We start from the raw sequence: 142,050 nt of genomic DNA, 5'->3' as shown, positions 1-142,050 counted from the left end.
ACTTCATCCCATTGACCAAGCTTCCTCTGCCAAAGTCACCGCAGAGGTCATGATGAATCACGTATTCAGGATCCATGGATTCCCTAATGACATTGTTTCCGACAGGGGTCCACAATTCATTTCCGCCTTCTGGAAAGAGTTTTGTCGACTCATAGGTGCCACCGTCAGCCTGTCATCAGGATATCACCCTCAGTCAAATGGACAGTCGGAGCGTCTGAACCAAGAACTAGAGACTACGCAACGTTGTCTCGTCTCCGGAACCAGACCACCTGGAGTGACCACCTCACATGGGTCGAGGTTGCCCACAATACCCTTCCCACGGCGGCCACAGGTCTCTCTCCATTCCATTGTGTCAATGGTTTCCAGCCTCCACTTTTCCCTAACAACGAGGAAGAGGTGATGGTTCCATCGGCACATGCCATGATCAGACGTTGTCGCAGAGTTTGGGCTGGTGCTCGCCAGTCTCTTCTCCAAGTTCAGCTCGGATGAAGGCTGTTGCGGACGTTCATCGCAGGGTCGCTCCTCCTACAGTCCAGGCCAAAAGGTTTGGCTCTCTACCAAAGACTTACCACTCCATGTCGCCTCAAAGAAACTGGCTCCGAGATTTGTGGGTCCGTTTCCAGTGTCCAGAGTCATCAACCCGGCGTCGGTACGCTTGCAACTCCCCAGGACCTTGAGAGTGCACCCAACATTTCACGTTAGTAGAATCAAGCCGGTGTGTGAGAGCACACTTGTTCCCGCCTCCAAGCCCCCTCCACCGCCCCAGTTCTTTGAAGGGGGTGCCGTTTACAAGGTCCGTAAACTACTGGAGGTCCGTAATAGGGGGAGGGGCAAGCAATTCCTGGTAGACTGGAAGGGTTACGGTCCTGAGGCTAGAAGCTGGATAGCTGCTTCATTTATCGAGACAAGACTCTTATCCACGACTTTTACAATCAGCCTGGGCCATCAGGAGTTGGCCCTAGAGGGGGGGGTACTGTTGTGCACCGACAGATATGCTAGAGAGGTTCAGGTCATTTATGTTCGCTTTCTCTCATTCCAGGCTTCCTGATTGTTTTCACCTGTCATCACACCTGTCTCCTATACTCATCAGTGTCAGCCCCGCCCTGATTGGTCCCACCTGTGTCTTGTTACCATGTGCTTAAATTCCCCTGTCTCCCAGTGTTCCTTGTCAGTTCGTCTGGTCTTTTGCCATGATCAGGTCGGGTTATGTTGTGCTCTTGAAAAGTTTTTGATCCCTCACTACGTGAGCGCTTTCATTTTGTTCACTGCAGAACCGAAAAATAAAGTACTTACAAATACTTTATCTCTGTCTCCCGGGTCGTGCAATTGGGTCCTACTTCCTAAGTGTCTGAGCTCGTAACAGGATGTCGCTGTGGACTCAGGACTTTCACTCAGGAGACCGCTGGTCGAGTCCTGTGATGTTTGAGAAAACCTCACCAAGTTTCCGAAACAGTTTGAGACCGCTGGTCGAGTCCCTCGTGACACCATAAGTCAACATTTACATATTTTAATTCACTGTAACTTGGATAACGCAAATAAACAAAGTGATTTTAACCAAACTGTGATGTTTTTCTGCAAGAAAACCTCACCAAGTTTTACTTCCGTTATGTTAGCTACTCGTTTAAAGGTAGATAAATGTTCTCATGTAAAATATTTCTACACTCAAATAACAAAATAATCAAATGCAAAGTGAGATATTTAACAATATGTTTGGCAGCAGTTTATACTAAAATATAATGTGCTTTCATTTTGAAGGTTTCAAATTAAATGGATTTATGTTATTATATTAGAGAAATGTTCTTATGTACAAAATGTCTACACTCAAAAAACAAAATATGCAAATTTAGTTATTTAACAATATGTTCGGGAGTAGTTTATACGTTTCAGTTACACCGGCCCTTTAAGAGGCGGCCATGATGCTGATGTGGCCCACGGTGAACATGTGGCCCCTGGTCTAGGGTGACGCTGTGTTTAAAGCTCTATGGGATGACTTGTTTTTTGTAGTTAAATAGTCATTTCTCTGCGGTCAGGATATCAGGATTAACATTTTAGACTCTTGAGAATTGCTTGGTAAATGTGCGTCACTCCCCTTTTAGCTCCGTTTTGGGTCTCCTCCACCTCGTGGATCTCCTCCATCGCTGCCGCTATCTCCGTTTTTGGCGCTTTTTTGCTAATCTGTGCAGTGAATTCACTTTAAACCCAAGAAAATGAGCTAAAAGAGGCTTAAGAGCTGTGGAGTTGGGTAATAATCACGCATTGGGTTTCCCTCCTTTTCACATGGGATTAAGTGTTGATGTTAAACATATTTAATCTTACCAATTATATTACTGCAGCTTTAAAGAATGTAGTACAAAGTAAAAAATTGTGTGCATTTCCCAACAAAATGCACAGCAGGTCTCGGAGTTAAAATAAAAAACACAAGTAAATCAACGTTAGCTTGGGGTTTCACACAAACCCCCTCCCCCTCCCCCCACGTCCTGCTTTACGATCACGTGACGGAGCAAATTACAGTGCGTTACCTTTTCGTAGGTTTACGAGAACAAACCGCTTTGAACCATGTTTTAGTTAAAGCTCCCTCATCAGTTCAAACCCTTCATAACCATCTGTTATCTCTTTTTTTTGTGGGGGGGGGGTGATTAAAAAGGTGAAGCTCATTATCCGTTTCACTGAGAACCCTCAGAAGTTGATGTGTGTGTGTGTGTGTGTGTGTCACTTTATAGAGCGTGTGCTTTCAAATGGACTCAACTCTTCGCCTCTGGACTAAATGTCACATTCTCTCTCGAAGTAAATGTGCTTCCACTTATCGCTGGGATGATAATATCAGCCTCCTCGTGTCATATTTTGGGACGAGGCCATCATTCATCACCATCGTCATCATCGTCTTCGTCATCAGAACGTTACCTCTCACTGCGGCTGCCTCTCCGAGCCGCCGCCGTTGAGATGGCCTCCTTCGTAGTCCAGCTGGCACAGGATCATGTTGTTCTTGAGGAAAAACTTGTCTCCCACGCAAAATCTGCGGAAGAAATATATATTAAAAAATATATATATATATATATATAAATATACACTACCGTTCAAAAGTTTGGGGTCACTGAGAAATGTCTATATTTTTCAAAGAAAAGCACTGTTTTTTCAATAAAGATAACATTAATCAGAAATACACTCTCTACATTGTTAATGTGGTAAATGACTATTCTAGGTGGAAACGTCTGGTTTCTAATGAAATATCTCCAGAGGTGTATAGAGGCCCATTTCCATCAACTATCACTCCAGTATTCTAATGGTACATTGTGTTTGCTAATCGCCTTAGAAGACTAATGTCTGATTAGAAAACCCTTGTGCAATTATGTTAGCACAGCTGAAAACAGTTATGCTGGTGATATAAGCTATACAACTGGCCTTCCTTTGAGCTTGAAGTTTGAAGAACAAAATTAATACTTCAAATATTAATCATTATTTCTAACCTTGTCAATGTCTTGACTATATTTTCTATTCAATTTTCAATTCATTTGATAAATAAAAGTGAGTTTTCATGGAAGACACGAAATTGTCTGGATGACCCCAAACTTTTGAACGGTAGTGTATATATATATATATATATATATATATATATATGGATCTGGGTTTCTGAGGTTTTTGAAGCGTGAGGTCCCGGAGGAGCATTTTTCAGGACCGCTACGATAATCAGAAAAATGCAATCTCGTGTGATTGCCGCCTGATTAACAAAATCCAAGAGATATACAAAGTTTGCACCCCTCCTCCTCCTCCTCCTTCGAGGTTGCGAACCTCATCGCGTCCTGATTGTAATGCATCGGCGATGTGCTCATAATGACCGGGTGAGCTCACTCGCTGCGCCTCCCCACAGATAAGTCAAACTGAATTTGATCTCGCGCAGCTAATTGCTGCCCTAATCTTACCTCTGGCGGCAGAGCTGACAGGCGAAGCAGTCTAAATGGTAGACGTTGTCTCTGGCTCTCATCACCATCTCAAAGGCCGGGATCAGCTTACTGCAGGCCGCGCAGTTCCCCGTCACCCCGAAGAGCCTGCGGACGGGGAAAGAGGGCGACAGAGCAGACCGTCAGTCTGGACGCACTTAACATAGATTTCAGAGAAAAAGCACTTTAATAATACGAATAAAAGAGCACGACAGAAGAAAAGAAGTTCAACGGGACCCGGGATGTTGCGCAATCGAGCAGTTTTTCTGCAAATGAAAGTGAGAAACTGCATTTCCTGCACATTTGCTGGTTCATTTGTCTTTTTTTTACATTTATTTAACCAGTAATTGAGATTTAAAAAATGTAGGTATAAAAAAGTTGACGGAACATATTTTTTGAGTTTAAAAAACACATATTTTGAGTTTTAAAAACACATTTTTTGAGTTTAATAAACATATTTTTGAGTTTAAAAATCATATTTTTTTAGTTTAAAAAACATTTTTTGAGTTTAAAAAACATAATTTTTTCGTTTAAAAAACAGATTTTCTTTTGTTTAAAAAACTCAGTCAAAAACATCTACAACCAGATGACCCGTACATGTATTTCTTGGGTTTATTGCTGCTACATCATATTGTATGGATTAAGAGCAGCCATGTGGGTGGGGGGGGATATTCTCATTATTCTCCTCGTGGTAATTTGGAGTCTGAGAAATGTCTAACGATAACTGCTGCAGTGTGAACAATCTAGAGCCCCAAAAATAATGATGCAAATAATAATGACCCGCGATCGTTGGCAGTTGAATGCAAATAAAATCCCAAAACACGGATATGAGCGACGAGGAGCTCGTTAACCGACACGCACGCTCACAACGACGGCTTCGCAGGTTTCATCGTGTTCGCCATCTGAGTTTCACGCGCTTTGCATTAAACATGGTGCCTTTTTGGTCATAAAGCAAAGTATTTAAATAGTTTCCCGGGAGGGGTTTATCCTTTTTTGGGGAACATCAATGTTGGAGCTGAATTTCATTGCAATCCGTCCCGTGGCTGTGGAGGCGTTCCACCTTAAAACCCCAAATCGACATCACCATGGTGTCGCTAGGGAAACAGACATGTGGGGTTCATCCTCTGGGGAACATGAACGTCGGCACACGACATTGATCCGATAGTTTACGAGTCAAGAAACAAACTAATCGGGATCTAACTGACTAATACTATATAATAACTAGAACGGGCACTCGGTAGAGCGCATACCTTCGCATATCACAAGATTGGCCATTGAATTATGAACATTTTGGCATTAGTTGCATGCCAATTGGATAGAAATTGACCGTGCTATGGTAAAAAAATGATTTTGACCTATCGATGACCTTGACCTTGACCCGATTGATCCCAAAGTCTAATCACATGGTTCCCGGATAATAACCAATCATCCCACCAAATTTCATGCGATTCAAGAATATGTTGACCTTTTCATGACCTTGACCTTTGACCCGATCGATCCCAAAATCTAATCAAATGGTCCCCGGATAATAACCAATCATCCCACCAAATTTCATGCGATTCGGTTTAAAACTGTTTTTGTTATGCGAATAACACACATACAAATAAATAAATACACAGCGATCAAAACATAACCTTCCGCATTTTCAATGCGAAGGTAATAACTTCATTTGGACAAAACTTCCGTGGTCACTGCCTTATGTGTATTTTTTTTTCCTCTGTATATTTAATATTTTAGTATTAGTATTTAGAATTGTATTTAGCGTTTTATTTTATCTTTTATTTTTGTTAATGCTCTAATGTGCACCCGCTGCTGTGATCCTGAAATTTCCCCACTGTGGGACGAATAAAGGATTATCTTATTTTATCTCATCTTATCTTATCTCATCTTATCTTATCTCATTTTATCTCATCTTATCTTATCTTAACAAAGTGCCTCACAAACAAGGACGAATAAAACAATGCAATAAAATAAACACACGGCCGACAAAATGAATTAATGAAATGAGCCAAAACGATAGAAGTTTGTCTCGAGAGATTATTTAAAATAGGAAATTAGTCGCGACGAAATGGACTTTATATCATGTAAATGTGATATTCTGATGCCTTAAAGAACCATGTTAACACGCTCGTGTCCATATTCTGATCAACTGATCCTGAATATTAGAGCAGCACAGAAACCGACACACACACACACACACACACACACACACACACACACAGGCTGATATCTGGGAAACTAATCCTCACGTCCAGTCTCATAACGAAGCGTCTCGACGTCTCCGGTATCTCCGTATTATCTATTTCGACCTAGATTCAGAGTTATTCAGGAACGACTTAATGGGGTTTCATTAATTACCAGCTGGCCCATTATGTGCTCCGAATTCATTTCTTCGTAACTATTTAAAATCTCTGAACCCATCGGCAATCGTCGAGAAGAATGTGGGAAAATAACACAAAAAATGATAAAAAATGAGTCTTTGCCTTGATGAATATCGACTGATCAAAGGCCAAGTGGTTAATATGAATCTTTTACTTTTATTTTGTTACCTCTTCTCAACAAATCTCTGTTGTTGTTGTTGCAGGAAAGATTTTTTTATGTTTTTATGCCTCATTGGACTTTAAAAAAGGATTTTAGAGGTAAGAATGAATGAAAAAATAGTTACTTTAACAAATAAATGATGAAAAACGCAAGTCTTTTCAAATGCATGCGGCTCCTTGATGAATATGTTGTGATTAATATTCATCAATTACTTCTATTTTGTTACCTCTTCTAGACAAACCTCTCTTGTTGTTGTTGCAGGAAAGATTGTTGTCAAATGTAAAAGCTTTAATAAACTAGATTTATAACTTGAAGTGCTGTTTCATCATCAGCTGATAAAAAGGAATACAAAATATCAATTTATATGAAAATGTCACTTACTTTAAGAGCCATGTGGGTGTTTTTTTATGGTTTTATGCCTCATACGACTTTAAGAAGTGACTTTTGAGGTAAGAAGGAATGAGTGAGTGAGTTTCTTTTTTTTTTTAATTAGTATTTTTTAAACATGTACAGCTCCTTGATGAATATGATGTGATTAATATTCATCAATTACTTTTATTTTGTTACCTCTTCTCGACAAAAGCACATTTTTGTCAAATGTAAAAGCTTTAATAAACTGTATTTATAACTTCAAGTGCTGTTGCATCATCATCAGCTGATAAAAGGGCAGAAAAATGGAGATTCACTGATGTGTAAATGTCAATTTAAATGAAAATGTCACTTAATTTAAAAGCCAGATTTGTGTTTTTATGCCTCAGAGACCTTTAAAACTGACGTTAGAGGAAAGAATATGAATCAATCTATCCTACTTTCTTTGAACCATGTGATCTACGTCCTCACGCTACCCCGGAGAACAAACCCTGTGTTGTTAAAAAAAAAAAATACTCCGTGACTCGGTGCTGACCGGCGGCAGATCGCTTCACCTCTCGTTCACCTCCAAGAGAAAACAAACACCAGAGCCCCGACGCACACGGAGATAAGTTGCCGTGGCTGATTTCCATATTCCATTAAGAGGCCAGATAGAAGAGAGGAGAGAGGAGAGAGAGGAGAGAGGAATGAGCATGTGTCTCCCAGAGCTTCACACGACAAATTAAGAAGAAAAACCCGTCATCGAACGAGTGACCGGCGCAGGGGAACAAAAGCGAGTCCTAATGAACCAAATGTTCTGATCTAACGAGCCTCGGTCCTGAGCAGGGGGCACCTGGTGAGCTTTTTTTCTTTCCCCCCTTTTTCCTTCCTCCTCCTTAACGAGGCAACGGAGCTCAATGCTAATTCTCCACTAATGGTCCAATTAAAAGAAATCACATGGTTTTAATCCCGCTCTTCAAAGGCTTTTTTTTTTTTGGGTCTGCACCCTCACAATGACGAGGAAAACAGGAGGCAATCTCGCCAATTTAACTGTCAAAAGGGGTTTTGGTCTCCTAAGTGCAGCGCGGCTAATGAGAGACTTAGCGCCAACCAAATCCAGCTGGATTGTACACGAGACCGACACACGAGTTCAGCAATGTGGCCGAGGCATCAGGAGTTCTCCGGCTGACCCCGACACGCCGCACGTCGTTATTTCGGTGCAAGGAAACGGCGGCGGCGTGACTCTCGGCACGGATGTTCGGTTTAGGTTTTTAGTTTGGGATTCGTGGCCAGAAGTGTATTTTAAAAACAATAGTTATTCATAAATAACGAGAGGTCGAGGTCAGACGGAGCTGAAAACGTTTATCCTGATCTGAAGCGTGTTTTGAAGTGTTGTAAACGTCCTGCGCCACGACAGATACTTCAAGTACAAGCACAGTAGACACATTCATGAACGACTGAAAGCAAAAGTAGTTGTTGTTATTCGCTCTCCTGACAAAAAGTTAAGAATCTGCTGGAGCCGGGAGACGACTTGGCCTAGTTTCGCATAAAACACTGAGTCTAAACAGCTAGCCTAAAGCGCTAGCTGTTCGCCTATAGCGCTCTGGCAAAGCTAGCAAAAAGCCAACTTGTTTAAAATCTTTATGTATGTTGTTGATGTAGGGAAAGAAACACTTTAGAAAAGAGACTCTAGGAGAAGTACTGTCGACAGAGCCCAGCTAGCCATCTTAATGCTACGCAAAGCTAACCGGCAGCTATAGCGCTCTGGCAAAGCTAACAAAAAGCCACATAACAGCATCTCTTAAACAACACTTATGTATCTTGTTAATGTAGGAAAAAAATTACACTTCAGATCAGAGACTCTAGGAAAGTATTGTCGACAGAGCTCGGCTAGCTGTCTTAATGCTACGCAAAGCTAACCGGCAGCTATAGCGCTCTAGCAAAGCTAACAAAAAGTCTCTTACATGCTGGTAAGAGACTTTTTTGTGATGCTAACTTGTGAAATCTTTGTGTCTTGTTGATGTAGAAAGAAAAAAAATTAAACTTCAGATAAAAGACTCGAGGAAAGTGCTGTCGACAGAGCCCAGCTAGCTGTCTTAATGCTACGCTAAGCTAACCGGCATCTGGCTCCAGTTTCAGAATTTCCGTGCAAACATGATTCTTATGAATCTTCTCATATAAGTGTATTCGTGTGTTTTCTAAGAAGTTTAGCTATTCCTCAATTGGGTTAGTTTGCTAAGCTAAGCTAACCGGCTAAGTACTTTCCGCAGAGTACTCATAGCTAGTTAAAAGCGTTGAGCTAGTCCTTAGTGGAGGATTTTGACGCATCGAGCTGCGTGGTTACAGATCACTTAATCGTGGAATTCATGCAAAGTTTAAAGGGTGGTTCTCTATCGACGGGGGAAGCCGATTGGATCAAAGCTACCGGATGTGTAACAGTTTAGCTCCACACCTTCCCTTTTGTATTAGTTGTTTTCATCCTGTCTCACCAACTATCATGTATTATGCTGTATCAAACTGGAGGTCCCGTGCTCGATGAAAAATGAGAATCTGATTGCGATAGATACGTTTAACAATATTTAATGGCAAGAAGTCTAAGCAGCAAATTGAAGCTTCGATCGTAGGGCCGACCGGAATATTACGCCACAGACTAACAGCAAAGTAGCTGATAGGGAACTGTCTTGTAAGCTTCCGACCGTCTAGAGAACGAACTCACCCTTTCCACCCGTATTTATTAGTAACGGCAACCACACCTCTTAATCCTAAAAGTTAGTTCCATTGGTCAGTTCAGCATGCACACTCTGGTTGGCTGACGGCCAGGTCATAAACAGGGAATAAAACAGGTCAGAAAATATCCGGGTCAAACGTCATGATCCCGCGACCAATATTACTTCCGGTCAGCTGTGTGATGAAAGTTCCCTTTCAGAATAAAAGTCCCACATGTCACTCTCCTGCTTCAAGCGACGTCACGGACTTCAACCGGCTTCCAACTCATGTGTCAACATTGAAACAATAAACTAACTTTCATTCTCATGCGGCAGACATATAATCATAAACACACATACAATTATAAACATTACTTCTGCCATTGACATATACATAGAGTAGACATTACCCCGATGCTTCATAACACAGCAACAACAATATCAATATTCTCCCTAATATTTCCTATGATAATATCTTGCTATATGTATTAATTTAAAGCACAAACGTTCCCTATGTACATGTGCAAAGTCAAAATGACCTATTACAACTTAACACACGTCATTCCAGATCCTGCTTCCCATCTCGTCAGTCCAGCTCCCTTCACCTGCCTCTGATCACCTCGTTAGTCCCTCATTACCTTCACCTGGTCTTCATGCCCATCTCACCTGTTGCCCATTCCCTAATTAGTCCCTGTCTACTTCGGTTCCCTCACTTGCTCTTGTCCTCTGCCAGATTGACTTGTGTTTTCCGACCAAGCCCTCGCAGGGTTCTTACACATTTTGACCGATGGATTTCCATGACTTTTCCATGATTTTAAACCAAATGTCCATGACCAAACTGAAATCTCGGTATAAACATGAACAATTTAGAACATTTTGCGTATTGAGAGCGTACGCCGGCTTATATTTTGAGCGTCTTTCTTTAAAAAACATATTAATTATTTTAAACTCCGCAGAAATGAACATGTGATAATAACAAATTTCCATGACGTTTCCAAAACTTTTATATTTACGTTTTTTCCAGGACTTTTCCAGGCCTGGAAATGACCATTTTAAAATTCCATGACTTTTCCAGGTTTTCCATGACCGTACGAAGCCTGCCTCGGGCGTTGCACAGTGTGTTTGATTATTCTGTCTGTTCCGTGCCTGACGACGCTCTCAGTAAACGATCTTTATTTGCATTATTGTCTCCTGAGTCGTGCATTTGGGTCCACCCTAATCCCACCGTGACAGGATGTGATGCATCCTCAAAGGGAGAAGAAAACAACAATCCTCCACTCTCAAAAGGCCGCAGAAAACTGTGGTTACGCTAATCAGAGGCCATCCGCGCCGTAATGGCGCTACTTTAGAGACTGGCGGCTGTCATGGTTTTGTTGCCATGGCTTTGGTTTGGTTTGTCCCTTCTGGGCTCCTGTAGAAACACTGACCCGTGAAGAGGACCCGCTCCCTTTGTGGTTATAATCGGCAGCGAACGAAGACGCACAGATTCCTATAGTTTCCGCTGATAATACGTTAATGAAAACGTAGTTGTGAATATAATTTTCCTTTTCTGCTAATATAGGCTCCACCCTGGCCCTTTAACATCCTCATTTGCATATCGTCACATTGTTGTGTGTGCGCTATCTCTCGTTTCTTTTCTGTGTACGTTGTTTATCGTCCGACGGATAAAAGTAAAATACATGAATACAGCGAGGTAAAGAAAAAAAATCCTTCATCTACAGGTGGAAGGCCGAAAAATGAAGACTTTTAATGAACGATGCGATGGCTCAAAATAGACTTGAGTAGCTCATCCAAACAGGTACGGGGTGAAACATGCCTGCACTTGCTTTTCAGTATCTCTAAGAAATACGACGCACCTCTTCCTGTGGAGCTTCTACCGAAAGCTTCACTTAACCGCCTGAAGCTTCACACAGTTTCACGGCGTCCGCTTCATTTGGACATTTCTCAAGATGAAATCTCTCTCGGATCCAAGTTCATACCCCTCGTGTTCCCACAGCTCCGTCTCAGGCTGAGTGGCTTGAGCTCCCTCCGTCTCACACGGCGCTCGTGATTAACACGAAAAATGCTGCACGCTTTGAAGCTGCGTGCACACATAACAGGGTTCTTACACATCTTTCCAGGACTTTTCAATGACTTTTCCATGACTTAAAACCATATTTCCATGACCAAACTGAAATCTCGGTACATGGTTACATCTACACGTCTCTGGCAAAGTAGAATATGCCGAATTATAATTGCGCCGCCAGTATGAGAGCGTACGCCGGCTTATATGTTGAGCGTCTTTCTCTAAAAAGCATATTCATTATTTTAAATATGTGATTATAACAAATTTCCATGACTTTTCCAAAACTTTTATGATAAAATTTTTTTTATAGGACTTTTCCAGGCCTGGAAATTACCATTTTAAAATTCCATGACTTTTCCAGGTTTTCCATGAGCGTACGAACCCTGACAGAAGGCTCCCACGGGCCACTCAGTCCAGACGCACCTGTTGGAGGGAGGGAGGGTGGGTATAGGTGGGGGGGGGGGGGCTTACCTCAGGTAGTCCCTGCGGCAGAGGATGAGGTTGGCCCGGGTGTAGAGGGTGGAGCCCACCCGGCCCAGGCGGCAGTCGCAGCAGGTGCACTTCAGACAGTCCTCGTGCCAGTACCGGTCCAGGGCCTGCAGCATGAAGCGGTCCCGGATCCTCCCGTTGCAGCCGGCGCAGCCCCGCGGCTTCTCCCTGGACTGGAGGGACACGAGGGACACGCCTGGCGGGATGGAGAGAGAGAGAGAGAGAGAGAGAGAGCTCAAAGGTCACGAGTGTCTACTGTATTTATGAAAAGGTGGCAATAGTACAGATGTGAGATATAATTTGATCATTAGCACTCTTGAATATTACACACCATGATGAATTATTCATATTTAATAACAATATATTAACCAGTTGGGTCGGCTTGTATGCAAAATGTGACTATGATGTCATGTGCTTGGACTAGTAAACATAGTTTTCTGATATATGGGAGGAGCCACACAGTAAATTTGACTCAAATTGGGAGAGAACAAATTTACTCTAAAAAAATATAACATTTGGTCCCATAAATAGAGTAAAATCCACTCTTGTTTCAGAGTGAATAATTCAGAGTGATTTTTACTCTATTCAGTGTTTATAATGAACTCTACATGATGATCATTTACTCTCTGGAGCATAAAATCAAAACAACTCCACAGCCATGTTGCTCAATTCAGAGAATAATTCTGCTTAATTCATCTGCAGCCTCGTCATTAATCATCATAAAAGTATTTCTTAAGTTTGACCAGTAGATCTGTTCTTTAAATGTGAATGTTATGCTGCACAGCTGCACACGACCCTCCGAAAATAAACAACATGTGCTGCTGTCGTACAAACGTAGAAGAAAAAGGGGGATAGTCGTGTGTCTCGGTCTGTACTCACTCTCCTCCTTGTCCAGCACCATCCTTTTTGCGAAGGGGGAGAAAAAGAAAGAAAAAAACCAATCCAAAAACAAGGAGAAAAACAAAAAAACAACAACCCCGAAGAGCAGCTATTAGAGCCAGAGGGCTGAAACTTCAGCTCCGCTCCTCATGACCGCGAAGAGAGCCGAGAGGAAACGAGCCACGAGTCGCTTGTTCCCGGTGAACGGAGGCAAGCAGCGTCTCCGGGTCTATTTATATATATATAAATATACATAAATACACATAAATATCACCTCGCCGGCCGGAGAGACGTCCACACATGAAGAGTGTGTGTGTGTGTGTGTGTGTGTGTGTGTGTGTGTGTCTTATCTCAGCTGATGTCAATGCATGTCTCTGCACAGGCTGCTGCCCTCAGATGAGCTGCTCTGCACGGACTGAGCCTCCTCACAGACCTCCCCCTCTCCCTCTCTCTCTCCCTCTCTCCCTCTCTCTCTCTCTCCAAAAAAAACAAAAACTCCCACACTCAAATTTTTTGTCTCCCTCCAAAACGCCGCGTGCTAATTATATAAAGTCATTATGCTCAGATCTGATAGTCCCCGCCCCCTCCCTCTCTGAATCAATTATTCAATAGGCAGACACACACCAGGACAGCCCGGGCCTGAGGTGTTTTAGAATGAGCTTATTCAACTCCAAGGACACCAATTATCTCCGGGGCGCCCTGTAGTCAAAGCGCCGGGCAGATGCGGGCGCGTGCACGTCTGCGTGCACGCCAGTTTGTGTGACATATATTCAGTTTATTCGTGTGTGTGTGTGTGTGTGTGTGTGTGTGTGTGTGTGTGTGTGTGTGTGTGTGTGTGTGTGTGTGTGTGTGTGTGTGTGTGTGTGTGTGTGCACTTGTGTCTTCTTTCTTTGTGCCAGCTCAGATGAGGGTCAGAATACACACTGACACATTATTAGAAAACACTATAAAAGCCATCACCTCGATTGGCAGCTGGAGTCTCGCGAGATCTCGCGAGAATTTACGGGATCGCTCGCTTTATTACCAGATATCACCAAATCCAGCTTCAAGTGATGTGAAGAATGTATTCTTTTGATGTGACTATTAGGATTATTGAACTATAAGGGAGAAACACTGTTATATAATTGAGTATGTTAGCTAAGACATCACTAAGATTTGTTTTACTCTGTAAAAGTTTTAACACAATGGTGTAAAAATACTCTGTTGTAAAAAAAAATTAAAGTAGAAGTACAACGTATATGGATTTAAATATACTCAAAGGTGCTGTAGGCCAGATTGGGAGCATTTATATTGCCTCTCAGCATCGCGACTGCTGATTGGCTGAAAGTTAAAGTGCTGACAAGAGGGCTTACAGTGTTTACCTGAGGGGGGGAATTAATGGCGTTATCAGCTGTTAGCAAGTTTGGGCTCAGCATGGAGCAGCAGTGGTGAGCTAGTCAGTGAGGCACGCTCACATGCACGAATGGAAATACTAAAGTTAAGTACAAGTATTATCTCATGGTACTTAAAACAATTACTTAATAAAGTTGCAAGTAAAAGTCCTGGGATTCAAATCTTACTTAAATATAAGTGCATAGGTATAATAAAATATATTTAAAGTACCAAAAGCAACTCATTATATACAACGGCTTATTCAGAATAATAACACTTAATTGTGATGCTATATGTGTACATCCCTTTAATGCTGTAGCTGGTTGAGATGGATCTTATTTTAATCATCATATACATATATATATAAATTATATATATATATATATATATTATACTATTATACATAATATTAGTTGATTTTTAAAAGATATATATATATATACTGCTGAGTAATCTATAAAATACATAATTATATTATACTATTATACATAATATTAGTTGATTTTATATATATATTTATATATATATTTTTTTTTTTTTAAATTGGACTTTAGTACTTGAGTGAATGTATTTAGTTACATTCCACCACTCACTCAAAGGACCACACACTCTTATTCCTTGATTTTATGGAGAGAAAAAAACACACAAAAATACCAAGAAGCGGTTAGTTTTGGAGTGAGTTCACTGTCTGTAATATTAAGGATAATTCCAGTGATATTATTGGAATATAAACTATAGTAGCAGCAGTTTGGGTGTTGTTGCATAACCAAAATGTTACCTGCAGGTCATGTGTCCAAACTGCCAAGCAGGGAGTGACAGCAGAGGGGAATCGGACTGTACCATTCTGAATAAAGTACGGAGGGGAGCTTTCATTGTTGAGCGAATAGTCTTTTTAAGCACCTTAAGCAATCTATACTTTAAATATTTCTGTGCAAGGACAATTTAGAACAATGATTAAGAAACATTTGGAGCTTTTTTTCCTTTTTTAAATTGTTACATTATCGTCTTGTGAACTAACCTTTTGGTTCGTTCTGTTGCTAAAAGCAACTTAAAGGAGCTTCTCAGGAGTTCACGCTTCAGTTGAGGTGCAGACTAACTTTGTTGACTAAGGGAAACCCTTTTGTTCCTCTGTTAAAGAAGTTTGTTTTTATACCTACAATCGTACTAAAAACCATCACGCACACACACGCACACACACACACATAACCCTCAAACCCCAAATTAAGAAGGTTATGAGTTCAGCACCCTGTGAGGTCGATGCCCGTCCTGATGGTGATTGGAGGGTTTGAGCCGGCCCTAATTATGGCCCCGCCCACTCGGACTCACTCGGCCTTTTCCCACAAGGCTTTGATCCTCGAGGATCAGCCGCCGCTCAGAGGCCGCGTCGTGTTGCAGCCTCTCAGCGGCGGCTCTGCACATCCGAGAGCTCCGCGGAGACGTAATTAAAGGACGACCTGCTAACGGCGGCGTGTTCGTCAGCCGGTCGACCTGCTGCAGCCCCTCTGGGAGACCCCCCCCCCCCCCCTCGTGCTAAGCTAACTTGACATTTGGTCATTAGTCAAGTCGGTCGTTAGTGTCTCTACACACAGAAACATGAAGGTGCCATCTGGAACCGAAAATGGTTCTTCAGAGTGACGCCATAGAAGAACCATTTCTGGTTCCACAAAGAACCTTTTAAACCAGGGTTCTTCAAAAAACCATTTCCTTAAAGAGTTCTTCAAAGAACCTATAAAGGTGTCTCAAAGAACCTTTCAAACCAGGGTTCTTTAGAGAACCATTTCATTAATGAGTTCTTCAAAGAACCCATACAGGTGTCTCAAAGAACATTTTAAACCAGGGTTCTTTAAAAAAACATTGCGTTAAAGCGTTCTTCAAAGAACCTATAAAGGTGTCTCAAAGAACCTTCAACAAATGGTTCTTGAAGGCGCCATTTCTGGTTCCACAAAGAACCTTTCAAACCAGGGTTCTTTAAAGAACCATTTATGAAAGAGTTCTTCAAAGAACCTAACAAGGTGTATTAAATAACCTTCAAAAAATGGTTCTTTAAAGAACCATTTCCTTAAAGAGTTCTTCAAAGAACCTATAAAGGTGTCTCAAATGGAAGAAATGGTTCTTCAGTTGGTAAAGCTTCTTCGTAGAACCACAAAACCTTTTAAAGAACCATTTAAGAACCAGTGAGCCTAAAACGATAGAACGTCCTGGATGTTCTGGACCATCGCTTCAAGGACTGCTCATTGCGTAACGTCACCGTTTGACCTCCGTCAGCCAAAAGAAGTTAAAGAAAATGCGTTTTTTTAAAGTATTTGTCGAGAATTCTTTGCTTTTTACGGAAGATATTTGTACTTTTAGTATATTTACTTGTGTTTACTTGAGTATTTCCACTTGTACTTCTACTCCACTCTAAGGTGTCGGCGCACATATGGTTTGATAACTGCTTGCTTTGCCAATGCTAAATATAAATTATTCTGGGCTTTTTTGGCACTTTAAGTTTATTTTGGATACAAATACTTTTGATTGTGTTGGTCTTTAAGTGCAGAACTTTGACTTCACATCATATTTTCACACTGTGTTATTGTTTTACTTCATAATAAAACTAGAATGGGCACCCGGTAGAGCGCATACCTTCGCATATCACAAAATTGGGCATTGAATTATGAACATGTTGACATTAGTTGCATGCCAATTGGATAAAAATTGACCGTGCTATGGTAAAAAGAAGATTTTGACCTTTCCGTGACCTTGACCTTGACCTTTGACCCGATTGATCCCAAAATCTAACCAAATGGTCCCCGGATAATAACCAATCATCCAACCAAATGCGATTCGGTTTAAAACTTTTTTTGTTATGCGAGGAACACGCATACAAATAAATAAATAAATGAATAAATAAATAAATACACGGCGATCAAAACATAACCTTCCGCATTTTCAATGCGAAAGTAAAGAGACTTGAGTCTACCAGGCTTCCAGTCGAGCTACGATACTACGAGTCCTGAATATCATAAGAACGCTGCTCATGCAACCAGCCATTCAGTTCTATAACAGACCGACCACAGACCGCCAAGTCCTTGAAGTATTGTTAGAATATTATATGAATAGCGTGAAATCTAAATAGCCTTGGAACCCGCTGTTGAGTCCCAGACCTGCTTGCACGTCACTATGTTGAGGATTTAGGCATCAAAATACCACAAAGTATGTTAAGGTCATTATTTAAAGTTAATCTTGAGCATCGCAGACACATCATTAGTCCCTGCGGATAGATTATTGGAACGTTATTGTGATTTCCATCGGGGTGGGGCGGCGGTGTGGGGTTTCAAGGTCCATAAACAACACCGCAGCCTGCTTTCCAAACGGATCACCCGGGCTTAAATCCTCCTCATTAGACGGCGCGGCGTAAACAACGGTTCTAACACGGCCCCCGGATCAGGTCACACTAATTAACCAGCAAACCATCGACCGACAATCTCCTCATTACCCGCCCTCTCATCCGATCGCATGTAGGCCGTCAAGGCAGCTAACGATCACCCGACTAATTAATCAGTTGATGAGGTGCAAGTGAAGCTCCGGGTTCTCTCTTCATTCTGCAGGAGAGAGACACACATGGGAGCTAATTAGTTCAATTATTAATGCGTCTAATTAAATAGTTTCTCTGGGTAATCACGGGTTGAAGTCTCGTCCTCGGTCGGTCGCGGCGATAAATGGATCGGCGCCGCGTTCGACCCCTCTTGTCCTTTTTTAAAATCTTGACGTGCCGAAACTCCCGACGCAGCGCCCGCCTGGCCTCGGCCTGAACATCGCAGGCTATTCGCAGACCCCAGGACCCCGCTAGGCTAATTGCGCTAAAAGCAGTGTGCGGCTGACATTAAAAGGTGAGCTGTGGTTTTTGAGCTCTAATTAGCAGTCTGTGAAAATAGGAGGCCTTTTTCTTTTTTCTTTCCCGGAGCCATCTGCTGCTCCGTGCGTTGCCGTCGTCGTGTCCTCTGTGGGAAAAGGGCAGAGACGAATTTAGGCGTTTTTTTTGTGTTTTTTTTTTGGTGTGTTTGTCAGATTTAATGCCACGAGAGGCCACACGGCACATTTCATACAGGAACGGAGGAATTTATAGAGGAATACAAGAGAAACGCTGCATGTTGTGGCCATCTGGTTATTTAGATCATTTCTTACCCTCTATGTTGACTCCACATTTCCGTCAACACATGCTTTATTTAGATGTTGTTTTCTCTTGTTGTCACACCAGCCGTGGGCAAACTTTGACGTGTGCTTAGAGACATTTTCTGAAACGTTGAAGTGCCCTCTCATCGGCATGCCACATAACCTCTGTGGCATTGTCAGTGGATCCCTCATTCATTTTATGGCAGTTTAATTACATCTTTTGTGACGTTACTTTGTAGCGTGACTTTGTAGCGTGACTTTGTAACGTGACTTTGTGACGTGACTTTGTAGCGTGACTTTGTAACGTGACTTTGTGACGTGACTTTGTGACGTGACTTTGTGACGTGATTTTGTAGCGTGACTTTGTAGCGTGACTTTGTGGCGTGACTTTGTAGCGTGACTTTGTTGCGTGACTTTGAAGCGTGACTTTGTAGCGTGACTTTGTAGCGTGACTTTGTAGCGTGACTTTGTAGCGTGACTTTGTAACTGACGACTTTGTAACTGACGACTTTGTAACTGACGACTTTGTAACGTGACTTTGTAGCGTGACTTTGTGACGTGACTTTGTGGCGTGATTTTGTAGCGTGACTTTGTAGCGTGACTTTGTGGCGTGACTTTGTAGCGTGACTTTGTTGCGTGACTTTGAAGCGTGACTTTGTAGCGTGACTTTGTAGCGTGACTTTGTAGCGTGACTTTGTAACTGACGACTTTGCAACTGACGACTTTGTAGCGTGACTTTGTAGCGTGACTTTGTGACGTGACTTTGTGATGTTACTTTGTAACGTGACTTTGTGACGTTACTTTGTAGCGTGACTTTGTAGCGTGACTTTGTAGCGTGACTTTGTAACTGACGACTTTGTAGCGTGACTTTGTAACTGACGACTTTGTAACGTGACTTTGTGACATGACTCTGTAACGTGACTTTGGAACGTGACTTTGGAACGTGACTTTGTAACATGACGCTACGACGATGCGGCGATGCGACGCTACGACCTTGTGTTCGATCGGGTCAATGAGGAAGTGCCAAGCCCTGGCAGTTAATTGATGGAAAGCAAGAATCACACGATGCAGCACTGATATTAAATATCTTTGGATTTTTTTTAGTCTGGACCACATGGCACCAAACGGATCCGTCCAAATGGAGGTAAACAACACCGCGTAGCATCGGCAGGAACGATAACGGCTTCATATTAGCTCCACAAGCAAAATGCTTCCCCAGTGAGGCTCCTCTGATCGTCTGATTGGGATCGAGCTGCACCTGAACTCCCGAGAGCTTCCAGGGAGAAGATTATTTGTTTTGATCCCACGTCTGGCTCGGAAAATCTGGGGGAAGAAAACAAAGTGTTTACATGTTGCTGTGGTGCCTTTTGAGCAAGGCATGTGATACTCGGATGAACCAGTGGAGCCTCGGCGCGGTGGTTGAATCCTTGATTATATAAATTGGTCGTAAATGTTGTAAAATTTGAACTGCAGAAGAGAACGACTGCCGTTTATTTCTATACATCTTAAGCTGCAATGTTGGAAATGAAGTCGATAACCCCAAAGGAGCACCTCAGTAGTCGAGCTTTTCTCATACACTGTTCATATATACAACATGTTATGCACGATAGCTTTGCATACATATATAGGAGGTTCAACCATGTTTAAGAAACCGTTTTTCAGGAGTTATTTTAACCCCAAAAACACAATTTGAATCGCGATCAGCACAACGTGCCACGTTTCAAACACCATCTGAACGTTGTTCAGAAAGGACTCACGGAGGCCTCAGGAAGCTCACGCACACGATGGTTATTATATCCTCAGAAGCTCAAACGCAGCACCGTATCGTCTTTCTCGCGGACCACGACGCGGAGAGCTTCTTTGGAAGTGTTTTGACATTTTTGGGCAACGTTCTCCTGCCGCAGTTGAAGCCGTCGTCTTTAATCTTTCAGCCACAAACTTGGCATCCTCCGATATGGTTGTGCGAGCAGAAGCCTCGAGGACAGGAACACAGCGTAGTGCAACCTCCTGCTTCACGCCTTCTGAGGGAGCTCCGCCTCCACAGCTCCTGTGAGCAGATTATGAACAAAACATACATATGTCTCTATCTCTTTATCGGCCTCTATCACTCTATGGGCCTCTATTTCTATATATCTCTATAGGCCTCTATATCTCTTTGGATCTCTATGGGCCTCTATCACTCTATAGGCCTCTATATCTCTTTGGATCTCTATGGGCCTCTATCACTCTATGGGCCTCTATTTCTATATATCTCTATAGGCCTCTATATCTCTTGGGACCTCTATCTCTATCGGCCTCTATCATTCTATGGGCCTCTATTTCTATATATCTATATATCTCTATCGGCCTCTATAGGCCTCTATCTCTCTTTGGACCTCTATCTATATGGGCCTCTATCTCTCTTTGGACCTCTATCTCTCTATGGACCTCTATCTCTATATATCTCTTTGGACCTCTATGGGCCTCTATCTCTCTCTGGCCCTCTATCTCTCTTTGGACCTCTATCTCTATGGGCCTCTATCTCTCTGACCCTCTATCTCTATGGGCCTCTATCTCTCTATGGCCCTCTATCTCTATGGGCCTCTATCTCTCTCTATGACCCTCTATCTCTATGTGCCTCTATCTCTCTCTATGACCCTCTATCTCTATGGGCCTCTATCTCTCTATGGCCCTATATCTCTCTTTGGACCTCTATGGGCCTCTATCTCTCTGACCCTCTATCTCTATGGGCCTCTATCTCTCTATGGCCCTCTATCTCTATGGGCCTCTATCTCTCTCTATGACCCTCTATCTCTATGGGCCTCTATCTCTCTCTATGACCCTCTATCTCTATGGGCCTCTATCTCTCTATGGCCCTCTATCTCTCTTTGGACCTCTATGGGCCTCTATCTCTCTCTGGCCCTCTATCTCTCTTCGAAACCTCTATGGGCCTATATCTCTCTCTGGCCCTCTATCTCTCTTCGAAACCTCTATGGGCCTCTATCTCTCTATGGCCCTCTATCTCTATGGGCCTCTATTTCTATATATCTATATATCTCTATAGGCCTCTATATCTCTTTGGATCTCTATGGGCCTCTATCACTCTATAGGCCTCTATATCTCTTTGGATCTCTATGGGCCTCTATCACTCTACGGGCCTCTATTTCTATATATCTCTATAGGCCTCTATATCTCTTGGGACCTCTATCTCTATCGGCCTCTATCATTCTATGGGCCTCTATTTCTATATATCTATATATCTCTATCGGCCTCTATAGGCCTCTATCTCTCTTTGGACCTCTATCTATATGGGCCTCTATCTCTCTTTGGACCTCTATCTCTCTATGGACCTCTATCTCTATATATCTCTATATCTCTTTGGACCTCTATGGGCCTCTATCTCTCTCTGGCCCTCTATCTCTCTTTGGACCTCTATCTCTCTTTGGACCTATATGGGCCTCTATCTCTCTGACCCTCTATCTCTATGGGCCTCTATCTCTCTATGGCCCTCTATCTCTATGGGCCTCTATCTCTCTATGGCCCTCTATCTCTATGGGCCTCTATCTCTCTCTATGACCCTCTATCTCTATGGGCCTCTATCTCTATGGCCCTCTATCTCTTTGGACCTCTATGGGCCTCTATCTCTCTGACCCTCTATCTCTATGGGCCTCTATCTCTCTATGGCCCTCTATCTCTATGGGCCTCTATCTCTCTCTCTATGACCCTCTATCTCTATGGGCCTATATCTCTCTCTATGACCCTCTATCGCTATGGGCCTCTATCTCTCTCTATGACCCTCTATCTCTATGGGCCTCTATCTCTCTATGGCCCTCTATCTCTCTTTGGACCTCTATGGGCCTCTATCTCTCTCTGGCCCTCTATCTCTCTTCGAAACCTCTATGGGCCTATATCTCTCTCTGGCCCTCTATCTCTCTTCGAAACCTCTATGGGCCTCTATCTCTATGGGCCTCTATTTCTATATATCTATATATCTCTATAGGCCTCTATAGGCCTCTATATCTCTTTGGATCTCTATGGGCCTCTATCACTCTATAGGCCTCTATATCTCTTTGGATCTCTATGGGCCTCTATCACTCTATGGGCCTCTATTTCTATATATCTCTATAGGCCTCTATATCTCTTGGGACCTCTATCTCTATCGGCCTCTATCATTCTATGGGCCTCTATTTCTATATATCTATATATCTCTATCGGCCTCTATAGGCCTCTATCTCTCTTTGGACCTCTATCTATATGGGCCTCTATCTCTCTTTGGACCTCTATCTCTCTATGGACCTCTATCTCTATATCTCTATATCTCTTTGGACCTCTATGGGCCTCTATCTCTCTCTGGCCCTCTATCTCTCTTTGGACCTCTATCTCTATGGGCCTCTATCTCTCTTTGGACCTCTATGGGCCTCTATCTCTCTATGGCCCTCTATCTCTATGGGCCTCTATCTCTCTCTATGACCCTCTATCTCTATGGGCCTCTATCTCTCTCTATGACCCTCTATCTCTATGGGCCTCTATCTCTCTCTATGACCCTCTATCTCTATGGGCCTCTATCTCTCTATGGCCCTCTATCTCTCTTTGGACCTCTATGGGCCTCTATCTCTCTGACCCTCTATCTCTATGGGCCTCTATCTCTCTATGGCCCTCTATCTCTATGGGCCTCTATCTCTCTCTATGACCCTCTATCTCTATGGGCCTCTATCTCTCTCTATGACCCTCTATCTCTATGGGCCTCTATCTCTCTATGACCCTCTATCTCTATGGGCCTCTATCTCTCTATGGCCCTCTATCTCTCTTTGGACCTCTATGGGCCTCTATCTCTCTCTGGCCCTCTATCTCTCTTCGAAACCTATATGGGCCTCTATCTCTCTATGGCCCTCTATCTCTATGGGCCTCTATCTCTCTATGGCCCTCTATCTCTATGGGCCTCTATATCTCTCTGGCCCTCTATCTCTATGGGCCTCTATCTCTCTCTATGACCATCTATCTCTCTATGGCCCTCTATCTCTATGGGTCTCTATCTCTCTATGGCCCTCTATCTCTATGGGCCTCTATCTCTCTATGGCCCTCTATCTCTATTGGCCTCTATCTCTCTATGGCCCTATATTTCTATTGCCCTATATTTCTATGGCCCTCTATCTCTATGGGCCTCTATCTCTATGGCCTTCTATCTCTATGGACCTCTATCTCTCTATCGCCCTCTATCTCTCTCTATGACCCTCTATCTCTATGGGCCTCTATCTCTCTCTATGACCCTCTATCTCTATGGGCCTCTATCTCTCTATGGCCCTCTATCTCTCTTTGGACCTCTATGGGCCTCTATCTCTCTCTGGCCCTCTATCTCTCTTCGAAACCTCTATGGGCCTCTATCTCTCTCTGGCCCTCTATCTCTCTTCGAAACCTCTATGGGCCTCTATCTCTCTATGGCCCTCTATCTCTATGTGCCTCTATCTCTCTATGGCCCTCTATCTCTATGGGCCTCTATCTCTCTCTATGACCCTCTATCTCTCTATGGCCCTCTATCTCTATGGGCCTCTATCTCTCTATGGCCCTCTATCTCTATGGGCCTCTATCTCTCTATGGCCCTCTATCTCTATTGGCCTCTATCTCTCTATGGCCCTATATTTCTATTGCCCTATATTTCTATGGCCCTCTATCTCTATGGGCCTCTATCTCTATGGCCCTCTATCTCTATGGCCTTCTATCTCTATGGGCCTCTATCTCTATGGCCCTCTATCTCTCTCTATGACCCTCTATCTCTCTCTATGGCCCTCTATCTCTCTCTATGACCCTCTATCTCTATGGGCCTCTATCTCTCTATAGCCCTATATTTCTATGGCTCTCTATCTCTATGGGCCTCTATCTCTATATATCTCTTTGGACCTCTATGGGCCTCTATCTCTCTCTGGCCCTCTATCTCTCTTTGGACCTCTATCTCTATGGGCCTCTATCTCTCTGACCCTCTATCTCTATGGGCCTCTATCTCTCTATGGCCCTCTATCTCTATGGGCCTCTATCTCTCTCTATGACCCTCTATCTCTATGGGCCTCTATCTCTCTCTATGACCCTCTATCTCTATGGGCCTCTATCTCTCTATGGCCCTATATCTCTCTTTGGACCTCTATGGGCCTCTATCTCTCTGACCCTCTATCTCTATGGGCCTCTATCTCTCTATGGCCCTCTATCTCTATGGGCCTCTATCTCTCTCTATGACCCTCTATCTCTATGGGCCTCTATCTCTCTCTATGACCCTCTATCTCTATGGGCCTCTATCTCTCTATGGCCCTCTATCTCTCTTTGGACCTCTATGGGCCTCTATCTCTCTCTGGCCCTCTATCTCTCTTCGAAACCTCTATGGGCCTCTATCTCTCTGGCCCTCTATCTCTCTTCGAAACCTCTATGGGCCTCTATCTCTCTATGGCCCTCTATCTCTATGTGCCTCTATCTCTCTATGGCCCTCTATCTCTATGGGCCTCTATCTCTCTCTATGACCCTCTATCTCTCTATGGCCCTCTATCTCTATGGGCCTCTATCTCTCTATGGCCCTCTATCTCTATGGGCCTCTATCTCTCTATGGCCCTCTATCTCTATTGGCCTCTATCTCTCTATGGCCCTATATTTCTATTGCCCTATATTTCTATGGCCCTCTATCTCTATGGGCCTCTATCTCTATGGCCCTCTATCTCTATGGCCTTCTATCTCTATGGGCCTCTATCTCTATGGCCCTCTATCTCTCTCTATGACCCTCTATCTCTCTCTATGGCCCTCTATCTCTCTCTATGACCCTCTATCTCTATGGGCCTCTATCTCTCTATAGCCCTATATTTCTATGGCTCTCTATCTCTATGGGCCTCTATCTCTATGGGCCTCTATCTCAGCAGACGAATAGAGACGCACAGGTCTAACACAAACACATTAATAAAGACTTTTCTTTTCCATCGGCGGTGCGAACCGCTCGTCCTGAACCCAGAAACTGAATCAGCTGAATATAATTCGGCCATCGTTTCATTTCATTATTTACACGGCGTGTGCTTTCCCTGCTCCGCCATCCAGGGCTGCAGCGGCTACCAGAGCTTTAGAGGGCATCTCTGTGATATCGAGCTCTTTATCAGATTCACTTCATTTGCAGAGTTTTTTGGCAGCGTCACTGCAAGAGGATACCGACGTCCTACAGAGCAGCGCTCAGCGCACCGACAGCAGGACGTCACGCTTAGAGACTCAGGACACAAAGCATATGGACAGGACTCGACAAAAAAAAAAATTCTCCAGTTTTTCACCTCTATGCTTCTTGTAACGTCATATTTTCACCAGAAAACTCTTCAGATGCAGCATATATTAAACATCCAGCAAGCAATCACTGAGTGCACTCATGCAGGAGGACACACTGCAAAAAAAAAAAAAAAGTCCCCTGGAGCAAATCATACAAGCCGGAGTTCAAATGATGTTTCCCTTCAGCTTATAGGAGGGAAACATATGTTTGAGTAGAATCACTTCCCCTGTATCCTTTTGATTTAAGTAACAAACTATACGTTTTTTTACCACACTGACAAATTGTTTCCTCATATTTTAAGGAAGCGTGCTCTGGCAACTCTTTATTTCCTCACAGAGCGGGATGTTGGATCCATTTCAGTTGAAGGTTCAGCTCTCTGGACGCCGGCCAATCCCCCGTCAGTCTGACTAAGCCGCAGAGTTTTTAGATTGGAGTGGGGATGTGCTCACCGGCTGTGAGATTAAGGGGAACTGATCGATGGGCCTCTCTGATTGGCTCTCGCCGGTGTCACAGCAGCATCCAATCCCCTTGGTTCGGATGGTTTTCCTCGGTCCGGCCAAAAAACAATTTCTTCGTCCACGCAGGGGCCGAGTACAAGACCGCTGACCTGAAGCTACGAGGCCACGCTCGGGGGTTCTGTCTCCTCTTCCCTCTCACGGAGGATAAAACAGACTGGGAAGAAGAGATGAGGGAGGAGGGGGGGGGGGAGAGGAGTTGATACGACGAGCATCTTTTGATTGACACGTTCCTCGTTTTATTTAATGTGTGTTATTTCTGACGTCTTTGTCGTGAAGTGTTAATGCCAGAAATTACCTGTCAGTCAAACTCAGCAGGTGGCAATGTTATCACCCCCACACACACACACACACACACACACACACACACACCTCCCCCTCCTCAGACTCTGTAGGTGGAGCGCTTTTCTTTTTTTTCCTTCCAGCTCCAGAGCTCCTCTATCTATCCTCCGCTGTGGCTGCAGCTGGAAATGTAAAATGCATGACTCCCCCTCTGTGGCGAAGGACCTTTATTCTTTTCTTTTCTTTTTTCATGAGAAGAGAAAATGTCTTTCATAAACTTTTATAGAGTAGAAATGAATCTCAGGGGTCATCGGTTTAAAAGCTTAGAACATTTTTTGTGTGTGAATGCACGAGATAATATAAGCTGCACATAAAAGGATGTTTGGATGTGGAAACTGTGACAGAGGAAAGTGTTCGCTTCATTCACGACTCCTGGAGAGATGATGATGATGATGAATGATGATGATGGTGATGATGATGGTGGTGGTGATGATGATGAACACGAGGAGGCAGCAGTGCTTCCTGTCAGCTCTTCGCCAATTAAATATCCCCCACTTGATGCACAAAAAAGAGCAATTAGGAGAGATGATTTTTAAATCAAAAACACTAAATTAATTCATTAATAATAATAATAATTAATTAACTTGCTGCAGGATTTCACGTCGTATTTAAATAAGTAAAAAAGTTCACAAGTTGTCGTTTATATTCACCGAAGATTAAAGGCCACAAACATCTAATATCATCAAATAGTTCGAGAGAAAGTCGCGAACATAAATGAAAGAGCGGATCAGTTTAACGCTAATAAATAATATATAGATACACATCCTGGATGGTATAACTTCTACCTGTCTGTTTGAACACTTTATTCTTATTTTAGTGTTTTTTTTAATTTTTATATCTGTTTTATCTGCCTTTGCAAGATGAATAAGGCTTCTCTCTTTAATAAAGATTAAATAGTAAGCACAATACTTAAAAGAAAAACCTGTTGAATGTGAGTGGAGAAAACGAAAGCCTCCTCCATAGAGGTCACAAGCGCTCACTGAATATTAATTAAATGATTAATAGTTTTTTTCCTTCTCTATAATACTTGCTGTCATTGGTCTTTAACATCTGAATTGATCCTGTGAGTAAGAGATCAGATCAGATGAGCAGGAAATCAATAAACACTGTTTTGATGTGTCGTGCTGCCCTCTAGTGGACACTTGAGGAACTCCTTTTCTTTCTGGGGCCAGGACTCTAATAATGGAGCTTTTCTCGTTTCTAAAGCAGCTATTTTTAGCAGCTGAACACAGGAAATTCCTATTTTCCCCTGGAGGCTTGAGAGAGAAACGCCTCCTCTCATGGTCAGTTAATTAAAGTTGAGCTCAAAGTGAAAGGGCAGAACCCTGAAACGGCCTCTGAAGCATGTTGAACTTTAATTTCCTCTGGAGCAGCCGATGTTTTTACGTTTTGTTTTGACAAAAATAACAGTTTTTCAGTACACAGTGACATAACTGGATTTAAGAAGCACGTGCAGCACATCACTGAATGAGTTCATGCCCTTAATTGCCTTTTTGTTTTCTTCATAAAGTTTGAAAGTCGTGAGTTCACATTCAAGATGTTTTTCAGGCGAATATTTATTAAACATATCAGACTAAACGGTTAACGACATTATTGTACAGGTGAATATATTTAAACGATATACCAGTTGACAGTATAAGAGACAGAGAGTATAACATATTACACACAGTATGTCAATCATAGGCTTCCAAAGAGAAGAATTATTAAGGAAAAAGTATAAAATGTAACACATGATGCATAGACTTCGAAACAAACCAGAGGAGGCGCTCCCTGGTGGTCAGGAGAGAGAATGCAGCTTTAACACATGAAGCTTATACCTCTATACAACCAGAGGAGTCGCCCCCTGCTGGTCAGGAGAGAGAATGCAGCTTCAACACGTGAAGAATAGACTTCTATACAACCAGAGGAGTCTCCCCCTGGTGGTCCGGAGAGAGAATGCAGCTTTAACACATGAAGCATAGACTTCTATACAACCAGAGGAGTCGCCCCCTGGTGGTCAGGAGAGAATGCAGCTTTAACACATGAAGCATAGACTTCTATACAACCAGAGGAGTCGCCCCCTGGTGGTCAGGAGAGAGAATGCAGCTTTAACACATGAAGCATAGACTTCTATACAACCAGAGGAGTCGCCCCCTGGTGGTCAGGAGAGAGGATGCAGCTTTAACACATGAAGCATAGACTTCTATACAACCAGAGGAGTCGCCCCCTGCTGGTCAGGAGAGAGAATGCAGCTTTAACACATGAAGCATAGACTTCTATAAAACCAGAGGAGTCGTACCCCCCCCCCCTGGTGGTCAGGAGAGAGAATGCAGCTTTAACACATGAAGCATAGACTTCTATACAACCAGAGGAGTCGTACCCCCCCCCCCCCCTGGTGGTCAGGAGAGAGAATGCAACATCTGTTTTTACTTTTATAATAACCAGAGGTTCTTTTAAGTTATGGTCAATTTGCTTAAACTAAGACGGAGACGCTTAGTGACTGCAGGGCCGGTTATCCCCCGGTGAGACGAGGCTCATCAGACTCTCTCGGTCCTCCGTGTTGTGATTACGTTTGATGATGACGTCGGTCTGACGAGACGAAGGAGAATCTGATTACAGACAATCGGAGCTTCCCGGGTCCGATGCGAGTCGGAATGTTTTCACGTGAAACACTACGGGAACGATTAAAGAGTCGGTGCGGAAGGTTTGATATTCTCTGAGTATCTGTTGTAAATAGAAGAAGAAGAAGAAGAAGAAGAAGAAGAAGAAGGAGTAATATGCTACATGATAAGTTATATTCTTATTGATGATGTGGTCTTTGAGAATTGTTCTTTATATAGTTTTAGGCCTATATTTATATTTCTGGCATCAACCGAAAGTCACTTTTCTTTAACAGAATACTTTTGCATTTTGACAGACGTGCTTTCCTTTGCGTTTAGCTTCTTATTAATTTATATTAATTGTTTTCTGTTTCTCTTGTTTGGCTCCCAACTTTTTTCAAACTGACCCCTTAAAACTCCAAATCTACTCGGAACCACTCTTCCTGTTTATCTCCACAAGTTGTGACAAGAGTGACTTGTTTGTTTGTTAAAAAAATTAGAATTTAAGAGAAAAATCTTCCCCTTTTCCTGTACCTGTGTGACCTCTGACCTCCACAGACATCCTAAACAACCCAAAGCAGGGCAGCATGTCAAAGAAGTATTAAACCGAATCGCATGAAATTTGGTGGGATGATTGGTTATTATGCGGTGACCATTTGATTAGATTTTGGGATCAATCGGGTCAAAGGTCAAGGTCAAGGTCATGAAAAGGTCAAAATCTTCTTTTTACCATAGCGCAGTCAATTTTTATCCAATTGGCATGCAACTAATGCCAAAATGTTCATAATTCAATGCCCAATCTTGTGATATGCGAAGGTATGCGCTCTACCGAGTGCCCGTTCTAGTTATCATTATTAATAGTCATTTATTACACTTTTTTTTGACAGCTTTTCAACTCGATTTGACTGGAGAAGCAGAGTTAACACTCACAGGACCTTTATCTTTAAAAGACTAAATCTTATCATGGGCAAATATACCAAAAGATTATAAATATTTCTGTTGAATAGAACAATAAAGCCATAAAAACATGTGAAAATAGGTCAGACTGTAAAAAGACTTCACTGAAGGATAAGAGGAATGCAATGTGCTTTTTTTATTTATTGAAAGCGTCATATAATATATACTCATAATGTATTTAATCATAGTTTTAATTTAGTTCTCAAATACACTTAAAGTGAAAAGGTACTTCTACTTGAGTATTTCCAAGTTCTGTGTACTTTATACTTTCTTCTCCACTACAATTCAGAAGTATATATTGTATTTTTTGGAGAAAGATTTCAGTATTTATCTGTAACTTTGTAGATCCAGATTAATAAAACTAAATATATTAAACAAATTAATTATCATATCATACCATATACATATGTATATATATATATATACGTATGTATATATATATATACATATATATATATGTATATATATTGTTTTTAATATATATATTATATATATTTATTTATATCTATCTCATTTTTTATATATATATATAATATTATATATATATATATAATAAATATGTATATATATATACTTAATTTGTTTAAATATATATATATACATTTAAAAAATAATTATATCAAATGAAGTCCACCTTCACCGGCTGCAACATTAAAGTGATGAACTCATCAATTCATCAATAATTATAATCAAATATTAACAATCTAAAATGAGAACGTTCACTTTAATTGTATCTCGATCCTCGTACTTTAGTGCTTTTAACTTTGGTGAATTTAGTTTGCAGCACTTTTTTTACCTGTAAAATGTTTTACTCTGTAGCATTTAGCAATGTTTTTACCTGAGTATTTAAAAAATAGCTATTTATTAATAAACCTAAAAAGTGAGTCGACCGGCCCGTGAGCTTTGAGGTGAATCTGCTCGTCACGACTCATTCGTCGGCTCGTCAGCGCCGCTGCTGATTAACTCCCAACATTCCTCAAACTCAGAGACGGGGAGAGGGTCCCAGCTCCTTCTGCCCGCTCTACGGTGAAGAAGTTACTTTTTAAAACTTCAGTTTTGATCTTTAGACTATTTTAACTGCAACTAAATTATTCATTTTTGATGAGAAAATAAGAAAAATGTATCTTTTAAGAAAGAAAACTTGCATCTTTGCAGTGTTGGAGAGCCTCAAACCTTCTGGAAATAATAATAATATAAATAACAGGCCACCAGCTGGAGTAGAGTAGAGTTTTTTTCTAATAATAATAATTATACAAATATTATATCAACCCTTTATTGGGCTTTTCATCCTTTGCATGTTTTCTCTCCGGTGAAAAAGTAACTTTTGAGCTTTCAGTTTTGATATTTTGGCTATTTTAACTGCAACTAAATGATTTGTTTTTGATGAGAAAATAAGAAAAATGTATCTTTTATGAGAAAATATATACAAATTTATCTTTTAAGAAAGAAAACTTGCATCTTTGCAGTGTTGGAGAGCCTAAAACTTTCTGGAAATAATACAATAATATAAATAACAGGCCACCAGCTGGAGTAGAGTAGAGTTTCCTCATAATAATAATAATATTAATAATTAAAATAATAAATCAACCCTTTATTGGGCTCCTCGTCCTTTGCATGTTTTCTCTCCTGTGATTAAGTAAGTTTTGAGACTTCAGTTTTGGACTTTTTACTATTTTAACTGCAACTAAATGATTAGTTTTTGATGAGAAAATAAGAAAAATTTATCTTTGAAAAGAAAATATATAAATATTACAAGAAAACATGTAGTAGTTCCTGCAGCTTTGCAGTGTTTGAGTGCCTCAAACCTTCTGGAAATAATATAAATAACAGGCCACCAGCTGGAGTAGAGTAGAGTTTCCTCATAATAATAATAATAATAATCATAATAAATAATAATAATAAATCAACCCTTTATTGGGCTTCTCATCCTTTGCATGTTTTCTCTCCTGTGAATAAGTAACATTTGAGCCTTCAGTTTTGATATTTTGACTATTTTAACTGCAACTAAATGATTAGTTTTTGATGAGAAAATAAATATAAATATATATATATATATATATACACTGCCGTTCAAAAGTTTGGGGTCATCCAGACAATTTCGTGTCTTCCATGAAAACTCACTTTTATTTATCAAATGAATTGAAAATTGAATAGAAATATAGTCAAGACATTGACAAGGTTTGAAATAATGATTAATATTTGAAGTATTAATTTTGTTCTTCAAACTTCAAGCTCAAAGGAAGGCCAGTTGTATAGCTTATATCACCAGCATAACTGTTTTCAGCTGTGCTAACATAATTGCACAAGGGTTTTCTAATCATCCATTAGTCTTCTAAGGCGATTAGCAAACACAATGTACCATTAGAACACTGGAGTGATAGTTGATGGAAATGGGCCTCTATACACCTATGGAGACATTTCATTAGAAACCAGACGTTTCCACCTAGAATAGTCATTTACCACATTAACAATGTATAGTGTGTTTCTGATTAATGTTATCTTTATTGAAAAAACAGTGCTTTTCTTTGAAAAATAAAGACATTTCTAAGTGACCCCAAACTTTTGAATGGTCGTGTATATATATATATATATATATATACATATATATATATATATGTATATATACAAGAAAACGTGTCGTAGTTCCTGCAGCTTTGCAGTGTTGTATTGCCTCAGACCTTCTGGAAATAATACAATAATATAAATAACAGGCCACCAGCTGGAGTAGAGTAGAGTTCCCTCATCATAATAATATTAAATTAAGCCTTCGTTGGGCCGCTCACCCTTTGCAGTTGTCCGTGCGAGCCTCCCGTATCTGCCGCAGGATGCTCTGGGCGTCGATGAAGGACGTGCGGTCGCTGATGTCGTAAACCACCACGAGGCCGTCGGCCCAGTCCACCGGCTCCTCCAGAATGCACCGGGCCTCGGAGCTCTGGGACCACCACGTGAGATACATGATGTGAACGGCAGAACTGTAGTCGGCGTTTGTGTTTTGGTAGTTTTGGCCCCTGATTTAATTAAAGTGACCTTGTCCTTAATGTCAAAATATAATATAAATCAAAAGGAAAACAAGATGTGTAAAATATGATCGCATATGGGATAAAAGTTCAACATCTTTCATCTTCAATTGTTGAATTAAATCGAATTAATTGTAATTAATTGCAATTTAACTATAATTTAATTCTAATTTAATTCTAATTTAATTTTAATTTAATTCTAATTAAATTACTATGACCCTTTGAATAATAATATTTAGTATTTTAAATTAATTTAGATCTAATTTAGATTTTTATTTTGTACTTTTAAGCCAATAAAATCGGACTTATTTGATTTAAATCCCCCTCGGAAATGAACACCCACGTAATCGGCTTAAGTTTCATTGTTAAATCTCATTACAGAGGATGAACCTTCCAAAAAAACAAAAACAACGTGCGTTTGTCATGTAGTAAAACCCCACGTATCTCCTTTTTGACTCCATGGTTTCTTTATGCGGTCGGGGTCAAAGGTCAGGACACGGAGTCCCTGCTTCTTTATGAAAGGGCCTCCCAGTGAGTGGAACCAACACACACAACCACCGGCTCTTGTTCTGCCGAGCCGACGGCGGATGTGCCAGTAAAATACCGAAAAGGCCTCCGGGCCCTTTGGTCTGGGGTCCCCTCGTAAACATTCGGGGGATTTAACTTACTGTACGTGAAGTAAATATCCACCCGGGACTCATTCAAGGTCTCGGAGATGAAGTGACTTTTTTTTCTTCTTTTTTTCTGTTTTTATGGGCAACTAATCTTCCCCTCAGCTGAAGCACTGAGAATGTTCTTTTTTTTCTTGTTTTTTTTACAATACTCTGAGGAAACATTTATATAAAGAAGGAAAACAAATATGAGAGCTTCTCTTCGCTTTAGTGGAACAAAAAGAGAGCAACTCAAAAACAGAAAACTTTCCGAGTCCAGCGCTCTTATTCTATAAAATAAAAGACTTTTAAATAATAAACACGTTCACTATCCAAAGGGTTGGTACCTGAGAACAGGGGTCGTACACCTCCAGGTTGAGCTGCCAGCCGTCGATCGACAGCCGTTTGTGGTACAAGGAATCTGTGACGAGGGTCAGGAAGTCAAACAACAAATAACTTAATATTCGTTGGTTAAAATATTTACTCAATAGTACAAAAATCGAACATATTTGTGTGTTTTATGTGAATAATTATTGGTTTTAAAAGGTGCATTCACCAATATTCTTGTAGTAACAGTGATGACTGTCACACAAATGACTCTGTGTGTGTTTTAGGATCTTTCAGCTCATTGTTATGGTCCCTCCCCCCCGCCCCCCCCCCCCCCCCCCAACTTTGATGTTTCGGTTCACTTTATTAACTTTTTATTTTAAATTGGAGCTAAAAACACAGATATTTCCACTTTAGGAGTGAAAAGCAACAAAAAAACCTGATAAAATATTTGAATTAAATTATCGAAACGGCAACTTGACAAGGTGATATAATAATATAATAATAATTATTTAATTTATATATCGCGCCTTTAAAAACAGAGTTTACAAAGTGCTCTCCAAGAGAATCAAGGCAAATCAAATGGAATAGAAAAATACAAATTCTAAAATAAAGAACAACAGACAAACTAAATGAGGGAAACTAAAGAACAGCATCACGTAAAAACTGTCCTATAAAAAATGGGTTTTAAGAAGTGATTTAAAGAAGTATATGGCATAGTTTTTTTTACAGCCTCTTCTAAAGGTAACCCGGTTTCTTTATCTTAGGTCAAATGTCCGCATCCGTGATGTCTGGAGACAAACTCTGTTCTCCGGGGACCCAAAACCCCAAACCACAAAATCCAAAATCCCAAAACCCCAAAATCCCAAAACCCCAAACCCCAAAATCCCAAAACCCAAAACTCCAAACCCCAAAATCCAAAACCCAAAACTCAAAATCCCAAAACCCCAAACTCCCAAAACCCCCAAACCCAAAACCCCCTCCCCCTCGAATCTGTAAGCACTCACTGGCGTCGGAGGCGTATTCACCGATGAAGCGTCTGGTCAGGAACCGCAAGAGGACAGCTGGAGGAAACAGAAGAGATGAATCACGGCCCCTCATCACTCACTGGGGCCTCGGGGAGCTGAGAGGACCCTCTGGGGGGGGGGGGGGGGAGAGGACCCTCGGGGGGTGAGAGGACCCTCTGGGAGGTGAGAGGCCCCTCTGGGGGGTGAGAGGACCCTCAGGAGCTGAGAGGACCTTCGGGGGGTGAGAGGACCCTCTGGGGGAGAGGACCCTCGGCGGGTGAGAGGACCCTCAGGTGCTGAGAGGACCCTCGGGGGGTGAGAGGACCCTCAGGAGCTGAGAGGACCCTCGGGGGGTGAGAGGACCCTCTGGGGGCTGAGAGGACCTTCGGGGGGTGAGAGGACTCTCGGGGGGTGAGAGGAACCTCAGGAGCTGAGAGGACCCTCGGGGGGTGAGAGGACCCTCAGGAGCTGAGAGGACCTTCGGGGGGTGAGAGGACCCTCGGGGGGTGAGAGGACTCTCGGGGGGTGAGAGGACCCTCTGGAGCTGAGAGGACCCTCGGGGGGTGAAAGGACCCTCGGGGGGTGAGAGGACCCTCTGGAGCTGAGAGGACCCTCGGGGGGTGAGAGGACCCTCGGGGGGTGAGAGGACCCTCTGGAGCTGAGAGGACCCTCGGGGGGTGAGAGGACCCTCAGGAGCTGAGAGGACCCTCTGGAGCTGAGAGGACCTTCGGGGGGTGAGAGGACCCTCTGGAGCTGAGAGGACCTTCGGGGGGTGAGAGGACCCTCTGGAGCTGAGAGGACCCTCAGGAGCTGAGAGGACCCTCAGGAGCTGAGAGGACCCTCGGGGGGTGAGAGGACCCTCGGGGGGTGAGAGGACCCAGTTGTTGGCCAACCAACCAGTTTTTGTCCGCTGCGGTTACGAGGACATGTAAGTCTGGACGCGGCCCAGAAGGTTGCCGGTGCGTGGAAAAAAAGCAAATTCCTGCTGCGGGGTCCTTTGGCCCTTTGGTCCTTTGGTCCCGTCAACGCTGATGAACTCACACAGCGAATACAAAGATAGACGCATCGAGAGCAACGAGCAGCAGCAATGCGTATCCAAAGGACGCACCGGAGCATCGCCATAGCAACCGCTCTGCTTCACTGGCAGCCAGTGGGAATAGAGACGTCCCATTGTTTTTTACGAAGCCTGAACACATCGTAGAGCCGGTCTGTCTGGACCAGCGCCACAGAGATTGAATACTGATGTATATATATATATATATATATATATATATATATATATATATGCTCAACAACAAGCATCCTGTAACTCCTCTCCTCCTGCTTCACCATGTCTCTCTGCAGTTGTTGACCTTTGCAGATTTAGGGTCACGTGACTTGTTGAAATCTTCCTCCCAACATACATGTCTGTTTACATGTGTTACTTCAGAAAACAAAGGGTAAATCTCACTGGATTGAAGTAAATAACAACAACAGCTCCTCTAAAGGTAGAGCTCAATGTGCATTGTGTGTCTCTGACCTCGGAATCAGCTCTTTGATCGCTGCGTTTTAAATGAACAAAAGGTCATTTGCTCTCTTAAAGCATAAATAATCTGAATTATAATCCAATTAACTGTTACTGGCCAGTGGAAATAACAAAATAGGTGATTTACGACCGGTCAAAAGGTGAAACGCTGGACACTTCCTGACCTCAAGGGAAGTGTCTTAACCTTTTCTTAACTTTAAATGTCTGCTTGTTAGTTGGAAAGACGGCATCAGTTTTGTTTATGGGGTTAATTTAGCAGTATAATTATTATTTAGTACCGCAAACACACCGCTAGCTCAGCTAGCTCGCGTTTTAGCATCTTTCAGCTCGTTGTTTTGGTTTCGGTTCACTCCCATATGAACCTTTTATTTTTAAATTGAAGCATTCCTCGAGCTAAAAACACAGATATTTCCCTTTTAGAAAACGTCCCTTTTAAAATATTGCAATTAAAATAGAGAAACGGCAACTTAATAAGGTGATATAAAAGGTGAACGTTTGTATTTACTCTCCCACTCGCTACATGCTATAGCGGTGCCGACCAGGCGGCAGCTACTTTACTCGCTAGCTTGAATTGTAATTTATATTTTCAATTAATAATCCAAGTATGCATAATTTGTCTTACTAGTATTTGAAATCTAAAGTAGCAAAAAGAAAATGGAAAATACCTCAAAATGGTATTGAAGTAGTGGCCTCTGGGAGCAGGTGCACGTCATTTGACACCAAAAAAACAATAGTTTCATCATGAGAACAAAGCAGCACACGTCCCTGTTTTAAAGACGCGGTGCACGGCGAGGACAGGAGGACAGGTGAGCTCACCTGACTTGCCGGCCCCCCGGCGCCCCAGCAGGGCCAGCTTCATGTCGGTCATGCCGGTTCTGTGTCTCACTGAAAGCTGCCCCCCCCCCCCCCCGCTTCCTCTTCTAAAGACTCTTCTCTTTTCTTTTTCCTTTTTTTTCTTTTTAAAGCCCTCCTCTTCTCTCTTTCTCTGTGTGCCAAGTGCTCTCTCTCCCTCTCTCTCTTCCGTATCAAACAAAGCTCTCTCTCCCCTCTTTTCCCCTCTCAATCCATCTGTTTTTCCTCTTTCTTTCCTCTACAATACTCTTAAAACAATAAATACGAAACACATAACTCTTCACTCACCACGACAAATAAAAGGTTCAGATTCTGATTCTCTAGAGCCCCATATACAGTATTTATCTCTTTTATGCCTCTCCTCCTCCGGAGAGGTCACTCAGGAGGTCACGGCGGACTAAACCATATTGTGTCATCTACGGACATTTGTGTCATTCTTCATATTTGTATGTATTTTATTGTATTTGCTTTATACAGTATTGCTGCGTCAAATTAAATATCTGCCCTTATAGCAACTAAAACATGGCGCCTTTTTAGCGCGTTGATGCAACCAAAGTTCTGCACTTTGAATTAAGTCAAATTAATTTGAAAAGCGAGTCAAAGTTTTGATTCACTTCTCAAAGGTTTGACGTTTAATAGGTCCAACATATTTAGTTTTATTAATTTTTTCATGAAATACCGTCCGCATGACATTCTTATTAACATAATGAGGAAACGTTATAACAGCAGGCTGTCCTTGCTGTTTCCTTGGGGGTTGAATTTACCGGCTCTCTCCTCTTCTTCTACCGTTTTCATCAGGTAGATGACGAAGCCAATGTCGTTTTCGAGGAGCCATCTGAATGATTTCCCCTTGTATTTGCCAAACTGCAGGCCGTACTCCCCCATCACCTCCTGTCGGTCGGACACATCTCCTCCCCGCTGAAGGACCGCGGTCAGAGCATTGGTGCTCACATGATGCTGGAGCTGAGCAGGACACTTGTCCTGAAGCGAGGGATCGGTTTCATTCTCATGGCCTCATCGGAGGGATCCTGTCACAGATGACCCGATGGGCCCTTTCTGAAGGACACCGCCTTCCTGCCTGGGAAGAAGTTAGTGGTCTTCTTCATCATCTCCTGTGCACAGCAAAACACAACGCAGCGCATAGACAGAGTCCCTCACGTTAACGGTGATGAGCATGTGTAATAACTAGGTAACAGCTTCATTTATTACACAGATATAGGCAGACGGACAAAAAAAACTAAGTGTTTTCCACCTTATTATTCTTTATTCTGCTTGTCATAGAACTTGAACCCATCTTAAACGTGGGGAACTGTAGTAATTACCCATTCAAACTAATATTATTCATAAAGACAAGCCAATAAGTTCCTGTTGATGTTGACCACGTTACACACACAACACTATACATTAAATACGTCCCATTCAATACTAACCGTACGGTGCTAACAACACACAGTGTTACAATGCTATCCAACACAAGTAAAGTAAACTATAGAAGCCGTTGACCAACATATACAACTGAGAACCGTTCATTAAGTAACTTCATTAACAAAATGCGGCGTACTTACGTGTAACTGTTGATCCGAAAAAGAACTGCGAAAAGATGCAGCGCGAGCCTCAGGTGCGTGTGCTGCTGCAGGTCATCTCTCACTCAAAGGGGAACATACGGGTCTCTTTGCCTCGTGTCCAGGGGGGAAACAGCGCCCCCAAAATCCCACTTGTGGCCAAAGTTATATCGCATCGGTAGTGATAAGAACTACCATAGAGAATGAATGGGAAAAGTTAAGGAAAGAATAGTTCCTTGAATTGGTCAACCTGTGCTGCCAACAAGAGGATTGTGTCCGTGTTGTCACACCTTTTCATGTATAATTTAACATTATTTACTGTTTTACTTTTATTTAATTGGGCACCTAACAAAAGAATAAACCATGAAATGTGCAAATAAAAAAATAAAAAAATAAAAAGGTGACACGAGATGTGTTCAATGAACGCATCAAAATGTTGGACCTTTTAATTATAATAATTTATCTTTTTTTCCCAGCAATTAAATCTCCATTTTACATGTGTGCTGTAAAAATAAAAGGTTTATAATGAAATAAAAAAATGGGCGAAATACGACTGCAGCTAAATATTAACCATGAGAATATATCATTGATAAACTTTCGAAGCTCCGTGAACATTTCTTTGGGAATGAAAAGAATACCAGGGTCCCTGAAGGCATCTCTGCCACCCAGTTTCCGTAGTGTAGTGGTTATCACGTTCGCCTAACACGCGAAAGGTCCCCAGTTCGAAACTGGGCGGAAACTATTTGTTTTTTTCAACAGAAGTTAAGAAGTAATAATTATACCGACCAACGTGTTAATATTGAAATCAAACGTTATCTGAACAGTCATATTACAACCGTATTGACTTATATACTAATTTAATCTGGAAATCAACCCTCTATTGACGCAGGTTGATCCTCTGAGGCCGGGGTTCGATTCCCCGACAGGGAAGTATAGTTATTTCCTTTTGGTCATATTTTTATTACATTTTAATGTTGGAAAAGAATATTGATTAAAAAAAACGGCTGAGCCTTTGGTGAAGGCTAATAGGAGATTAAAGCAGAGCTGTTGCCTCTCTGCACAAAAATAAAGAACATTACGAACCTTAAGAATACGTCGACTAATATTGCATCTTGGGAAAATCTGTTTTCCCCAATCATGCCTAATCTCAAACTACTAAAATCCGAATTGTGATCATCCTTTAACGCTGAAACACTTTAACTTCATGAGTTAACTTCAAAGTTTCAACAACACAAGAATAAAATGCTCATGCTTGTCAGCATTAAAAGGTTTCCCGCTTTTAAATCAGGCAGAGAGGAAAACACCTTTTCTCCTGAGCTGATCAACACGTGGCCGGAGAGAGAGGCTTTCACATGGCGACGTCATGTGCCCACAAAAGTACACGCACCAAGAAACACATTATTGCCCGCAGCTACACACACACACACACACACACACACATAAAACCTCAGCATCAAAAGGCACACAACGTCATTACATCACGTCTGTGCACCAGGAATCCATCCGGAAGGTTCCTGTTTATTCGGTGAAGAACGAGATTATCTACCATGTAGGACTTGTGCAATAGTCACGTGGCACGGGAGACTTCCTCGAGGCCGCGGGCCAAAACGGGAGACGCCGTTTTAAAAAACGTGAATGGTTCCCGCTGCCGGATGTTCAATTCCAGAGATCCAGAGAGGAAAAAAAAGAAATTATTCACTTGTGCTTCTTGTGTAATTCAGTTAGCTGAACTCTTCTCGTACGAAGCTGTCGCAGGAGACATTGCGGAATATTATAGTACATTACTGGACATTACTGTACATTACTGTGCATTAGGGTATATTACTGGATATTACTGTACATTACAGTACATTACTGGACATTACTGTACATTACAGTACATTACTGGACATTAGGGTACATTACTGTACATTGTGGTACATTGTGGTACATTACTGTACATTAGGGTACATTACTGTACATTGCGGTACATTGCCGTACATTTCGGTACATTACATCTCCTAATTGCTTCTTATATATCTCAAACAGTGAGAAGTATTTAAAAGTAGTGCAACGGTTGTTCGGTCTGTTCGTCGTTGACGGTTCGTTATTTGCGTTTCTGTTTTTCTCTTTTTCCAACAGCTGATGCTAGAATGATGTAACGAGTGAAAACACAGGGGGGGAATAGAAATCCCAATTAGGCCTCTTTATCTTCAAACCTTGATTTTGCAACAGGAAATGACAGAGGTCATGGAAAACGTGGTCTTGATCTTCAGCCACTTTCCCGGGAAACAACATCGATCATTCCCGACAGAGGTCTCGCTCTGCGATTGTTCCGAGAAATCAAAGTTAATGTGACTTTCATGTTTAAAATTGCACCTTTTTTGATCCAAAGCTCATGATCTTCCCCTCACTGCCCGTCGGGTCCGATGCAGTCCTTCACAAAATTCCCACGAACATCTTGAACGCGTTACTGAACTGAACCCGGCGTCGTCCGCGTGACAGCGACAAATACCGGACGCCATCTTTCAGTCTTCTGCTTCCTTCTTTGTTTGAAGTTTGCTTCCCCAAATTTGGGCATCAGTGGAGATGTTTTTTTCGTCATTGATTCCACCAATTATGACTTATGGTCAGCGGTCTTTGAGCGTCTTCTATTTTTTTTGGTTTACTGCTGCAAAAGCGTTAAAACCCCATTATTTGGCATAAGAACTGTGAAAGTCAAATGTGAAAAATGATGTCCAACATTATCTTCTAAATCCCAAAGCTTTCACACTAAGATAAAGGGAAGAAAAATGATGTGAAAACACGTCTTTCTTTCCCTTTTGGATCGACTCGGGTCATAAAACTAAAAGGCGGCGTACATTTCTCGGCGTCAGCTCTCGACATCGTCCAAAGAAAACATCGGACAGGTATCCCACTGCAACTCGTGATCAGTCAAGAGAATACCACATCTACGCAATAACTCAGAAACAAGTCAGAGTGACCTTAAATAGCGCCAAAAAAAAGGTACGAACAAATCTTGGCGGGCAGCTTTTCGGGAGGGAAAAAGTATTTAAGTCTACAAAATATGTTCCAAAGGGAAGATGAATGATGGAAACCAGGAGTCTTAATCCCGTCTGGTACACGCTGTTGAGTTCAGGTCTAAACATTACATGTGGGTCTTATCTCTTTTAGTGCGATTCACTCAACTTCAGACAGTGAGGGCTGCATGAGATCTTCTTTTGATGTTCCTCAATCGAACATCTGCACAGTACGAGAGAGAGAGAGAGAGAGAGAGAGAGAGATTGAGCAGCCATGTGACTGAGGTTTTACTGGACGGAATAAAGTGGGTTTAAAAGACACAAGAGGGGAATTAACCTCCCTTTGAACACATCTCACGGTCAATTTCCTCCTATTTTATCTTTACATTACAGCCACGGGGCTGAAAGCCTCCTCTCATCTTTCTCTCTCGTGACTATTTTTAGATCCCGGTGGATCAAAGTGTTAAAGGACGACACAGAGTGGTTTTTTAAAATATTTTTTTTTATCAGTGGCTGCAACAGATTTGATCCATTTGAAAAAAAAATGGAGCTTTCTTCATATAGATTAAATTACCCAGAAGAGCATTTTGAGACAAAATCTCTCTGGGCTTCGAGTCCTCGTTCTCATTTTGGACAAATTACGCACGAGCTGAATATTGGGAGGATAAAAAAATGTCAGCAGAGAAACAAAGGAGATGCATCCACATCAGGATGAATTCACACAGCAGATGTTTGAGGCTTGACGTATTTATAGGAGATCCCAAAGTGAACAGCAGCACGGAGACTGATTCAACTAAAACTAATATTAGCTCATTTATCAAGCGTTTAAATGAGAATATTTATCCATCGTAACACATTATCTTTTATGGGAGTGCGACATATTTTTGTCTTTATCAAACCAAACTGTTGGGCACATGTAAGTCATCGCTAATAAATCATTCATATTTAATAAATAAATACATTCTTATAGTAATCTAATAATGGTGCGGTTATACTCGTCAATATGGTGTTACACAATCTATTAATTATTACCCTCTCTTTTTTTTTCTTGGAGTGAGCACCATGTGGTGTTTGTTGTTCTTTGTGTGTTGTATACACTTGTACCTGAATAACATGTGTACCACGACATACAACTGAAAATGACTGTATGAAAATACATATGGTTATGTTGTTGAAAACTACATTTAAAAAAGTGAGTTAAAAAAAAAGAAGTGAGTTTAATCTATATATTAAACTCACTTTTTTAAATTTAATTTAAAATTTAGTTTGGATTCTGGACCAAAATCTATTTAATAACACCATATATATATATATATACATTTATTTAATAACACCAAATATATATATATATATAATATTATATATATATATCATATTATATTATATATATGGTGCAATTAAATAGATTTTGGTCCAGAATCCAAACTGTGTATTGGAGGATTTTTTTCCTAATAAATTAAAGAGACAAAGAAAGTTTGATGATGAAGGGTTTTCCACAACCTGGCAACCCAAACGTCATTCCTTTCAAATGCTTTAAGATGATCTTTGCAGAGTCAATAAATTATTTTATGAACTTGAATAAAGACGTGAATAAATGCTGAATATACACTCTCTATAACAAGTGGTTTGTCAGAAAGAGATTTGTTGTTACTTTATCTTGTTTTTAACATAACGACATAAATATTACTGTCGAATCTACTTGAGCTTCACCTCCTGCTGACTCCAATCCCTTTGAGGCATTACAGTCAAATCATGTGATGCGTACAGTGAGAATCTGATCAGGTCGCTCACGTGACTCGCTAGTGAGTAAACTTTTCCAAAACCTTAACGAATGGAATTGTCTTTGTAGAAAGTGTATTTTGAATATGCGTTAAACGAGGTTGAAAGTCCTGTGTTTGTTCGACCCGCATGCAGGTTGTTTATGTCTGTATGATCTTAAATTGAGCAGATTTAGGATAACATCAACAAACTGTTTGCATGTTTCTGTCTTCACCCCCCCCACACACACACACACACACACACACACACACACACACACACACACACACTAAATCCCAGTCATAATGTCCAGTTCATGAGGTGAAGTTGTTTAGTGTTTTAATGACGTCGCTCCTCATGATGTCATGGAGGTCAGTGAGACATCGCTGCCCTCGACAGGGTGATGGAGTTCATCGAGGTGACGCCAGGATGAAGAGGCTTTGATGGAGAATACATCGAGTTGTGGTCCTTTTGGCTTTCTGAGCATTGTACATTTCACCTAAATATTTGGTTGAGTTTAGCCTGTGAGCTTATAAAATTGAGAGTATACGCGTTAAAATGTCAGAAAAGTGTGGATATGAGAGTGTTTTTGAGAGATTATTTCTTGAACCTAATCTGTATTTGTCTTGCTGGTTATCATGTTGAAGGAATACATTTGAACTTGCTTCATATTTATGTGATTTATTGCCGTTCTCTGTGGTCAACGTGTCCTTCTGAGCAAGAAGGGAAGACGTCAAATAGATTAGTCATTTAAATGGTTAAAGAAAAAAAAGGAAACACAAAAAAACTGTTCTTTAAAAGTCTAACTGTAATTTTAAACCTTTGACTTTTTTATCCAAAACATAAAGTCTGAGATGCAAACACGCCCCCTGGTGGTGGGCTTAGAGAAGCACAAGCCAAAAACCTCAAAACCATGTTAAAACATTAAAAAACATCATGAAGAAAGAAACATTACACATAAACATTGGATTTAGTACTTTACCAACCAAATATACATATTTTTCTTTTCTCTTTCAGTGACATTAATTTATAATATGCACAACGTTACAGGAATGATAAAAGTCAAAGACAGTGTGTATTTTAGATTACGTAAATAATATTGACATTACATGTGCAGATTTGTACATGATTCTCATTTTAGTTATACATATTTAGAGCAAGAACTGTAAAACATAGGATAAAACTAAAATAAAACAATGTATAACGAGGGAGTGATCTATTCTCTATTGTACACATTATTTTAATATTATTAATGACCAAAAAGGCCATATATAAGAATTAAGACTCCAGATTATATATATATTTTCTAACTTTATTGAGTATCTACCGGCCGCAGTGAGATGGAATATTTAACATTATGAGTTGGAGTTAATTTTCTTCATGTCACAGCTGTAGCTCGTCGGCATGTAAATCAGGTTACAGCCCAGGTGGCTTCTGGGTAGACAGACAAAGGGTCCTTCATATATTTAGTGGAGCAGGTGGAGGGTGGGGGCCCTCCAGCTGTAAATGTCCCACCGATAAATATGTGGCGAGCACAAAAAAAGACGCTTGGTCAGCATTTACAGTTACAGGTAGTATTTCTTCCCACTAAATACGTATCTCCTCTTCCTGAAGTTCTCCCTCCTCTTCCTGCAGAGCCGCCGCAGGCGAGCGCCGTCCGTTCGATTCCGGCCGGTCGACGGGAACGTCCGGTCGGGGAAAACCTCCGTGAGTCGACTCCTGAAAAACTGCTCGAGGCTTCGCCCGGCCTGAGCCACCTCCGAGTCCGGCTGCACGGCAAAGACGAAGGGAAGAGTGGCGTAGCTATATTAATAGATTTTAACTTTATTCACATTCACAGTCAGCCGACTAACAACAGTCGCCATTTTCTTACCAACAACGTCCGTTCTGTTCTCATTCTACGTCTACCGGGACTTTATTGAACATTAAAGATGACGTTGAACATTATTTCTGCTGAATAATATTAGCATTAGGACGTACAACATTTAGCTCAAAGAAATAAAAAAAGTCGCCCAGTGGAACTTATTGCAGAAATAATTAAAAGTCGTGAAATCCGCTCACGCAGTTGAACGTGGCTTAAGTTCCGTCTACCGTAGAATGCTTGCACATTAAAAATTATGTCAAACATTGTTTCTGAATATTAACAGAGGTTTCATTTAAACTGGCAGATGGTCGCCTCGTATATAAATTTTTTCAAAATGTAAAAAGTAGCCCAGTGGAACTTATTGCTGAAATAATTAAAAGTCGTGAAATCCACTCACGCAGTTGAACGTGGCTTAAGTTCCGCCTACCGTAGAATGCTTGCACATTAAAAATATCGTGAAACATTGTTTCTGCATATTAGCATTAAGGACGTACAGCATTTAGCTCAAAGAGGTCTCATATAAACTGGCAGATATATACATATATACATTTAAAAAATGGAAAAACAGTGGCCAGGTTTTTCCGCCACATGCGGAACTTATTGCAGAAAGTCGTAAAATCCACTCGCGCAGTTCCGTCTACCGTAAAATGCTTGCACATTAAAGATGACGTTAAACATTATTTTTCTAATATTAACAGAGGTTTCATATAAAATTGCAGATGGTCGCCTCATATAGAAATAAAAATAAAAATCGGAAAAAAAAGAGTGGCCCAGTGAAACTTATTGCAGAAACAATTAAAAGTCGTGAATTCCACTCACGTAGTTGAACGTGGCGCAGTTCCTGAACATCAGCAAGACGTCGTCCACGAACTGCTCAGCGGTGAAGTAGTGGAGCGTGTTGCTCTCGTCCAACTTCCTGCGGATCACCGACAGGTCGATGGGCCTCTTGATGATCTGGTGGTAGTTTCGGGCCTGCAGCGCATTCACAGAGATTGTTTTCATTTTTAAACATCCGGGGTTTTGTTATTGAAAAAGGTGAGTGGAACGTGCTTTAAATGTTTTTCTCTTTGCTTTTGGTAAATGTTTTCTCAGAAATACCAGGATTAAAAAGTACAGAGAAGTATCATGTGGTGAATGTTGAAAAATAAATATGTATTTTATTTTTTATAAAATAAAATTAATATGTATTTTGTTTTCATAAATAAAATAAATAGGTATTTTATTTGTATTTAAATATATATTATATTTAAATATTTATTTTATTTAAATATGTATTCTATTTTTATATAATAAAATACATTTTTATTTTATTTATAATTAACCAATAATGTTGTCATATAATCTTGCGTAGGATGTAACTGAAATGTATATTTATTATTACTTTCTGAAAGGAAAATTGTGGAGGATTTAGTGGGATTTATTGATGTTGCACCGCGTGTTTCTACAGTAGCCCAGAAGAGTCAAACCAAACTCAAAGCTTTTGGAGAGAGTTTATTTTGAGGTTACCTGAAGGCCACTTGAAGGGACGTTCAGCTGTTTGCAATCTGCAACCTCACCACTAGATGTCACTAAACCCCACCCACTGCTCCTTTAAATAAGGCCTACCATGTAGTTATTATGACGTATATATTTTTATATGTATAAGACATGTTTTTAGTGTCAATCTGTTGGACTGACCAGGGCACTGACGGGTTCGTGGAACGGTGCGCTGAGCGTGTGACAGTACAACAGGAGAGTCAGCTTCTCACACCTCTGCACAGGAAACACACACACACACACACACAGTCACTAACAAACATCTGTTTGAAGTAATGATTGCAGAACTTTAAGTGCATTACAGTGAATATATGAACACCATGAAACAGTTTTTACTGCTTTCTTAAGGTTAAAACGATGGGAATAAAATAAACCGGCAGCTCACCCTCTGGTCCTGGTGGGACAGGGTGTACGGGGCCTTGACTCCCCCACAGGTGGGCTGGTCCTCACAGTCGTAGGTCTCCGAGGGGTCCTGGTCAGTCCTGCACAGCGTGCACACCCAGTCTCCTCTGTGGGACATGTGGGGAACCTCCGTTACGTCATCATATTTAGACGATTTAAAACAATTAATGTTTTTCACGTTCAGCGTCCATTCTTTTTTTAGGATATCCTTTTGTATTTTGAAAAAATTGCATTATTTAACCTTTTTTTAATCTTTGTTAACAAATCCATTAAAATGACAAATCAAATGCATGGTCGAAATATTGTCCATGACACATGTGCATTATGACATGTGCATTATGACATATGCATGATGACGCATATGCATTATGACATGTGCAACATAACACATGTGTATTATGACATGTGCATAATGACATGTGCAGTATGACATGTGCATTATGACATGTGCAATATAACACATGTGCATAATGACATGTGCATAATGATACATGTGCATTATGACATATGCATTATGACATGTGCAATATAACACATGTGCATTATGACATGTGCATAATGACATGTGCATTATGACATGTGCAATATAACACATGTGCATTATGACATGTGCATAATGACATGTGCATTATGACATATGCATTATGACATGTGCAATATAACACATGTGCATTATGACATGTGCATTATGACACATGTGCATTATGACGTGAATTATGACATGTGCATTATGACACATGTGCATTATGACATGTGCATTATGACATTGTTGCACCTTTTTACACATTTATACTGAAATACTTTTGCCCTCCAGCCTCTATAAGCTGCTCTGTACACACAACGCTTTGCTATAAAGTGTCGAGAGTAAATAAAGATAAAGAGTTGGGACCCATTGGTCTCGAGCCTTCACTGACAGGGGGGAGCTGACGAGTGGAGGTATGTGACAGGCCAAGTGGTAAACTTTGGGGCAGCGGTCGCAGCAGAGCAGATCTCCTCCGTTCTGACACGCAGCACAGAAATCTTCACTCTCCTCGGCCCCCGATCCAGGTCCTAGTCCAGGTCGCTGCATGGATGAGTCCTCTTTCTCCTCCTCTTCCTCCTCCTCCTGTGAGCAGCAAAGATCCGGTCTTTCGTCTCCGCCGTCGTCCAGGAGAACGACCTCTCGTTTAGCTTCGGCTTCGTCCTCCAGCTCCAGGGATCCATCCTGGTCCGCCGCCGGTTCCGGATCCAGTTCGATCACCAAGGTCTGCTCCGGATCCGGATCCAGGTAGAACGTTTCCGAATCGGTCCTCCCGTCCGGGTCCCACTCGTCCGATCCGGGGTCGAACAGGATGTAGGCCTGATCCGGGTTAGAGTCGCAGTCGAAGCCCGAGTCCCGCTCCGGTTCTCCGGAGGCGGAGCTGTCCGGGCAGTACGGCTCGGTCCAGGAGGTCTGAGACTCTTCTGGTTGGCTGCGGTCGCTCCGAAGCGACTCTTCTGTTCCCTCTGGAGGGTTTTCCTCATGATGGTCGACTCCATTCTGCAGACGGAGACCAAAGAGATCACGAAAGAGAGATCATCGTGAGTGAATCACAAGTGGTGTCGATCTACGACCTTCGACCTTCGTCCGGTTTACCTGCGGCGGACGATCCGAACGGGAAGCGTCGTCGTGGAGCTGGGCTCGCGTTCGGCTCGGCAGTCGGACCAGAGAAACCACCGGCTGCAGAGACGGCAGGCGAACGGACCGGAGGTTCAGACACGCCAGGCTCACCACGGGTATGCGGGAGTTACCCAGAATCCTTTGGGCCTCTGGGTGAATCCTGTGGAAGTGTGTCAAGTGTGTCAAGGACATTTAAATAGACTATAAAGCTTCAGGGCGGGGCTATCTTTTGAGTGACAGTCCTCCGCGGGCCACATATGATCACTCCTGTCACTGGTTGCAAAAGAAACCAAGATGGCGACCGCCACAAAACCAAGCCATCGGACTCAAGGAAGGCGGATGACATCACGGCCATTATGTCCACTACTTGTGTACCGTCCATAGTACTGGTGCATGATACCACTTGTATCTTCTTGTACTCCATTTGAATTTGTTCATTCTTTCTTTATGGAAACAAGGAGAAATACCACAATAAAAAACTAGTGCTGTGAAAAATAACGCGTTAACTCAGTTAATTAAATTACAGGATTAATTAGTTGTTGTTTTTTAACGCATTTAACGCATGCGCAGAATGAGCTTCCAATCCGTCTGTTGTTGGTCGTCTCTCCAGCAGCGTGTCATTCTGTCTCTACGTGTCGCGTAAACACGACTCCGATCTCCGTCTCGCGCGCCGCAGAGCTCGGATGCCGGCGTGTGCGCGCACATTGGGACGAAAAAAAGTAACCCCCCCCCCCCGTCAACAACTCTTCTCTCGGCTCGCGCGACAGAGCTCGGATGCTGGCGCGCGCACTGGTGAGCAAGTTATGTGCCCCCCTGTGTATAAATGCAGGGCTCTCAAGTCTCACGCATTGAGCGTGAGACTCACGCATTTCGGTCTTAACTCACGCACTCCGGCCACACATCGTATTTCTCACGCTGAAAAAAACTCTCGGCTCTTTAATGTTTTAATGCAGGGGTGCTCAATATGTCGATCGCGGTCGCAGAAACCTGTGATTAACCTGATTAAAAATTTTAATCGTTTCACAGCCCTATAAAAAACACATCATGCTTGTCCCTCCTTTTTTAATTTACCTCATTCTCTTCAATGAAGCTGCCACGGCTTTTCCAGGTTGTCGTTGCCTGGATGAAGAAGAGGCGGCTCTGGTCTTCCCGTTGCACGACTGGTTTGACTCCTTTTCCATCTCACAGAAAATCCAGAACTGCAAAGCTATTTTTTTAAAATAGAGATGTTGTTTCTTAAACATCGATAACCCTTCAGTCGTTTCCGCCCTCTTCCTGAACGCCGTGCATTCGCTCGGCTCATTCATTCAACTCTTTATGATGATGAACTCGGTCTGTGGTTGTGGGACTTGGACCGGTCTCAGATGACTCGGCCTCCAGTGCCTCCACTTGGATGCCTTGTGGCAATAAGGTGGCCCTGACGTCTGTTGCCATGGCGTCTGTGAGGCAGATGAGGCATCTCCAGGAAGATTAGGGGGCGGGGGGGGGGGGAGGGAGGGCCTCTTGGGGGCGAGGAAACAGTTGAAAACACAGAAGAAGAAGAAGAAGAAGCTGGTTTGAAATCTCCTATGAGCCAAGTGTGTAACGGCAAAAGAATCAAAACAAAAAGAAACCCACCAGAGGAAACCGCAGAAGAAGAAGAAGAAGAAGATTGATTTAACTGCTCTTTTGTGCAATACAAAAATGTAATCAATAAGTCAAATGAAGAAGAAAAATAAGGATTGTCCACGAAAACGATGATCAACAAAACCGTTACACCCTAAAGGTGAAAGTCAAGCCTTACCTGAGTGTGAAGACAAGCAATGACGAAACAAGATGTCCGCTTCAGAGAGACAGGTGAGTGAGCCTCCAGGTGTGAGCTGAGGATGAGAGGGATGGCACCGTTGTCAAGAGGGACGTGGACGACGCGATTGGTGGAGAGATGACCCAGGGGTCACCCGGAGAGGGGGGAGGAGGGGGAGTCCAGGCATAAAGCATGTTGGAAAAAACTGCACCGCTGAAGCATCGACCACGACATGAAGAGCATCCAATAGAGAACCAGGTAAGAAAATAAAAGGTTCACGCCCAGTGAATTCTGACCAATGAAAAGTCACAGGCTGTGAAGTTGACTTAAGCTTTGAATAATAGAATGTATGTAAATCCACTTTAACTCCGCTGCACCTGATAGCCTGATATGCCAAAAACAAAAGAAAATAGATTGATTCGTTCATGTTTCTGTTTCCGTAACCTCCTCGAGGTTTACTGTCCTCCACAGATCTTAAGCGTGTTATTATAAGGAAATATTCCGATAAATAAAAGTACTATAAAAACACTGTAAAAGTCCTGAATTGAATGTGTTACTTCAGAAAAATGTACAACCAAGAAATTGTACTTAAAGTAATGCAAATTACTTTACAGGTTGGAAAAATGTCCCCTGTGACTTTTATTCTCTTTTATATTATATCGTAAAATGATGATTACTCGTACATTATTGTAAAAGCAGTATTTACAATAAACTGTTGTAGTTTATTGAGATGTGGGTACAGTCAGAATATGTTTTGACTCAATAAACATTAAATAAATAATTTATTAATATTAAATTAATGCAATTGAAAATATAATAAGAGAAAACTTTACAAAATATACCAAGAGGTTTTTTTAAAATATAAGAACTGTCAACAAAATACATAAGTATGAATATTAAAATATATAATAAAATGATCATTTTAGGGGAATATGTTGTATTTTATAGGATTATAATTATGTATGCACATTGTTTTAATGTTGGAGCTAATTCCAGTCATAATAAATTTAAAGGACGAAATATTATGCAAGAATATTTGCCTTAAAATTTAAGTAAAGATTAACTTTGTGATTTTACTGGATTTTACTTCCAAATTGTTCTCAGGTAGTAATCATAAAGTATTGTAAATGTACTCCAGTAAATCAAAGTCACTTCCGTCGTCCACCACTAGGCGTCGCTGTGAGTCTCGTTGCACTTTTGTCCCCTTGATCCAAATCTCGGACAAAAGCGCGTGGTTTCCAAATCCGGTTCCTCTTTCAACTAGCCTCCAAGATGGTAGGTGTTATCACGAATCACTGTGCTCTGAAATGCGACTAAATCTATGCCCATCCTTGTTCATTCGTACCGCAAACTTTCATCCGGGTGCGGTTTACGGTGCAGCCAGCTCATACGGTCATTTACCGGGTGTTATTCCCCGCGATTTGATAACATTATGGGGATTTATGAGCGATGTAGCGCTGCGATCCGGTCTCACGTCGGCCCTCGGCTAGCGTATCCTCTCTGCTCGCTGTAGTCTAAATGAATGTGACGGCGGTGTGAAAAGCAAAATTACCCGTTAATAACACGGTTAACGTCATTATGTTGAACGTTAAGTAAGTTAACAGTTTGCCCGTAGCTAGCTTAGCTTGCTAGCTCCTTCTAGCTGTGCTAGATTCTTCACACGCTGTATTTATTCTCATCGATACCAAATCTTGTTCACAACAGCCCACCAAGAAGACCAAGACTAGGAAGCTCCGTGGTCACGTCAGCCACGGACATGGTCGTATCGGTAAGTGTTGAACTGAGTTTATAAAGGTGATCTCCGTGTGTGTGTGTGTGTGTGTGTGTGTGACACATGGTTTAATTCTACCTCGTCCAACTCCCAACAGGCAAACACAGAAAGCATCCTGGAGGTCGTGGTAATGCTGGTGGTATGCATCATCACAGAATCAACTTCGACAAATAGTAAGTGCTGCATGACGTTAGCGGGGTTCGTACGGTCATGGAAAACCTGGAAACGTCATGGAATTTTTAAATGGTAGTTTCCAGGCCTGGAAAAGTTATGGTAAATACTGAAATCACAAAAGTTTTGGAAAAGTCGTGGAAATGTGTTATATTCACATGTTCATTTACGCCGAGTTTAAAATAATTCCTATGTTTTTGAAAGGAAGACTCAAATTGTAAGCCGGCATACGCCAAGTCCAAACAGATGGATTTACACATAAGAATAAACATATATAGTAATGTTTATTCTTTTAATCAAACCATTGTCTCTCATTCATTTGTTTCATTTAAGGTATATTGTATGCTTTGTAATTCTCATTGTTTGAATACTACATTTTCAAAAAGTTTTCATGTACACACTGACATTTCAGTTTGGTCATGGAAATTTGGTTTAAAGTCCTGGAACTCCACTGGCCAACATGTGTACGAACCCTGTGTTAATAACCCTCTAAATTAAAATGTGTACGTTAGTGTTTACGAACTCTAATTAAAAATCGGCTGCTATGGTTTGTATGTAAATTGTTGATCTGCGATGTTTTGACGCTCTTCGCATGTTTGTAGTTTCCTCCGCCTCCATGTTTCAGTGTGTTCATGTGTTCCGCTGTAGAGACTAGAGTCTCGCCTTGACGTCACTCATCGTCTTGGTGTGCTAGAGTCCTCTTAGATTGAAGACTGCTCTTATTCACTGACTGGCCCTCTTGGTAGGCCAGTCGGCCACACGGTCAGTAACAATGTTCATCGCTGATGATGATGTCGTGGTTAAATGCACACGTTGGGAAAGTTTCATGGTTATCTCTTAACTTTTGAATGCATTTTGTAACCTAAAGATGTTCAGAATATTGGAAATGAAGGATTATGTGTTCACTAGTTGTCAAGAGAGACGGGCCTTTATGATGGATTACTTTCCAAAGTTTTCAACGTGGCTGAAGATGTTTCATCTCGTGTCCCAGAGTCTTGAGTTTATTTCCCACTCTGGAACAGGGTTCGTACGGTCATGGAAAAGTCATGGAAAAAACTTAAATCATAAAAGTTTGGGAAAAGTCATGGAAATTTGTTATAATCACGTGTTCATTTACGCCGCGTTTGAAATAATTAATATGTTTTTTTAAAGAAAGATGCTCAAAATATAAGCCGGCATACGCTCTCAAATACGCACCATTTTCTAAATGTTTCATGTTCATACCGAGATTTTAGTTTTGCAATGGAAATTTGATTTAAAGTCATGTAAATCCACTGGTCAGAATGTGTAAGAACCCTGCTGGAAAGACGTGAGTTGACCTCGTTTGTGTGTCTGTCCTCCCCGTGTCTCCTCAGCCATCCTGGGTACTTCGGTAAGGTGGGTATGAGACATTACCATCTGAAGAGGAACACCACCCACTGCCCCACCATCAACCTGGACAAGCTGTGGACGCTGGTGAGCGAGCAGACCCGGCTCAACTACGGCAAGAAGCCCGACGGACCCGCGCCCATCATCGATGCCGTTCGCTCCGTAAGTATTCAAAGTCTCCCGGAAACTCAAGGCAGAGGAAGTTGGGTCTGCAGATCTCGAAGCTCACGGATAGCGTTAGAGTGAGACATTTAGCTCAGACTTGAGTAAAGTGGTGAGGCTTGTTGTGTCTTGAAGAGATGTAGAAAAAACCAAGACATTCAGGGTTCGTACGGTCATGGAAAACCTGGAAAAGTCATGTAATTTTTAAATGGTCATTTCCAGGCCTGGAAAAGTCATGGAAAAAACTTAAATCATAAAAGTTTGGGAAAGGTCATGGAAATCTGTTATTATCACATGTTCATTTACGCCGAGTTTGAAATAATTAATACGTTTTTTAAAGAACGACGCTCAAAATATAAGCCATTGTATGCTCTCAATACGCACCATTTTCAAAAATGCTCATGTTTATACCGAGATTTCAGTTTGGTCATGGAAATTTTGGTTTAAAGTCCTGGAAATCCACTGGTCAAAATGTGTAAGAACCCTGACATCAGGTTTAGTTGCAGATAACTTAACTAATTGGGGCTTTTTATCCCCAGTGTCTGGAAACAGCATCTCTAAAGTTCTCAAATGGCGTTTTCAGATATAAGTTTCATTCAAAGAAAAGTATTTGTGAAAAACTTGATAGGTTTATTCCCATTTTTTATGAATTATTGTTTGCCTCATCTATTTTATATAGCCTTAACTTCACATATCTTCACTCGTTTCAACATAGTTAGCTTTGTTGAATGTGACGTCTTCTAGTTTCGATGCACACAATCATGCCTGGCACATAGTGACACACTCGCTAAATTACTTTAAACATGTATAAACATGATATTTTTCAGTTCAAAATAATTTCCCTCCGTACTGAATATGTTGCCTCTACAATAAAAGGAATAATAACGACTGCCAACACTAGATAAGAGTAATATCTTAGTTTCAGCTTCTAGAGGTTATGTATGTAAATTCATCAATCGGCTTAATTATCCACCGTGAAGATCAATAAGTTGATCTGTTTTGACGCTCTTCACATGTTTGTAGTTTCCTCCGCCTCCATGTTTCAGTGTGCATGTGTTCTGCTGTAGAGACTAGAGTCTCGCCTTGACGTCACTCATCGTCTTGGCGTGCTAGAGTCCTCTTAGATTGAAGACTGCTCTTATTCACTGACTGGCCCTCTTGGTAGGCCAGTCGGCCACACGGTCAGTAACAATGTTCATCACTGAAGTTATCTCCAGACTCTGGTTCATTGTTTATACATTGTGTTGTTCGTGATGGAAAACGGGCATATTTTTGCACTGCTCGTGCTAACATTGTGATTTATTTATTTTTTGCAGGGCTACTACAAAGTCCTGGGCAAAGGCAAGCTGCCCAAGCAGCCGGTGATCGTCAAGGCCAAGTTCTTCAGTCGGCGGGCGGAGGAGAAGATCAAGGCAGTGGGAGGAGCCTGTGTGCTGATGGCATAAATGTTCCTCTCAGTGGGTTTTTGCAAAAAATAAACTGTATAAATGGAACTACATCATTGTCTCGTCTGATTTTAAATTATTCTGTATTTGGCAGTATTGAAGTGTGCTCTTTTGGAAAAGTCGACCATATTTGTTGCGTGTATCAAATTAATGTAAATGTAATATATTTTCAAATGGCCGTATGCCGAAGAGATATAATCCTGCATAGTTGGCTTTATATCTACAATGTGTTAAAATGACCACATGTTATAGTCAACAACCAGTGGGTCACCAGGGTCACTGTTTTACATTATGTCATTCAGCAGACACTTTTATCCAAAGCAACTTGCAATAAGTGAATTAAAACCACGAGTACAAACTCAGAACAACAAGAATCAAGATCGTCAAACTACAAAAATACCAAAGTGCTGCAGCCCTCAGTCAGACTTAATGTTTGAAATCTGATTCTAGAGATGTAATTGTGTATTTAATAATAAAACATAAAAATGGAACTTCCTACAATTTGACATCTGAAGTAAATATGTTAACATGGAAAAGTGATGCTGATGAATCTGATTAAATTGAAAACTAATAGATTTGACTTTAAATGCTCTGCTTCGTCAGGAAGGCCCAACGCTTAGAAAATGTCATACGGGACACTTCATAGGATATATTTATATTATATTACTTTATTCATCCCTGAGGGGAAATTTAGTGAAGCGGCAGCAAACATGTTAGACACAAAATAGCATTTAAAGGAATTAAATGTATACATGTTTTTGGATGTCCATTGCTGGTTGTGAGCAGTTAAACATAACTATTTTAATTTAAGGTACTGAGGAGTAAAACAATACTTGATGTTACAAAACTCGAGAAAAACAATACACATGTATATATGTAGAAACTGGTATGCTATATTTTTGTTTTATTTCATGCTCCCTCAGACTCCTGAGCTTTCGTGGGCGACCTCAATGATATCGAGTATGAAAACTCCTTTTTAATGTAAACCGATGACTTTCAAAGGCGACTAATAACACGATAATACTTCCTTAAATCTCATATCGCCAGAAAACATCTCCACGTGACTTTCGGGTAATTTACATTGGGCGGAGTTTCACGTGGAGGATTTCCTGTGCGGTCACTTGAACGCACCGCGGCCCCGTCAGCTGTGCGCGCAAGATGATCCTCGCGAGCTCAATCAGGAAGTACCGCGACGGCGGTTGTTGACACGGCGCGTGCAACAGCGACGGTACCGCGTCAACGGCTGCAATGGAACGTTAACGTTCTATTTGAGCTCGCGACGTTTGACCGGGAAACTGTAAGTAGCTTATAGCAGCGTTAATCTTCACGCATGCGCAGTTTCCCAGCTGCGGTCACTTGTAAGGCTGCGATTTGTGATTTGTACAATTGTTTGTTTGTTTTTAACTGTTTTATTTTTTTATAAAGCTGCCAAAGCAACCGCGATGAGAGAAGCTGTAAACTCCGCCATTAAAATATGTGATTTAGACCATTAAATTGAACTGATATTGGATTTAATTTGTCCTTTATGTAAAATAAAGGTTAATCTGCTCATTATTTTTTCTAAAACGAATAATCATATTTTTATTCACGTCCATATATAGTTAGAAATGTCTTTGTGTCCCAGAGTCTTTTTAAAATTAGTCTAGAGTATTTTAATTTTCATATAAAAAAATGTTAAATGTTCAAAATAATATCATGAATATTTGTCATGTTTGCTTACATAGGATGGATTATCCATACTGCCATCAAACTAGTATAAAAGCCAAGTAGACCTAACTAACTGTGTGTACTGTGAGGTAACAAGGAAAGGAAAGGCGGCTGATGTCCGTCTGCTTGTTCCTCCCCCCAGGTGACGGACCCCCGGGTTTAACTGGACCTCTTCATGGCGAGCCAAGCCTGGCTGGAGTCTTCTCTGCGGCGCTCTGCCAGTCTGGGCCTGGAGGTGCTGGAGCGGGCCTCCAGGCGGAGCGTGGACTGGACCAGCACCGGGGAGTCCCGGACCCCCACTACGACAGAAGAGGACGCACACATCCCTGTCAAGGTGCCCCTGCTTGAGATGTATATATATTTATAATATTATATATATCATATATATATTTATAATATCATATATATAGATAGATATCAATATATATATAAATTTATTTATATATATATTATGTAATTTATGTATATATATAATTTATATGTATTATTTAATTTATATAAATTTGATTTATGTATATTATTTATATATATAATTTATATAATTTAATTGATATATAATATTTAATTTCTCTTTAATACTTATTTATTTAATTTATAGATAATATGTATTTATTTTATATACTATATATATAATTAATTTATATATGTTTATTTAATTTATATATATATTTATATTTATTTATTATGGCTTAACTTGTTTATCTGACTTCTCTTGCCTGTGACTCTTTGCAGAGAGCCGACACGGAGCTCGACGATGTCTTTGCAACCTTCGCAGGGCTCATGGCACAGACGAGCCATCAGTGCAAGGTTGGTGATTATTTACCTGCCCCCCCCCCCCCCCCACACACACACACACACACACACCCCTCCCCCTCCCACCCCAAGACTAGAAATGTGTGACTATAGTTCTGTGTCTTGCAGAGGTTCTACGAGTCCGGCTGCGGTTCCGAGCCCACTGACACCGAGAGGAGACACGTGTCCAGGTTCCACTCGCGGCCAGCTGTTGGCGTGAAAACATTTGCAGAGTCGTCGGCCAGAAAACACTACAAAGTAAGAAGCTGCTGCTTTTTTTTCCTTTTTTTTACAGCGTTCATGTGTCTTTTTGATTTTGGGAATCAAAGATCTTAAAGACAAGCTCAGAGGAACACTCCATGCCCATTTGACAGGCTGTTAATGGCGTAAATGTTTGAGCAACAGGTGACGGAGGGAATTATTTAGCTTATTTCATTTCAATATTCATTGGGTTTTTTATGTTTATTTTTGACTTTCAAATACTGAGGAAGATATTTGGATATTCAGCTTCCTAAATATTCAACATTCTTCACCATCAGATACTTTTTTGTTTTGCAGCAGCGGTGGAGTTGAAAACAATCTGGTTTTAATCATTAATCTTAATCAAACATAAAAAAGCTTGCTTGCACGTGTTTTTCAGTGGGAATGACGGTTCTCGCAGGTCATTTCAACACAACCATTGTCTCTACAATTTTTTTGTTGAAAAATAAAAAAAATCCTAATCAATTCATCCAGAAACTTCTCTTCAAGTAAAATGTTGTTAAAGAGGTGAAATAAATATAAACCACAATATTTTGTAGATTAAATATTTTAATGGTTTGTATTTGAGAGGGATATTTTGGTGCTTTAAAAAAATGTTTTACATTTAATGTCATTGCAGATTTCTTGTAAAGTTCCTCTTTTGGCCACCAGGGAATAAAAAGTAGTGTTTTTTTTTAATTGAAAGTTTCTTTCTTCTTCAGGGTCGAGCGTCGAGGGAAGATTTCGCCATCGAGGTGTCACCGGGGACGTACGCCGTCACCGCCGGCCTGCCGGAGCTCCGGCAGCAGACCCAGCTGGTCAGCGTCAAAGCTGGAGAGAGCGTCGACCTCACCTTTGACCTTTGACCTCTGACCTGACCAGGAAGCCTCAATACCAAAAAAACTTACAGAAAATAATGCCGTTTGTGTGTTTATTGCCTGTTTCTACAAAGATGTCTCTAATTTTTTAAGAGTTTATATATATATATTTTTTTGCCATCAAAACATTTGTATTTATTACATATTGAGAAGTCGTTATTTATCGTATCGTACACGAGTAATTTATCCTGTGTCCTCGAACATCATGACATCTTAAACCTGCACTTAAACCGTATCGGTGTATAAAAATAAAGTGTTATTTGAAAAAAATCAAATTCATGCGTCTTTAACTTCTATCCCACGGTGACGTTTCATTGGCTGACGGGTTGCGAGAACACGGAGGAGCGGCGGGCGTCGCCGACGGAGAGCGGCCGCCGGCTCGCCGGGGGTCGAGGTTTGAAGTCGGTCGCCGCGAAAACGTCTCTGACGTTCGCTCTTCTTCTTCCTTTTGCACCCGGAAGTGACCGAAATGGAGCGCTGTGATTGGACGAGGCGCTGCTCCGTGGCGCCAGGAAGACGAACCTTGACGTCCTCGCCGAACGATCTGAAATATAAAAGCATGACCAGATAGAGATTTGAATAATTGACGGTTAACGAGTATATATATATACACATATTTTTATTGTATAAATCAGAAGGCATTGTATGATTAGCCATCATGTGTGTATCGTGTGTGTGTATCATGTGTGTATGAATGTGTGTATTACGTGTGTATGAATGTGTGTATCATGTGTATGAATGTGTGTATCATGTGTGTGTGAATGTGTGTATTACGTGTGTATCGTGTGTGAATGTCTGTATGAATGTGTGTATCATGTGTGTATTACGTGTGTATCATGTGTGTGTGAATGTCTGTATGAATGTGTGTATCATGTGTGTATCATGTGTGTGTGAATGTGTGTATCATGTGTGTATGAATAATAATAATAATAATAATACATTAATTTTATAAGGCGCCTTTCAAGGCACTCAAGGTCGCCGTACAACATATTTAAAAATGGACACAATTAAAAAGCAGAACAGTTAAAAAGCAAAACAGTCTGCAGCAGAGCAACCAAGAGGGGAACAGGTCAGCCATAGGCTTGCCTGAAAAGGTGAGTTTTGAGGTGAGTTTTGAATAAAGTGATAGAGTCAATGTTTCTGATGTCAGGGGGGAGAGAGTTCCATAGGCGAGGGGCAGAGCGGCTGAAGGCTCGTGACCCCATGGTGGACAAACGAGCTGGGGGGACAGTCAGGTTGATGGAGGAGGCAGACCTGAGAGACCGGGTGGGGATGTTGATTTGGAGGAGGTGAGACAGGTATGGAGGGGCGAGGTTGTGGATGGCCTTGAATGCATGGAGCAGGATCTTAAAGTCAATGTGTGTATTACGTGTGTATCATGTGTGTGTGAATGTCTGTATGAATGTGTGTATCATGTGTGTATCGTGTGTGTTTTCCCACCTGTCGGTGTGAGTTGTGGCTCCGACCCGGTTCGCCTCCAGTACCTCCAGGGAGGACGCGGCTGATTCCTCCTCGGCTTCAGCGCTCTGCTCTCATCCTCAGAAAGAGATGAAGAGGAGGAGGAAGAAGAGGAGGAGGGGGGCACCCCGGGGTCACCCCTCCTCACATCGGTATCTCTGAGGTCCGGCGGTTCATCCCACTCCGCCCTCCGGAAGCCGGACCCACAGCCGGGTGGGAATGAGCGGCAGCGGCCGGTGCAGAGCGGCTGGGGAGTGCAGGAGGAGGAGGAGGAGGAGGTGCAGGAGGAGGAGGGAAGCCAGCTGCAGCCTCGACGGGAGGCCGACGTCTGGAGCCGGAGCTCCCGGACTATTCTGTCGTGTTGAGGAGCCGAAACGGGCGAAACCAGCCCGGAGGGAACCAGAGACACGCAGCGGTTCCACATCAGAACCCGGAGGCCGGCAGCGCCGTCGACTGCAAAGACGGTTTAGTGGCCTAAATAGTGCTTGTTGTGTAAATAATAACAATAATAATACCACGCTGTGTCTTGTAGAACACTTAAAAAACGATATTGTATTCAACGTAATGAGAAAGTCTGGTGAGAAATATAAAAGTAACTCAAAAATATGAAATTATTTCAACTTTAATGAGTAAATTTACATCTGGCTAGACATTAAAATCACAAATCATCTCAAGTTAAAGATGAATTTGACTAGTAACATTGTTATTTCAATTTAAAAAATATTGCGATATTGCGATAATATCGTTATTTAGAATTCTTTTTACCTCCAAAACCATCGTTGGCGGCGGCGGCCATCACTCTCCCCGGTCCGTATCTCCTCAGATCCGGTTCCCACGGCGACAGCACAGCATCGCCGGGCCCCGGGCGACGAGAGCGACCTGCTCTGCCGTGGTTCGCCATGTCGAGGGAGCAGACCACCTGCCTTCGTGGGGGGGGGACACCGCCTCCCCCCGGACGGTCGAACTCCACAACCCAAATTCCTCCGGCGACCTTGAGTTTGGACACGCGCGGTTAAGAAGAGGTCACCGCAGAGGTCACCGCAGAGGTCACCGCATCTGAGCGTGCAGCGTCTCTTCACCTGTACTTGCTGTGTTACGGTCCCCAGGTAGTAGAGACCGTCCTCCTCCCTCCTGGCCAGCACTCGGCCTCCTGTGTAGAACTCCAACAAGCCGCCCCCGGGTTCACCAGACGGCGTGCATGGATTACCCAGACTGCACCGGGGTGACCACAGGCTGCCAAGAAACACACACACAGACACAGACGCATATAACTCAGGTGTGTCATTGCATCCACAGCCCCCTACGTTGTATTACATGCATCATCCTGCAGGTATGTTTTGTCATGAGCTAAATGCTTCAATTTGGGCATCGATGTAACCATGGAAACCAACCTGAGCGGCGGCGATGGCGTCTTGTGTGGGATCGAGACTGAAGTGGACGGACAGCGACTCCTAACTGGGGAGATCGTCGGCGCCGATGATCGCGTCTCCACGACAGACAGAGGAATCACCTGACGGTAACCATGGAAACACGCAGTCACATCAAAGTATCGAGTAAATATGTTGTAATAACATACTTCCACAGTCACATGTAGAAGCCGTGTGTGTGTTGTTATATTTGAGGACGCATGCAGTCTCTGGGTTCGAATCTGTACCGTCTCCAGCACTCCATTCAAACCAACTGAAATCTCGTAACAGCTCCCCCTAGTGGCCCGGCTCAGACACTGCAGCTGGTCTCTGGCGTCGCCGTCCATCCGGCCCCCGGAGTCCTGCAGGTAGAAGACGTTCACGGGCCTCCCGGCCGCCAGAGCGGGGAGGCCCGTGAACGAGGCCCCCGGCCCGTCGGGGACGCCCGTGCAGAGCAGGTGCACGGCGTGACAGGCCGGGTCGGCGAGGGCCACGCTCAGGGCGGCCGGGAGGAGGAGGAGGCGGCGCCCGCCGGGGCCGCGGCCGATGGAGTGGATCCAGGACAGAGCCAGGTACAGGGTGTCCGGGGCGCAGGGCAGCATGCGGTGGGACCAGCAGCTCAACTGGAAGCGCAGAGAAAGAAGAGAGGGACTCTCCAGAGAGGCTCTGTGTGCCCGATGCCTCTCGGTGACCCCACTGACCTCGCCGGAGAAGGTCACGATGTTGAACAGGGAGTCCCTGAGCGAAGCCTTCGTCAGCAGGGTCCGGATCAGCAGCCGCTTCACTGACCCCAGAGCAGCTCTCGCGCCCTCCGAGCTGTCCACGACGAACGTGACGTTGCGTCTCCGCCCGCCCAGAAGCAGACGGACCAGCGCGGCCTCGGAGGCCGACGGCGGCCCGGAGGTCATCTCTGGACTGCGATGACGTTCATTTATTTTCATTTTCATTTTCAATTATTTTCATTTATTTTCATTTTCAATTTATTTTCAGTTAAATGTTTTGACTTTTGAATTTTAAGTCATATTACTTCCTGGTTTTTTACTCCATTAATCTTTTTAATTTTATTTTAAATTTCCATTTAAGAGAGACATATTGTACATTTTACAGATTAAACTTCTACAAAACCGAGTTGATTTATGAAATATGAAACTGCACTATAGACAACAACAGTGTCTGACGTATAATTAACAAATCACTAATAATAATCCAATAATAATAATTAGGATATCTGAAAGGGACCATTCCCATAGGTTACTTTGACTTTCATCATTGAAGTACATTTTATTGATAATATTTGTTGTACTTTTACTTAGATATACAGAAAAGTATTGCTTCTTTTACTTGAATAAAAGACACGTACTGTTTACAACTCACGGTAGCAGGAAATACAATTATCGTGTTTTTCTAAAAGTTGTGCAATACCTTCACAGCCGGCTGCAGACGACAACACCCGCCACACTGTTGACGTCGGTTTCCATGGAGACGAGGAGGAGGAGGAGGAGGAGGCCTCTGTTCACCAGCCCCTAAAAAAAGGTGAGCTGACCCACAGGAGCTGCTCTCTGCGGCTCGAGACCCATTTCTTCTGTCTCACGTCTCATTAAAAAACTATTTGAGTTGGACGGCCCACTTTCAGATGAAATAGGCCGAGTGAGATTTATCTTCTTTTTTTTTTTTAAAAGCTCAACTTCCTGTGAGAAACGCAGAGAAACCTTTCGCCTCATTTGGGATTTTTTATTTGATATCCAGTGCCTTCAGATGCAAAGACAGGTATTTGTTTATTGGACTATAAAATACATTTACAACATTATAAAACACAGTAGATAAACAGTTGTATGCAATACATTGTGCTAAGTTCATCAGTTGCACGTCAAATCCTCCCGGAACTTTTTCTCCGAGATGGATTTCCAGCTACGACAGGGTTTGTATACCGTTATGGAAAACCTGGAAAAGTCATGGAATTTTAAAATGTTTATTTCCAGGCCTGGAAAATTCCTTTAACAATATTTAATTTCCCAAAGTTTTTGGAAAAGTCATGGAAAATGTTTTATATTCATATGTTAATTTCCGCAGTTTGATTAAAGTAATAAACATTTGTATAAATATGTATTATTTTAATCAAACTATTGTCTTATTGTGTCATTTAAGGTTATACTCGTGTATACACGAAGATTTCACAAAATATTTGGTCATGGAAATTTGCTTTAAAAGTCATTAAAAAGTCATTAAAAGTCATTGAGAGTCAATATAATGTATTTGAAAGTCATTAAAAGTCATTTTAATTAATTGAAATTAATTGAAAAGTCATTAAAAGCCATTAAAAGTCATTGAAAAGTCATGGAAAAGTAATTAAAAGCTATTGAAAGTCATTGAAAAGTCAATAAAAGTAATTGAAAAGGCATTAAAAGTAATTAAAAGTAATTAAAAGCTATTAAAAGTAATTAAAAGCTATTGAAAAGTCTTTGAAAGTCATTGAAAAGGCATTACAATTAATTTAAAGTAATTGAAAATTAATTTAAAAGTCATGTAAATACATTGGTCAACATGTATGAACCCTGCTAAGAACGTAGAATACTACTCGATGACACTTATTCGTAGGATACAATATATTATAAATCACAATTCTATCGGAATCTTTAAGTCTACGGCACGACACGTTATCGTAACGGCACAAAGCGTCCTCTAAACACTCGGCTACCGGGAGGCGACTGGCTGCTACATGAGAGGCTGCTTGTGTGTAAACCTTTATGTAAACTAATATTAATAAACACTAGTGCATTGTGGGAGTCGTGAAGGCAGCAAACAAACAGGAAGTGAGAGAGAGAGAGAGAGAGTGAGAATGAATGCATGAGGGGAGAAAGCCGAGGCTCTCCAACGAGGGGTCGAGTTGTAGGAGTGAGTACTTGTATTGCTGTTAGGGACTGTGAGTCATTGTTGTTGTTGTTGTTGTTGTTGTTACAGGTCTCTGAAGTCAGAGGGAGAGGCAGAACTTGGTCAGATTATTTTGTAGAATATTTGTCAAATATAACCAAAAATAAATATTTTTTTTAATGTGAATTTACTATTATTAGTAATAATAGCAAAAATAACATTAATAACAATACAAATAATAATAAAATAATAGATTTAATTTAAATATAATATAAATATTGCGCTATAAAAGGTACTTAATGCACTCTATATGGTGCAGTAGCAGTACAAATAAAATATAACCAAACCTCAGATGATATGTTTACCATATAATGTGGTTGCATTAATGTGTGAACCTTTTGCAAAAAAATATTTTATTATTAGTAAGAATAATAACATAAATAAAAATACATTTAATCTTAATATAAATATTTTATATTTTGGGGGGGTAATTGTGTACAAATTTGACAATAACACCATGAAAAGTGTTTAATGAAACAAAAGGTGTGTTTTTGTCGAAATGTTGTATTTATATTATAATATATTCTCCATAAAAGTGTGATTATCTGTGAGTATGAAGTATAATTACTCCTCAAAGACGACGTCTTACCTTTCATTAAACGGCTTCTTGGCAAACTGAAGCTGCTCCCTGACGCTCGTCCCAAACACCAACATCTGCTTCTCAGTGTCAATTACACACTGAAAAACAACAACAAATAAATAAAATAAATAAATATACACTTTTATTAATCCCCAAGGGGAAATTAGTTCTCTGCATTTAACCCATCCTTAGTTATTAAGGAGCAGTGGGCTGCGGTGAAGCGCCCGGGAAGCAACTGGGGGTTCAGTGCCTTGCTCAAGGACACTTCGACTTGCAGCTAATGGGGAGAGCGGGGATCGAACCCACGACCTTGCGGTTGAGGGACGGCCCTCTTACCCCACTGAGCTAAAGCCGCCCCCAAACAACAACACATGAAACATACATGCGTGTTTGTTTGTTGCCTCATGGTGACAACACAATGGTGTGTATGTCGGTGCATGATGTTCTTCACTGTGATTGGATGACTGGAGTCTGGGGAGGATTTACCTTGAGTGACTTCAATGTCTTGTTGCCCAGAGACATCAGAGGTCTGTTGCTCTCTGCAAAGCAAACGCGTGTTATTGGTCGATGACCTCGTAAACAAAGTCACTGAAATCTTGATAATATTCTTCCCTCTTACCCACGATGGCGAAGGAGCACATTATGCTGAGGGGCCCGAGGCTCACGCTGAGTTCTCGGATGAGTCCGTCGACGCAGAGCTTCCTCTGAAATGGAAAGCCATCCGTCTCCATCTTGTTCTCCTCGACCAGATCTTTCAAACTTCGGGAGTAAACAACAACAACATTGAATCACCGAACACTCGAAGGGGGACCCCCCGATGTTCGTGTCCAACGGGCGTCTCTCACCCTCGTCTCTCCACCGTCAGGGAGGACATGAGGTTCAGTCGGCAGCCGGTGTCAATCAGCACGTTCACTTCCTGTCCTAAACACTGTGAACAACAAATAGTTATTTGCGTTGCGATAATTGTCTCATAATCCTCTTTTGATTATCCCTCCGGTGATGTCATCGTAATGTACGTTTTACTCGCTCACCTCGCAGGGCACGTAGATGAAGTCTTCCTCCTCCTCTTCCTCATCCGAGTGGAAGCGAGTGCAGTTCAGGAGGACCGCTCCGTTGGTCGGTGTCACCCCGCACACGTTCATCCTCCCCTGGGACCGCTTGGCTTCCAGCAGGCGCTTCTGGAGAATATGATGTGGCTGCTATACGATTAAAAAAGAGAAAAAATAAATATATTTTTTAAATGTCAGGAAAATGTGTTCTCATCTCATTATCTTCAACACAAATAAATAATAATAATGTGGTAAATGTATATAGATTAACTAAAAATATGTAGAATATTTCTTATATGCAATGTAAATATAAATGTATTAAATATTAATTAAACATGAAAGATTTAGACTCAAGAAAACAAGATGGGGTTTTTTATATATACATAATTTATTGGAAATAAAATAACAGTAACTCATGTTTTCATAATGTGCTGTATACTACATTTTAATTTTACTTTTTATGCTTAAATTTGTTACATTTCCTTCATTATTTAAATTCTTAATATGTCCTGCTATTTTATTTTTATTGTAAAAAAAAAATCGATAAAATTCCCCCTGGAGATGAATAAATAATATAATAAATAATATAATATATTATCTATTACATTTCCTTCATTGTTTAAATTCTTAATATGTCCTGCTATTTTATTTTTATAATTTATTGGAAATAAAATAACAGTAACTCATGTTTTCATAATGTGCTGTATACTACATTTTCACTTTATTTTTTACACTTTAATTTTGTACATTTCCTTCATTATTTAAATTCTTAATATGTCCTGCTATTTTATTTTTATCATATATTTGAAAAGAAAAATGATAAAATTCCCCCTGGAGATGAATAAATAATATAATAAATAATATACTTCTAATTTAATCGAATATTCTAGCCTAAAGCCCCAAAATGGACATAAATAAATACAGAAAAATAAATAATAAATACATATTATTATGTATAAAACAAAACAAAAACATTCGTACTTCTAAATGTTTTCAATGAATAAGTAAGATAATTTAGTGTCTGTATTATTATGGAAATAAAGTAAAATGACACAACACAGTATCCTATGGTATATATATATATATATATCCCTATAATAGGCCCAAGAGGCTCACCCCCTGTTTGGAGGTCCCGAGCTTCTTCAGTCCATCCAGAGGCAGCAGGTCTGCGGAGTCCCGGTGGAGGAACTGGATCGCCTGCCTCAGCCTCCTCTGCTGCCTCAGCGCCGCCGCGTCCAGGACGCCCGAGTCCCCGCGGCTCTCAGTCCGCGTCCCGGTGAACATGACGGCGGTCTGAATCTGTAGCCTCCACCCGGTGTGAGTTTATGACGAGGAATCCCCCGGTGATGAGTTAAAGAGTCACCCCCATCATCATCGACCCCCACCACCATCGTCAAGTCAGACCGGAAACAAGCACGACTTCTGGTCGGAACCTTCAAAGTAAAACTCGGATTAAAAACAACAACTTGCAAATGTATTATTTGTGATAAACTGTTCCATTGAAATGCATAAATATTGAATAAAGTTTTGAGATGGAAGACCGCCATGACTTTAAAAAATATATTTTTTTCTTTATTTATTCAAGCTGTAGCCATTTAGGAAAAATAATTTTGAATGAGAGCTTTTACTTTGATGGTATCTCCCGGTTATGTTTGTGTGTCTCGTGGCAGCTTCAACATGGAGCAGATACGTCATTTTATTGAATCGTGACTCCGGCAGATTTTTTTAGATAATGTTGTTGAACGAGATAAACATTATTTTCAACACAAATTATTTATTTGAATTTCTTTATTTTTTTTATTTAAACTTGTATTGTTATTTTTATTTTTAAATAACTGTACAACAAATAAAAAATAAATAAATATATGGTCCAACAAGAAATATAATAGAAAGTAAACGTGTGCACGTTGCTCCACTTAGTTAAAAAGAGCAGAGTCTAAATGTGTGTTTGATTTTAGATCCACAACTATAAAATAGACTTGTATTAGATCCAAGTGATGATCTCTGAGGTATACTAATACTTTATATTGCTGTAATATTACACATGCACATTTATAATCCCTACGATGGCTTTTAGTCAATTAATTACTTCTAAAACTTGAATTGTCTTGCACCTGTCTAAATGTATTCAAGAACGTTGTACATATTGTGTTCATTTGTTAAAAGGGCACTGTATGATATTAAAGATGAATATATATCCATATATCTATCAGTGGTTGAATATAGTTCTTGGTATATTTATTCAAATACTCTCCTTAAGTACAAACTGGAATACTATTTCCATTTTCTGCTACTTTTTACTTCTACTCCAACACATTTTGTCAGCAAATATTAGAGGGACACAACATCTAATTAAACTAATAAGTTGTATACGTTCAGTTACCCAACAGTAGGCCTCTTATACAAATTAGCTCCACCTTTACCAGCTACATTAAAGTAAATTACTATTTATAATCCAGTAATTACTCTGAAATAGGCAATTCTGCATTAAGCACACTTATTGGTACTTTTAGCATACTTTAAGTAAATGTGTGTGCTATTTTACACTAATATGTCTACTTTTACTTTTTGGTTAGATTTTGAAAGCAGGATTTATATTGTATTTCCACGAATGCAAAGTATTGCAACTTTTACTTGAATAAAAAAAAGTATACACTTTTACTGAAGTAAAATATCTGAGTGACGTCACTTCTTCCACCACTATCTTTCTACATATACACGAGTTGAAATCCAGTGTTGGTCCATTTATATAGACGTGTTCTTAGGATGTGTATTTTTCCTGTCAGGTGTCAGCTGCACGGTGCATCTCTCCGAGCCTCCCTTCTTCACTGCATTGCCCACATCCCCCCTTTTTTTTTACCCACACGACCTTGTTTTTCAACATGGATGCCGAAAAACATGCCCACACATCGCTGTTTGTATCGCAGGGGAACCCATCTAACCAGCTTATGTGGCGCACCGTGGCTCACAACCCAAAGTCTCGGTTGGACGTCGTCTTGAATTGAAGCTTAAACTAACTACGACGTTGCGCATTTTCTGGCCAAAAAGCCCGGAGACAATACGAAAATTGACGCGGATTGGCGTCCCCTAGGGGCCCGGGAAGCTGAATAACGGCAACACCGCCTCGAACGGACGAATCGGAGCGGCGGCGGGGATCTCTTCGACCAATCGCTGCGTCTGAATCTCGGGTGGGCGGGCGCCATCGCGCGGCGCGTTCTGCCGTCATACATGTTCCCGGCGCGGGTAGCGTTTCCTGCACTGGTGCATGGTGGTCGAACAGGAGGAATTGTTGGAAATTTTTCGGAGGTTAGTATATAAATTGTTTTTTACCCAGTATGCATTATTCCCACAGCCATCTCCGAGAGGGAGAGGGAGTGGCAGGCTGCGATCGGGATTCAAAAGGCGGACGGGAAAGCCCGTTTTAACGAGAAATACAAAATGACATCCAGCGAGTCAAAATGCTGAAGTTATCCTTAATTAGCTCTTGTTTCCGAGGTAGAGTAGCTCGGCTGGGAGCTATGCGCGCAGGCGGCTAGCGAGCACCGCCAACTGCCGAGAGTCCACCCAGACTCCGGACGTTGGACTTCCAACCGCCGCTTTCTCGTTAACGTGACCGTGCGCGAGACGAACCGTTTTGCTCTGCCGCTAATAAAAGAAAGAAAGAGAAAAGAAAAAAAACAAGAGTCGTGACAGCAGCGGTTCGGTTAGCATCCGTTAGCTCGGCGGCTAACCGCCCCGGTTGACGTGACGTTACGGCAGTCCGACCGTACCGGGTCGGTCGAGCAGAGCCGCGTCACCGCACTCGACGGGGAGGTTTAATAACGTTTTATTACGGAGGGACACACGCTTCCAGTCACAGTCGCGCTAACGTCGTCGCTAGCTCACCCCTCCTCCGAATGCTAGGCTCCAAATATCAAGCGCCAAAAAAACAACAGCTGAGATGAAATGAGAGCACTCATTAGCATAAAAAAAGTTTAATATTTACACAGCTGTGACTGCAACTGTCTAGTTTGATAAGTTATGTCTCAGTGGTAATCTGTGAAGTATTGTCATACCTCACAGTCCTCTCTGTTTATACGTTTGTGTATCTGAGAACTTGCATCCTAATTTGGATTTGTTTTTAAATGTTAAAGTATATTTTAAGGGCTATGATCTCTGTTCCATGTACAACCATAACATCATGATCTCACATCTTCCACGGTCTACTCGCTTTGAGTATTGTCATTATACCATACTTTTTATATGCATCCCAAACACCCCCCCCCCCCCCCCCTATTGTTTATGTTAGCGTTATGTCTGCTGCTTATTATTCTAAAGCTACCGTAATGTTGTCCTTTTATAAAAACTAAAACAGCTTTTCCTTTACCCACCATGAATCTAAATATGACTGCTCTATTTGCTGGTTTTATCATGTCCACTTAAAGATACTTTGAGTTTAGTGTGTATAATACTATTTATTTTCACAATTCACATTGATCCACATTGCTGTAAAAGTGCCAGTGTTTCAAATGTTGTTTAAATAGTCATTGAAAAAACAATATAAGATACGTGTGAAATTAGAACAGGTAAAACCAAAACATGGAGGTTTTTAAAAGTTTGGGGAACCACGGCTAAGTGTCATGTAAAGTATAATGCAGACATTTAATACAAAACAATTTATAGCGGGCGACGCAACATAAAATCATGTGATGTTACAGAAGACGAAGGTAAAACAAAACTAACTAACGGAAAACTACATTTAAATGAGAACAAACAGGAAAACACGTGAGCTACGATTGCAGGTCTGGTTTGTTATTGTTTTTACACCAAGATTAACGCCAATATGAGCCCCTCGTATATAATGGAATATTTACAGCTGTTTATTATAATGTAATGTAGAAGATGTGTCTGAGACATGCTCCACAAAACCAAGACAATGGAAAATGTAATGATGTAATATGGAACGGTTTCATGTGCAAAATAAAAAAATAAGTGCGTGATCATTTCATGTGTGAAAATAACTCTCAAAAAAAGGAAAAATCCTGGATTCCCGGATCTTAAAAGCTCTGATGTCACGCGTTAAAATCTAGTTGTGCGACCGTTATTAAGTCAGTTCTCTCCTTTTATCTTGTATATTTCTATATCATTGCACTTGCTGTCCACACACACGCACACACGTTTCCCTCTGTGTGTTTGCCGACATGCGGACGCCAGTACGCGGTTAAAGACGGTGTTGTCTGTGTCTCCAGCAGCTGAAGCATGCTCTTGGCCCAGATCAACCGGGACTCCCAGGGGATGGCAGAGTTCCACGATGCGGACGGGCAGCCGGTGACGCTCTGCCTGACGGAGGCCGTGACGGTGGGAGGTGAGCTCTCCAGAAAAGTGGAATTCGGCTCGAGATGGACAGCCGGACAAATGATCCGTACTTTCAGATTTTATTTCCTCATATGCGAAGATGCTCGCGGAGTAAATACGACAAGCGGGGAAAGCACAGATGCATACTATAGACGGGGTTCGTACGGTCATGGAAAACCTGGAAAAGTCATGGAATTTTAAAATGGTCATTTCCAAGCCTGGAAAAGTCCTGAAAAAAACTTAAATCACAAAAATTCCGAAAAAGTCATGGGAATGTGTTATATTCACATGTTCATTTATGCCCAGTTTTAAGTAATTAATATGTTTTTGAAGTGAACGCACCTTAACTGGAAAGTTCGCTGGCCAGAGCTCGGGAAGCGGTCGGGATATTCTACTATGCAAGAGAAGTGTAGATTTAACCATGTCGGCTCCTCTGTGTGGCGGCAACACATTAGACATTTAAACATGGGAGAGGAGACGTTACCGAGACGTGTCAAGGAAGCATGGTCATGGAAATTTGGTTAAAAGTCATGGAAATCCATTGGTCAACATGTGTAAGAACCCTGTATAGATAACTAGAATAATATAAACCTTTAAGATCATCTACTGTAAACAATTTGCTGCTTGACAAATAAATATAGAATCATAGTTCCAATGTATTTGTGTTGTACTTTGATTTTCGATAAAAAAATAAACATTATTGTTTATTATCTTGCGTACATTTCATTAATAAACAGATAGTTGCAAAGGAAGAATATTAAGATACAAATGATAACAAACATAATAATGTAGAAGAGTCATACAGATAAATAGTATTTCAACCCAAATTGGGGATGCAAAACAAAACAACCCTCACTTCATCATCTTATTCAAGTCGATGTTAAATGTGCATGTTTTGCCACATAAAGGAGAATTATCTACCGACCAGTTACAGCCTCCTTGAGCTCTGAGATGATCACGCGTGTATTTTAAGCGATGCATGTACAACTAGAACGGGCACTCGGTAGAGCGCATACCTTCGCATATCACAAGATTGGGCATTGAGTTATGAACATTTTGGCATTAGTTGCATGCTAATTGGATACAAATTGACCGTGCTATGGTAAAATGAAGATTTTGACCTTTTCATGACCTTGACCTTTGACCCGATCGATCCCAAAATCTAATCAAATGGTCCCCGGATAATAACCAATCATCCCACCAAATTTCATGCGATTCGGTTTAAAACTTTTTTTTATGCGAATAACACGCATACAAATAAATAAATACACGGCGATCAAAACATTACCTTCCGCATTTTCAATGCGAAGGTAACCATAACACGATCTCCCATCTTCCAAAAGCTCTTTTTCTTCCCGCTTCAAGACTTGTAATCTCCCACATCGTTTCCCCCAGACGGCGATCCAATGGAGAGCATGGACACCGTGAGCCTGCAGGCCGTCACGCTGGTGGACGGCTCCACGGCGTACATCCAGCACGACTCCAAGTCCTTTTCGGACGGGCAGATCATGGACGGCCAGGTGATCCAGCTGGAGGACGGCTCCGCCGCCTACGTGCAGCACGTGTCGATGACCAAAGGTGATGCATGACCGACGTCGACGCCGTCTCACTGCCGCGAAGACGCGCTGACCCCGGGGCTAAGCCGGAGGTCACTGTTCTGTTTCAGGAGGGGACAGCTTACAGCTGGAAGACGGACAAGCAGTTCAGCTGGAAGACGGAACGACAGCCTACATCCACACGGCCAAAGGTCATGAACCAAGTACATTTTGTCCTTTGTTCCATTTTATTAGATTTAATAACACGTGGATGTACAAGAGAAAACGGTAATAAAAATACTAACATTGTTACGCTCTATCGGTCGGAAGAGTTTGAATGTTTTTGTTGTTGTTTTGTTCATTTTTAACACCAAATACATCACAAAATACAGTAAGGGAAGAGTTGTAATTCACTGTTTTTGTTTTCCTACTCTCATTCTTTCTTTCCGCAATGCCCTCGTACAACCTTTAGAGAAGCCGTGTACGAGTAACCTCAGAAGAATCAGGAGTTAGCTACTTTAAATGTTACATAATTCACTTTAAATGTAAAATACAGTGTGGGTGTAGCTCAGATCTGATTCTTTGAGTGTTCGCAGTCTTTGTGGCATTTCTGAGGGACAGTGTTTTTAAAATATGTGCCCTGTTTTTCAAAGGGAATTTAAAAAAAGCTCAACGAGATGTAACAAAAAGACCCATAATTGTATTTCTTTACAGCTTCATAGTCCAAAGAAACCGTACGTCTGACTACATTCATGAGGGGAAGCCATCCGCCCGCCCTGAGCGATAACCCTCTGTTTTCACCCTCTTCCTGAGCCCAGTTCCTCCTGGTGAACGTCCTTCTCCTCCTTGTTTCTGAGCAGATGAATATGAGCAGAGCGGCCTGCAGGAGGTGCAGCTGGAGGACGGCAGCACCGCCTACATCCAGCACACGGTGCACATGCCGCAGTCCAACACCATCCTGGCCATCCAGGCCGACAGCACCATCGCAGACCTGCAGGGCGAGGCCACGGTCATCGACCCCGAGACCATCAGCGTGCTGGAGCACTACACCACCAAGGTAGTGAGCACGCTGGCCCACTGCACATGTTGTTGTTGTTGTTTTGGCTTGGAAGAATATATTGATGCTAAACGGCTCTGGAAATAACATTGGAGTCATTTTTATTGCTATTTTTTTCTTCACGTATATTTCTTTTACATTTTTTATGTTTAATTTAACTGTTTCAGTGGCATTACATTCAATGCACCCGGACTTAAATTATTTATTCTAATTTTTTTAAACTTATTTTCTTTGACATTGCCACTCTTAACTTGTATTAATCTTTTTCTGTTTATTTTAGTACATTTTTTAGTAAAAGCTGGAATATGTATAGTGATATTGTGGTTCAGCTTGTGCCCTTATAAACTGGAAAGACGACTGTTGGTGGACGGAAGATTTCTATCGGCGATTTTTATTTATTTATTATACTGAAAGATTTATTTCAAAACTTACGAGCACATCTCCAGTACACACGAAACATTAAAGTGGTGCTTTCAGTGGATAAACTTCAGTGGATAAAACAATAAGGATCGGCCAGTTGGGCAAGTGAAATGCCCAACTGGGCTTGTAAATCCAAACGCTCTAAAAAGAATAATTAAAGACATAGTTTTTCCTGGAGCTGAGGATAGAAGTGTCTCTTAGAGTTTAGACTTCAGACGACATGGAGAAACTCCAGATGAATTGACTTAAATAAAGATTAAACGTGACCTTTGTTGTCATTTGCTAATTGCAAAAAGATTCTGACCAAGAGAAGTGGAGGAGAGAAAAAAAGCCTGAATGTTGAATCCTGGAATGGATTCACAGTCCTGGTTCATCGTGTGTAACGGATGTGGATGACACCTGTGTGCGTCTGGTTGTGAAAGTTCACAACTGTAACGGGAAAGTGTCCCGTCGTCTTCCCGTCAGGTCGAGAACATCGAGAACCCGCTGGGCTCCTTCGGCAGAGTGGAAGTGGACAACGGCATCCACATGCGGGTAACTTTATCCGTTACTTTCTCTTCTTTGTTGTTGTTGTTGTTAGCGGAGTCTTAACTCGCATGTCTTTCCAGATTGTGCTGCAGGGTCAAGACAACCGGTCGTCAAGGGCCTCACACGTCGGGGAGAAGTCGTTCCGCTGTGAATACGACGGCTGTGGAAAGCTCTACACCACCGCCCACCACCTCAAGGCGAGTGTGGCTGTTGTATGTGTGTGATTGTTAAGAAACATTTCCCTTTAAAAGTGCCTTCCTGTGACGTTATTTGTTTACGTTTTTCTGTTGTTGTTGTTGTTGTTGTGTGTCCGCGCAGGTACACGAGCGCTCGCACACTGGAGACAAGCCGTACATCTGTGACTATCCAGGCTGTGGAAAGAAGTTTGCAACAGGTAGCTTTATAAAATAATTGTTCCTCTCTGATCTGTCTTGTTGACCTTTTTAAAGCCATTTCTTTCAGCAATATCTTTATTATTATTATCATTATCATTATTATATATAATTTTTATGAGTAACAAGAAAGCAGACGTGTTCTCGTCCAGAAGAATATCTGGACAAGAACAAAAATATCTTTATTATTATTATCATCATCATTATTATTATATATATATATTATTTTTATTAGTAGTAACAAGGAAGCGGACGTGTTGTCCAGAAGAATATCTGGACAAGAACAAAAATATCTTTATTATTATCATTATTGTTATTATTATTATTTATATATATATATAATTTGTATTAGTAGTAACAGGGAAGCGGACATGTTCTCGTCCAGAAGAATATCTGGACAAGAACAAAAATATCTTTATTATTATCATTATTATTATTATCATTATTATTAACAAAGAAGTGGATGTGTTCTCACCCAGAAGAATATCAAAGGGACAGAAATTATTGTCCAAAATTAAAATGCCTTCTCTCACATGTAAGACATAACGAAAGATAATAACGGATAATAATAATAATAATAATACGAAAGATATAAATGAAGGACAAAAATAGAGGGTTTCCTCTGTTTTTTCAAAGCGTTCCCACATTGGTAAAATCCACACTTTCAGTCTTCAGAGACATGGTATAAAGGGAGCAGCTGCGTTTACACCTCGGCACATTCACCCGTCTTCAAAAGGAGTTTTTACATTTAATTATGTACGTAATCTTTTTCCAGGGGTTATGGAAACTGTATTAACTTTGGTTTACTGGTCGCCTTCCAACACCGTTACAGTCAGGCCAATTGCTTTATTTTGTTTAAGCAATTTTACACATTTCTGTATTTCGTATTTCTTATTTTTTTGCACAATTTAGAGAAGAAAGAGAGCCTCCGTCGGATTATTTTTTGGGATTACTTTGGAACTCTTTATTGTTTTGTTGAAAAGCCTTGAAAGAAAATGCTGTAATCACTGTTTTGATCAAATTCAATCTGGACTGAGGTTTATTGATTAACTCAGGAATAAAGTCATAACTCTGGAGTTCTCTGTTTTCATGGATTGTTTTTTCTTTCAGGGTACGGACTGAAGAGTCACTCACGCACACACACGGGGGAGAAGCCATATCGATGTCAAGAGCTGAACTGCTGCAAGTCCTTTAAAACATCTGGAGACCTTCAAAAGCACACGAGGACCCACACAGGTACACACAGAGCAAAATCCTTCTGGTGCACCGTGACGCCTGAAAGTGTGTGTGTGTGTGTGTGCGTGTCTTTTATTTAATGAGCATAGATACACCCCCACAAAGTGCTGGAGTACTTTTTCGGCGCGCGGTTATCACAAGACGCTCGACTCGGGGCTGCTGCCGGTTTTCATTTTTGAATAAAACTTTTTTTCTGAGGGTTTTATCTCATTGGGAGAGACCGATAGAACACCAGCACTCCTCCTCCTCGAGACATTTTGAAATCAGCTCGCAGTCGAGTCGTTATTCTTGTACAGATAAAACTGGTCACAGCATTGTTTAAAACATTTAAAAATATATAATTTAACCTATTAAATATATTTTAGAACGATATGGAGATGTACAACTGGAATGACGGCTAAGCCTTTAACACCGTGACGTCCCGATGACAGGGTTCGTACGGTCATGGAAAACCTGGAAAAGTCCTGGAATTTGTAAATGGTTATTTCCAGACCTGGAAAAATCCTGGAGGGAAAAAATTCCAAAAGTTTTGGAAAAGTCATGTAAATGTGTTGGATTCATATGTTTCATTTACGCTGATTTTTAAATAATTAATATGCTTTTCAAAGAGTGACGCTTAACATATAAAGCCGGCATACTCTCTCATACTCGCAGCGCAAATTTTCCGCGCTGCAAGTAAACGCACCGTAACTGAAAAGACGTAAATGTTGATTCTTTTAATCAAACTATTGTCCCTCATTCATTTGAGTCATTTAATGTGTTATACTGTATGCTTTGGAATGATCATTGTTAGTTTAAATATATGACATTTTTCTCACTTTTTCATGAATACACCGAGATTTCACAAAATGTTTGGTCATGGAAATTTGTTTTAAAGTCCTGAAAAACCCATCGGTCAACATGTCGCCCATCATCTCGCCCGCAGGAGAGAAGCCTTTTAAATGTCCGGTGGAGGGCTGCGGCCGGTCGTTCACCACCTCCAACATCCGCAAAGTCCACATCCGAACGCACACCGGGGAGCGGCCGTACTACTGCTCCGAGCCCAGCTGCGGGCGCTCGTTCGCCAGCGCCACCAACTACAAGAACCACATGAGGATACACACCGGTGAGTCACGTCCACGAACTACGAAACTGTGTCATGATTCACGAAACCGTGGTTAAGATTCCAGCATTATTCCAGGTTTTGCAAAAGCCAATTAAAAGCTGCTTTTCCACGCTTTCCTCCAGGAGAGAAACCGTATGTCTGCACCGTGCACGGCTGTGAGAAGCGCTTCACGGAGTACTCCAGCCTCTACAAGCACCACGTGGTCCACACGCCCTGCAAACCGTACAACTGCAACCACTGCGGGAAAACCTACAAGCAGATCTCCACGCTCGCCATGCACAAGCGCACCGCGCACAACGACACGGAGCCCATCGAGGAGGAGCAGGAGGCCTACTTCGAACCCCCGACAGGTCGGTGGTCACAAGACCGTGAGACGTGTGAGATCAGACTGGAATGAAGTGCTGCAACGATAAGTCCACTTTTAGTCATCGTTTGGGTCATTTTTGCAACCTTCCTGTTACCTTTGGGGTCAATTTGACCCCATTCAATGTTTAACATCTCTAAACAAATTACTAACATCTTTTTTTTTGCTTCATATTTCATGACGTTTCCTAATTTATTCGGGACAATTGGGTAAACATAAAATTCACATGATATGTTTTCCTGTACACAACTTGTACGCATCGGTGTTCTTTGGGTCAATTTGATATAAAAAATATGTACTTAGAAGTAATATAAAGCTATTAAAACACCACAAAGATATCTCTTTCCAATTTAAGGTCAATCAGTGAGATTTTAATGGTGATCTGCATATTTCGCCATCGTCGTGAACAAGTAGTCCGGATGTATCGGGTGGAGGGGGCGGGCCTTTTTATTTTTATTTAATGGGCTATTTAGGTAGTCAACAAACAAACCTGACACCTAAACTTGGGAAACAATATTAATTCTAATAATTTTCTGGAGGTTTTAATTGCTGGGGTCGAATTGACCCCAAGGGTAAAAGATGTTGGTACATTTGAAGGTAACAGGAGGGTTAAAGCATCAATGCTGAATGCTCTGGTTGCAGCTGCATCATCAGTGGGAGAATTTCATATACTTATAAACTGATTATATTTAGGGTAAAATAAGCCGTCTGAATCAATGGGGATTTATCTCTTTTTTCCTCACACTTTTGTACAACATATTATGAATTAAAATCACAATTGGCATGTTAATCCATAGAGAAAATAATTGTTGAATAAATTGAATTGTTGACAGAAAATGAACAAAAAGCAGCTCATAACAAACCTGACAATTTAATGCTTTAGAATATGTTTTTGTTTTGGACTGATGGTCAGATCAAACAACACAATGGATAAAATATATATATATAAGATTTTTTTTAGTTGTTTAATATATAAGCTGTTGAAAAAGAAAAATAGTTGTTAGTTGAAGCCCATCTTCAAAGAATGATTTAATAATTCACTGTAAATATCAAATAGTGTTGTTGCTTGAAATGTTCATTCATAAATCCTTCAGGGATTGTGGGTAATGTCAACAAATGGAATAATGGGACCATATTAAGCAGAAATGCGTATATATGAAACTACACAATCCAGTTCAAATCCTGCTTGGGAAAAGAAGACGGAATGAAAATAAAGTTTGAAATTAATTACGAAACGAACGTGGACAAAGTTCTCAAACGGCGAAATCTTTCCACTCTCACCTGCAGACGCCATAGACGACCCCAACGTCACCTACACGACGGCGGTGGTCGACGCGGACGACTCCGGCTCGGAGCAGCTTCCCGTGGACGGCTCGGAAATGATTTGTCATCAGCACGTTGCCTTGGTAACGCAGGAGGACGGGACGCAACAGCAGGTAGTTGTCGATGCAATGGCGTCGCAAACGGCGCCGGAATCCTGATTTCGAGGGTCTTAAAATGTCAACGTCAAAAAAAAACATCTGTTAATTACAGTCGCAAGATTTCCAGAGCTGCAACTCTTATTTTAGTTTGAGGTATAATTTGTAAGATTTACGCCTTCAAATGTCTTAAAATGACTTGACCTGTGTTGAACAGTTGGTTGAGTTGTGTACTTACGTTAAGTATTATGTTATTAAGTGTTTACAACACTAGATTGATTATAAGTCGTCAAAACCACTCTATTGTTTTTATTGCTTGAATTCATTTTAAATCTGCCACTTACCGTTAGCTACAGTAGCTGCATGTAGGCTAACCTAATGGTGAGCTAACGTTACAAATGTCATACAGTGTTTAAAGCTTGAAACGATACTAATAAACTTTATTTAGATTATATATTTATTGAAGAAAGTTTTAAAAGTCGTTCAAACCACTTTACGTTAGCTACAGTAGCTGCATGTACGCTAACGCTACATTAGCTAACGTTACTCACATTTATCTGATCAAATAAAATGTGGGGAAAAGTTTGAATTGGGTAGATTTTCATCACATTGACATCAAGTAGTAAAGTAATAATGATGCTTAAAGTGGGACATTTCTAATTTAAAACAAGACATTTAAAAATAAATAAGAATAAATTAAACATAAAACACAGTTATCAATGGCGTAAAAGTGAACAAGTGTCATGTAAATTGGTATTTTAGTTGCACACTACTTTAGTTGTTGTTGTTGTTGTTGTTGAGCATTATATTTAAGTGTCGTTTCAGGAGGATTTACTCTGTATTTCTTTGTCTCGCCTCAGGTGAGCATCTCCGACGCGGACCTGCAGGCCATGGGTGGCACGATCACCATGGTAACCCAAGAAGGCACGACCATCACCATCCCGGCACACGAGCTGACGTCGCAAGGCTCCCACACGGTTACCATGGTGACGACGGACGGCTCGGACGAACAGGTAAACCAAAACTTCCGATCGATTGTCGAGGAGACCGTGTAGATGAAATAATTAAATGTGTCACACAAGGTTCGTACGGTCATGGACAACCTGGAAACATATATATATATATATATATTAGTGCTGTGAAAAATAACGCGTTAACTCAGTTAATTCAATTTCAGGTTTAACTAGTTTTGTTTTTTTAACGCATTTAACGCATGCGCAGAATGAGCTTCCAATCCGTCTGTTGTTGGTCGTCGGGACGAAAAAAAAGTCACTTGCAAAATGAGCTTCCAATCCACCACTTCAATCTGAACTCTGTCCGCTCTCATGCAGACGGTCTGTTCATCGGTAATGATCCTTCCGCAGGTTCACCTACGGAAACCTTGTTACGACTTTTACTTCCTGTAGATCAGGGTCTCAACACGTCGATCGCGACCTGCCAGTCGAGTGTTGGTAGATCGCATGACATTAAAAAGATTGGCCCGCCCCCTGACATGTTCTCTAGAGCACGTCTTTGTTCTTTTATTAAACTAAACGTCTGTTGTTGATCGTATCTCCACAGCAGCATGTCATTTCTGTCTCTTCGCGTTGCGTTAACACTTATCGATCTCCGTCTCGCGCCACAGAGCTCCGTGCGCGCGCATCGGGACCGAGCAAAACAAAAGTCACTTGTCAATCTGTCCACCTGTCCGGGCCGGTGAGGTTTCAGCTTTGCAGCGGTGTCCCCGCCGTCCCTTTCATCACGGCCCAGTTCATGAAGAAAACCCACACAGTCAGTTTGCCTCAGCAGCTGCTAGAGGAAGACTAGAGGCCTTTAGATTGTATCATGGTGGAGTTAATGGTTGACAAACAAGAGAAAAATGTTCTGTTTAACCTCCTGTTACCTTTACATTTACTAACATATTTTACCCTCGGGGTCAATTTGACCCCAGCAATTAAAACCTCCAGAAAATTATTAGAATTAATATTGCTTCCCAAGTTTAAGTGTGAGGTACTTTATGTTTGTTTGTTGACTACCTAAATAGCCCTTTAAATAAATAAAAAAGTTGATATTTCTGATATGTTTGACACAGTGAAAAACAGCCTGGGGTCAAATTGACCCCAAAGAACACCGACATTAAACATTGAATGGGGTCAAATTGACCCGAAAGGTAACAGGAGGGTTAAACATTCTGTTTAGGATGAAGATGTATTAATGTTCCATATGGAAGAAAACTGCTAAATAACTGCTGAGTTGCAGCACCATTGTATAGAAGAATGTATAAATGTATATATCCGTCTTTTGTCATAAATCTCTATGTTCTCACAAAATATACCGAGAATATCGGTAATATGTGATTAATCATGATTAATCCACAAAAACCTGTGATTAATCCGATTAAAATTTGTAATCGTTTCACAGCCCTAATCTATATACATTTTGTGTGTACATGGATGTCCCTCGTCTCCCTCAGGTGGCCATCATGACGCCGGACATGGCCGCGTTCCAAACCGTGGAGGAGGGCGGCTACGGCCACGAGCAGGTGGACATCCACGCCGTCACCTTACTGGCCACCTCCAACGGCACGCACATCGCGGTGCAGGTGGGTGGAGTCACAGCGGAGGAGAGGCGGAGCTTGAAGGGTTTTATATGATACTGACAAGAGTTTAAGGGTTTTATATGATACTGACAGGAGTTTTAAGAGTTTTATATGATACTGACGGGAGTTTTTTAAGTTTTATATGATACTGACAGGAGTTTTAAGTTTTATATAATACTTTCTTTAATAAATTGTGTTCATTCTCAAAAGCAGAGTACACATTTATACATTGCACTTGGCATTTTTCATTTCCCCCCCCCCCCCCTTTCAATTGTCAAAAAGCACATTACAGTATTAGTAGTTTAAGTATTACACAAAAGTGAAAATAGTGTAGGAGGTAATATAGTCAAACAGAAACCAGAAATGAGTTTGAGAAATTGTAAATTATTGCTATTATTAGTTCCTACAACAGCGTCAAGATACTTAAATAGCTTTTCCCCCCACCTTTTTGTAAATAAGAAAAAAGAAACAGAAAAGGCAGAAATGTTTTTTGAATCTAATGAGAGAGTCTTCAATTTATCAAAGTATTGTATAATCGGACCCAAATTAGATTCAAAAGTTTTATATAATACTGATGGGAGTTTTAAAAGTTTTAGATAATACTGATAAGAGTTTTAAGAGTTTTATATAATACTGACAAGAGTTTTAAGAGTTTTAAACGATAGTGACAGTCATGAAGTTATTTAAGTGAATTCCACCCTGTGAAGCTATTCGCTTTAACACTTAACTACAAGCCTTAGGTAGGTAGGTTTCAGCTGGAGGGGGGTGTAGGTGTAGGTGTTTTTCCACCCTCTTGCCGGTACATTTCCAGAATAAACCAAACCTAACGACCCGGATGTGCGAGTTCACGTGTAATCTAAATCATGATGATCACCAGTGCGAAATCTGCAAAATCTCCACATCACAGAAAGACGATACTCTTTAATCCATTCAAAAATAAATGTGTTTTAAACCACTTATATACTAATTAAATACCTAAATTAACTATTCATGCCTAAAACCCCAAAGGGACTAAGATTGCATGTGTCATGCTTAAAATCTTTCTGGAAAACCCATTTTTAATGCGTCCCCGTCGGCTCTTTCTGTGTCATGTTAATTTCAAGGCGAACGATGTTTTCGCACCTTTTCAACAACATGTGACGGAAGCCGGTGTTTCATTTCAAAGGGGGGTTTCGTAGTAAATCCGTCGTAGTGATCAATTAACAGTGATATTAATCAGTATGTGTGTTAATGTGTGGTTCTCCTCCCTCTCTGTAGCTCAGCGATCAGCCTTCTCTGGAGGAAGCCATCAGAATAGCATCAAGAATACAGCAAGGAGAGTCGCCGGGCCTGGATGATTGATGGACTCTTTATGGACCATGATTTAGGATTTTTCTTTTTTTTTAAACGACAAATAACATCTCAATTGGACGATACATCAACGAGAGAAATCACAAGTCTTCCTCCGTGTTTTTTTTCCACAAAAGAACTTAGCTTTTATGTGTACATAGGATTTTGATAACTGGAGTTCTGCTATTTTGTTCCCTGAACCAGAAAAGATGAGAGGAGGGGGGGCACTTTCTTATGTTTATGGTGCACAGGGCAGTGTACAGCTAATGCTATTTCTAATAAATACATTAAAAAAGTGTGATTATTTGATTGTACTTGATTTTGAAACCCTGTTAAACATTATTTTATTAATATATATATATATATAAATATATAATGGGGAAAAAAGATATAACATTCCAAGTATTTATTCACTTTAAGGCCTGTTTTGTAGAACATTGTGAAAACAACCTTTAGTATAACCTCAGGTGTGGGTGACAAACGTCTGTTTTCAGGTGTCGGCCTTATAAAACACACCTGATAAGAGACGAAGCACAAAGTGGGTGCAATTTGTGAATTTTCCACCATGGATTGGAAAATATATATTTGCATTTTTGATTTTAAAACACCTTAGACTTAAGCAGTGATTGAAATTAGTACTTTTACTCAAATATGGTACAATTTAGAGATACCTCCTACTTTTACTCTGGTTTTATTGCAATTATTCTCCTATATTCTACTTTTCACTACGTCGTATGACATGTTGTTACTAGTTTGTTTACAGACTAAGATTTCACCTTATAACATAATTTGTAATATAAGTTAAAATAACCAACAATAAGTCTCTAAGATTAAGTCAAATTCAACCAGATACAATTGTATTTATTCATATAAAAAATCATAACAGTTTAATACATTAACACTTTCAAAGGGCGTTTCTGCACAATTCATGACTCAATAAAGTATTTATTTCTAAGAAATATTATTTAGGTTACTTTGAAGTAAAAATATAATTAAATATGGATATTGATATTACTTGCAACATTGTACCTGTGCACTTTATGGACAGAATGGTCACTTTCCTTTTGATTGTTATATTATTGGAATATGAATACTTTATTTATTTATTACTCAACACTAAGCAACATTTTACATTATTGCTGATGCAAAGTAACATTTATCACATTTTAATACATGCGTCATACTTTTTGTCGTGTACATTTAGTATATTTTAAAAGTACAACATTATCTCTGAAATGTGGCATGACATAAAAATAGTAAAGTAAAAATACTTGGATGCTTTATGATCACTGAAAACCGTTTTATAGCGATAATATAATAGTTGTATATGTACTGTGTCTGGTATGAACCATAAACTTAGCATACAGTGCTCCCAGTTCTAATTGGACCTTTATATATTCATGTTTCGGGGCTTCATTGATCACCCGTCTCAATAATGGGCGCATTGTCTCGCGGGCTAACGTAAACTGCTAACGTAAACTGCGTAACCTCCGGCGACTTGAAAGGGTTCGCGGCGTTCGCGCCAGTTCGCTGCTGCGCCACAGACGACGCGCCGCCTCCCGAGAGCCCCCTCTGGCCCCGCCCCTTCTTTCAAAAAATAGAGACTCGCTCCGATTGGCCGCGCGGACGGGGGAGGGGCCACGTGACCAACGGTAGCGGGAAGCCTCATTGCCACGCGCGTGATAGGGGAAAAGCCGAGTTCGCTTGACTCATTCAAACTTTTTTTTTTTCTTCTCCTCCTTTTTGTAAACATTGGTGCTTTTTTACGTGTTTCTGCGTCGGCGAGCCGTCAAGAAGTTACCGGCGGGCGCTCACGCTCGATCGGACCGAGTATTGCCCGTTGGTTTTTTATTTTAAACTACGACTTCGGGACGTTTCGCCCCTCTCGGCGGCTGCGGGGCCTTTTTTTTCTCCGCACTGGATGGGCGTGTTGGAGTCCGCGCACACGTTCGTTCACGTTTCCTCGGACGTTAACGGACCTTTAAGCGTCTCGCGCACTCGCTTTGGATCGATACCTTTTTTATGGTAAGGTAGTTAGACGCGAGCTAGCTTAGCGAACCGCCTCGGATAACCGTAGAGGGGGCACAACCGCGTGATTTATTTTTTCTCCTCCTGTCGACGTCCGGGATTTAAATCCTAAAAAAAAAAAAAATGTCGAGCTTCGGCCGCCATCGACGCGGATCTCCTTCCCCGAAAACTCCCCCGATACGGCAGAAGTTACAGTTCACGTGCAGCGACGGGGAGGACGAGCCCATCGAGGACGCGAACAACAGCACCGGGGGAGAGTCCGGCTTCACGGAGATGGACTCCCCGATGCCGCTGCGCCGGCAACCCGCCGACAAGCGGCTGGAGGGCGCCAGCAGCCCCCTGAACCAGTCCGGCGGGGACGACGACGTGGAGCTGTGGGACGAGGAGAGCTACGGCTCCCCGTCGCACCTCCGGTCCCCGAGCAGCGTCATCTTCGCCAACTGCTCGCCGTCGCCGAGGAAGGCGTCCCGGCTGTACGGAGGGTCCCCGGAGCGGTCCTACGTCCAGGACGACGGGGAGGGCTCCAGCTCCCCGATCCCGGACTGTCCCGACACGCCTCCGCACAAGACCTTCAGAAAACTGAGACTTTTTGACACGCCGCACACACCAAAGGTTTGTATTTGTTGATTATTAGAAAACAGCGGACATCATTTAATTACTATTTTGTTTTTTTGCATGAGTTTGCAAAAACTTCTTTCCAAAAGTCTATAATCGTGTTTTGCACTTTTTGTGCGCTGCTTTTGGGATTGTCACGTGTTTGAATTGTGAAGGAGAACCAGGGGGAAAATACTAGCAACCCCAGGTTTAAATAAACAACACGTCAGTTCTTTGTAGAGTTCAGTTAACCACGATGACCCACTTACTACACAACTGTACTCTTGCGTAATGTCCCTCTGTCAGGTTGTCAGCCTGCCAAGTCTCATTCGGTGCCCTGCAGTTGCGTCCTGACATGTTTGTTTTAATAGATTACGCAACATTTCCCTATTTAGCACCAACTTTACAACATATATATTCCACATTGCTGTATTTCACAACTACGATGCCGTCACTGTTTATTCACCAGGTTTATTTGAAATCGCGCTTGTTTTTTGACTCAACAGAAATGCACACGGCACTAAATCTTACTTATTCTTCTTCTGTCCTCCAGAGCTTGCTGCACAGAGCCCGGGGCTCGGGGTCCTCCAGCAGGAGAGTGTCCTTGTTCAAGAACGTGGAGCCTTCAGGGAAGTCGCTCGCGGACACCAGCCGCAGGCTGCAGACCCCTCTGGTGAACTTTAACCCCTTCACGCCGGACTCCCTCCTCATCCAGTCCGCCACACAGCAGAGAAACCGGAAGCGAGCTCACTGGAACGAGTGAGTTTTATCACGTATTTGTTGCACCTGCCGATTGTAGGACGTGTGCAAAACAAGATGCTTGAGTTTCGTGGGGTGGGTGGGTGGTGACACGTTTCCCGGTCAGTGTGTGTGTGTGTGTGTGTGTTATCACCTGTTGTTATTGCAGTAATGTAAAACCTCGCCGCCCTGCTGGACAGGTTAACCTTTTCTCTCGAGCTCGGATCAACTCTATTGTTAGAATAACCAGATACGTTAAAGCCGTTGCCTCAGTGCAGGTGGGTGGTGGTGGTGGTGGTGGTGTGTGTGTGTGTGTGTGGCTGGAAACCAGGCCCTCATGGTTGCGGGTGGACTTTGCCACGTGCGCGTGAAGCCGCCTCGCTGCTGCCCCCTGGTGGACAGAATGCTAACCGCCCGTCTTGTGTTCCGGTGTCGCAGCTCTTGTGGAGAAGACATGGAGGCGAGTGACGGGGAGGGCGAGGAGGAGGCGCTGCCCCCCTCCAAGGTAAAGACATGGCGCTCACGTGACGGCATGATGGAGATGCACATATTTATGGATCGGAATGTGATCTATTTCTCCTCCTTGTTGCATGTTGTGCAGATTACATATGTCATTGATTGGTGCAGCTTATTTCAGTTCGATTTTTTATCAGAAAGTCTATTAAATGTTTTGTTTTTTAAATGTATAACTTGCACAATTCACCTTTTTACTTTACTTTTTGTTTTGGGATCGCAAACAAATTTTCCTGTAAAGAGGATTTATAATTATTATTAATAGACGTTGGAACAAATTAGTTTTAAACACTAACATGCATAACCATAGTTCGTAGATATATTGCTCATAAATCAGTAGTGTGTGTATATATATATATATAGTTGTAAATCACTACTCCATTTGCCTTTTTTTCCTATGTAGATTGCTTAAACTCCATCTGCAGGAAGCCTCTTGTTATAAATGTCTGTGACATGTTGTTGTTTTGATGCAGCTGAAATGTAAACGTCAATAATGCATCTTGTTGTTCTTCTTCTCCTCCCAGAGGATCACCATGATGGAGAGCAACATGATGTCCCGCTACGCCTCCGAGTTCCTCGAGCTGGAGAAGATCGGCTGCGGAGAGTTCGGCGCCGTGTTCAAGTGCGTGAAGAGACTCGACGGCTGCATCTACGCCATCAAGAGGTCAAAGAAACCTCTGGCGGGATCCGTCGACGAGTGAGTTGACTCCACGGCTAATGAACGTCTGTCTTTAGTCCAGCGTCCAACAGGTCCCGAGCTTTAAAGAAGATCGAAACTTTGTCAGAAACTTAAATGATAACTAAAACATTTTTTCAAATCATTTTTTAATGACTCCTTTCCGTTGCCCCTCCCCCCCCGCAGACAGAACGCCCTGCGCGAGGTGTACGCCCACGCCGTGCTGGGCCAGCACCCCCACGTGGTGCGCTACTACTCGGCCTGGGCCGAGGACGACCACATGCTCATCCAGAACGAGTACTGCAACGGCGGCACGCTGTCCGACGCCGTCGCCGACAACTACCGGCGGCTGGGCTACCTGACGGAGCTGGAGCTGAAGGACCTGCTGCTGCAGGTCACGCGGGGGCTCAAGTACATCCACTCCACGTCTCTGGTGCACATGGACATCAAGCCCAGTGAGTATTATGGGATGCGGGAGGCGCGACGAGACGCTGCAGGAACCGTGGCGACGGTCAGACTCTAACGGACACGCCCACGTCTCTCTTTCTAGGCAACATCTTCATTTCACGGAAGACCGTCGCCAGCTGCGACGAGTGTGACGATGACGAGGGGCTGACCACCAGCGTCGTCTACAAGATCGGTACGCCGCGGCCACTTCCTGTGTGACGGCTTCTAATGCGTCTCCCTGGAAAGACGGTCGTGGTTTTAATCTGGTCCCCCCCCCTCCCCTCCAGGTGATCTTGGTCATGTGACCCGAGTGAACAACCCCCAGGTGGAGGAAGGTGACAGCAGATATTTGGCCAATGAAGTTTTACAAGAGGTTTGTCGTCTTTCTCTAAGAACTGTCTCTTTTTTTTAACTTTAGAGCTCCTTCACACGGTGTTAACGTTTCTCCTCCGATTTCCCGTTTTTTCGTAGGATTACAGCAAGTTGACGAAGGCGGACATCTTTGCTCTGGCTCTGACGGTCGTCAGCGCCTCGGGGGCGGAGCCTCTTCCCACCAACGGAGACAAGTGGCACGAGATCCGAGAGGGGAAACTACCCGCCATCCCCCAAATACTGTCACCAGATTTCCTCTGTCTTCTCAAGGTAATGCAGAACTTTATTACTACTACTACACCACTACTATACTGATACTACTACTACTATACTACTACCACCACTCTACTTCTACTCTTACTCTACTACTCTGGTGTTTTAAATCTATTATTTTTTTATCTCTGCTACCAAATTAATTTTCATTTGAAACAAAATTTAACGAACAGATTTTTAATTAACTATCAATATTTTTTTTCTTCACATCTTTGAGCAGCTCGTCTTTATTTAAAAAGTATTTAATCCTAATCTCCCGCGTCCTCCCGTCCCCCAGCTGATGATCCACCCCGACCCGAGCAGACGGCCGTCGACGTCGGAGCTCATCAAACACCCGGTGCTGCTCACCGCGGCCCGGATGAGCGCCGACCAGCTGCGGGTCGAGCTCAACGCCGAGAAGTTCAAGAACGCGCTGCTGCAGAAGTACGTGAGAACGTCTGCCTGTCGGATCAACTTTATAACTTTATACACGTTACAGATTCGTTATATTTAGGTGTCATTCAGAGCTGAAACAATTCCAAGAAGTCATTTTGTATGTTTTGATAATTTCAAAAAAATTACATTAATTTCTAGCAGATTTTTAATAATTAATCAATCGCAAGAAAATTTATCAAAATTAGTTTAATGATAGTTTATTTGTTTAATAGATGAATGAATCGCCAACCTGTTGATACGTGTGTGAGAAGTATCCGCAGGGACAATGTTGTTTTTTAAGAGACAAATATGGCTTATAGCAGAATATCTTGTTAGACAAAATAATTATGATGGGCCAATTTAATTTAGCCTAATTTCATGTTATATATATTTATAAGTGAATACGTTAATGGGAGGACATGCCAAAATAGTCGATTTTCCGCATATATTAGTGATCGCTCTGACAGTCGTCCATCCCATAATTTCCAGAACGCAACCCCATCTCTTCAATAATATGTATATTTCTATTATTTTCTATCATAATAATATAATTTATTTGGTTTTTTTGGCTGTTTTCCGGACAAAAAACATTAAAATACCTCCCTTTTTTTCTGCCTTTATTATATTAATAATAATAATCCACATAATATCCCATAATGAAACGACTCTTCGGTTTGCAGCTTTAACAACGAGCGACCCTTTTCTTCTCGTCCCCAGGGAGCTGAAGAAGGCTCAGCAGGCCCGGGTGGCGGCGGAGGAGAAGGTTCTGTCCACCGACCGGATCCTGACCCGCTCCACGGTCCAATCGAATCCCAGAACCTCCCGGCTCATCGGCAAGAAGATGAACCGGTCGGTCAGCCTCACCATCTACTGACCGCCGAGCCGCCAGACAGGAAGTGAACATTCACCGAGGCTCACGGACCTTTTTAACACAAAAACAACCCATTTCAGACGGAATCGGTCTCTTTGAGTTTGATCCCTGTCGGCCGTGGTGGAAAAATACTGAACTTGAACGCCTCTCCATCAACTCTCATTGCCAACATGGTTCAACCCCTTTAAAAAAAAAAAAAATTCCAATGGACTTTTTTTGGAAAATGTACTGGTCATTCCCAAAAGGTAGTTACTTTACCTTTTCCACACTCTGCCATTCCTTAGCTGCATGAACGCCGGGGCTCTGTCACCGTTTCTGTCCTTGCACTTCTTCCCCTTCGACAAAGCCGAAGCCGCAGAGAGACGCTCTCTCTCTCTCCAGAGAGACGCTCTCTCTCTCTCTCCAGTGTGAATGTACTTTGCCCTGAGCACCTTACTGCCTGTCGAATGCCTGATGCTGGTTACCAGAGGGTCTGAGAACTGACTGTCCGTGTTTGTATGGAGCACTTTGGAGGCAACGACTGGAACTTGCCACATTTTTTGTTTTTAAAAATAATTAAATAAAAAAAACCTGCTGCTATTGATGTTTTGTGTGTATCGGGGGTTTGGCCCATTTCAGGTTGGATCGTTCCAGTGGTCATTGGCTCTTATTTCCAAGTAGCAGGAGTCTGTTTCCGCCCCCCCTCCTCCCCCCCCAGTTAATGTTTATTCTTCTGGATGGAGGATGGATCATGCCATTTGAGCAAAAATCATCCATTTTTGAAGTACCAAAACCCAGAGAGCTGACTCATGATCTGAGGGTAGCAGAGCTCCGTAGTGTTGAGTGCCCCCTGCTGAGAGGCGCTGCCCGCCCCGCTGTAGCATCAGAACAATCATCGTCCTGTTCTTTAGGTTCTCCTATGTTCTGTTATTTTTTTCCCATAAAGCTCATCTTCAATTACTGGTTAGAAACGTTTTGCTCATCTTTTTTTTTTCTTGTAATCTTTAACACAAAACAGCCAGTTTGTTGTTAACCTTGTAAATATGTTCTTTTAATAAATTCTTACATCTACACTTTCACTGGGATAAAGTCTTTACTGCATGTACAACATATTATGACTTTATCAAAAAGCTGTCACAGTATGTGAAAGCGTGTGTATTTATATTTACGTGTTTACATATATATTAGTGCTGTGAAAAATAACGCGTTAATCCAATTACAGGTTTAACTAGTTTTTTTTTTTTAACGCATTTAACGCATGCGCAGAATGAGCTTCCAATCCGTCTGTTGTTGGTCGTCGGGACGAAAAAAAAGTCACTTGCAAAATGAGCTTCCAATACACCACTTCAATCTGAACTCTGTCCGCTCTCATGCAGACGGTCTGTTCATCGGTAATGATCCTTCCGCAGGTTCACCTCCGGAAACCTTGTTACGACTTTTACTTCCTGTAGATCAGGGTCTCAACACGTCGATCGCGGTCGATCGCGGCGTAGTGTCGGTAGATCGCATGACATGAAAGAGATTGGCCCGCCCCCTGACATGTTCTCTAGAGCACGTCTTTGTTCTTTTATTAAACTAAACGTCTGTTGTTGATCGTATCTCCACAGCAGCATGTCATTTCTGTCTCTACGCGTTGCGTTAACACTTATCGATCTCCGTCTGGCGCGCCACAGAGCTCCGTGCGCGCGCATCGGGACCGAGCAAAAAAAAAGTCACTTGTCAATCTGTCCACCTTTAGATTGTATCATGGTGGAGTTAATGGTTGACAAACAAGAGAAAAATGTTCTGTTTAACCCTCCTGTTACCTTTACATTTACTAACATAATTTACCCTCGGGGTCAATTTGACCCCAGCAATTAAAACCTCCAGAAAATTATTAGAATTAATATTGCTTCCCAAGTTTAAGTGTGAGGTACTTTATGTTTGTTTGTTGACTACCTAAATAGCCCTTTAAATAAATAAAAAAGTTGATATTTCTGATATGTTTGACAGTGAAAAACAGCCTGGGGTCAAATTGACCCCAAAGAACACCGACATTAAACATTGAATGGGGTCAAATTGACCCGAAAGGTAACAGGAGGGTTAAACATTCTGTTTAGGATGAAGATGTATTAATGTTCCATATGGAAGAAAACTGCTAAATAACTGCTGAGTTGCAGCACCATTGTATAGAAGAATGTATAAATGTATATATCCGTCTTTTGTCATAAATCTCTATGTTCTCACAAAATATACCGAGAATATCGGAAATATGTGATTAATAATGATTAATCCACAAAAACCTGTGATTAATCAGATTAAAAATTTTAATCGTTTCACAGCCCTAATATATATACATATATGTACATGTACATATATGTATATATATGTATGTATATAAACACATATGTATATATATATACATAAACACACATATGTATATACATATATATATACACATACACACATATATATATATGTGTGTATATACACACAATCACCAGACTAAAAACTGTTTAACCTAATAGCATTTACTCAAATGCAATACTGAAATAATGTAATACTATATATTAATACAATCAATACAATACAGATATATATATATCCATATACACACTCACACATACACGTGTGTGTGCTCTTCCCTCGCTGAGCGGTGCTGCAGCTCTTCAATCACGCGATCGTACTTTTTTTTTTAAAGAAGAAAAAAAGAAAACCTGCTGCGTCACGTGACCTCTCCCTCACAGAGCCCGACAGACAGCTTCTGACTCGGAGAGAAGAGGAAGGAGAAGAGGAGGACGGAGAAGAAGAAGAGGAGGCAGCGGAGGAGGAGAAGAAGTCTCGAGACCCCCGCGGAGACCCGAGCCGCCATGGAGCTGCGGGCCGAGCTGCTGAAGTCCATCTGGCACGCGTTCACGTCGCTGGACCTGGACCGCAGCGGCAAGGTGTCCAAGTCTCAGCTCAAGGTAACGGCCGCGCGGGCGCGCCTCCGCGAAGTTCACGTTCGGTATCTTGTTGTTGTTGTTGTTGTTGGAGGCGACTTGGGAAGAGAGAACACAAAGAAGAGTTCATTGTCGTTATTGATTATTGAAACCACCAAACATCACAATATAAAAAGGTTTAATGAATCAGAGTTTAAGTGATATGAGATAATAAAAACAGTAAAAAGGGTTAAAGTTATGTTTATTTATACGATTTATTTATTCACGTGATAAAGGATTCAGATGTTTCCATTGAACATGTTACTTAAGTAAAAGTACACAAGTGTATCAGGACAATGTATTTAATAATGTTACTTAAGTAAAAGTACACAAGTGTATCAGGACAATGTATTTAATGTTACACGTAAAAGTGGTGAACTTGTCCCTGTGACTTATACTATTGATTATTATATGTTTAGATTATATTTGTTTCTGTAAAAGGAGGATTTGACTGCTGTAAACAACTAAAGATTTGTTTATTATTATTACTACAGATAAATCAATAAATTGATTTAGGAAAATTCATCTGTGATCGTTGTTATACAAATATATATATATATAAATATATGTATTTGTATTATATATATAATAAAATATATATTATAATATATGTATAATACATATATATATATTCATATTTATAAATATATAATTTATAAATATATATATATATATTTATAAATATATATACATTATAATTATATATATTTATAATACATATATTACAAATATATATATATATATAAATAATCTATATACAATAATCCTTGTTGGCTAGGAGGAAAGCGAGTAAAACGAGAGCAAACCGTCTGGTGAATAACTCGACACGCCCAAATATTTACAGTCAGACATATTTAGTCAGACATTGTTCAGCGGATGTCGTTCTTCTAAAAATAATAAAATAGACGGTAAAGGTCGGCCGCCTCTGAATCTAAAGCGCAAAGGTTCTCTTGTAGCACATTATCTACCACTGACAATGGAGAACTTTAATACACCGAATCGACCAGAGAGTGAGTGAACCTTAAATGACACAAATGAAAAGAGACGAAAGTTTGATTAAAAGAACAAACATTTATATAAATGTTTATTCTTTTAATTAAACTTGCGTGAATGAACATATGAATAGAACACATTTCTATGACTTTTTCCAAAACTTTTTGGTATACATTTTTCCCCCCAGGAATTGTCCAGGCCTGGAAATAACAATTTAAAAATGAATGACTTTTCCATGACTGGACGAACCCTTTTTATTTTGTATTTTTTAAATAACACATTGAATGTGTCCATAAAGACATGAAATGAGCGCAACTGCAGGTGTGATGAGGTCACTGAACCGTGTTGACATCACACACACCTGCATCACACACACCTGCATCACACACACCTGCATCACGGAAGGAAAAAAGGGAAATGATTTAGTTCAGTTGAGCTTCCTGTTAAAAGATAGATACAATAACCTAATTTTAACCCAAGAGTGAAAACAATAGTTTAAATATTAATTCATAAAGCAATAGCTGCAGCTTTTATTCATCTTTCTCTGACAGTGAACTGGATTTTTTAGTCTTTTTTATCTGTCGCTCCAAATTTTTGTACTTTATATTTAATTGTATAATCTATTCCTCCAGATTAATAAAAAATTAAATCTTGAGAAAGCTAAAAATCTGTGTCGCCGACTTTTTTTGGGTTCGACATGAGCTGTTGCATCATGGGAAATGTGAGTTTACGCTTAAGCCTTTAAAAAAAAAAAGGATCAAAAGAGAGGCGAGTAGCTCAGCTGCAGTTCTTCTTCGAGGTCTTCCTCACCTTCCTGCTCTTGGAATCAGTTCCTTGGGAAAAAAATCAGTTGTTTAAAAGTATCTCAATTTATTTAAGAGGGTACGAAAAGTATTTAGACCCCTTTACATGTTTCACTCTTTGTTTCATTGCAGCCATTTGCTATAATCAAAAAAGTTCATTTTATTTCTCGATAATGTTCACTCAGCACCCCATCTGGACAGAAAAAAACAGAAATATAGAAATGTTTGCATATTTCTTAAAAAAGAAAAACGGAAATATCAGCATGGACAACATGTGAGTTAAATATGAGCGGCACAGCAAAGGATCTGAATACTTATGACCATGTCATATTTCAGTTTTTATTTTGTAATAATTTAGCAACATTTTTTACATTTGTTTTTTTCTGTCCAGATGGGGTGCTGAGTGAACATTCATGAGAAATCAAATTAACTTTTTTGATTTTTAGCAAATGGCTGCAATGAAACAAAGAGTGAACATTTCAAAGGGGTCTGAATACTTTCCGTACTGTATTATATAATAATAATAATGAATCATCTGGATCATCGCTAATATTTGAAGTTATTTTCACCTTTTTTTTAACCCGTGGTTCCAGGTTCTGTCCCACAACTTGTGCACCGTGATGAAGATCCCTCACGACCCGGTGGCGCTGGAGGAGCACTTCAAAGACGACGACGAGGGTCCCGTCTCCACGCAGGGCTACATGCCGTACCTCAACAAGTTCATCCTGGACAAGGTGCGCCGCCATTCTGAAAAACACATTGTTAGAAAAAAAGTATAACATTTGAGATGTGAGGTTGGACACAAACGGATGATGTCAGCGATAACGATTCATGGTTCTGCGACTCTTCGTGAGGAGAATGAGACGTATGGATTTAAAGCTGTGTGTGTGAGTGCGTGTGTGTGTGTGCATCATTTCCTCCAGGATGAGTGGATTTTCTGCAAACGCCATATTCAGGGTGTAAAAAAGGAATTTAAAAAAAAATATATATATATTTATAACATATTATATATATATATTTATTATATATATATATATAGTTGTATTATATATATAATAAAAGATATATTATATACATTTATAATATATAGATATATATTTATAGTACATATATATTCATATTTATAAATATTTAATTTATAAAGATATAAATATATTATATTTATATATATATATATATATATATATACAGGACTGTCTCAGAAAATTAGAATATTGTGATGAAGTTCTTTATTTTCTGTAATGCAATTAAAAAAACAAAAATGTCATGCATTCTGGATTCATTACAAATCAACTGAAATATTGCAAGCCTTTTATTCTTTTAATATTGCTGATTATGGTTTACAGCTTAAGAAAACTCAAATATCCTATCTCTAAATATTAGAATATCATGAAAGTATACTAGTAGGGTATTAAACAAATCACTTGAATTGTCTAATTAACTCGAAACACCTGCAAGGGTTTCCTGAGCCTTGACAAACACTCAGCTGTTATAAATCTTTTTTTTACTTGGTCTGAGGAAATATTAAAATTTTATGAGATAGGATTTTAGAGTTTTCTTAAGCTGTAAGCCATAATCAGCAATATTAAAAGAATAAAAGGCTTGCAATATTTCAGTTGATTTGTAATGAATCCAGAATGCATGACATTTTTGTTTTTTTAATTGCATTACAGAAAATAAAGAACTTTATCACAATATTCTAATTTTCTGAGACAGTCCTGTATATTGAGAAAACTAAAAAATACGAGAGGAAAATGCGTCGGTGACTTTTTTTGGTCGGACATGAGCTGTGTGTGTGTGTGTGTGTGTGTGCATCATTTCCTCCAGGATGAGAGGATTTTCTTCCAACACCATATTCAGGGTTTAAAAAGCAGCCATGTTTGTTTTTGCAAATCCAAATACTAATTTAAAAAGTAAATTTTTTTTTTACTCATTTGATTTTAAGTCTGCACGTGTTTTACGCGTTAATCTTATTTACAATGTAGTTGTGCGAGACGCCGGTGACTAAGCGGTTGTCCGAGACAACAGAAGTCCATTGATGGTTCGCTCTGTGAGCTCCGCTGGGACCACGACACTGAACCAGCTGTTGAGCGCTGAGTCACCCCCCCCCCTCCCCTCCCCCATCCCCTCCCCCCTCCCCTCTGTGATGATGTCATTGAGAGAATGGCGATCGTTCGGCCGGGACTCGAGACGAGTCGGACGTTATGAATTCTTGGAATTCTCGTCGCATGATGTCACGGAAAACTTTCGACTGCCGGATTCTCATCCACGTCTTTTCTGATTTGAGGGAAACGATGACGTCATACATCCTAAATGTGTGCTTGCCCGTTGCGTCAGAAACGATGAGGCGCTAACTGTGGTTTTCCCGACGCGTCGTCGACTCTACCGCCCCCTACTGGCCGGTTCCTTTAAACGACAGCGTGAACGCAACTTTTTATTGTTTAAAAAAACCCAATTCTTTTATGAGCCGTTTTCCTTGTGGTACTTTGTAAAGTGTCGATTGTATACAAACTTTTATTTCGTCAGGTAGTCTCAAAAGTGAAGCGTTTATATTTCTTTCACGTTTTTAAAGGTTCGTGACGTCACGGTTTCTGTTTTGGAGACTTTAACGATGTTTTGTGTGAATTCCTCTTTTGGGTTTTGTTAACATCGAATACTTTTTTTTAAACCACGAATGATTCATCGGGATTTATTTTTTTCTTCATTCGAGACTCGTCAACTTCAGAGTAACTTCAGGGTTTATTTATTTATTTAATCTCTTAAATTGCCTCAACGGTTTCTACTTCGAACACGTCTACCTGTCTCTTGGACCCCATCCCGACGAGGCTGCTTAAAGACGTTTTGCCTTTAATTGGCGGCTCTCTATTAGATATTATCAATGTGTCTCTGCTAACAGGCCACGTACCACACTCCTTCAAGGTGGCTGTTATTAAACCTCTCCTGAAGAAGCCCACTCTGGATCCAGAGGTATTGGCTAACTACAGACCGATCTCTAACCTCCCCTTCCTCTCCAAGATCCTTGAGAAAGTGGTCGCAAATCAGTTGTGCGACTTTCTACATCATAATAGTTTATTTGAGAAATTTCAATCAGGATTTAGAAAACACCACAGCACCGAGACGCCACTGGTGAAAATTACAAATGACCTCTTAATGGCAGCAGATAAAGGACTCCTCTCTGTCCTGGTCTTGTTAGACCTTAGTGCTGCATTCGACACCATTGACCATGACATCCTGTTACAGAGACTGGAGCAGTCGATTGGCATTTCAGGCACGGCACTAATTTGGTTTAAATCCTATTTATCAGATCGATCTCAGTTTGTATTTGTAAACGATGACGCCTCGATAACCACCAACGTTAATCACGGAGTTCCACAAGGTTCTGTGCTTGGACCAATTTTATTTACCTTATACATGCTTCCTTTGGGCAATATTATCAGGAAACACTCCATAAACTTTCATTGTTATGCAGATGACACTCAACTATATTTAACGATAAAACCAGAGGAGAGCAACCAACTCTGTAAAATTCAAGCATGTCTTAAAGACATAAAACATGGATGACCTGCAACTTCTTGATGTTAAACTCAGACAAAACCAAGTAATTTTAATCGGCCCTGAGCACCTCAGAGATCAATTATCTGGTGATGTGGATTCTGTAGACGGCATTGCCCTGGCATCCAACACCACTGTAAAGAATCTTGGCGTTATCTTTGATCGGGACTTGTCCTTTAACTCCCACGTAAAGCAAATCTCAAGGACTGCATTCTTTCATCTACGTAATATTTCAAAATCAGGCACATCTTGTCTCAAAAGATGCAGAAAAATTGGTTCACGTTCGTTACTTCGAGACTGGATTACTGCAACTCCTTATTAGCAGGCTGCTCTAATAAATCTCTTAGGTCCCTCCAGTTGATCCAGAATGCTGCAGCTCGTGTTCTCACTAAAACTAAGAAAAGAGATCACATCACTCCTGCACTAGCTGCTCTGCACTGGCTCCCAGTAAAATCAAGAATCACTTTTAAAATTCTTCTCTTAACCTACAAAGCCTTGATTGGTGATGCTCCATCATATCTTAAGGAGCTTGTCGTACCATATTGCCCCACTAGAGAGCTACGCTCACTAAATGCGGGACTACTTGTAGTTCCTAGAGTCTTAAAAGTAGAATGGGAGCCAGAGCCTTTAGTTATCAAGCTCCTCTTTTATGGAACCAGCTTCCAATTTCAGTCCGGGAGGCAGACACAGTCACCTCGTTTAAGAGTAGACTTAAGACCTTCCTCTTTGACAGAGCTTATAGTTAGGGCTGAATCAGGTTTGCCCTGGTCCAGCCCCTTGATATGCTGCTATAGGCTTATAGCTGCCGGGGGACGTTTTAGGATGCACTGAGTACCTATCTCCTCTTTTTTCTCTCCTTAAGGATGAATTTTCATCTCTCAATCACACGTTACTAACTCTGCTTTCTCCCCGGAAGTCCTTTTGACTTTACGTCTCATGGGGTCATCGGACCCTATGAGACGGCATAGATCTATCTGCCTGATGGATCGTCTGGGTCGTGGAATTCCTGCTCATGACTACGCCACTGTCCTGTTGAGACTCCTCCTCCCCACCGCCATCTGCCTGATGGATCGTGGAGGTCTCCATCGTGGAATATGCCTACTATGAACTATTCATACACTCTGTCATATTCATTGAATGTATTTTAACTCTAAATCTGTCCTTCTGTACACATTACATCTATTGCATCTGTCCATCCTAGGAGAGGGATCCTCCTCTGTTGCTCTCCTCCAGGTTTCTTCCCTTTTTTTCACCCTGAAGGGTTATTTGGGAGTTTTTCCTGGTCCGATGTGAGGTTTTGGGGCAGGGATGTCTATGTGTACAGATTGTAAAGCACTCCGAGACAAATTTGTAATTTGTGAAATTGGGCTATACAAATAAACTGAATTGAATTGAATTAGTTCCTCGTTCCGACTTTTAATACTTTCATGTCGGAGGATTCAAAGAAAGTCGTCTGACCCGTTTCTCTGGCAACGACGTCCTTCTGTCTGTGACTTTAACCCTTTAACGCACCACGTCGTCATTGTGGTTTTTATATAAAATATATATATATATACAAATATATATATAAAAATGATATAACCCCAAAAAATTAGAATATATATATATCTAAAAAAAATCTATATATATACAGGACTGCCTCAGAAAATTAGAATATTGTGATAAAGTTCTTTATTTTCTGTAATGCAATTAAAAAAACAAAAATGTCATGCATTCTGGATTCATTACAAATCAACTGAAATATTGCAAGCCTTTTATTATTTTAATATTGCTGATTATGGCTTACAGCTTAAGAAAACTCTAAAATCCTATCTCATAAAATTTTAATATTTCCTCAGACCAAGTAAAAAAAAAGATTTATAACAGCTGAGTGTTTGTCAAGGCTCAGGAAACCCTTGCAGGTGTTTCGAGTTAATTAGACAATTCAAGTGATTTGTTTAATACCCTACTAGTATACTTTTTCATGATATTCTAATATTTAGAGATAGGATATTTGAGTTTTCTTAAGCTGTAAGCCATAATCAGCAATATTAAAAGAATAAAAGGCTTGCAATATTTCAGTTGATTTGTAATGAATCCAGAATGCATGACATTTTTGGTTTTTTAATTGCATTACAGAAAATAAAGAACTTCATCACAATATTCTAATTTTCTGAGACAGTCCTGTATATATATCAAAAACATATCTATAAAAAAATATATATATATATATCTAAAAAGATATATATAGAAAAATGTATATAAATATATCAATATATATATATAATATATAAAAACATATATATATACATACACAAATATATATATATATATATTTTGATATGTATATTATATCTATATATATATATTAAAATCTATATATAAAAAATATATATATACAAAAATAGATATATTTTGATATGTATATTATATCTTTAGATTATATATATATATATATATATAAATATATGTATTAACTTGTTACTGACCACTGATGTGTTGTGGACATCCAAGGGGTTAAACTCCACCTTAAAGGAAATGTAAAACCTGGATTTAGGTTCAGGACGTCACGGTCAACCCTCCCCTTAAAAAGACAACACACACACTTTTGAGTGTATTTTTCCACACACACACACAACTATCCCACCCATTGACGTGGAGCTGACCGGCCCTGGAGAGCGAGGAGGGCGTCGGTCAGTATATTCAACAGTCCACACTCCTGAGGAAACTCCACCCGGTCACACAAGGAAAGTGTGTGTAAGTGTGTGTGTGTGTGTGATGCAACCAGATACCCAAGAGGCAGAACGACCTGAATGGAGTTGAAAAAATGGAAACTTAACTTAAATAAAGTGTGTGTGTGTGTGTGTGTGTGTCATCATCACTTGTCTAGCAACGCAGCATAAAATAAAAAGCACAGCACTGATATTTGACCTAATCCGAGCCACAGAGTCAGGTGGTGGAGCGAAAGCTGACGACTCAGCGCTTTTCTGTTTGCTGAAGCGATGCAACAAGTGATCCTGTGTGACCCTGACATGCCAGCGGCCAGCTGCAGACACTCAAACGCCACGTTGTTGTGCTGCTATTGTGCGTCTGTGTTGGTGCTCCTCGGAGTTCTGATGACTTCTGTCCTCTTTAAAACAAATCTACAACTGTGGCAAAGTTTGGAGGAGCTGGCGACTTCAGTCTCGAGGTCCCAAACATTTAACCTTCAACGCTCGGTAAAAATGTCTTTACACAGATGACAATAGATGTTTTTAAAGGTCTAATATTGAGACATCCAGGCTCCTTTAGAAATACACTGTACAATGAGGTGTTTGTGTAAACAGATACAGTGATTACACTAGATAAGTATTAGTGGATATTGTGGTTGGATTTATTGGAATGAAGGCAGGAAATCTCAAAATGTGGAGAAATTAAACCAAAAACCAGCTGCTAGATATGAAAGACATCGTCACGGATCTCCAAAATGTCTCAAAGTTCAGCTTTGAGAAAAGCCGTTCATGAGTTACACCGGCGTGTTTTAGAATGTTTACGGAACGTAAGAAATAATGCTTCAGTTTATGTTTAGAAAAAATGAAAGTGCAGTTGCGTGGATCCATTTTGGTCATTTTGTGCTTTGGAGCGATTGAAACAGAAACATCTTTACTCATTTCCCCCTTTTAACTTTAAATTTTTTTTTTTAAACGACTTTCATGTCTCAACATCCGCCTGTCGTCATCACTGCTGGTGGATATTTAATTAGCAACACACACTCTTGATAATGCTGTTCCGCTGGTAAATAACCCTTTAAAACATATATATTAACATATACATTAACATATATATTAACATATATATTAACATATATATATTAAAATATATTGTCTCACGGTTGGTTTCTTACAAACATCCTTTTTATAAGTTTAAGTTTGCTTATTTTTTGTTGTAAAAGCTTCGGCAGGTCTCAGGAGACGAAGATGGAGCCTGAATCCTGATGAACATGTGGCATCGGAGGAGGAAGAGGAGGAGGAGGAGGAGGCACTGACAAGGCTCATATTGTTTCAGAGGAGAAGGGAGTGAGAGAGAGAGAGAGAGAGCGGAAGAGAGAGAGAGAGAGAGAGAGACAAAGGCAAACAAGACGAGCATGACACAGCGATGTTAGACGGAGAACAAACGTCACTTTATCCTCCTCCTCCTCCTCCTCCTCCTCCATAGAAGTATTGTATTCTATACGTTGGTTCATGTGTTCTTGAGGGAAGATGATTAAGAACTGAAGGACTAAACGAAGCGTTACTTTGAGGAGGCTGTGAGCGTGACTCTCTCTCTCTAGAAACCCTCCCAGGTTTCCTCTCAGTCTCTCGCCCGACAGCAACAATGGAGAGTTACATCAGATCCGCTGCAGCTCGGACACAAAGTTCACCCCGACACGGAGAGAACGAAAACAATCAGACGGCCGCCAGAGAATTCAGGACATTTGTTCATTGTGAAAACGACAATGAGCCAGTCGCTCATTTAAAGACGATGAGTCACGGCCCCTGAACGCCACACGCATCAGAGTACTTCTGACTTAGAGCTTTAAGGGTTTAGAGAACCACTAAATGACCTTAAATACGTGTATTCATAACCCCAAGCTCGCCAACAGGCTTCATGGAGACATTTCTTTGGTACCTGTTTCTAATACTAGAATCTCTTTGGGATTAATAAAGTTCTCTTACCTGATTTTACTTCCCTTTATTCAGGGTTTAAAATAAATACCAGTGTGAGAAATAGCTTATATTTGGTAATAATACATTTATTATACATTTATTAATATAGTACTCTGGAAAGAGCATCCTTTCCGTCTGTGTGACTTTAACCCTTCAACGCACCAACCATTGTCACGTTTTTTATATAATATATATATATACAAATCTCTCTCTCTCTCTATATATATATTAGGGCTGTCAATCGATTAAAAAAAATTAACTAATTAATCGCACATTTTGAAATTCATTAATCGCGATTAATCGCACTTAAAAGTTAAAAGTTCATTCTTTTTAAAGACCAAACTTCACACAGAGCTGTGTTTTCAAAGAGGCTCCTACCTATAAAGTGCCAGCGAGGTATTTAATATTGTGGATGATCAATTGTTTCTTCAGTGAAACATCAGTTTAGTAAAAAAAAAGAAGTATATTGAGACCCCATTGGTCCTGTCATCCTTAACACTGAACAGCAGCAGAACCAGTGGCCTTGATAACTGACTGACATTCAAATATGTCCTGTTCACCCTCTGGAGGCTGGGCTCATTTTATACAGTATATATATATAAAATCTCTCTCTATATATTTAAAAAAATCTATATATATAAAAATGTATGAAGAAAAAAATATATATCTAGGAATATATATATATATATTAAAATTATATATATATATAAATATATATATATAATTAAATATTATATATATATATATATAATATATATATGACCAATCATCTGAAGCCATTTAATGGAACAGGAAGTGTTGACACAGTTCAGTTAATAAGGGGGGTTTTTCACAACCTGGCAACCTGTAAACCCTTCATGAAATAGACTCAATAGAAAGTGTTTATCTTTTTTTACACTACTGGCAGCAGTGGGGTCCAACATCAGGATCAGGGCCTTTAACCGGGCCTCGGTTTAAACAACAAACAATTCAAACAGACTTTTATCTTTTGAATAAAATCATTAAATTCTGAATCGTGTTCCAGGTCTTTTAAAAACTATCCATGTGGGACTGAAGACAGAATAAAGACCCGCTCTAAAATCTAGAATCATGAAACTCGTTCACTAGTCCGACTGTCTCGTCGCAAACAAACCCGACTCACCAGTTCTTTGTTGTTGTTGTTCAGGCGACGGCCAACTTTGACCTGCAGGACTTCAACCGCATGTGCTGGACCTTGAGCTCCAGGAAGAACCTGGACCGCAGCCAGCTGCTCATCTCCAACGACGACGCCTTCAAGATCTGGTGCATCTTCAACTTCCTGTCCGAGGACCGCTACCCGCTGGCCGTGGTCCCCGAGGAGGTGAGGCGTTCGCTGTCCCTGGGACGCGTCGGCATCAGACTGCCCGTCTGCAGGGGGGGAATGGAACAGAGTACCTTTTACTCAAGTACTCCAGTATTCACTTGTACTTAGATTGAGTATTTTCCTTTTTTTGCATTTATCTGACCATTTTTGGTCCTAAATATGATTTATGCACTCATAACATACCTAAGAGCTTCTAAAGAGTTCCATATGGTTATAAAGTAAACTGCCGGACAGGTAAAACAAAAACAGCTGAAAGAAATAGTCCATTAATCAATTACTCGACTGACAATAATATGTTTGATAAACTCGAATAAATAATAAATAAAATAAAATCGAATAGTTTCAAGTAATTTTTAGTGCAAATATGACGACGTTTAATGTTTCACAAATGGGCGATTTGCTGCTTTTCCCTTTTAGTTATTTAAATCTATTTTAAATTGTTGTAGTCTTTCTTTTACTTTATTTTTATTGCAAGTATGCATACCGGGGGGGGGGGGGGGGTGCAGGTGACTTTCTTTTTGTTGTTGTCACCACTCCACATCCACGTTGATTGACGCCTCAAAGCTTTTAGAACCACAACTACAGTCATTTTATTGTTCTGAGCACAAATCTAAATAATGATAATAAACAGTTTAAGAACAAAAGGTCCTCCGCTCTGACTCAGCCCTGTAATGATAGTAATAACAAATATACATTGTCATTATATATGACTACGTTTATGGTTCCAGCTTCACAAATGTGGCGATTTGCTGCTTTTCTTTTTGAGTTATTTAAATCTATTTCACATACTTTTACTTAATATTTAATTTAAGTATGTTTTTTAGAGGTTTTCAAGCAGATGTTAGGGTCCTAATTCATCCTCTGACACTGGGGACTAATTTCTGAGCCGAAAGGGTTCTGGCTGATGAATCATAGTCCATGGGCTTGGGGGGGTGGGGGGGGGGAAGTTATTAAAGTAAATGTGTAGAAGTAGAATCAACTTCTGCAGTAACTTCCCGGTCGCGTCACAGAGCTGGAGTCGCTCTGCTCAGCCCGTTGCTCAAGAGCAGAAAAGGAAGTTTCCAGCTTCCTGTTCTTTTACGAAACGCCGGAGGATTTATTGTTGGGTGGAACAGGAAGAAAATGTATATATATATATATATTTACATATATATATATATATAATTAATGTATATACAATTAATATATATAAATAATTATATATATATAATTATATATATATGTAAATATATATATATTTACATATATATATAATTCATATATATATAATTCAGATATATATATATGTATATATATATAATTATATATATATAATTCATATATATATATATATATATATATATGTTACATATATATATGAGCTCCAATGAGTAGCAGGAAAAACACTGTATAGTCGTCCTCAATACAAATGAACCGCTTTAATAAAAAGCGTAAGATCTAATGTTTTCGTGTGCGTCGCTAACAGATCGAGTACTTCCTGCGTAAGCTGACGGAGGCGATGGGGGGCAGCTGGGTGGAGGAGCGCTACGAGGACTACAAGATGCAGCTGACCTCCAGTCAGCAGAGCCTGACCGGCTGGGCGCTCATCGGCCTGGTGGGCTCGGGCCACTTCAGCAAGGGCTCGGAGCGCCAGGCGCTCAGCATGGGCATCAACGGGGTCTACCAGGAGCTCATCATGGACGTGCTCAAACAGGTGGGAAGAGGCCCCGCCCCCTTTTTGGCAAAGCGGCCAAACGACAGCAGCCGGTGTGGCGCCCGTCACCGGAGTTTATGTCGTTGAGCGGCGCTGGGATGGGAACCGGTGAAAAGAAGAGAGAGAGAAGAGCTGTTCTGACGTGGTTGAAATTACATTACATTACATTACATGTCATTTAGCAGACGCTTTTATCCAAAGCGACTTACAATAAGTGCATTTCAACCTAGAGTACAAACTAAGAACAACAAGAATACAGGAAGTAACATTTCCTCAACATAGTCGAACTACAAAAGTACCATAAGTAAGTGCTATCTAAGTGCCACTGAAGTGCTAATCTGTGTTTTAATCCAGATATAGTCGGAAAAGGTGTGTTTTCAGTCTCCGACGGAAGATGTAGAGACTTTCTGCTGTCCTGATGTCAGTGGGGAGCTCGTTCCACCACTGAGGAGCCAGGACAGCAAACAGTCTGGATTTCGAGTGATTAGCTCGAGGTGCAGTAGTCACAAGTCGATTGGCTGTTGCAGAGCGGAGCGAACGTGCGGGTGTACGGTGTGACCATATCCCGGATGTAGACGGGGCCCGATCCGTCTAGAGCATGGTACGCCAGGACCAGTGTTTTGAAGCGGATGCGAGCAGCCACCGGTAACCAGTGGAAGGCGGAGGAGCGGAGTGGTGTGGGTGAATTTCGGGAGGCTGAAGACCAGTCGAGCTGCTGCATTCTGGATGAGCTGCAGGGGTCGGATGGCCTTAGCAGGTAGACCAGCCAGGAGGAGTTGCAGTAGTCGGCGTGAAATGACCAGAGCCTGGATCAGAACCTGCGCCGCCTTCTGAGTAAGAAGAGGACGTATTCTCCTGATGTTGTGCAGCATGTACCTACAGGAAGCGTCGTCGCAGCGATGTTGGCCGTCAGGAGAGTTGACTGTCGAGTGTCACCCGAGGTTCCTGGCAGTCCGGGTAGGGGCCAACACAGAGCTGTTGAAGGTGATAGTCAGGTCGTGGGTGGGGAGCCTTTCCTGGAAGGAATAGTAGCTCAGTCTTGTCAGGGTTGATCTTCAGGTGGTGAGCAGACATCCACTGAGAGATGTCAGTCAGACAGGCAGAGATTCGTGCCGCCACCTGTGTTTCGGACGGTGGAAACGAGAAGATCAGTTGGGTGTCATCAGCATAGCTATGGTAGGAGAAGCCATGCGAACGAATGACAGAGCCGAGAGAATTTGTGTACAGAGAGAAGAGGAGGGACCCAGGACGGAGCCTTGAGGAACCCCAGTAGTGAGAGGACAAGGATCAGACACAGATCCTCTCCAAGTTACCCGGTAGGTGCGGTCTTTAAGGTAGGAAGAGAAAAGAGCGAGTGCAGTGCCTGAGATCCCCAGGTCCTGAAGAGAAGAGATCAGGATCTGGTGGTTCACGGTGTCAAATGCTGCAGAAAGGTCTAGAAGGATAAGGACAGAGGAGAGAGTGCTGCTCTAGCAGTGTGAAGCTGCTCAGAGACAGCAAGGAGGGCAGTCTCTGTCGAGTGGCCGGCCTTGAATCCAGACTGGTGAGGGTCAAGAAGGTTGTTACTGTGGAGATAGGAGGACACTTGGCTCAAGATAGCTCGCTCCAGAGTTTTGGAGAGAAAAGGAAGAAGAGAGACCGGTCTGTAGTTGCTGACTTCAGACGGGTCGAGCGTGGGTTTCTTCAGGAGAGGGTTGACTCTCGCCTCCTTCAGAGAGTTAGGAAACAGCCAGTTGAGAGGGAGCTGTTAATAAGATGGGTGAGGAAGGTCAGAAGGTCAGGAGCAATAGCCTGGAGAATGGGAGACGGACGGGGTCAAGGGCGCAGGTGGTCGGTCGGGAGGTCACCAAGCTAAGAACTTGATTGGGAGACAAGGGGTGAAAGAGGAAAGAGAGGGGATGAAGAAGTTAGTGTTGGTGAGGTGATAGAAGATGGATTTGTAAAGGAGGAGCGTATGTCGTCTATCTTGTTTGTAAAGTAGTCGACAAAGTGGCTCGGCAAAAGGGTGGAGAGGAGGAGGGGACAGGGGGATCAAGGAGGTTGGAAAAGATAGAGAAGAGTTTTTGGAGTTAGAGAAGGAAGACTGAATTTTGGTCAGGTAGAACGAGCTTTTGGCTGCAGAGATAGAGGAAGAGAAGGAGGAGGAGAGATTGATAGAAGAGCAAGTCTTCCGCTTGATTCGATTTGCGCCATTTTCTTTCCGCCGCTCGCAGGGTGGCTCTCTCGGCGCACCGAGTCCGACAACCACGGAGCCGGAGAGGATTTCCGAACCGGTCGTGTCTTAAAAGGACAAAGAGAATCAAGAGATGAAGACAGGGAAGAGAGGAGAGTGTCTGCGGCAGAGTTAGGATGCATGAGTGAGAAGCAGTCAGTTGAGGGGAGAGCAGATAGGACAGAGGAGGCCAGAGAGGAGGGGCAGAGGGTGCGAATGTTGTGGCGTACAGGTGCAGAGTCTGTAGATATGGGTGGGTTGTCAGTACCAGAGAGCGAGAGAGAGTAAGAGATGAAGAAGTGGTCAGAGACATGGAGAGGAGTCACAGTGAGGTTAGAGGTAGAGCAGTTTCTTGTGAAAATGTAGTCAAGGTGGTTGCCGGCTTTGTGAGTAGGAGGGGAGGGACTGAGTGAGAGGTTAAAGGAAGACAGTAAGAGTAAGAGATCACATGACTTCTCTGTCTGGATGTTAAAGTCACCCAGAAGGATGAGCGGGGGGCCGTGTTCATGAAGTTCGATAGGAGGATGTCTAGCTCGTCAAGAAATCTCCCAAAGAACCAGGGGACGGTAGAGAACAACAATGTGAAGTTGAACCGGATGAGTAACGGTCACCGCATGAAACTCAAAAGTCAGTGGGATAAAGAGTGGAAGCGGGTAGGGACAGAAACACCATGTGGGTGAGATGAGTAAACCTGTACCTCCACCCGACCAGAGGGTCTGGGTGTGTGGCTGAAGGAGAAGGCAGAGGAGAGAGCAGCCGGGGTAGACGTGTTGTCTGCTGTGATCCAGGTCTCAGTGAGAGCCAGGAAGTCAAGCGACTGCTCCACAGCAAAGCCAGAGATGAAGTCGGCCTTGCGGTTGGCTGACTGACAGTTCCAGAGGCCTCCTGTGACCAGGTGCTGGGTGTGAGTAGAACGGGTAGGAAGGATAACAGAGGAGGGGTTCCGGTACATGAATGAGCGAGTCCTATAGTAACTACGAGTAGAGATACGCACAGGTATGGAAAAGACACACATATTTAAAAAATGGGGAATACTCAGCCACCCCCGAAGACTCCAACGGAAGACTCCTATGTCTTTGTCCTCCGAGTCTTGACTCCAACGGAAGACTCCTATGTCTTTGTCCTCCGAGTCTTCGTCCGATGAGTCACGCTGACGCTACAGCTGACGCGAAAAACCCCACCCGGTTATGAGCCCAAGTTAGTGCCAATTACCTCCAGCCGCGTTGACACCGCCCCTTGGCTTTTGGTATTCAAATGACACTCAATAGAAACCAGGTGACGATCGCTCGTCCAATCAGTGAAGATTCAGGTGTCGGAACACAGGACACACCTCTCTACCAAAACAACTCCTTAAAACAGGACAGACTAACAATCTAGCAGCTTTAGACAACAAATACAACAGTAACTTTAGCAGATAAAACTAGTTTAAAGAAGATACTTAGCAGGATCCAAGTAGTCAGTAGTCTCGCCTCACAGGTAGAAAATGCACAAGAAGACGCGTGATTGGTTGACGCTTCAGATTGCAGCTTCGTGAATTTGTCGCCCGTCGCTTTAACGTAGCGAGAAGTTTACATGTTCAGTAAGAATAAAACATGTTCAGGTAACAAAAATAACGTCGTAAAAATATGCAAAAAAGCTGCAAATGAAATGAAATGATTCATAAATCATCAAAATAAACCGATTGTCAAAAGAAGAAATCCGACGTGTCGTTTATGAAAAGAGGAACTACGAGTTTGTGGTCGGCTGCTTTTTTTGTGAAAGTCTGGATGTGTTACCGTGGTTACGTAGAGACTAAAACCACAAAGAAAACGTTCATGATTGTGAAAGTAAGAAAACACTCGCTCCCACCCTCTCTCCCTCTTCCTCCCTTTCCCTACCCCACTCTCTTCCTCCCCCCCCCCCTCTCTCTCCCTACCCCTCTTCCTCCCCCTCTATCTCTCTCCCTCCCTCTCTCTTCCTCTTTCTCTCCCCCTCTCTCCCCCTCCCTCTCCCGCCCCTCCCCCTCCAGGGCTACATCCTGAAGAAGGGTCACAAGAGGAAGAACTGGACGGAGCGCTGGTTCACGCTGAAGCCGACCTCCATCTCGTACTACGTGGCGGAGGACCTGGCGGAGAAGAAAGGAGAGATCTTATTGGACGGGAGCTGCGGCGTGGAGGCAAGAACGACCTGAAGGGCTTCTTTACAGCCTCCCCCACCTGTCAATAAACTAGAAGATGTTTGATGATTGATTATTAATGAACAGTGATGTCAGATAAACAGATTAACGATTAACTGGCGATCAATAATCACTTCTCTATAGATTATTGGGTCGATGTCATCGTGAATCAGTTTATGTCAGAAGTTTAGTGAATAAAAGAGATGAAAATATATTCTTTGGAATTTATTTTTTATTGATTAATGAATAATAATAATACATACAATTTCTATAGCACTTTTCAGAATACTCATATATGCTTTACAACACATAAAAAAATCCTAAAAGCTATTAAATTAAATGAATTAAGACAAGACTGATTGTCGTACTCTTCACGTTTGCTCGTGTGTATATAAACCTGTTGTTGTTGTTGTTATTTTTCTCTGCAGCCGCTACCAGATAAAGACGGAAAGAAGTGCCTGTTCCTCATCAGGGCGTCACATAAGAGCTTTGAGATCAGCGTGTCGGACAAGAAGAAGAAGCACGAGTGGATTCTGGGTAATTAGTGATGTCATCATTCCTCTTAATTCTCATGTTTTGTGTTTTTAAAGATTTGTGTTGATTATATTGATTTACATTCACTGATATGAAATGGGATTTTAAAAAATTGGAATTAAAAAGAGAAAGGAAAGCTTTTTCAAAAGTAGAATAAATCCAAGAACAAATAACATGAATCTGAACTTCTCCCATTTATAATAAATATACTCACCACATATTCTCATATTCATTCAACACATTTTGACCCTATAGTTATAATATTGCAAAAAATTTTAAATTTATATTATACAAAATATTTATGCTTGCAGTTGTTGTCAGTTTTTAAAACTGTCAAATTGTTATCAACATTAATATCATAAAGAATTTAATTATGAATACAAGCCCACGTTTCTCTTCCTCTTCATTTCTCGGTTCCTCTCAGATGAGCTTCAGCTCAATCTGCAGATCATTTTATTCATTCATTTTGCATTCTCTTGCGTATTGAAAAAATAGTGAAATATGCACTTTTATAATTTGAAGTTGAATAAACCCTATTTGGTCTTTGTTATTAACCTGCTCCTCACTGGTTCTGGACCTTCTCTTCCCCCTCAGCCATCCAGAGCTGCGTGGGCCTGCTCCGTCAGGGCCGGCCGGCGCCGCACCGCGAGGCCCGGCAGAAGCGGCGGGAGCAGCGGCTGAAGCAGCGCGCCGAGCAGGAGGAGCTGGAGCTGAGGATGAGCGAGCTGCAGTCGGCCAACGAGGCCAAGCAGCTGGAGCTGGAGAACATGAGGAAGGTGAGGAAAGAAAACAACAACAACAACACATTTAATGTTCACTGTGAATCCCGTCTGGTTGCCAGATACATATATATATATATATATATATAAATATATATACATATATAAATATATATATATTGAATATATATAAACATATATATTTAAATATATATATATAAACATATATATATATAAACATATATATATATATATATATTGATATAAATGTATATAAATAAATGTATAAATATATATATACATACATATATCTATAAAATACATATAAATATAAATATACATACATATATGAATAAATATATAATATATATATATATATATAAATAATTTGCTCAATTATTCTATATTATTTTTCCTTTGGGCGAGAAAAGATAATGAGCATCGGGTGGTGGAGGTTGTTTTTTCATTATTAAAATGTGAAATATATATTATATTAGAGGAAAAACACTGACTTCAGAGATTCAAATCTCATAAAACTAAAAGGACGGTTGGACTAAGAATGAAACAACAGTTCAGTAAATTAAACTGGGGATGTGTGAGACACAATATGAAGAAAAACAACGAGTTAACTGGGAATAGTAATGAATATTATCTGGGTGATTCAGTAGTTACACATACAGCGTCATCTCCAGATGCCATCAGGGGGAGGAAGGAAAGGAGAAGGGCGGTCACTGGAATGAGTTTGTGACTGGAGTTTGAGGGATTTCCCCTCCAAGGGAGTTTTTACACCTGTAGGATAAACAAAAAAAAGATATTTACTGTTCTTGCTTAAGAAACCGGAAGCAGCTCAAAGGGACCTGGAGGAGGAAAAACATTCACAAACATCTCTTGAGAAGCACTTTGTGTTTCAGTCTGTGTGTATCGGTCAAGATATAAATATGTATATATACACACACACATATATATATATATACAGACATATATCTCTCTATCATCATCGCTGCAGTTACAATGAGAACTGCTGACGCCATCACAACAAACGCCTCCAAGCCGAGTCGACGGCATTCCTCGGTGGTGAAGTCACAACTTCAACACAACGAGAGTGACGTGTGTGTTATCTGTGGAGATCTTCTAAACGCTGGTTTCAGTCACACACACACCCACACACACACACAAATGAAAGTAGGTCACCTCCAAAGCCTCATGAATACCAATAACAGCCCCTTGTGATGAAGGGTTCTCCCGGCTGCAAACGGAGGAGAGTGTGTATTGCACGGCGTTCGTCTCCATTGAACTCGTTTTTCCAGTAAATCTCCCCGAACCCGCCGCCGCCGTCTGACCGGTTGTGGCGGTGCGGTTCATCTCTGAATGCCGGTATCGGACCGGCTGCTTCCTGTTCACGCTGCGAGGGTTAAATTATAGAACAATGAACCGGGATGGATGGATATATATCATGTCTACGGAAGTTTTTTTGACACGTTTTGGCCTTTTGAGGGACACGAGAAACATTTAGTGTGACGGTTAAGCCGGTTAAGTTTAACTTCAACAAACTAGTTATTTAGTAAACTGAAACGGGTGTAAACGCAATTTTAAATGTGTGTGTGGTTGAATCCCTTTATTAGACACACATATAGACTTTTATTCAATATAATACGACAGATCTGCCACTAATTCAACATTTAGGAAGATGCTAATGTTTGTTTGTTTGTTGTTGTTGTTGACACTGTCGGAGAGTTTTCAATTGAACTCGGTTCATTACTGAGTCGTAGTCGGTGATGGCGCATTACATCGAAACGTGTTGTTCATTCATGTTTATTCAATACGTGTCAAGTCAAACATGATTTAGATTTTATAGAAAAATATATAAAACGAAAGAAAAAAAAATACACATAATTGTAAATTAATAAAGCAATTAGGAAAATGGCAAAAATAATCGCAAATTAACTCATAAACAAAGCAATTGGTAAAATACATTTTACGTAGTCTAACGATCAGGCATGGGAAAGTTGGCGGAGCTAAAAAAAAGCCACCGGAGATAACAGCGGGGCGCTTTTTAGAAGACATTCGAGGTCGAGCGACAGATGGAACAAATGAAAAGAGACGTCTGTAAGTCCGGAGAGGCAGCCGGTTCTTCACCTCCTTCTACTTCAAGGAGCTTTCCTTCATTAAATGGAATAATATATATAACTTGAAGACAATAAAAAGAGGGGAAAAGGAACAAGTTGTTGTGTCGCGAGTGGAATCCAGTCTGAATCTGTGAAGATGGATCAATTCCTCTCAAGTTGGGAAATTGCAACGCCTTAAAAAACGGAAACTTGACCGTGTGACTTAATTCAATATAATCCCGTTCAACAGCACCGCAAACTAGAACCTCAATAAAAACCCAAAAGATGGATGGACACATCTCTTCTCTTTGTAAAAAGGTGGCAGATGAGGCTTCATTAGATCCTCCAGGTGTACCTAATAAATTGACCACCGACCGCATTAACAATACATCGGTTTAACTCTTGAGATCAGATTCATAAAACGATGGGCATGGTTCTGTTTTTTAAAATCTCAATAACTGTGAAGCACGAGACGGCCGTCATAGAACAGTAATCGTCGCCCTCGATGACTCGTCTCCGTCTCTCCTCGAGTCGTTAAAAACATCGGCAAAGAGGAAGAAGCTCCGTTTTTTGCCGCACGTGAATATTTATAGCACTATTATTATTAATCCATCACATGTTCCTCTGACCCGTCAGCGGCAGATCATCCTTCCACACGCCGGACACACACACACACACATACACACACACACACACACACACACACACACACACACACACACACACACACACACACACACACACACACACACACACACACACACACACACACACACACACACACACACACACACACACACACACACACACACACACACACACACACACACACACAGCGCTTCATCAACGATCAGTGAAGCGGGACATCAAGGGTTAAATGTCAATAAAGTTTATTGATTGGATTATTTCCCTCCTCTTATCGCTCACTTATCACTGCACACGTGCGCTCGCTGCATGTTCTGCTTTTATAAATAACAGTTGATGAGTGGGGAAGTGTGTGTGTGTGTGTGTATGTGTGTGTGTGTGTGTGTGTGTGTGCATCATTTACACATCTGGCCCCTGGACTCTCAGTATTTCCACCGTTCTTTTCACAGCGGGCGTGTCTAATCTAGGAAATATAGGAAATATTTCTAGTTAAATGAACTTCATAGATGTTTATTTGTTTTACTTTGTATTTGCATTATTTTCTTCTTCTACATAATTAATCATGGTTGTCAGAGGCTGAGGTCTAAGATTTAAATTGCTAAAGTACTGTTTCCCTGTGATTGTTGAGCAAGTGGATCACTTTCATAGCATTGACACATATGTGTATATATATATATATATATCTATATATGTATTTTAGCTGAATAGGTAATCTCAAAGAGTATAATTCCTAAGCGTAACTACCAAAGCGGCGTCTCCGCGCTGCAGTCCAACGGGTTCCCGTGGTGGTTTTGTAACTTGTTTGTCTTTGTGTGACACTGCTCTCTAATGAACGCACAACAATCTGCCATTGAGGTGCAAGTCCTGTCTCACAGAGGGACAATGAGAACACACACACACACGCACACACACACACACACAAGAGACAGCATGGCTCTCACACTATTCTGCTATGTGTGTGTGTATATATATAAACTGAAAATGACACACTGTATATATGTGTGTGTGTGTGTGTGTGTGTGTGTGTGTGTGTGTGGTAGACTCTCAAGTCTTAAAGACGCAGTAACGAAGAGTCTGTATACTTTTAAATTTAAGTAGTAAATCACCATTTTCAGTCACCTTTTATATTTTTATAAACATATATTATAAACATATTATTTGCAGTTATATATCTATATATATCTCTCTCTCTATATATATATATCTATAGATATATATATATAGATATATACATGGATATATGTATAATTATATCTATATATATAGATATATTTATCTATCTATATATATATATGTATATATATTTATATATCAGAGATGCTTTCAATTGTTCACAGATTTCCGTTGTGTGTTTTTTTTCGTGCTCTTTTTCTGGCCGGTGAACATTCTTTCACATTAGTTCGTGACGTTGACGTCTGAGCTGAACTTTTCCCACCGCAGTAACACAAACACTTAATATTCTTCTCCATTGTCCACGTGAGTAAACACACACAAGAGGCACGTGGAGCGGCAATAATTAAACATCACTTTATCCTATTTGTTATATATTTTTAAAAGGCCACCACGCATATCAACGGATGAACTCCATGGATCTATTTTATTTGACCTTTTTGTAAATTTCAGGTTTTTCTTTTGAAATCTGCATATTTCCTCGACTCCTTCACTCTGCCTCCTCTCGGGAGCGTCATCTCTTTCTTAATGGATTAATAAATAAGTTAAAAAGGTCCTTTAAAAAAAATCTCCTTGGAGTATCTGACCTCTGCCCCCCCCCCCCCCCCCCCCTCCAGGCTCTGGAGGAGGCGGCGATTGACGCAGCAGAAGAAGAACGAAGGCGCCTCCAGACCCAAACTGAACTGCAGGACCGCTACAGGACCGACCTGGAGAGAGAGCAGACGGTACGCCCTCCATTCATGTCCCCGTTCCTTTAAGATACAGCACCTTTTTGGGAAGGAAAACACCAGAAAAATGTGATTTATACGCATAGAAATGTTTAAAAACTGTAAATCCTCACAAGCTAGACGTAGCCAATGTGTGACATCATGATCCAAACGCTTGGTGTGGACCTGCAGGTCCGGAAGCAGATGGAGGAGCAGGTGGCCCAGAAGTCCACCGAGCTGGAGCAGTACCTGCAGCGGGTCCGCGAGCTGGAGGACATGTACGGCCAGCTGGAGGACGCCCTGGACAACGAGAAGCGCGCCCGGCAGGAGGAGGAGGCCGTCCGCCGGCTGCAGGCACGGTGGGTTCATAGAGGAGGAGGAGGAGGAGGAGGAGGAGGAGGAAGAAGAAGTTATCGCAATATTCATTCATTGGCCAGAGACCAGGAGGTTAATATACAGGGTTCATACACATGAAACCAAATTTCCATGACCAAATATTTTGTGAAATCTAGGTGTATACGTGATAGTAGATTATCCCTGAGCTACTGTTGCCATGGCTACCGAACGTTTTCAGCTACGGTGCGTTCACTCGCAGTGCGGAAAAAAAAGAAATTGCACCGCCAGTATGAGAGCGTGTTTAAAAAAAAAATGTATTTTTTCAAACTCAGCGTAAATGGAGAATGTAAATATAACAAGACATCATTTTCATTTCTTTTCCAAAACTTTTGGGATTTTAATTTTTTCAAGGACTAACTATTTTTAAATTCCATGATTTTTCCAGGTTTTCCATGAACCGTGTGAACCCTGTTACACCAGAGTAAATAATATTAATGTGAATAAGTAAATACTAGTGACAGAGCAAATCAGGCGTTGAGAGAATACTCATAATCCAAAATAAATCAGAAAGAAAGAAGAGGAATCGCATCAGAAACCCTCTTAAAAGTGTGTTAAAACAAACAAACACACACACACAGGATCCATAGAACAACATTCTGCGTTGTCCACGTCTGATATGAAATATTTGACGTCTACCTCGTCACGTGGGTCGAGTCTGTTCAGACATTCAACTTCTACTTCCCTCTCTCTCTCTCTCTCTCCACGTTTCCTTCCTCTCTGCTGACGTTTACTTTCCACCTCACGGTTGATTAAAGTCCTGGTCCAGTCCATTATCATTTTTTGAGGGGGGGGGTTTAAGGACAGGCATGGGGCTGATTTGAGTCTCATGTGACCCGGTGAGTTCTCTTTCATCAGTAGCACCACAGGACTTCCTGTGGGCCAATGTACTTGCCCAATTTTTCCATCAGGTTTATATCTGACAGACAGAACATCCATTAAAGCAACAGTGCTCTCACATTTGTGTAATTTAAATCTCTGGCTGCCTTTCTTGATATAGAGAGAGTGTTTAATTCAGAATAGTAACAAAACAAAGTCCATAACTACACATCAGCACCACCTGCTGACTCGCCGAGGTATTACAACCACCTCATTGTAGAAACACACATTAGTAGTTACTGATGAACTCTTTCACTGCGTTTTGATTTAGATAAAAGGGTTGACATTAAATATATTCATTACTTTGATTTGTATATCCACATGCATATATATATATATATGTAAATAAATAAATCTCTCTCTATATATATATATGTGTAAATAAATCTATAAATATACATTTAAAAATCTATAAATATATATATAAATACATAAAATATATATATATATATATATAAAACAATATATATAAGTAAAAAAAGAAATATATATACATCCACATATAGATGCCTGTTTATATATTCACAAATATTTGTGTAAATGTCCACGTGTAAACAGTATGTGTATGTGTGTGTGTGTGTATAAATACATAGCAACAATTTTTGGATTGTACATCAGCTCATAGTCTTTAACATTAAAAAATATAAATAACCTCCACACGTTAACTTCCCTCCTTTTTAAGACATCGTTTCATGTGAATCTGAAACGAAGGCTCAGACCATCTGGACAGACAAACGGGATTTATCATCCTGACCCACCTCCGTGTCCGTGAGCAGGTTGCTGGAGGAGGAGGCCGCCAAGAGGGTGGAGCTGGAGGAGTTCCACCTGCGGCAGCAGCGCGCCCTCTTGGAGACGGAGGCTGAGAAACAGGAGCTGGAGAAGGAGCGCCTGGCCAAGGAGAACGCCCTGCAGGCCGCCATGACGCAGCTGGAGCAGCTGGAGCAGGAGAGGCACGGGGCGCTGGAGCAGTACCAGGTCAGCTGGTGGAGGAGGAGGAGGAGGAGGGGGGGGGGGCGAGACCAGAAGAGCAACCTGGTTGTTTCTAAATCAATTTACAGTCATTTAAAAAGACAAAGTAATCAAGTGTATGGACCGATAAAAAGGCCTATTGTCGCTCCCAGATTATCGCCACCAGATCTCAAACTTCACGTCAATTTGTGCATCTTGAACAAAGAAATGCCAAATAGTCACAAAGCAACAGTTTGCTAATGTAGAGCTTTAGTTTAGTTTAAATAGCAGTGTGTTGTGCAGTAATTAAGAATTTACAATGACATTATGACTTCATATCTGTCTAAAAAAAATAAAAAAGAGGAGTTCTTTGTAAAGAAGTATCTTTCCTCACCACATGGTGTCACTGTTTGACACGTGACGGTAAAATCCAGACGGGAGCGTAGGTTATTTCAAAAAGCTTAATTCTTAAATTCATAAACGTTTGTGTCTCGTTGTTTTTCTCGCGTGAACAGACGGTGATGAAGAAGCTGGAAGACGCGACCAACAAGACCAAGACCTGGAAGCACAAGGTGGCCGAGCACGAGGGCATGTTACGGCTGATCCAACCAGGTACACACACACACACACACACACACACACACACACACACACACACACACACACACACACACACACACACACACACACACACACACACACACACACACACACACACACACACACACACACACACACACACACACACACACACACACACACACACACACACACACACACACACACACACACACACACGTCCACACGTCCACACGTCCACACGTCCACACGTCCATACGTCCATTTAGGTTCACTGTAATAAATATATTGGGTCAATCATTATGCACAAAGCCAGTTTTGCATATCAGATGAGGGACTACTTCTTCCTTTTAAAGGTTTTACTGAGAGCACAATAGTAAACTGTGTTTGAGGTGCGACAGAAAGAGACTTAAAACTACGTCAAACGGAAACTATTAAAAGGTTATTTTGTTTTTGTGGAGCGGATTTCGTCTGAGCTGCAAACTCCTGCCACGAATACATGTAATCTTCGTCTTCTTCACTTCACAATAGTGTTCATCAGTTAATTTATTAGAGGAGAACTTGACTCTTTTTTAAATATGAGACTCAGCCAGCTAAAAAAAAAATATTCCAACACAAATTAATAATCACGTGTAGGACAAATAATTACTTCTCGTTGCTTTTAGATTTCCTCAATACTAAATATACAGATTTATTTCCTTCCTCCAAGGTCCATATATATTTTATATGTAAATAAATATATAAATAAAAATAAAAATATATATAAATATATATATAAATACATTAAAAATATATATAAATAAATATATAAAACAATATATATAAGTACAATATATATATAAATATATATATACATCCACATATAGATGCATGTTTATATATTCACAAATATTTGTGTAATTTAGCTTTTGGATTTCCTCAATACTAAATATACAGATTTATTTCCCTCCTCCAGGGTCCAAGGGACAGCAGCTGATCACCAATTGGGGTCCGGCGGCCTTTTCTGACGCAGAATTCAGTTCCAGGCAGAAGAAGTGGCAGGAGACCAAGAACCAGGCGACCCAGGCCCAGTAGAGACCCCGTTAGACCTGAACCGGAGAGGACTGACTGGATGGGGGGGGGGGGGGGGGGGAATTCAACTGGATGATAGTTTCAGGCATTTTCAACAAACAAACAAAAAGCTCAAGTTATTAATATTAATATTCATCCATCATCCACCACAGATGAAGTCATTTTGGGCCAAGGAGCAATCTGAACTCCTCAAAAGTTAATCCCACATTTACAAAATGACTATTCACAACAACCAGACTCCATTCAACTTGCATTTAAATGAAATCTGACTTTAAGATGTGCCGGTTATGACGGGTCACGAGTGGAAAAGAGTGCCCGCCGCTACCTCTTTAACCTTTTGTAGATGTCACATCTATGACATGCACTACTTCTGAAACCAGAGTTCAACGCCAGTTGCTCGAGCATGTTCCAGGTCCACGTTGTTTGGGAAACCGTTGGGACATATAAATATAAAAAGGGACTTTTTGTACGTACATTAATTATGCTTTCCCCCCCCACGTTCCTTATTAAATTAGTCACGCTGCATGCAGGCAGCATCAGTAAAGGGTGACATGTCATGTAAAGTCCATGATGTCCAACAACGTGGTCTTCTAAACAACCTGAACTATAATTCATGTGTAGGCTTCACTAAACATGTTCTCACTGTTATAAAAGGTGTTTTATAGATTTATATCTGTCTAAAAGAACCGCCTCTTAAACATTTCCTGCTTGTAAATAGTCAGAAATAGGGCATTCGGCTAAAATCTCACCCACAATGCTAACGGCAGAACAATTGTCCCGTGTTGTTGTTGTTGTTGTGTAACCACCAGTGCCTTTGATATGGTCATGAGTGAACATTGTGATTTCTATATTATGTTTTTATATAAATATATAAATGTAAAAATCAAAAGACTGAACTATGGAGTAAACGTCTTAAATAACTGGCTTTCTGTATTTTGTCTTTGTGTACATTTGCTAATTTTTTTAAATATCACAAATACGACAGCAGAAATTTAAAACGTTACTAAACTGTAGTTTTCCTTTAATCAAAATACTCTTGTAAGTGAAGATAAATGAAATGTGAAGTATTTCCTTTTTCAACACAGAAGATTGTCATTTGATGTGGAGGACAGAAAATGACGCAAGTATAAATAAATAAATGCATGAATAAATACAGGAATAAATAAAGAAATGCTTAAATAAAGCTATAAATAAATAAATACAGGTATAAATAAATAAATGCTTAAATAAATCTAAAAATAAATAAATACAGGAATAAATAAATAAATGCTTAAATACATCTATAAATAAATAAATACAGGAATAAATAAATATAAGTTATACCCAAATATATTTATACATTTCTGTATTTCTTCATTTATTTATGTCTCTCTTTATGTGTCCACACGTATTTCTTCATTTGTTTATGCGTGACATTTATCTGTCCTTGTATGCAAATGAGCTGGGGGGTCAATTTGAAGTGAGATCAGTGGCAATTGGATGATCACACAAGCGGTACTACACACAGATGTCCACCTGGGGGCGCCAGAGGGCAACAAACAGCTCTGAGACAGAAGTTAAGTGTTCCTGATGCTAGAGACAACAGAAGCGTGATGGAGAGACACTTTCTGTTAAAGTGGAGTACATGTTGTACCTGCGGCTCATCTGGGCACTAAACGGGGACTTCATTTCCACGACTTCCCCTTCTAGAACTTTCATATTCCCCAAAACATGCAGTGTTATTACAATTATACTGTTAATATTTAAAGAAACTTGAGTTGAACACACTTAAATATTAAACTAAGAATGTTGGGGGGTATTTCTAAAGTATTTTTATGATATCCTTTTAATGTTTGATTTTAAAAATATATATTTTTCTTTCAAAAACTGTTTTTTCTATTCATTAAGACCTCAAATTAATGGACAACGGTTCAATTTGAACGTTAACGAGAGAAACCATCGGTCAATCAACCAGATGACAAAGTTTATATCCAACTTGCTTTTTTTTATAACCGATCGATCGTTTTAAAATCGTTACTGAAATGTTGAGGGTGTGAATATCTTTGGGTTTTGGACATAAAAGTTATTAATGTAGTTTAAATTACATTGTGTTGTTTTTAAATGGTTTACTTATTCCATAAAGGATGAACACCAACAAAAGATGGCCAACAACAGCAAATATATGTAATATATTGTGTTAATGTCTAGATTAATAGTGTTTTACACACTCCTTGACCTCCTGATTTCATCTTTATTGTCCAGTACTCTTGCTGCTCCAGCCGGTGCTTCGCTGTCGTTTAATCTGCAGAATTTTTTCCACCCCTCCGAGCGACCCGACCGGCGCTCGGCTCGTCGCGACGCGGTTCAACGTGCCGAAAAAGAACAACAGTATCGAAAAAATGTTATGCAGAACAGACCGCCGGCTTAAGAAAAAAAAGAAAAAAAAAGATCCCCAACTAAATTAATTCACTCCATCCTCTCCTCCGTATCGTGCAACAATTGTTAATTTGAGTGGAGACGGGAGAGACCGAACAAACACACACACACTCGAAATACGTTCCCAAAAAAAAAAAAGAAGAAATGTGCGGTCCAGATGCGCTCGGCGCATACCGCAGCTGCACTAACATCGCTTTATGCAACAAGATGATCATTAACGCAGAGTGCCGCGCTCTGTAAAAAGAAAAATCCCCCCCTGCCGCCCGCCCGTCACCCCCAGCAGCGTCTGCATCCCATCATGCCTCTCTCTCTCTCTCCCTCTCTCTCTCTTTTAAACATCCTCACACTCATCAGCCCGAGGTTGCGAGGCTTGTGGCACGCGCGCTGCATTCCTGGGAGGTGATGCGAAACAGAAATGCATTAAATTCCCCCGATCTGGAATCCATCGCAGGGGGTGTGTGTGTATGTGTGTGTGTGTGTGAGAGAGAGGGGGAACGCAGTAATGGGGGTGGAGGGGGGTTGGTCGAGAAAAAAAAGGGAGAAGGATAAGGCGGGGTTAAGGGGTCTCACTGCCCCCTCGAGTCCCGGAGCGTCGGAGATACAAAAAAGTTTGAAGACGTCTGAGGAATTCAAAATATATAGGGTTAGAAAGCTTTAGGAATTTGGGGTTCCCGGGGGCCCGCAGAGTTTTTTTTTTTTTTTTTTTAACGGATCAGCGGAAGTACTCCTGGGACAGTAAAAAAAGAAAAAGAAAAAAGAAAAAAAACGCCTGCGGAACATTCACCTTCCTTCCACAGCGACGTGACAATTCATGGGACCCCAGGGGGGTGATATACCGGCGCGTTGAGAAGTCAGCGAAAACATCTGGACCGGAGAGAGAGAGAGAGAGAGAGAGAGAGGGAGACAGAAATAGCACATCGCCCCATCTCCACATTATAGGATTAAAAGGTCCCGTAGAAAAAATTCCTGCGGGGGGCCAACAACGCAAACATATGTCGCCCCCTTCTCGTGAAAGAGGAAAAAAAGACAGAAAAGAACGAGAAGAGGGTCCAGAGTCTTCAACCTTATTTCACCTGCATGAGGTCCGTCGCCACATGTCCCCCCCTCCCCCCCCCCTCCGGACGTTTCACAACATCAAATTAAGGATTTGTGTAATAATGTGGGACTCGCACCAAATGACTGCAGGTTTTAGTTTGAGTAGATTTCTTGAGGTGCGAGGAGAAGGATTTTGGGAAAAAAGGGATCTGGCTCCAATCAGCGCATCCGACCGAGGTCGACCCCGTGTGTGTGTGTGTGGGGGGGGGGTCAAAACAACTTTTCTCAAATTGTTCAATCCAGATATAAATGTTTTTTTGGGGACAATAATAAGAGCCGAGCGATACGGGTGAGCCGCGTGCCGCTCTGACCTCGTAGGTCAAAGGTTACTACGGAAACGTGTAAAAAAAATTTTTTGTAAAACTCACACACTTTCCAAGAAATTAATGCACCCTAAAATACACACACCTCCATGCATGCTCATGGTCCACACCTGGATACGTGATTGTGGACACACACACTTCACACACCCTAAACCGCTCCAGTATCGCTGAGTCTCTCGTCTGACTCCATCCCAGAGGAATGCTGTACGTGACAAGATAGACTCCTCAAGTCTCTTCCTCGTCTTCCTCCTCTGTGAACACAGAAGAATGTGTGGCAAGGCGCAAATGTAAAACACAAGTGTTTCTGTGAAGCAACCCCCAAGGACGGCTCCGCGCTGCTGCCAGCACATCAAGTTGTTGTTCTTCTTCTTGTTCTTCTTCTTGTTCTTCTTCTCTTTCTTTCTTTATTTGCAGTTGAGAACTGTCTGACTTTTCGTGGCTGAGCCAAGTTCCGAGCTGAGCATCGTTTACCGGCGTCCGACTCTACTGCACCAGAGTGGATGAAAATGAGAAGAAAACACAGTGCTAAAAATACCCAGAGTGCATCAGGGTTAAGAGGAAGCAGGTGAACCGAGACGCTGGAGCTCTTCTGGCTTGATGAGGCGATGGAGGAATTACCTGCACTGTATCATCTCCCTCCCTCCCTCCCTCTCTCTTCCTCCCTCCCTCTCCCTCCCTCCCTCTGTCTCCCACTTTTTATCTCTCTCCCCCTCCCTCGCTCCATCTCTCTCTCCATCCCTCCATCCCTATCTCTCCCACCCCCCTCTCTCTCTCCCCCCTCTCTTCCTCCCTTCCTCTCTCTTCCTCCCTCTCTCTCTCTCCCTCCCTCTCTGTCTCCCACTTTTTATCTCTCTCCCCCTCCCTTGCTCCATCTCTCTCTCCATCCCTCCCTCCCTATCTCTCCCACATTATCTCCCTCCCCCCTCCCTCTCCTTCTCTTCCTCCCTCCCTCTCCCTCTCTTCCTCCCCCTCTGTCTCCCACTTTTTATCTCTCTCTCCATCCCTCCATCCCGATCTCTCCCACCCCCCTCTCCCTCTCTCCCCTCCCTCTCTCTCTCCTTCTCTTCCTCTCCCTCTCTCTCTCTCTCCTTCTCTTCCTCTCCCTCTCTCTCCCTCTCTCCTTCTCTTCCTCTCCCCCTCTCTCTCCCTCCCTCTCTCTTCCTCCCTTCCTCTCTCTCCCCCTCTCTCTCTTCCTCCCTTCCTCTCTTTACCTCTCTCTCTCCCTCTCTCCCTCCCTCTCTCCCTCCCTCTCTCTCTCTGCCTCTCTTCCTCCCTCTCTCTCTCTTCCTCCCTCTCCCTCTCTATTAAAGACGAGTGTGTGATCGCAGCACAATCGGCTTTGTTCTCCCGTCAAGAAGAAGACATACGACTCCCCCCCCCCCCCCACTGTCATGCTCCTCCACCGGCCCGGAGCTCCGTCACTCCTCAACATCCCATAATCTGAACACCAACGTGACTAATGGACATTTCGGGAAAAGAGACACGCCAGCGACACCCTGTTGAGATCAGCGCCTAAAAATAAGTCGTATAAAAACATAAAAACAGTGTGAATGAGTCACTTTAAAGTCCATTGTGCAGTTTATAGAGTATCGAGGCTGGGCGACACGGTCGGAATCCTCCATTAGCAGGAACTTCATTATTTATAACTCATTTATAAGGAACTTGTGTGCAAAATATTCAGATTTTCTTGTTAATATCATTCTGGCAAAGCAACAACAATCAGCAGATTCGTTGATGAAGTTGCAACCTTATTTTGGATAATATAAAATAGGCAGTAGAGTGTGCAGCGTAACAAACATTACACTTTAAATTATTATTTTTACTATTATTACCTTCGCATTGGAAATGCAGGTTGTTTTGATCGCCGTGTATTTATTTATTTATTTGTATGCGTGTTCCTCGCATAACTCAAAAAGTATTAAACCGAATCGCATGACATTTGGTGGGATGATTGGTTATTATCCGGGGACCATTTGATTAGATTTTGGGATGGATCGGGTCAAAGGTCAAGGTCATGAAAAGGTCAAAATCTTCTTTTTACCATAGCGCGGTCAATTTCTATCCAATTGGCATGCAACTAATGCCAAAATGTTCATAATTCAATGCCCAATCTTGTGATATGCGAAGGTATGCGCTCTACCGAGTGCCCATTCTAGTTACTTTTATTATAGTTATTATTATTATGTCATTAAGCTAACGCTTTTATCCAAAGTGACTTATAACCCCGTCACATTCACACACCGTAGACGCAGCTACAGGGAGCAACTCAGGGTGAAGCGTCTTGCTCAAGGACACATCGACTAGGGCGGGGATTGAACCGCCGACCCCCTGATTGAAAGACGGACCTCCTAACCACAGTCGCCCCTCAAAGCGACCAGGACGTGTATTTTCTATCGAGAGAAGGAGGGACGAGCGTTCCAGAGTCTTCAATGATAAAATACGTTTTCAAATCATAAGTTTTAGAATCCACCGACACCGCTCCGTCTCATCCGGCAGTTGCCAAACATCCAAACATCCAAACATCCACACATAGAGGCTCACTCTGTCAACGCCCCGTCACGACCGAGGAGAGACATACGTAGTAAACAAACACGTCGGGACTGACAAACGGCCTCCGCTTTAAACGTCTTGGGGTAAATAGATTCCCGAGGCCGTCTCTCCGCTCTGCGACGAAACATTCCACAGAGTCCTAACGAGGACAACGTGACGAGCAGTTTGGGATAAACTCTCCGACTCCAACAAAGTGTCACACACAATCACCGAGAAAGAGAGAGAGAGAGAGAGAGAGAGCCAAGAGTGACATCTCCGCGGTGACTCAGGGCAGCAGAATGCGACGCAGCCGGAGACACGGGGACAACAATACTAAACATGATATTTTCCAGGAAAAAAAGCGTTTATGTGACACTTGTGGGACCGTCCATCTGCCGGATTTGGGAGGAAACTATGTGGAATTTAAACCCCCCAAAACATCTTGAAAATGTGATCTACATTTTTGCTCTGCTTGATGCATAAGTGCGTGAATAAAAGAGAGGATGGGTGGTAGACGGAGAGGGAAGCGTCCCTCCGAGCTCTCGTTGTTGACGTGACCGCCGTTGGCTTCCATTGGCTCGGAGAGACACGCACACACTTTCAATTTAGAATAGAAAACGAGGAATGTCGCAAATTTAAATTCCCAGAGGAGCAGGAAAACACTTGAGAGAAGAGAACTGGAATAAGTGATGTTGACCCCCACCCCAATATGAATCCGATTTGTGACATGCGCATTTCCTGCACGTCATTGTCCTGAAAACGAATAAAAAGATCAGATTGTAGAAGGAGATCATCTATAATTGAATAATAAGGAATGTATTTCTTGACCAACAATACAAAACTAAACTTTATAGCCGCGGGGGGTTGTTGTCAAAATAGATAACTTCTTCCGCCAATTCCCCCGCCCACTGGAATGTGAAGACTCCGAGTCCATCCCGGACATATTTGCACTTTCAACACAACAATAAAAAAATAAAAAAAGAAGAAGTGAGAAATCAAAAATCGCAAACATGTGTCTGCTGGGGGTCAACAGGAAACATTTGGTCTGAATCATTGGTGGCGTGGCGTCAACAAGGTGCTGGAAAAACACATTCCTCAGGCGATCTCCGCGGGTCCGGATCGACACGAGAGCTTCACGAAAGATCCGTGGGCCGAACGTCCACGACGCAACACTCAAACCCAAAAGGTGCCATCTTGGATTGGGATCTGGTCGAGAAGGACAGCGAGCGTCAGCCATCTTTGAAGTGCTTGTGCCGAAAGTGCGAGCGTGTGCGGTGTGTTGACGCAACGGCATCTTTAACGGATCCAGTGCCCGATGTCGGGAGGTGTGTCGGGGCTAAATGTAGACATGGCTGACGCGATGCTGGGAAGGAGGGATGGAGGATGGAAGAGACTGGAAACTGTGAATAAATAATTACATCCTCATTTACGCCGAAGAATCCACGACACCGACTACATCCGCGGTCAAAGGGATGCGTGTTGGACTACGGTACGGATTAGGATTATTAGTAGAACTTCAGGGTCCCTTTTGTTTGCAATTAATAAAAACTAGATGCCACTTCACCATCGTAATTAGCAGCCTTAACTCAGATTAGTTCCGTAAGTCTTGCATTCAAAAAAGTAGGCCAACAAATAATGAATTAGCCATTATAAACATGTTTAAGCTAGCTCGTAGCTCTGTAGCTCGTAGTTCACGCTAGCTACGAGCAGTGCTATCCATTCTTTTGTCAGTGCGCCATGTGAACGGCTATTACAGGGAATACGGCCGAAGAGGTTTTTAATGTCGTCATTGTCAATCGTCGTTTTGTGCTTTTTTTTTTAAAGTATCGGTTCAGGCACCGTTTAGGCACCGGTATCGTTTTATCGGAAAAAGAAAAAAAACTATACCCATCCCTAGTTTTCAGCATCGCTGACAATATGGACGTGTTAAAAAAACAAATGCAGGTGATAACTAGCAACACAACTCAATAAATGGCGATACCGGTCCGGTCATTTTGGTCCAGAAAGAAATATTTGGGCAACTTTAGGACTTTGAACATGTTCTCCAGACTTGGCTGACTCTCTGGCCTTTACTCTAGCACCCACTACGGGATTGAGAATTTTGCCTTTCACCAAAATAGCCCAACGCATATTCGATGGGTTGCCGTGGCGCCCGCCGCAGCGACTCCTAGCGCAACGATAACGGTAAAACCCCCGTGACGTTTCGAAGAAGAAATGTGAATCCAATCTGAACATCTGGTGTGTGATTAAGTCGAAAAGTATCAAACTGCCGATACGACGCAGTAAGAATCAGAACAATTTCTCATCTGTGTTGATTCCTGTGTAATTTGTCAAATCACGTAGCACCATTTTTTGGGGGATATTGACATTGCTTTTAATTGAGACGGATTAAAAATGGCCAACATAAGTGATTAACATCTGTGGCCTGAATACGTGTTGAGATTTCTGGCCCTATCAGTATTGTTTTGGAAAATAGTGTCTGACACGTACCCACATCTTTAAATGACTAATAATGGAAAAGATGGAGCTCCTAGCAAATCCTCTTGAATGATCTCAGTGGCCGTCTCTCACGCAGCATCTGAATGTCGTCTTGTGGAGATTCACCTACGAGACCAGATGGGTACCACAGGGCGCAGAAACTGGGTATTAAGACTTTAAGTAACTGAAATAATTCACACGTTTGTTTTCCAGACACAATTTAACAAGTACCAGAAGTCATGGAGTTTCTTCTAGCCATCGTTTTGCCTTTGCCAGTATTATTTTTCTGTGAATGTGTCAAAAAACAGCCCCACATTAAGAAGAAAAAGTGTGTTTTAGGTATCAGTAGCTGTGTTTCCGTATAATAGTCAAGCTAATTTTTTGCAAACTATTCTCAAAAAATAACAAAGGTGAATAATGCACGTCACCTGGTTTGGGGTAAATAAACTAGGCTACAGGGTATATTGGGCAGAAGTTGGCGCTGTAGGATACGCATGGCTGTAAACAACCAATAAACAGCAGAAGCAGTAGTGCTATATCGTGCTATATTCTTTTAACTTGAAAGTGTTACAGGAACATATTTATTACATAAATTATCAACCAGGCGGCAACCTCCTGTTCTGAAGTTTAAAAAAAAACTTGCATTCTCTCTCCTGACCACCAGGGGGCGGCGACTCTGGTTGTATAGAAGTCTATGCGTCATGTATTAAAGCTGCATTCTCTCTCCTGACCACCAGGGGGCGACTCCTGGTTGTATAGAAGTCTATGCTTCATGTGTTAAAGCTGCATTCTCTCTCCTGACCACCAGGGGGCGACTCCTCTGGTTGTATAGAAGTCTATATAATGACTCCACTTCTCTCTTGATGTATTCCCTCAGTAAACGTTGTAAACATGAGTTTATGTCTCAATCTCTAGTTTCAAGTCTTCTTCTATACAGCATGATGTCATCATTTAGTACATTATGGTCATTTAGAGTCAAACAGACCATAAAGCAGGGGACGCTTTAGGGGCGGGGCTACAGAGACTTGGACTAATTGGAATCAGCCAGGGTTGCGTCATCCGGACAGTAGCTGCTGGTGGCCTCAAGCGGACATCCATCATGGTGGAACAGTATTTGGACTAAATATTCTTCATGTGGGAAAAGACAGACTCACATTAATACGTGGAGCCGCATAATGCAGTCAAGAAGGGAGCACATTTCCTCATGTTTAGGTACTTTTTAGCTGACTGTCAGCCTGAAGTGTCAAAATCTCATCCTCAATTTCTTGATGCGAGTGAATCAACCTCAATGTCTTCCATCGCTCCCGAAATCTCTGCAGGAATTTCCCCCGACTAAGCCATCTCACAATCAGTGTGTAGCGATATCTCCTGGCAAAGCCGTCTTTGAAGAGCTCTCGCTCGAATGGAACGGGCGATCTTCGTTGACGCATCCATTATTTCAGCTTCAACGAAGGTCTCGTTTGTCATCTCTCCATCTTGAAAGCACTTCTTGTGCTTAATGATGGAGCGACTCGGCAGTGAGAGAAATGACTGCTGTCCGGACGACTGTGATTATAGTTTCTTCACCTTTCTCTTTCTCAGTTCAGTGTTGTAGTTTTTATGAACAGTTCGAAATTCGACATTTCCCTTCTTCGGAATAGCAATGTCAGAAATACCCACTTTGATTATGACATTGTAAAAAAGTCATCCTCTAATTCGTCATGGAAGCGATACGTTTTTGGTTTCTTACTTGGTCCAGCTCCCCCACTCATTTCTATAACCTTTCTTTAGCGTTAGCCTTCTAATTTAGATATACTAACTAATAAGCTTACCGGCCCTTTGCCGTAGTTTGCGTAGTTGGGTTGACCGCGCAAAGACTTGATCTCAGACTGGTTTGTATGTCAATCATGGCGTACGTCCCATCATCCATCCTCCCATTTGCTAACTGTTAGCCGCCAACGTCTATTGATTTTTTAATTAAATGCAATCTTTTTTGAAAGTTTATCTTCGGCGTCCTCCCCGCACTACCGTTGGACGACGTAATAGGCCACCCTCATTCCGCAATCCAAATATGGTCACTTCGTTGTTTCATGGTCACTGGTTGCAAAAAAAGCCAAGATGGCGACGACCGTAATCCAAAATGGCGAGGTTTTAAAACGGCAGAACATAAACCAGACGTCATCTCTCAACTCCAAATCCATTCACGTCTCTGAATAGGTCAGGATCTCCTAGTTATCCCTCACCGTGGTATCCAATGGTTACATCGGCTTTAGTGGCTTATGGTCATTAAACTTATCAACGACGGGCTCCAAGATTGTAAAATATAAAATATGTAATGTCGAAAGAATACGAAGCGGTTAATTATGTTGTGTTGCTGGGTAGATGTTCCAACCGGGCCAACCAGAGCTGCCACGCAATGTCCGTCACACCTCCCCCTTTAAAGTTTATTTATTTTACTGGAGAGAATGTTAATCTTGTTGACACGGCGGGGTTGTCCTGTCCAGACATGTGCTACATGTGTATAACATAATAATAAGTATATTTGTATTGCACCCTTCATACTAAAAGTTCTTAACATCAAATTGTGTGTGAACTTAAACTACTTCCGATCGCTCCGTTATTCCTCTTTTAGAAAACATCGGTCATGAATATGTGGAACATTGCTTTCCCCTTCGGACAAATTGTTCCACCTGCAATTGGTAAATATGTCATCCTGTATTTTCTTTTTAACAAAACACGCTGCGGTTTTTCCGTTGTTTAGGAAGGCGGTCGGAGGACTGTTTGGGCCTCACTTTTAGAGCCGCGGATATCACGTGTGGAGGTTTCCTCTTTCGGTCCCGTGGAGAGCAGTTAATAAAATGCCTGTAACTCCTGCGTTTCCATATCATCGGCATTATTAAAAACACACACAGGATGAAATATGCAACTATAAATAGACACCTGCTATCTAATATTATCACATAGTGGGAGCCTGCCAATGTTTATCTCACTTCGTGTTCCGCTGACCCCCGACTGTGGAAATCAATCACGCCTCGGTCCACAAACCAAACACCACACCCTCTTCATTTCTTCTATGTAATGCAGAAGTTATTTCAAGACGGGGGGAAAAAAAGGATCTTGGCTTACTAATAAACATTTATCAAAGCCATCGCGACCACGTTTGGCTCGATAAACTTTTGGAATAGTACAATTTTCTGCAGCATTGCATCTAATTTAAGAACGGGAAAGGATTGCGTTCAAACACAAAATCGCTGAATCATCTTTTTCGGCCCTCGAAGGGCGCCGTGTTGTTGCATCCAGATGCGTTACTCACGTGTTCCTCTAGGCCCATCGGAGCTGCGCGTGTACCTGTGTTTCGTAAAGTCACGTTGGCTCAACCGCCGATAAGAAACGTCGCCTGCGGACATGGCGAGGATGAGGATCGCGAGGGTAGGCGGGGAGGATGACATCAGCGGAGTGCAGGTCAACACAAGTTGGGAGGGGAAAGATTTATAGCAAACTGTCGAGGACTACCAGAACTTTTTTTATTTTATTTTTTTATCTGCTGTCAAACTGTCAAGGACAGCCAGGAACTGCCAGGACGCTAATTGCGCAATGTTCTAAAAAGAAGTTATTAGGTTATATCACACCTGTTAGTTCAATTCACAATTTGATTTTATATTTTAAAAAGGTCACAATTTGATTCTCGCATTTATATTTTGGCTGTTCTTTTTTTGAATGCTCTGTTTTTGCATTCTTCGTTCACCTCTGAGGCAAAAAAAACTGATTTCTTTAAGAATTCAAGGTAACGCGAGGTTAGTACTGTAGTAATATGATTGGGCCTTTTGGAGATAAGGTATCCCTTCAGGGAGGTCTAAAGGGCCGTGAACCTTATGTTAAGACACGGCTGACGGAGCAGCCGGGTCAAACTGATGAATGCCTTTTGGACATTTAAAAATTCATCAAAGAGTGAGACATGAGCACAACGAGGAGAATACAATCTCAATACAAGACAGACCTGTTGTGGATTCTTAATGTGGCAGGGCTCAGTAAAATCCACTAACCCGGTTGAGTCAAGGTCAACTTGACTCTTGAGATGACCTTTGTGGCCAAATGATGGATTGATTAAAAAAAAGAACTTTATATATATATATATTAGTGCTGTGAAAAATAACGCGTTAACTCAGTTAATCCAATTACAGGTTTAACTAGTTTTTTTTTTAATTAACGCATTTAACGCATTTGCGCAGAATGAGCTTCCAATCCGTCTGTTGTTGGTCGTCGGGACGAAAAAAAAGTCACTTGCAAAATGAGCTTCCAATACACCACTTCAATCTGAACTCTGTCCGCTCTCATGCAGACGGTCTGTTCATCGGTAATGATCCTTCCGCAGGTTCACCTCCGGAAACCTTGTTACGACTTTTACTTCCTGTAGATCAGGGTCTCAACACGTCGATCGCGACCTGCCAGTCGATCGCGGCGTAGTGTTGGTAGATCGCATGACATTAAAAAGATTGGCCCGCCCCCTGACATGTTCTCTATAGCACGTCTTTGTTCTTTTATTAAACTAAACGTCTGTTGTTGATCGTATCTCCACAGCAGCATGTCATTTCTGTCTCTACGCGTTGCGTTAACACTTATCGATCTCCGTCTCGCTCGCCACAGAGCTCCGTGCGCGCGCATCGGGACCGAGCAAAAAAAAGTCACTTGTCAATCTGTCCACCTTTAGATTGTATCATGGTGGAGTTAATGGTTGACAAACAAGAGAAAAATGCTCTGTTTAACCCTCCTGTTACCTTTACATTTACGAACATATTTTACCCTGTCAATTTGACCCCAGCAATTAAAACCTCCAGAAAATTATTAGAATTAATATTGCTTCCCAAGTTTAAGTGTGAGGTACTTTATGTTTGTTTGTTGACTACCTAAATAGCCCTTTAAATAAATAAAAAAGTTGATATTTCTGATATGTTTGACACAGTGAAAAACAGCCTGGGGTCAAATTGACCCCAAAGAACACCGACATTAAACATTGAATGGGGTCAAATTGATCCGAAAGGTAACAGGAGGGTTAAACATTCTGTTTAGGATGAAGATGTATTAATGTTCCATATGGAAGAAAACTGCTAAATAACTGCTGAGTTGCAGCACCATTGTATAGAAGAATGTATAAATGTATATATCCGTCTTTTGTCATAAATCTCTATGTTCTCACAAAATATACCGAGAATATCGGTAATATGTGATTAATCATGATTAATCCACAAAAACCTGTGATTAATCCGATTAAATTTTTTAATTGTTTCACAGCCCTAATATATATACGTAAATATAAAAAAACTAGGGCTGTCAATCGATAAAAAAAAATTAACTAATTAATCGCACATTTTGAAAATCATTAATCGAGATTAATCGCGATTAAAAGGTTTTTTTTCTTCTAAAGACTAAATCTTCTAAATGAACGAGTAATCCCTTTGTATTCTTTTTTAAAGACCAAACTTCACACAGAGCTGTGTTTTCAAAGAGGCTCCTACCTATAAAGTGCCAGTGAGGTATTTAATATCGTGGATGATAAATTGTTTCTTCAGTGAAACATCCAGATTAGTAAAAAAAAAAGAAGTATATTGAGACCCCATTGGTCCTGTCATCCTTAACACTGAACAGCAGCAGAACCAGTGGCCTTGGTAACTGACTGACATTCACATATGTCACGTTCACCCTCTGGAGGCTGGGGGCATTTTATACATTTTACAAACAAACAAAAATTCACCTTTTAAAGACTTTTGCATATGACACATCCCCACGTGTTATACATCAAACATTCCAGAACAATCTCAGCTCTATATATTGAGGCACATTGTCCTCGCGCCGTGTTCTCTGCTTCTCTGACTGACAGGCTGCTAATGAGCCTTACATGTTTGGTGGGAGGTCCTTGTGATTTACTGAGTGTTCATTGGTTGTTTTTTCGCTAAATGTTGACAGACAAACGGATTGACCAATCACGTTGAAGGTTTCGTGTGACGAGTTCTTTCCGCGCCGCGTCACCCAACCCGTCGCCCCTCTGTTCCTCTGTGTATCAGAGGGGGAGACGGGAGGAAGGAGCGGAGGCGGAAACCCGACTGATTTCGCGGAGAAATAATTGTTTTAAAAACGGAAACAGTGTCAAACCGCACTGCCGCGGTTTGACACTGGATTAATAAAGTATATTTTGTTAAAAATAAAAATAAAAATAAATTGTAAAAAAATTGCGTTAACAATATTTTAGTGCGTTATCACGGCCACATTAATCGCATAGATTAACGCGTTAACGCTGACAGCCCTTAAAAAAACACATTTATATATAAATGTATATATAAAAAATATATATAAATCTAAATATACAAATATATATATATATAAAACAAAATATATATAATATATATAAAATTGTTTTATATATATATAATTGTTTAAAAATACATATATATTTTCTAAATAAAAAAATTATATATATTTTTTAAAGATATATATATATATATATATACATACAAAAAGAAAAGAAATATCTATCTTTAAAGGTTTGGAGGTACTTGGGACACAATTTGCTTAAAAAATGCACAAAAAATAATTCCTATCGCTGTATCCAACGAGGAAGATGTTAAGGCGTTAATCTTCACACAGAACACACTCTTTATAATGCTCGGCAGTACCTACCGTTGGCCGAGGAGCACTCGGATTGATTTAACGGGTCATTTTGAGGGGCACGAGTTCAGTAAAACGCACATGTTCCTTTTACAAGCTTTCGCCGGGCGTGCAGTTGCCACAACAACACTGCTAATTTAGATGTACTTAACATTTTGGTGCCATTTAAAAATCACAGATGGTTGACTGGGACTGAACAAGAGGCGTCCAAACACACACCTCCTTCAGGATTGATTCAGCCATTAAACGACAATTACACCCAATTTAACTGCCTTAAAGCACGAACAGCCAATGAACTCATACGACTCCAAAGATAACCAGTTGCGAGACAAATAAATATGTAAATTGCCTTCGTGCACATGATTTTTTTTCCATTTGCATGGCCAGAAATAAACTTTGAGAGAGGCAAACAAATTTGATATATTTGGTGAATTTACAAAAGCAAATATTTGAACACTTTCTCACAGAGAATAATTGAATCAGAATGAAGGTTAACACAAACTCATGAGCATTAATATCTTCTTTTTAGGGTTTTCCGACTCGATAATGATCCCTGCATGTTTTTGGTTTGACGGCCTACATGTGGGGTGGACGGGGTTGACATGAACTGTGTCCCTCCCACTGGCTCTGGCATTCAGGTACAGCTCCCTCCCTCCTTCTATAAAGCCTCTCATGTTAGCAGTGTAAACGTCAGACTACAACTCATGGTAAACTCTTTACAACCTGAGATTTAACAAAAAAAAGAAAAAGGTACACAGCCCACTTGGATGTGCATCATCAATTATCTACATCAAGCTCCCAGAACAGAGGTAAGTGACTTTCCCTACAATTTAAAATAAAGTTTGGGATTATTTTCAAGAGATTGCTGAAGAGTTCTTTGGGTATTTTATTTAATAATGCAAACTGACTTAATTGAACATTTTTGAAATCGCAAATTGAAATTTGGGTTTGAAGCACAGTGAGTATTTTTCTGTTGGTTTTTGGGCGTGCTGAGGAACAGATGCTTCTGAAATAACCTGCGAAAATACATAACTATTGATTTGTGATTGACAAGTCGACAGACTGACTCTTAACCAATCACCACTTGTGGCAGCAGTTTAACCACCTAAAAAACCATAATTTCTTTATCTTCAGCTCCGGGGACAACATGGGATTAGCTCTGCACGCCGTCATCTGCTGCTGTGTTCTCACCACCGTGCTGCCACTGGTGAGCGGCGCCGCCAACAGCACCAGTCCCAAAAAAGGGTGAGTGGCCTGATCAACCAGCACGGAGAGAACATTGTGTTCATTTGCACACAAAAAAAGAAAGAAAAGAAGCCACCTCTTAACAATTAAATCAGCTGCTCGCTTGATAACACCAGAGATATTCTCATCAAGTTATGTTTGTTAGTTAAATGAGAACAAGTGCAGAACTTATCGCAGTAAAAGTCGAAGTCGACTCAGCTGGAGCTCGACAGATGCTGGAGTTTAGAGTCAGAGCAGATAGAAACTGGGTTTGATGAGGATCTCTGAGGTGGGGACTGCAGAATAGTGATCAACATCCGTAAAAAAAAAGGCACTTTATAATTGGAAAAATTAGCCGTGCCCCAAGTGGAGAAACGATGTAATTGCGACACGGTGTATGAAACTCCCTCTAACCGTCCCAGTGTGTACTGCAATGTCTTATTTCCCCGTGGAGGTGTATGCCGATACAGATACACAGGTGACGAGCGGAACAATCGGCCGACTCGTCATCATCGGTATTTTTTGTTCACGCGATCGCACCCACGGGAAAAAAAAGCCTCGGAACACCTCGCGCTGCCTCATTGGCGTCAAGTGAACATCGTCCTTGCGTCTCGGACGGTCACGACCCTCTCCCCCCCTCCCCCCCTCTCTACCCCGCTCTCCCCGTGGCAGGTTTAAAGTCTGGCGGGAGAGCCGCGTGAAGAGGGACCTGTGCAACGGCTCCGCGGCGGCCGACGAGCAGCGCCCCGACGTCGACGTCGCGCCGCGGCAGGACGAGAACCCGAAAGGCGTCTCGCCCACGTCGCCTCCACCATGGTAACGAGAAACGCCGTCTTTTTACGGTGTGTTTTACGTCTTTCATAGGCGCCACAGATGCCGTCTGATAGTATTACAGATAACTGAAGAATGCGAATGATTTATCATCTGTTGCACGGATACAATTACATGAATTTAAACCCTGTCAACGCCCTACGCGTTGCCAGTTCAGATTTTAATGACCCCTTTAAAGCAGTCTGAAAATAGAGCATGTGTTTCCCGTTGTCTTTTTACAGCTTCGGGTTACGCGTCAGATCCAGGAGGTCGATGTCGGGCAAAGCGTCCGGCTGCAAGTTTGTCACGTGCGTGTACCACGACCTGCTCCACCGGCTGCACCAGCTCAACGAGATGAAGTCCTGCGCCCCCAGGAAAAAGATCGGCTCCAAGGGCTACGGACGGCGCCGCCGCCGCCGCTCGCTCCTGCAGATCTTCTCCGAAATACCCGGAAAATGAAGAGGAAAGCGAAGCGGATTTCTTTTTTTAATCGAGAAACTGTCATTTACTGGAGCCCAAAGCGCCACAAGCAGGATCCTTTCACACGTGAACTGGATGGTGTGAACTGCAATTTAAACAATCTGTACTATATCAAAAAATATATAATTACCAGCTTGTATATAATAAGGAAATATAAAGCTACCTTATATTTAAGCACACAATAAAAAAATATATTTTTATACAGCCAAAATACATATTAAACATGTCTTTTTAATAAAATATGTAACTTCAATGAAGTACGTATCTTTCTATGCAAAATAAATAATCGTGTCCTGTATCTTTACGCCGAGTCATCTGTTGTTGTACCTTTGTTGTGATGACTATACATTATTGAAAAAGTAATCATATTATAGATGTTTTAAAGACATATATTATTGTCATATTACATTCATATATGAAATGTGTTCTCTACATTTAACCCATCCTTAGGAGCAGTGGGCAAGTCTTACAGAAAAAGCGTAACAACATGCATAACCAAGTGGTATTTTAAGACGCAGGAGAGTGATGGAGAGCCTGAGGTAGGAGTGAGGAGCTAACAAGTGCTGTGCTGCCACCTAGCTTCACAGGAGGAAACGTGGAGCCAACGCCGCTTCAACAAAGCACTTCGGTTAGACGCTAAATATTTAAAAAAAAATTTAAAAGCCTAAAACTGCATCTGTGTCTATATTTGAACGTCATAAATCCTAGTTAACGCATTTGACACGCAACATGATTTATGGCGTTGTTGTGGTGGAACGTGGCAGGAAGTGGTAATGGCTTTCAGCTGGATGCAGCGGCCTCGGTGTAAAATAAATAAATGAATGAAAGCAACAGTGAAGAGAACTTTAAGCAACTTGTCTGTTATTTGGTGACCCCAGATCATACTAATGCGTGTGTGTGTGTGTGTGTGTGTGTGTGTGTGTGTGTGTGTGACAGTGTGTGTTTGTTAGGAGGCAAAATAAGAGTTGACGTGCCTCGTCATTTTATGATGGTGTGTGTAGTAAAATACGATTAAACCCACAGGGGTGTGCATTCCATTCTAAAATCAACACGTGGCTCATCAGTCGCACAAAACCCAAATCAAACTGAATTTGTCTCGGTCAACAAGTTCCTCAAATTGTGCAATCGAGGCATTTTTTTGGCCGAATTAATGATCATTTTTGCGAGGAATGCAAGTCTTGATGGATGGAGAGAGGGAGGCGCAGCGAGCCGCTCATCCAATCAGGAACGCCAGATAATCAGCATTCTTGACCTCCGCTTAAATTACAAACATAAATCTGGATATGTTCCTCAACCTCCCTGTTGGAATGACGAGATGATATCAATGTAATGCGTTCCATCAATAAATGAGAATCATTAATGTGTTTGCCAAGAAGTGAAATGCAGTATTTTCTTTGCAAAGTCCATCCACAAAATTGCTTATTTTTTTGTCATTTCTTAGATAATAAAACAAAAAAAGTCATGCAAACTAACTAAAACATGAATGCAGCTCTTTTCAGAACTATTTACAATACACATGCAATCTATACGCACCATATAATGCAATAACTGTCAACTTTCTTAGTTCTTTATGCCAAGTGGGATGTATTTCAACTCTTAGGAATCCCAGATGTTTAGCATTCATAATTACAAGCAGGCTGCTAAATCTGCCACGACGATACATGTCCGGTGACATGAAGACGTGCAACAGGAAATGACATCGCAGAGAAGCCAAACTAGGGATGGAGGTATTTGAGAAAACATCAGCATTATATTATTTGTCCACCAGAGGGCGCAGACAGGTTTGTTTTACGAAGTATTTCCTGGTGGTCCAAAAGAACAATGGGATCCAGGACTAGAAGGTTTGTTATTGAAGTGATGATGATATATGTGCCGCTCGTAATTTCCTTTAGCTCTCAAACATCAATATCAGATATGCCCTTAAAAAACAATGTTTTTCTTCCATGTGTAACGTCTGCATGACCGATGGACCGGAGCGCCAGAGAAAATCCCTGCCGTTATTCTTAAGAGGCTCTATTTACATTTAAAACTTTACTATTACCTTTCAAATGGACCCCTTCGAAAAGGAGGAGAAACAAAGTCGTACGCCAATAACAGTGTATTTAAATTGTAATGTCTGTACGCATTTATTGGACAGCCGGTAAAAAGCAACCGGAAACAATGTGACGCAAAATACTGTAAGAACAGAGAATATAAATTCTGACCCAGCCGAGAGAGGGACTTCGGGAACAGAAGAGCGCCCTCTACTGTCCAGAATACTCTGCATCGGCATCGTATTCTGTATCTTCCATGTGTGAATGTGTACCGCTGACGATCAGCAGCATCATGACTTTGATAGTTACAGGGTTCTTACACATTTTGACCAATGGATTTCCAGGACTTTAAACCAAATTTCCACGAACAAACTGAAAAACTCTGAAAATGTTGCATATGCCGGCTTATATTTTTCTTTAAAAAACATATTTATTGTTTCAAACTCGGCGTAAATGAACATGTGATTTTAACAAACTTCCATGACTTTTCCAAAACTTTTATGATTTAATTTTTTTCCATGACTTTTCCAGGCCTGGAAATGACCATTTTAAAATTCCATGACTTTTCCAGGTTACTAAACTCTGTTTGGAAGAACCTTTCTCCCCATCCTGCATGTGTGTAAAAGAAACGCACCAGTATCATTAAACGGATGAGAATGAATTTTAAAAAATGTAATTGAGACC

The 142,050-nt window shown here is 41.4% G+C and overlaps 10 protein-coding genes and 3 non-coding genes across 20 annotated transcripts in view; 9 read left to right on the top strand and 4 right to left on the bottom strand.

The window, feature by feature from the left end:
• Window positions 1–13,325, bottom strand: part of LOC130195893 (rhombotin-1-like) — a 20,630-nt gene extending 7,305 nt beyond the window's left edge. The window contains exons 1-4 of the mRNA XM_056417656.1: window positions 12,963–13,325; window positions 12,066–12,279; window positions 3,918–4,043; window positions 2,902–3,013 (exon numbers count right to left, since the gene is read on the bottom strand). Of these exons, the coding sequence (XP_056273631.1) occupies window positions 2,905–3,013; window positions 3,918–4,043; window positions 12,066–12,279; window positions 12,963–12,984 (471 nt within the window). The 5' untranslated portion in view covers window positions 12,985–13,325 and the 3' untranslated portion in view covers window positions 2,902–2,904. The remainder of the gene's footprint in view (window positions 1–2,901; window positions 3,014–3,917; window positions 4,044–12,065; window positions 12,280–12,962) is intronic.
• Window positions 13,326–39,747: 26,422 nt separating this feature from the next.
• On the top strand, window positions 39,748–39,820 carry trnav-aac (transfer RNA valine (anticodon AAC)). Its single transcript has one exon. It is a non-coding gene; the product is annotated as a tRNA-Val (tRNA).
• Window positions 39,821–44,849: 5,029 nt separating this feature from the next.
• On the bottom strand, window positions 44,850–47,961 carry LOC130195526 (tripartite motif-containing protein 66-like). The gene is made up of 4 exons (XM_056417105.1): window positions 47,622–47,961; window positions 47,378–47,452; window positions 46,520–46,672; window positions 44,850–45,605 (listed from the first exon to the last, which is right to left on the bottom strand). Exons 1-4 carry the CDS (start codon window positions 47,754–47,756, stop codon window positions 45,402–45,404), a joined length of 567 nt encoding a protein of 188 aa, XP_056273080.1. The 5' UTR covers window positions 47,757–47,961; the 3' UTR covers window positions 44,850–45,401.
• Window positions 47,962–52,316: 4,355 nt separating this feature from the next.
• Window positions 52,317–56,025, top strand: rpl27a (ribosomal protein L27a). Its single transcript, XM_056416493.1, has 5 exons — window positions 52,317–52,335; window positions 52,765–52,828; window positions 52,929–53,004; window positions 54,358–54,532; window positions 55,849–56,025. The coding sequence occupies exons 1-5, from the start codon at window positions 52,333–52,335 to the stop codon at window positions 55,975–55,977; spliced, it is 447 nt and encodes a 148-aa protein (XP_056272468.1). The 5' UTR covers window positions 52,317–52,332; the 3' UTR covers window positions 55,978–56,025.
• On the top strand, window positions 53,647–53,777 carry LOC130196024 (small nucleolar RNA SNORA3/SNORA45 family). The gene has a single exon (XR_008832173.1). It is a non-coding gene; the product is annotated as a small nucleolar RNA SNORA3/SNORA45 family (small nucleolar RNA).
• LOC130196023 (small nucleolar RNA SNORA3/SNORA45 family) lies at window positions 55,596–55,726 on the top strand. The gene has a single exon (XR_008832172.1). It is a non-coding gene; the product is annotated as a small nucleolar RNA SNORA3/SNORA45 family (small nucleolar RNA).
• Window positions 56,026–56,916: 891 nt separating the features above from the next.
• On the top strand, window positions 56,917–59,868 carry akip1 (A kinase (PRKA) interacting protein 1). The gene is made up of 5 exons (XM_056417866.1): window positions 56,917–57,274; window positions 57,827–58,018; window positions 58,417–58,491; window positions 58,606–58,734; window positions 59,439–59,868. The coding sequence occupies exons 2-5, from the start codon at window positions 57,860–57,862 to the stop codon at window positions 59,580–59,582; spliced, it is 507 nt and encodes a 168-aa protein (XP_056273841.1). The 5' UTR covers window positions 56,917–57,274; window positions 57,827–57,859; the 3' UTR covers window positions 59,583–59,868.
• Window positions 59,869–59,901: 33 nt separating this feature from the next.
• c6h11orf16 (chromosome 6 C11orf16 homolog) lies at window positions 59,902–63,660 on the bottom strand. 3 transcript variants are annotated; one of them, XM_056417850.1, is made up of 6 exons: window positions 62,707–63,645; window positions 62,444–62,562; window positions 62,132–62,285; window positions 61,818–62,043; window positions 61,035–61,505; window positions 59,902–60,138 (listed from the first exon to the last, which is right to left on the bottom strand). In XM_056417850.1, the coding sequence occupies exons 1-6, from the start codon at window positions 63,403–63,405 to the stop codon at window positions 59,906–59,908; spliced, it is 1,902 nt and encodes a 633-aa protein (XP_056273825.1). In that variant the 5' UTR covers window positions 63,406–63,645; the 3' UTR covers window positions 59,902–59,905. The 3 variants fall into 3 exon arrangements, with proteins under 3 accessions (XP_056273825.1, XP_056273824.1, XP_056273823.1); XM_056417849.1 differs by having other exon boundaries at window positions 62,444–63,081; window positions 63,160–63,642; XM_056417848.1 differs by having other exon boundaries at window positions 62,444–63,660.
• Window positions 63,661–63,853: 193 nt separating this feature from the next.
• Window positions 63,854–72,254, bottom strand: LOC130195986 (nuclear receptor-interacting protein 3-like). Of its 4 annotated transcripts, none has more exons than XM_056417861.1 (8): window positions 70,346–72,254; window positions 68,132–68,448; window positions 66,998–67,165; window positions 66,812–66,894; window positions 66,586–66,725; window positions 66,453–66,505; window positions 65,976–66,064; window positions 64,175–65,420 (listed from the first exon to the last, which is right to left on the bottom strand). In XM_056417861.1, the coding sequence occupies exons 2-8, from the start codon at window positions 68,297–68,299 to the stop codon at window positions 65,411–65,413; spliced, it is 711 nt and encodes a 236-aa protein (XP_056273836.1). In that variant the 5' UTR covers window positions 68,300–68,448; window positions 70,346–72,254; the 3' UTR covers window positions 64,175–65,410. The 4 variants fall into 4 exon arrangements, with proteins under 4 accessions (XP_056273838.1, XP_056273836.1, XP_056273837.1 ...); XM_056417862.1 differs by lacking the exon at window positions 70,346–72,254 and adding an exon at window positions 69,958–70,047; XM_056417863.1 differs by lacking the exons at window positions 64,175–65,420; window positions 70,346–72,254 and adding an exon at window positions 63,854–63,981 and having other exon boundaries at window positions 68,132–68,808.
• Window positions 70,201–84,612, top strand: znf143b (zinc finger protein 143b). 2 transcript variants are annotated; one of them, XM_056417852.1, is made up of 15 exons: window positions 70,201–70,321; window positions 72,247–72,359; window positions 73,745–73,927; window positions 74,016–74,096; window positions 74,745–74,941; window positions 75,827–75,895; window positions 75,970–76,086; window positions 76,208–76,283; window positions 77,392–77,517; window positions 78,443–78,622; window positions 78,745–78,972; window positions 80,274–80,422; window positions 81,265–81,417; window positions 82,857–82,985; window positions 84,240–84,612. In XM_056417852.1, exons 2-15 carry the CDS (start codon window positions 72,254–72,256, stop codon window positions 84,321–84,323), a joined length of 1,878 nt encoding a protein of 625 aa, XP_056273827.1. In that variant the 5' UTR covers window positions 70,201–70,321; window positions 72,247–72,253; the 3' UTR covers window positions 84,324–84,612. The 2 variants fall into 2 exon arrangements, with proteins under 2 accessions (XP_056273827.1, XP_056273826.1); XM_056417851.1 differs by having other exon boundaries at window positions 72,244–72,359.
• Window positions 84,613–85,299: 687 nt separating this feature from the next.
• Window positions 85,300–92,295, top strand: wee1 (WEE1 G2 checkpoint kinase). Its single transcript, XM_056417853.1, has 10 exons — window positions 85,300–86,951; window positions 87,487–87,692; window positions 88,110–88,176; window positions 88,709–88,881; window positions 89,047–89,315; window positions 89,411–89,500; window positions 89,595–89,680; window positions 89,779–89,949; window positions 90,230–90,375; window positions 91,084–92,295. Exons 1-10 carry the CDS (start codon window positions 86,463–86,465, stop codon window positions 91,238–91,240), a joined length of 1,854 nt encoding a protein of 617 aa, XP_056273828.1. The 5' UTR covers window positions 85,300–86,462; the 3' UTR covers window positions 91,241–92,295.
• A 1,574-nt stretch (window positions 92,296–93,869) lies between these two features.
• swap70b (switching B cell complex subunit SWAP70b) lies at window positions 93,870–122,265 on the top strand. 2 transcript variants are annotated; one of them, XM_056417854.1, is made up of 12 exons: window positions 93,870–94,161; window positions 96,566–96,706; window positions 105,354–105,527; window positions 106,996–107,223; window positions 111,444–111,590; window positions 112,019–112,127; window positions 112,719–112,900; window positions 117,381–117,488; window positions 117,663–117,829; window positions 119,519–119,717; window positions 120,206–120,302; window positions 121,225–122,265. In XM_056417854.1, the coding sequence occupies exons 1-12, from the start codon at window positions 94,066–94,068 to the stop codon at window positions 121,341–121,343; spliced, it is 1,767 nt and encodes a 588-aa protein (XP_056273829.1). In that variant the 5' UTR covers window positions 93,870–94,065; the 3' UTR covers window positions 121,344–122,265. The 2 variants fall into 2 exon arrangements, with proteins under 2 accessions (XP_056273829.1, XP_056273831.1); XM_056417856.1 differs by lacking the exon at window positions 106,996–107,223.
• Window positions 122,266–137,548: 15,283 nt separating this feature from the next.
• Window positions 137,549–139,631, top strand: admb (adrenomedullin b). Its single transcript, XM_056417867.1, has 4 exons — window positions 137,549–137,628; window positions 137,954–138,064; window positions 138,716–138,859; window positions 139,096–139,631. The coding sequence occupies exons 2-4, from the start codon at window positions 137,967–137,969 to the stop codon at window positions 139,310–139,312; spliced, it is 459 nt and encodes a 152-aa protein (XP_056273842.1). The 5' UTR covers window positions 137,549–137,628; window positions 137,954–137,966; the 3' UTR covers window positions 139,313–139,631.
• The last annotated feature ends 2,419 nt before the right edge of the window (window positions 139,632–142,050 follow it).

This window comes from Pseudoliparis swirei, chromosome 6 (assembly GCF_029220125.1).
Source record: "Pseudoliparis swirei isolate HS2019 ecotype Mariana Trench chromosome 6, NWPU_hadal_v1, whole genome shotgun sequence".
NCBI classification, from domain to species: Eukaryota; Metazoa; Chordata; class Actinopteri; order Perciformes; family Liparidae; genus Pseudoliparis; species Pseudoliparis swirei.
This window is presented reverse-complemented; position numbering and strand designations above follow the sequence as displayed.

Bases quoted from the DNA above. Each gene is read 5' to 3' on its own strand.
- admb (XM_056417867.1), top strand. From the start codon at position 137,967: ATGGGATTAGCTCTGCACGCCGTCATCTGCTGCTGTGTTCTCACCACC. The intron at 138,065-138,715 runs GTGAGTGGCCTG...TCCCCGTGGCAG, and splicing joins AGCACCAGTCCCAAAAAAGG to GTTTAAAGTCTGGCGGGAGA. The intron at 138,860-139,095 runs GTAACGAGAAAC...GTCTTTTTACAG, and splicing joins CCCACGTCGCCTCCACCATG to CTTCGGGTTACGCGTCAGAT.
- c6h11orf16 (XM_056417848.1), bottom strand. From the start codon at position 63,405: ATGAAAATGAAAATAAATGAACGTCATCGCAGTCCAGAGATGACCTCC. The intron at 62,044-62,131 runs GTGAAGAGACGC...TCCAAACTCAAG, and splicing joins CCGTAACACAGCAAGTACAG to GTCGCCGGAGGAATTTGGGT. The intron at 60,139-61,034 runs GTGGGAAAACAC...TTTATATTTCAG, and splicing joins GCCACAACTCACACCGACAG to ATCGTTCGGCGAGGACGTCA.
- LOC130195986 (XM_056417861.1), bottom strand. From the start codon at position 68,299: ATGTTCACCGGGACGCGGACTGAGAGCCGCGGGGACTCGGGCGTCCTG. The intron at 66,895-66,997 runs GTGAGCGAGTAA...TGTTGTTCACAG, and splicing joins TCATCTACGTGCCCTGCGAG to TGTTTAGGACAGGAAGTGAA. The intron at 66,065-66,452 runs GTAAATCCTCCC...GTTGTTTTTCAG, and splicing joins AGACATTGAAGTCACTCAAG to TGTGTAATTGACACTGAGAA.
- swap70b (XM_056417854.1), top strand. From the start codon at position 94,066: ATGGAGCTGCGGGCCGAGCTGCTGAAGTCCATCTGGCACGCGTTCACG. The intron at 112,901-117,380 runs GTGAGGAAAGAA...CCCCCCCTCCAG, and splicing joins AGCTGGAGAACATGAGGAAG to GCTCTGGAGGAGGCGGCGAT. The intron at 117,830-119,518 runs GTGGGTTCATAG...GTCCGTGAGCAG, and splicing joins GTCCGCCGGCTGCAGGCACG to GTTGCTGGAGGAGGAGGCCG.
- znf143b (XM_056417852.1), top strand. From the start codon at position 72,254: ATGCTCTTGGCCCAGATCAACCGGGACTCCCAGGGGATGGCAGAGTTC. The intron at 74,097-74,744 runs GTCATGAACCAA...GTTTCTGAGCAG, and splicing joins CTACATCCACACGGCCAAAG to ATGAATATGAGCAGAGCGGC. The intron at 80,423-81,264 runs GTAGTTGTCGAT...GTCTCGCCTCAG, and splicing joins AGGACGGGACGCAACAGCAG to GTGAGCATCTCCGACGCGGA.
- LOC130195526 (XM_056417105.1), bottom strand. From the start codon at position 47,756: ATGTCCCACAGAGGAGACTGGGTGTGCACGCTGTGCAGGACTGACCAG. The intron at 46,673-47,377 runs GTCAGTCCAACA...AATGCGCTGCAG, and splicing joins ACGAACCCGTCAGTGCCCTG to GCCCGAAACTACCACCAGAT. The intron at 45,606-46,519 runs GTGAGTGGAATT...TTTGCCGTGCAG, and splicing joins ACTGCGCCACGTTCAACTAC to CCGGACTCGGAGGTGGCTCA.
- rpl27a (XM_056416493.1), top strand. The intron at 53,005-54,357 runs GTAAGTGCTGCA...GTGTCTCCTCAG, and splicing joins AGAATCAACTTCGACAAATA to CCATCCTGGGTACTTCGGTA. The intron at 54,533-55,848 runs GTAAGTATTCAA...TATTTTTTGCAG, and splicing joins TCATCGATGCCGTTCGCTCC to GGCTACTACAAAGTCCTGGG.
- akip1 (XM_056417866.1), top strand. From the start codon at position 57,860: ATGGCGAGCCAAGCCTGGCTGGAGTCTTCTCTGCGGCGCTCTGCCAGT. The intron at 58,492-58,605 runs GTTGGTGATTAT...TGTGTCTTGCAG, and splicing joins AGACGAGCCATCAGTGCAAG to AGGTTCTACGAGTCCGGCTG. The intron at 58,735-59,438 runs GTAAGAAGCTGC...TTTCTTCTTCAG, and splicing joins CGGCCAGAAAACACTACAAA to GGTCGAGCGTCGAGGGAAGA.
- wee1 (XM_056417853.1), top strand. From the start codon at position 86,463: ATGTCGAGCTTCGGCCGCCATCGACGCGGATCTCCTTCCCCGAAAACT. The intron at 88,177-88,708 runs GTAAAGACATGG...TTCTCCTCCCAG, and splicing joins AGGCGCTGCCCCCCTCCAAG to AGGATCACCATGATGGAGAG. The intron at 88,882-89,046 runs GTGAGTTGACTC...CCCCCCCCGCAG, and splicing joins CTGGCGGGATCCGTCGACGA to ACAGAACGCCCTGCGCGAGG.